Source organism: Chaetodon trifascialis, chromosome 9 (assembly GCF_039877785.1).
Source record: "Chaetodon trifascialis isolate fChaTrf1 chromosome 9, fChaTrf1.hap1, whole genome shotgun sequence".
Lineage (NCBI taxonomy): Eukaryota > Metazoa > Chordata > Actinopteri > Chaetodontiformes > Chaetodontidae > Chaetodon > Chaetodon trifascialis.
Window position 1 is genome coordinate 20,638,484 of NC_092064.1, and position 134,502 is coordinate 20,772,985.

At 42.4% G+C, this 134,502-nt stretch overlaps 4 protein-coding genes and 1 long non-coding RNA gene across 6 annotated transcripts; 2 read left to right on the forward strand and 3 right to left on the reverse strand.

Annotated features, from left to right (window-relative positions):
* Positions 1-6,998: 6,998 nt before the first annotated feature.
* Positions 6,999-33,791, forward strand: LOC139336051 (rho guanine nucleotide exchange factor 26-like). Its single transcript, XM_070969903.1, has 15 exons — positions 6,999-7,192; positions 7,668-9,204; positions 9,987-10,038; positions 10,158-10,300; positions 12,230-12,286; positions 12,816-12,976; positions 16,163-16,315; positions 16,485-16,614; positions 17,162-17,236; positions 17,570-17,659; positions 18,601-18,755; positions 23,621-23,830; positions 31,308-31,378; positions 31,549-31,653; positions 31,993-33,791. Exons 2-15 carry the CDS (start codon positions 7,762-7,764, stop codon positions 32,133-32,135), a joined length of 2,988 nt encoding a protein of 995 aa, XP_070826004.1. The 5' UTR covers positions 6,999-7,192; positions 7,668-7,761; the 3' UTR covers positions 32,136-33,791.
* A 72-nt stretch (positions 33,792-33,863) lies between these two features.
* On the reverse strand, positions 33,864-56,248 carry dhx36 (DEAH (Asp-Glu-Ala-His) box polypeptide 36). Its single transcript, XM_070969902.1, has 26 exons — positions 55,653-56,248; positions 54,707-54,864; positions 54,438-54,548; positions 54,090-54,291; positions 53,900-53,938; positions 53,561-53,731; positions 53,283-53,362; positions 49,398-49,472; positions 48,229-48,395; positions 48,033-48,114; positions 47,784-47,924; positions 46,286-46,391; positions 42,319-42,406; positions 41,931-41,986; positions 41,749-41,813; positions 41,022-41,165; positions 40,501-40,618; positions 39,322-39,420; positions 38,408-38,581; positions 38,180-38,266; positions 38,006-38,089; positions 37,746-37,845; positions 37,510-37,600; positions 36,114-36,234; positions 34,496-34,648; positions 33,864-34,404 (listed from the first exon to the last, which is right to left on the reverse strand). Exons 1-26 carry the CDS (start codon positions 55,902-55,904, stop codon positions 34,171-34,173), a joined length of 3,198 nt encoding a protein of 1,065 aa, XP_070826003.1. The 5' UTR covers positions 55,905-56,248; the 3' UTR covers positions 33,864-34,170.
* Positions 56,249-60,280: 4,032 nt separating this feature from the next.
* LOC139336531 (probable G-protein coupled receptor 149) lies at positions 60,281-70,976 on the reverse strand. The gene is made up of 5 exons (XM_070970664.1): positions 69,663-70,976; positions 68,296-68,476; positions 67,672-68,174; positions 63,580-63,723; positions 60,281-62,324 (listed from the first exon to the last, which is right to left on the reverse strand). Exons 1-5 carry the CDS (start codon positions 70,629-70,631, stop codon positions 61,812-61,814), a joined length of 2,310 nt encoding a protein of 769 aa, XP_070826765.1. The 5' UTR covers positions 70,632-70,976; the 3' UTR covers positions 60,281-61,811.
* A 15,528-nt stretch (positions 70,977-86,504) lies between these two features.
* On the forward strand, positions 86,505-116,448 carry LOC139336857 (neprilysin-like). Of its 2 annotated transcripts, none has more exons than XM_070971140.1 (23): positions 86,505-86,763; positions 89,850-90,026; positions 91,315-91,350; positions 93,667-93,828; positions 103,342-103,422; positions 103,809-103,904; positions 103,996-104,114; positions 104,244-104,312; positions 106,210-106,344; positions 106,893-106,994; positions 107,101-107,237; positions 107,411-107,504; positions 108,090-108,218; positions 110,843-110,941; positions 111,053-111,130; positions 111,352-111,455; positions 111,816-111,874; positions 112,279-112,398; positions 112,794-112,927; positions 113,335-113,400; positions 114,259-114,354; positions 115,037-115,113; positions 115,290-116,448. In XM_070971140.1, exons 1-23 carry the CDS (start codon positions 86,721-86,723, stop codon positions 115,387-115,389), a joined length of 2,313 nt encoding a protein of 770 aa, XP_070827241.1. In that variant the 5' UTR covers positions 86,505-86,720; the 3' UTR covers positions 115,390-116,448. The 2 variants fall into 2 exon arrangements, with proteins under 2 accessions (XP_070827241.1, XP_070827242.1); XM_070971141.1 differs by lacking the exon at positions 86,505-86,763 and adding an exon at positions 89,231-89,253 and having other exon boundaries at positions 115,290-115,529.
* Positions 116,449-123,390: 6,942 nt separating this feature from the next.
* LOC139335999 (uncharacterized) lies at positions 123,391-124,916 on the reverse strand. Its single transcript, XR_011602453.1, has 3 exons — positions 124,770-124,916; positions 124,556-124,662; positions 123,391-123,593 (listed from the first exon to the last, which is right to left on the reverse strand). It is a non-coding gene; the product is annotated as an uncharacterized lncRNA (long non-coding RNA).
* Between the last annotated feature and the right edge of the window lie 9,586 nt (positions 124,917-134,502).

The window sequence follows — 134,502 nt, forward strand, 5'->3', positions numbered from 1 at the left end:
CCATAGTCCCACACTCGTCTGCAGACACCGCTCCATAGTTATCAGGGAGGAAGTGATATTATCACCTCTTCCTGTTGAAGTTTGGCTTTGTTGGTCCTCCTGGTGTGTGTACGTAGAGTGTGTATGTGCTAAAGTGCTTGTATGACATTCAAAATCCTCTTTGTTGTACAGCATATTGAACTGCTCATCAGCAAAGAAGAAGACATTTGGACTGATGCAAGACAGATGGCTGTGTGGTAATTTTCCTCCTCTGTTTACTTTTGTTTCTTCTCTTAACCCATGAATGTCTAAACTGGGTATTTTTGTCTTAATTTTAGCAGGAAAATAGCCTCATCCTGGGCAAAACCACATAGAACACAAACAGAGGTTAAAAAACACAGATTTAAAATCAAAAGACTGCCATGAAATGTGGTACAGACAAGTCTCCCTCAGGTTAAACTTTTATAACTTTGATGATCCCTTAACTTTTCATCCAGCACTATCGTCACATCATAATTTGTGTCCAGTGGTTGCATCTATGGACAATATATCTGTAAAGCTAAAAACATTCCCATCAGCCTCAAGCCTTTAGTGCTCATCAGCACATGTTAGCATGCTAATATGCTAAACCAAGATGGCAAACATGACAAACATTACACCTTATCCTTATTGTGTGTACTGGTCTTTATATATGCCTCTTATTATTGAATTATTGAGGTATTTTCTTTAGATTTCATCAAGTCCCATTATCACATTTACTGTCAGAATCTACTGTAATTGCAAAATCCATGGCCACATAATGAGCTCCACAGGGACTTACAGCAACACCACCTTCGGATTGTCTTTCATAAAATGCAGTGAATGGGCCATACTTCATTTATATTTCTATCTTGCACAGCTTTACAGTGAATGTGTTAAGCCAGGCACGAGACTGGACCCTGACGCAGGCACAGAGACAAAGGGTTGCTCAACAGGTAACAAAGTTTATTAATACAAAAAACACGAAAAGACTACAGAGTAAGCAGGCAGCAAAAAACTGAAAGTAAAACAGAGAGGAAATGAAAACTCTGAACAAGAAGGGTTCCACCTGCGACCGGCACGGAGACTGACTCCCTGACAGCACAATGAGGCAAACCAAGGTGCTGTAAAAAAGGAAACGAGAGAGAAAAAACACTGTTAACAAAGTAACAAAGAAATACCTACGAACGGCGAAAGACAAAGTCACGAGGAATGATCTCACAAAGAATTCAATACAGATAGGTCTACCGAAATGTGTCGGAATTATCTGGCATCGGAGTAGTGGAAATGCCGGGTTTTTATGGAGGAGTAGATGAATGAATGGGAGTCAGGTGTGCCTCATCAACTGCCAGAGAGCCAGGATCAGACACGCCCCCTTGCCACACACATGCACTGCAGAAGGGGGAAAACAGAAAGAGGGAGGGGGGACAACAAAACAACAACCCAGAACCCAAAACACAACAGAATGCTTTGTTCCTTTTGTTGATCACAGGAACAAAGATGATCACTGGTTACAATTCGCTGACTCTAGAAACAGTTAAATGCGTTGTCAGACCAGTGAAGCTGCAGCGTAGATCATGATGTGCACAAAATGCAATGACGCTGCTGTGTTTATGCAAATCCAGCCGTTATGTAAGGACCAGACAAGAAGAAAAATGCACAATGTTCAACGGAAGATGAAAATGGATTTGTGATTTTATCAAAAACAATATGCTGGGATAGGAATATATGGAGTTTAGGGAGACGGATCAATCAAAATGGATAAAAGACATTCATGAAACACCACAAGGTGTAAAGTTCAAGCATCTGAATGTATTTCTCTCTCCTGTCTTGTCTTGTCTCTCTTTCTCACTCTCTAAATATGCCCTCTACTGGTTGTAATTGGCATAATTATCAGTTAGCTGTCTAATAGTGTATTTCTTTAACATCAGACAATCTGGCTCAAACAAAAAGCTGCTGTAACAACTCTGTGAGAATCACGCAACTTCTGAGTCTTGTGCCGTCCGGAGGCTAAAACTCCAGTAAATTAAACACATCGCACACCACCTCCAGCTTTGATCTAATTCTGCTTTCTCCATCCATGCCCAGCAGTGCATGTCTCAATGCCACATCTACTGCAACATGCCACACATGATGACATCATCATCCTGGGGCAAACAGCCAATGAGAACCCACAGGGGGAGAGTCAATCACGGGTCAGTGCGGTAACATCGGCCAATAAGCACAAGCCAAAAGGCCCGTAACCATGGTGATTAGCCTGGGTTCAAATACATGTGTGTGGCAAATGCCCCCTGCGTTGGCTCCATATGCACTTGTGTCCATAGATGGGCCTGCATTAGTTCTATACTGTGGATGAGTATGTGCATGAAGCAGTCATCAGCATGGGACACTGAGGTGAACTCACTCACACCACCACACATGCAACACAGAGCTGTTGTCCCAGTTTTGTAACATACGGATCATGCATTCATAATGCGATCCATACATGTATTTCACATGCTTTTTACGCGGCTTCTACGCATATTTCCTGTTTGGTACACACTTCTCCTCAGCCATTGTAACTTATAGCAATGGTGATTACAGTCGTAAGCTCTCCTCTGTATTGTTCTCCGAGAGGATGGATGAGGAGACGTGTGGGTGGCAGTGAAGGGTGAGGGGAGGGGAGGCAAGGACGAGCGAGCAAACAGCACAGCTGAGTAGGAGAAGTACAATGGGCTGTGAGTCAGAGGAAAAAAGAGGAGAGAAGAGCGAGAGAAAGAGATAGGTATGCTGAGAAAAGGTCAGTGTGTGGAGGACTTTTTTTTAAATGCCAGAAGATTGAGAAAGCTCAGGAACTTTACACTCATACTATCTCTCGGTTTTATAGCTTTAATGTTCATATCTGGTTTGGTAGGACTGGAGCAGGTGACTCACGATGCACCGAGGAGAGAGACTGGAAGCGTTACTCAACAGAGGCTCATCATGAAAATGCTAAACGGCATTAAACAGCATACCATTAGAATACATTTGAATAGCTTCTGTTTGACAGGTAATGGACATTTTAATGCAAAGCGTTTCTCTTCACAGTTTCTGCCTCACCTCTTGCTTCTCCTGATTCCTCTTTCACAGATTTTTTTTTTTGTTTTGCCAAACCAGCATGATGATGAGGAATCATTTGACCCCTGCATTCCTGACTCCCGAGACTACACACACTGTTGTTATCCCCATTGTCTGTGACTGAATTATCTGAATTATATGCTATGCTACTTTGCACACCCACCAGCAAAACAGACACCACAGTCATCTAAGGTATTCAAACACGCAGCTCAGCCTTCCTGCATGTTTTGCTCTCAGTTTTCATCTCACATGTTACCAAACTCTGACACAAGGCCCAGCACCAGAGCCGGCCACAGTCCTGGTCTGAGTCTAGATACTGTCATACATCTGCCTTCATCGGGAGCTTCACTGATGTGTTGTTATGTACTTTGTGGGACGGATAAAGGGTTAACTGTTCACGTAACCAAGCAGATAGTTGTGTTTTTGTTTTTCCAAGTTTTGGAGATATCCCTCCCTGAGATTTCCGCCACCAGTCCAATACAGTGGAGATTAATGGGATTTTATTTGTGGTGCTCACAGCACTGGAAAATAACTTTTAAAAATTCAGCAGCAACTGTTTCTAAAGAAATAGCCCTATGAAAAACTGTTGCCTTTGAGTTCTGTAGATTATCCAGAGGACGGGTTAAATGTTTCTTGTTGCTTCAGTTCCATGAGCACTGCAGATGTAATTTCATTCACCCCCTGGGTGAACTGGGGCAGAGGCCAAAATATCAGACAAATATGCTGTTAACCTCCCTGGATACCAGCAGGTTTTTGTAATTTGTAATTTGGATGAAATGACCCTTCAACAAAACAAGTGAAGAACTTCCTTGTTGGACTGAGACACCTGTTCATGTTCCCTACGTTCAACCCTGCATGATAAGCAGCTTAAATACAAAAGAATGGAGGCTAAGGCAGTAATCCTTTGCACTTGGTATAACAAGATATTCTTTTCTTCCCGTAATGTACACTTCATTTAAGCTACGAGCCATGTCAAAGCACATCGTGTGAGTTTTGCCTTTGATTTTATTTTGGAATATTTTCTTGTTTGTTATTCTCCCCTTCAACAAGTATCTGGACCATCACCTGCCGCTTTCTGGCTTGAGTGTTTGCAGCGTTTAAGAAACATAACCAACAACTTTTCCAAGTGTTCTTGTCAGGATTGACTTAATGAACTTAGTGACTGTCGTCAGTGGAGCAGAGCTGTCTTAAAGAGGAAACCATCCTCCAGAGAGCGCTGGACTGCGTTTTCATTTAGGATCTATTTATAGAGGATCAGAAGGGTAGTTCGTTTATACCTGCAGTAGATAGCTGGGATGACTCATTTGAAGATATGTAACCTAGATACCTTTATATGACTAAAGCGCATTTTTGAGTTAGTAGGAGGGATGCATTGGATCATAGTGGGAGCTATTTCCTCTCTTCTCTTTGTCTTTATCTTCTGAAACATACTTACCAGGAAAAACTGGTTCATCTGCCCCAACCACTGTGGTTTCACTCAGTGCGCTTAATTCTGCTTCCACAGCAGCTCATCCCTCCAGCAAATGTTTGCTTTAAGTAAAAATCTAATCCATGACTGCACAAAATGATGCCATTAAAGCCCATTTGTCAATACATCTCACCGCCATGGTCTGCAAATACCACCTCTGTTACTTGTTACCTGTTTCATTTAGATTCGTCAGCACAATCTGTTACTTGGAGATTTTTCTTCTTTTTGATGGGCTACAATCACAAGCAAAACACAAAATCCACTTCATTTTCTGTGGTATTAATGGGTTTTCTAGGTTCCTCTCAGCTCTGATTCATACTGATCACAGGCTGTCCTGTCACTTACACTACGTGCACCGTGGTTCTATTCAGCTAAACTTTGCTGCCTTACATTGTTTTGAAGCTGACTTTGTTCAGACAGACAAAGGCCCAGACAAAGCTAATGCCTCATCAGGCTTTGATGTGCGGCAGAATAAAGGCAGATATCTGGAGAACTTGGATGTGTAAGCTCATGTCTGCTGTGTAGCTCTGACTTTTTCTTGTTTTAATGCTCCAGTTGAGAAGATACCAATTATTGCTCTTTAGATTTTCTTCCATCCCCCTCTGTCTTCCTTTTTTCATTGTATCTGCTTCACTGATTCACGAAGAGACTGATATTTTTGTTTTTCCACTGCCTCGCTCAAGAACTCTTCATCAGGGCGGACGTCCACTGGCTCAGGCGGCATCATTTTTGGCCTTCCACTCTGAGGTGAGTGCCTCGTTTGATCTAGGAGGAAGTATCTATTTTGTTTTTTTAACCAAACAACACGAGGAAACATATACCTCCTTTAAACAATGCAACAGGCTGCTGCACTTCCTCTATAAAACGGAGGGTTGTCACACAACACCAGAGTCACATGGGGTCTTGCGTGATAAATGCTTGCTTGAAAATACTGCTGTGGTGATAAATGATTATGAGCATGATCTTAATTTTCCTGATAAATGCAGTGGTGGTTATGTTTTGGGTGATGACATTCATTTTGCTCTGGATTTATGTGAGTGTCATCCAGCAATGTTGCACATCAGTTTAAGTTCCCCTCTCCTCTGCTTCTTGTGTTGGGGAGGAGCTGTCAGCTGACCGCTAACTGAAGATTTGTATGATCTCTTCTCTCTAATTAAGCTTGTATGTTTGCACTTTGTGTGACAGTTGTTTCATCCTCAACACTCACTGCCTTTCCCCGTCTGATCACTTCAACACCATGTCTGCCTGTTTGCTTTAAAAACTTAAGAATGATTCACAGATGATTCTGGAAATAGTGAACATATTTCTTGGTCATTTAACTACAATCATAGAGAGCAACACTTGCGGTTAGTATATAAATAAATTCTACTTCACTTAAACATGCTGAAGGATGGTGTTCTTTGAGTCTCCTTTCTGCTTTCATATGAATAGCTTTGATTAGTAAACACTACAATCGCGCCACTTAGCGGTCAAATAGGTGAAATGCTGGCGCACAAGAGCCACGCGGTGGGGCACGAGAATGTCAAGCTGATCAGTTTACTCCCAGTAAAACCCGTAATAAAAGTTGGCATCTTCTTTGGAAATTTCTTCCGAGTGATTGATGTTTGCTGTAGGATTAAAACATGGAGAGGGATATTATATGTGTGGATCTAATGAGAAAATGTTTTTGTCACACAGTGTTTCTCAATGTCCGATTTCCAGTGAAGCTTGTATCAACCACAGCCTCATGTTGCACAACACAGATTTTTATTGGATCGGGAATGAAGAACTATAAATCTTTTCCAGATCCTCTGTTTACTCCATACTTTTCAGAAGCATCTGCAGATGTCACTGCAGAGCGAACAGGCACACACAGACTGTATGTGAGAGGAGTTTAAAGCATCAGGCTGGAGGAGGTTACTGTAGATGAGACGTGACTGGACAAACCATCGAAAGACAGTGCTGTATTCCTCTTGGGGGCATTTTTGAGAAATCAGTGACGTGATTCTTTTCATTTTTAAATCTACTTCTCACTGCTGTGAAAGTCTGTTGCAATTACGCCACTGAACACGCGATGGCGCACAACAGTAACGGGTCAATTTAGCAGCCCGACTTTAATGCTGTGTTTGTTCAGGAGTCTACAAAACGTGTTGAAGTGATTTTAAACTGACTTTTTTTCAGACAATCCTGAACAATAGACACGCTGTGAGAGTTAACATACCATAACATACCATGATAAGCCGACAATTACACACACGAGATTATTGTTGTGCAACTCTATTAAACATTACATGCAAAATGAAATGCGCGCCTCCGCTTTGACAAGCACGGCCTGAAAAGCAGTAAAATCGGAGGTGAGTTTCTGTGATCCCGCTGCTTCTTACTACTGTTCCCCTCCCACCTCTTCCTCCTCCTCCTCCCCCTCATAGAAAGTCTTTGGCGCAGTCGGCGGCGCGTCAGACGCGCTCGATCGCGGCAGCATTTCCACTGGACCGCACACTTCACAGAAAGTTTAGTCTCTCCGCGGCTCCAATTTAGCTTCACTTCACTTGTTTCCGATACCATGCTGGATTAAGCCCATTTGCTTCAGCTTTTCGGCCACAGAGCGCAGGTACAATGACCGCATTCTGCAGCAGATCTGACTGATCAGAGGTAAGTTGGACCAACAGTTTGAACAGTTTGAACAGTCAACCTACTGAAGAACTAGTTTCTTCTGCAGCTGAATGAGAAACTCTTTTTATAGTGATGTTTTTGCGGATACACGCCAGCAGAAGAGGTTTGGGATTTTTAAGTGACAGGAGATAAAAACTTGGTCTCTAAGGTCACTGTTGCCACGGACCATTGTTTCCCCTCTGGAATATTACAGTGATTGCTCACAGTTAACAACCTCCTGTCAGCTTTGTGCTTGTAATAAGGCCATTTCACCTCAGCAAACACACACAAAGGGATTATCAGATGTCTTTGCTGGTCTGGCTTCTTTTTTTGCGCATTTGCGCAACTTTTTCACTCCTGTGTTTCAGAAGTTTAGCTGGCAGAATCCCTGTTAATGAGTAAACTTTAGGAATTTGGACACTGTTCTGAGCTCTTTCACACTGATTGGTGTCCCTCTCTTTTGTTTACCCTTCAGGAGTGAGATCAGTTTTCTACAGGGCTGCAGTGTTTGCACTGTGACCTGTGGGTTTGGACACAGATAGTGAAGAGGACACAGACACTCAAGGACCATGGATATTGGAAATGATGTGGATCTGTCCAACAAAAACATCACCCCGTTGTGGAAACGCCGCACGGACAAAACACCCCAGGATTCAAGCAAACCAAAACCACGACCCTACAGTTACCACATAAATGGGGACATGAGGACGGAACTCTCTGTGGAGGACAACAGGTCATCCTTCACCTTGAGCCAACCTGCTGAGAGACTGGTGGTCACACCGCCGTGCTGGGGCAAGAACACGGTGGTGTTGAAGCATATTCTGCACAAACCCTCCAAGAAATCCCGAGTTGTTCGAAGCATCAGCATCGGACACCTCTCCAACGGACTCTTCTCATTGTCCAAATTTAGGTCTGAGGAAGGCAAATCCACTTCACTGGACAACAGAGTGTATAATGGAGACTGTGACAGGGGGAAAACCAGCAATGGAGGGACAGTCTGGTCTGAAAAGCGTCTCCAGGACCCTCAGAAACGCATGTCTGGTCCGGTCAGTGTGAGCTCACAGAAAGACCAGATGGCGTTTGGGACGAGTTCACTCTCACCAGAATCTGCTCCTCTTAACTGCTCCTCTCCCGTCCTGCCTCCACGCACTCCCAACAACAACGACTATAACTACCACGAACTGTCCTTACTTTCATCCACATCCAGCCCCTCTCCTCCAGCCCGGCGTACCCCCACCCCCACACCCTCCCACAGCTCCACCTCCAGCATCCCCTCCCTCTCTTCCCTCACCTCCTCAGACCCCCCGACCCCACGCTCCCCGTCGCCAGCAGACAGGGGACAGGCCCTCCTCAGACAGTCCTCATCCTCGCCTGCCTCCTCACATGACACCAGACATGCCTCTTCCTCTTCTTCCATCTCCTCCACCTCACCCTCTCCCTCGCTTTCCCCATCTATCTCTCCCTCCATCGTCCTCAGCACCCACAGCGCCGCTGCCCTGAAGATGGGCACCCAGCAGCTCATCCCTAAGGGTTTAGCATCCGATAGCCACCAGAACAAGGCACTTCCTTTTAGGCAGCATGGCCAAGGTTTGGTGGGGCTGCTGGGGTTGGATCATTCCAAAAGGGCGTTGAAAACCCTCAGCATGGTGGAATCAGGAACCTACTTTTCTACCGGAGGGGGCCACAGTGAAGGGACAGATGGGGAAAGTGAGAGCCCGGGGGCACTAAGACGAGGACTGAGGAGTACGTCTTACAGGAGGGCCGTGGTGAGCGGAGTAGACTTAGAGGTCCCATCGGTGGATCCAAAGGCCCTTCAGTTGTCCCAGCCTGTCTTCAAAGGGTTAGATGGGGCTAATCCCACTTCACCAGTCAGCCCAGCCAGTCCTGGCAGTGGAAGCCTCACAAGCCCTGGAACAGCCAAGCCTGCGAGTCCAGGGACACCCAAGCCGGCCAGCCCTGGGATTTCAAAGCCTTCTAGCCCTGGGACAGAAACCAGCAGTGGGATAATCAAGGTGGGTAAACCTGTTAGTTCAAAAAAGATAGTGGTGGGTTCAAAAGGAAGGTGTTAGGATGCACTCAAGAAAAAAAGGGTTGAAATCTCTCCACAGTTTATAAAAAGCTTCTAGTAGTTTGATGTTTTTTGTTCATGAGTTATAAACAGTCCGGTTATGACTTAGTTTTAAGGTCTGACTTTTTCTATTTTGTACATGTAGAGTATGTACTAACATACCCGACTGGCTTTTTTTCAACGAGTTTTAGATAAATGAAGAAATCAGTTTTAGTTTTCATCTGCAAAGCAAATCCCTGGTGTGTAACTGTTGCTGAAATTGGCAATTGGTGCACATGTACATCCCTTTAAATTTCCCTGTGAACTTTGGTATTGCATTTTCTTTCTTTTTCCTTTGCTGCAGCTGATCGAGATTTCTCCCCTCAGTTAATCATAATCCATCCAGTGGCTTTCTACTCGATCCTGAACAAAAATTTGACTTTTCAGTAATGTGGGGGGTGGGGACAGAGTGGGTATTGTGGAACAAACTTAGCAGCAGCAGCAGCAGCAGTTCTGACAAGGCCTTACAAGGAAACAATTAATGTGGTTGTTGGGAGACATGACGTAATGTGACACCGTGCCCACAACACAGTGGTTCTGTAATTAGACAGGGGTCAATGAAGGAGGTCACCCGAGAGGGCACGGGCAGGTCATGGACAGGTGTCCTAGGTACGGGAGCCTGTTTCATTTAAACAATGTGTGTGTGCCTGTTTCCGTAATGTCATTAAACTTGTGTTTTTCTTACAGAGTCCAGATAAGAAGAGAGTTTTGACCACTCAGCGGACGTTTGACAGCGAAGGTGCTTTGTTTTCACCACACTTTTACTTTTGTAGTGTCTGTTTTCATCGCCCTTCTGTCTCTCTCAAACAAACTTCAACATGATGAATATTTCTGTCCAAATAAACAAATGTGTTTCAGAGGAGGAACTGTACCAGAACTACCAGGAGAAGGCCTTACATAATGACTCTGACGAGGACGCCGATTCCAGAGAACCCAAACCCGATAACGGCATCGTGGTGCAGTACAGACCTATACGTACCTCCTGGAGCCAGCTCAGTGTGGTCAGACATACTTCTTACATCTTCCTCACTGTTTCTCTCACGCTGACACACATACGTATACAGTTAGTGCTGTGCCTGTGGAGCCTTGGAATGATTGTGCTCTGAAGAATGCTGTCATATCCAGTTTGGCCACAGTCCATACCCATCCTCCCACTGTTTCTGCCCTCATCTGCCCCTCACTCTGTTTATCAGGGAGTACAGGAGCATTTCGTCTAGGACACGGGTGGGCAGGGCGGCAGACAGTCAGCCAGACCCACAGGAAGTCTTGGAAGCACTGCTGGGCCTAATGCCAGCGTGTTGGCAATCTCTCCATACTCGTCAGACTGCAAATATGCTTAAAATGTTGCCTCTATAGAGAAGTGCGGTGGCACTGCATTACATAATATAGTTAGGGATTGGACTGGAGGGATAGAGGAATACACAGGAAGCAAGGGAATGAGCTAATTTAGTTTTTTACTTAGGCATTCTCATCTGTTTGTTTACTTGTTGAGGAGGGAGTGTGTGCGAGGAAAAACAGGCGAGGGCATAGATGGAGGCAATTAGGATTAGTTCTGAAACTGCTCGGCAGAGCATGATACGCACACGGACTCCAATAAAGTGAAATTGGATTCAAAGTTGAGAACATTCAGAACATTTCTCTGGTCATTTTAATTTTAATCCGACCTAACCGGACTGACCAGGACTCTCCCAAAGTCATTCTCTTCTTCCACCACAGCTGCCTTACAGCTGTGGATCTGTGAGCTTGAATGTGTTTGGCCAGACAGCACATGATGTAACACTGCAGGGTCCTTCCTCAGCTCTCAGATTTTGTTAGTGCTGGCACCGGTGTGATCGGAAATTAACTCGGTTCAAGTTTAAGCCAAGAACCAGATATACAAGTTCTCTTCATGTGGGACTTGTCGTTCCAACAAGTCTCCTCTCACTCTAGAAAGGACTTATAAGTCATTATTATTGAATAATGATACCGAAACTGTGAAATGGGGTAAAGTTCATTTGGCATGACGGAGCTTATGATAGCTGAATTTACTGACATAATGCTAAACATTTGGCACAAGGGGAAATAAAAACCAAGAGAGATAATCAACTGGGTGTACAGGTATGTGTGAAAGGAAACGAAAGAAGGAACCACAAGAGATGTTTGGTCTGCGGCAGGTTTGTTTGTTCTCAGTGTTTGCCGAGAGCTGCCGGGCAGATACTAGAGAGGAGGAAGGCTCCTCCAGGTGCGGTATCGCCTCTGTGAGCCTTTATACCAAAACAGTGTGAGAAGCTAGGAGAGGTAAGGAAAGATGGCCTCTGAGGATTTCTGCCTGCATGTGGGATTTGGTAAGTATAATGAGAATGTGCCCAGGGTCATAGTGGTTCTTTCTGGTGAAACTGGAGATGCAGGCATGTTTTTTTAATCCAGCCTTACCTTCAGTTTGACAAAGCCACAAGCTCATTAATTCAACAGCCCTCCACACCCAGTCCATTCCAGAAGATTCCTTTGTTTCAGTCTAATTCAAATATCTGAGGACCAACTCTCGGCAGCCACATACCAACATGCACATGCGCTTTTCTTTCAAGCGTACAGCACGCCTTCTGTACGACAGAGCTGCCCATTTTACCTTCAGAGTTTTGTGGATGCAACAAATGTCCTCCACTCGTCCTGTGCCTCTTTCTTCAGTGAATCTCATTCTGTTCCTGTTTTCTACAGCAGCTTCATTGGCTCTGTATTCAGTGCGGTATGCAAAGTGCTCTTTTCTTTGTGTGTGAGGACAACAGTCGCTCGCACGCACACACACACATAGACACACTCACCCATGCTATAAATGCAAAGGCCCCAGCATGAAAAAAATCAGTTGTCAAACAAGTGTGACTCTGTATTTGAAATCTTTTCATGACTTTCTTTTCCAATTTATTTTTGCCTCATAAATTGTGTTTTCTGTCTAGGTAAAGAAAAGTGGCCTGTCTGACCGGATGAGTCAGGAGGAACGCAAAAGACAAGAGGTGGGAACCATATTTTTAACTTTGTTTTCTTCAGAGTGCACAAAATCCAGTTTTGGCTTCATGCACGCTAAGTTGAGCGTTACCAAGCACTGGGGGAGTATGACTGTCCATTGTCGGTCCAGACCAATAAAAAAGCCATTAAAGGACCACAGCAGGAAATGTACGTCATGGACCATTGTATATTTAAAGCAGATGCATTGTAAAGGGGAGGAGAAGGACAGATGTTCCAATAAATATTTACCTGAATTTATGTTCATCAGAAGAATGACAAGACAAATGAGTGGTGTGTGCTTAGGCGTGCTTTGCATTGTTTTTTAATAGCATTCCTAATGCGATTATAGAGAACAGGTACATCAAGCAGGTTCATGACAGAGCAGTCTGTGAGTCAGGACCCAATGAGGTGACTGAAGCAAGTCTCAAATGGATGTAATAAACTGAATATTGTGGGGAAAACAAACATGACCCGCCCCCTCTTTTCAGTCTCTCCTCCTCACTTTTTTGGCTTCCACTCTCTCCTCTCCTTCATCAGGCCATTTTTGAGGTGATCTCGTCGGAGCACTCTTACCTGCACAGTCTGGAGATCCTGATCCGCATGTTCAAGAACTCCACAGAGCTCAGCGAGGCCATGACCAAGACTGAACACCACCACCTCTTCTCCAACATCACCGACGTCTGTGAGGCCAGCAAAAAGTGAGTGTGTAACTTTGCTGGTGGAATTATTATCAGATGTATATTGTTATGTGTTTTCATGCTTGCTACTCCCAGTGACGAGGGCTTATCATAAGTGTTGTTTTTTACATGGTGGTTGATATTTTTAGCCCGCTCTTACATATTCCCTACAAGTCTTATCAGTGTTTGTGGTTTCCGGTTTTGGCTAATGAGCGTGATCATTTTCCTATTTAACTGGACAGCACAGCAATTGGGAGCACACACTCGGTGTGAGGTGTGTCTGTAAACACTATTTACTGTGTGGTGATGCCATTCTTTCAGTCTGATATTCTAGCTTCTGTCAGACTTGTTTTCAGCGTGTAAGGGATCGTGGGCAGGCAGGACTGTTCTGAGTGTATGTGAGGTAACATGCTGATAGACAGAAAACAGAGCCTGCTAAGAAGCGAGGTGCAAGTTGAGTGAAACAAAGAACAATTTAGCTTAATTATAGCTGCGCTATCGACACGAACATTCCTCGCTGGATGTGTCAGTTCTTTGCCTGTTTTTATAGGTTAGCGTAAGGAAAGTGCAACGGCCAGAATTTGCTGCTACGAGCCCTCTGAGTTCAGCCGTCCATCATGATTCATGGTGAATGCCTGTAGACTATTTAATCACGTTCATGGCCAGGTAACCGTGAACTTCCAAGGATCCCATAAACTGATGGAAACACTCATGCATGAGAGGCCATGAAAGTTGAGACTGATGAAAACTGCTGCCTCAGCAATTACCGTGTTTCACCGGCCTCCATTATTACTACAAATGATTGACAGGAGAATTTTAGACCCCATATGTTCCTTGTTAGGTTCATATGTGTTGTTTCATTTAATCATGGTATCGTTTCTTATGTTTTTTATGAGATCACTACTCAGTATTATAATGTTATAATGAGTGCAACTATGATACGGGTGTCCAGTGTGTGAATATTCTCAGGTCAGTGTTCATCATGATAACAGCCTTAAACGCTGGTCTGAAAGTGTTCACATGGCAGAAGGTATTGCTGCAGTGATGTCAGTCGACAAGCCTGCTAAAGACTCCACAATTAGTCCAAGGTTTACATTCCTTTCACACTTTACCTCCCTTAGTCCCAAGTTTAGTGAGCCTGCTGTGCCAGCAAGTTGTTGCAGAGTTTTCAGGATTATTCTCAGAAACCTGGTGTTGATATCACACCGTAAACCTCAGCTGGAACCAAAGCAGTGTGACATTTCGATGTCTAACAACAGCATAGCCAGGTCAAATGCATTGAGTGCCCCGAATACCCAGGGTGCTAATTTCTCAGTGTGAGCCCTCAGCTGGTGACTTACTGGAAGCTCAGTGTAAATAAACCTAAGCGTGAAATGAGGTTACACTTGTCTTTCTGTTGCCTAGCTGTGAGTTAACGCAGAGCTGGAAAATGTAAGTGTGAAAAGCCTTTTCAACGCCATCTGCTCAGTTTTGCTTTATCGTGGTTGTTGTAGTGAAGATGTGTGTGTGTGTGTGTGTGTGTGTGTGTGTGTGTGTGTGTGTGTGTGTGTGTGTGTGTGTGTGTGTGTGTGTGTGTGTGTGTGTGTGTGTGTGTGTGTGTGTGTGTGTGTGTCTATACATGCAGAGCATTCACAGCCATCCTTGTGCAACTGTTCATGACATTTGCTCAAGGATTCCATGTCAGGATTGTAGCCCTGCAGAGGAGGGGGCTGACCCATTGCATACAGTATGCCATCTACATGTGCATTGATTTATCTCTGTTACCAGGATGAGAAAACAGCTTCTGCAAATATTTCTGCTCACTTTCTGCAGCCTATTAGGTACATGTGGATTGACATGGACAGTATTTGTACATCTATTTCCACCTCTTTGCTACTGTGCATAAATGGTGGAACGTGTAAATTCCTCAACAGTTCCTTCCCACGTTCAGACGTGCTTTAGCCCATCTCACTCCCATACACCGGCCGCACTCGTTTATGTGATAGTTTACCCTCCCCACCTGAATACCTAGACTTGCATAGCTCCAGGGAGTAAAGTGGAGGGCAGAGAGACGCAGGGACAGTAACTCTTCAGATAAAGATTGGCTTGCAGCACGGGTTAAACAAGATGTTTTACGTGCAACAGATAGTCATGTTCTGAGTTTAGTCTAAAAGAAAATAGCAGAAATATCTCTGAACCTGCAGGCCTCTATGGAGTCTGTGTGTGATAGTGAGTGGGAGGGATGTTGACTATTTTGAATGCAGGTGTGTTGCTGATTGTATTTTACATGCAGCCTTGGGATATGACATACCTCATTACCATCCATCATTACCATAACATATTTCATTATTGCAATAACATACTGTGATAGGGAGGGAGCATGTCTCTGAAGGCTGGTACATTTTGGAAGTACTCTTTCATTTTTATTTATTATTCTTGGTTAGCAGCGTAACTTTGGGCATATCCCTTTTTCTGTCAGCCTGATTGAACTCCACTGCCTTGACCTCTTCCGTCATGACACCACGCTGTTACTGGGGTCAGCAATTTTTGCCCCAGGAGGGAGCACAGTCTGAACTTGAGCAGCCTTGACCTGTTAAAGCCCGAATACACCTTTAGGACATTGGCCTTCGTGTTTTCTGCTATCCTGTGTAGTCAAACCCTCAGTAGAAAGGGTATAGTTCAAAGACTACAGGGTCAGGCCTGGATATAAGGCTACTCAGTCACAAGAGGCATTGCTTCCCATAGATAGTCATAGCACAGTGTGTGTGGAGTAGATAGGGGCTGGGTAAGGGCACCAGAGGTGCTTTTGCAGATGAGCTCAAACCTGGTCCAAGCAGTCAAGGTCAGCGTCCTGTGTCTGTGCTACAGCTTCCTGTTTGTCACCTTGGATCCTGCATGCTAAAACGCTTATTCTCCGGAGGTTGGCCATGTGGCGTGCCGTTGAACCGGCCATCTGGTGGTGCTCAGGAAGAGGAAAAGCCTCTGTGTTATGGTTAATGGTAGGCTATGTCTATTTTAAGAGGCGGGGAGTTCCTCTTTTGTGATCTTGCAGCGGGTTTAGACGAAAGGTGTTGGCAGTGCTTCCTGCCTTCCTGACTTTGTATCTGTATCTGTATCCTATATTTTCCCCCGTGTGGGATGACTCATGATTTGATGCTTCTGACTCAAGCTGTTACCATGTATGGTATGAATGCCTGACATACTAACCTGCATTTCTCCTGTATTTAGGTTCTTTAAGGAATTGGAGGAAAGACACCAACAGAACATTGTGATCGATGACATCAGCGACATCGTTTGCAAGCATGCTCAGTCTAACTTTGACCCCTACGTCACATACTGCTCCAATGAGGTCTACCAGCAGAGAACCCTGCAGAGGCTGGTGTGAGTGACCGAGCAAACATACACAAACCAGATGCTGTTATCATACCTCTCATGGATTTGATCCAACATGACTGTTCTGACCCTCTGAACCAGGGAGTGTCACATTTTTGTCTCATTTTTTCCTCTCTCTCTTTCTGAACACCCAATCTGCCTCCGATCTCTCATGCAGGTCTAAGAATCCAGTTTTTAAGGAGGTGCTGACCAGGATAGAGGGCCACCCAGACTGCAGGAACCTCCCCATGATCTCCTTCCTCATCCTGCCCATGCAGAGGATCACTCGCCTGCCCCTGCTCATGGATGTGAGTGCATTCAAGACATACAGTAGCAGGAGCTTAGGAATTCTAAGACTTTCGCTCTTGCGTAACAGTTTGTTTATTCTTGCTGCCCCGGCTCATTATGTGTAGAATGCATTGTAACCTCAGAGATGTTTGTGTGACCGTAGATGATTCCTTAATAATCTTAACTGATCGAACTCCTCCTTCTTCCTTGTAATGTTTTTGTTCCTCTTCGGTTTTATACTTCCTTTGGCACCACATTATTCTGTCCCCGCTGTTCCTCCCTCTCTTCCTCCCTCTTGCTCCACTTTCATCCTCCTCTCTCCCATCTTCTGTCAGTGTCTCCCAAGGGACTGTGGGGTTTATGCTCGTACATTCAGAGGCTTTTGGATCCTGAGAAAGTTTAGTTTCAATTCACTTCTTCCCACAGCTTTCTTCAGGCATCAATATCTTATGCGATGTGTGCAATGAATTGTTGTGGGTTTTTGTGCATGAATCTATCTTATGTGTGTTTTTTTTTTACATTAGAAATTAGTGTAACTGATTTGTGCTCTCACTGACTGTGTTACAGACAATTTGTCAGAAGACGCCTAAAGACTCGGCACAATATGAAGAGTCTAAGAAGGCTTTACAGGGAGTCAGCAAGGTGCGTGGGTCAACCGGAAATGTTACACACACTCATTCTGGATTTTATGCTTCTATGCTTTCTTAAATTTTCACTTTCATCTATACATAATATATCTGTACATGTTGGTATAGGGATGCTATGCCTTAGGAGACTTGCCTCTGACATATGAGAGTAGGATTAGGCTGCAAAAGCAAATTTCACTTGTTATGCTCGATGAATTTCAGCACATCAATCAATAGCATGCAGGTACTTTAGAATTAATTGATGCAAGATGAAAAGCAAAAGGTCCTTTGTCCATACAGCGTGATTAACAGACTCAGTGTTTGTGTGTGCGTTTGTGTGTGTGAGCAGGTCGTAAGAAAGTGCAACGAAGGAGCTCGCACGATGGAACGAACAGAAATGATGTATACCATCAACTCTCAACTGGAGTTTAAGATCAAGGTATGGACGTTGTGTGAAATATGTCAAATTGTTACACACTTGCATCCTGGATAGTATTTTCTTTTAAAAAGAACATAGCAACTAACTATAAGTAATGGTTCAACATCTTGGGATGTGCGCTTATTCGCTTTCTTGCTGAGAGTTAGATGAGAGGATCGGTAACGCTCATCAGGTTAGAGTTAGGGTAGATTAGCTTAGTATAAAGACGAGAAACAGCCTGGCTCTGTGTAAAGGTCACAAAATTCGGCTATCCACACATCGAAAGCTTGCTAATTAAATGCAACCTGTGGAGTTTTTGACCTCCAGTAGCACAATGGAGTTTTGTGAGTGGATCCCTGTTTTGTGCACATTTTCAGGGGTGATTCAAAACATGTTCCTCCCAGCCGAGTCGTTATTTCATTGACCAAAAGGTGGCAAGATATGCAGAAGTTTGCCAGCAAATGCAGGAAAGAAGAAGACGGTTAGCTTTGAGACAGGAAATACATTCAACACATGTTTTAGACCTTAAGGATGCACGCAATGCAAAACATGCCACAGGGCTTCTTTTGTTTAGTCTTAAATGTAAAACAACCTGGTGTCACACTGTCCAAAAAAATCACCAGAAGAGCTGCTAACATTGGGTGGATATCCTGACTTTGGACAGAGCCATGCTAGCTGTTTCCCCATATTTCCAATCTTTATGCTGAGCTAAGCTAAGCAGCTACTGGCTGTAGCTTCATATTCAGAGTGGTATGGATCCTCTCTGCAGCTGCCACATTTGGGATCCACAGATGTCGAGAGAACATATTCTCAGTCGGCATAGCCAGCTGTTCACACATGCACACACAAATTGTGATTTAGCATTTCCCGACAGCACCAACACTACAGGCAGAAAATACGTGATGTGGTTAGATTTATTGCCCTTTCCTGTTTATGGCATTCTCCTTCTTCTCTTCCTCCAGCCTTTCCCACTGGTCTCATCCTCCAGGTGGATGGTAAAGAGAGGCGAGCTGACCGCGTTTGTGGAGGACAGCGGCATCTTCCTCAAGCGTACTTCACGGCACCAGGTCTATTTCTTCCTCTTCAATGACGTCTTCATCGTCACCAGGAAGAAGAGGTGAGCCTATGATTTAGCAGGTGCGAGTGTGGCCTCGGTGTGCAGGCTTTGCTCATAACTCACCTGTTCTGACATGTTGACGGAGAAAGTGTAACCAAAACCCTTAGCAGTGACAGAGCTGTGTGTGAGTGTATGAACCATATATGACCATGACCCTGAGCACAGGGCGTGTCATTCAGCATTCTCCATTCTCGTGTTTTAACTTGTCCCTGCTGAAATAAAAGCAAAACTGAAATACAGGAAAGACTAGGGGTGCAGCTGATCAGAAAACGTATGGTTCGGATCATATCACGGTTTTGAATCAACGATCAGATTGATTTCGGATCAGCAAAAAACGGATCATGGCTCAGCTATGTGTGGGGTCTTCATCAGCAGGGTTGAGGACAATTTTTAAGAAGTAAAAAGCGGGATTGACAGCCCGAGACCCACTGTACAAGCAGACTGATCTTCCATGCTTTATGGGTGTGTTTATTAAGCTGAACAGGTGCAGTTACCTGAACCTGCTGCGGCTTGGCATTATGAACCTGAGCCTGTTTTTCTGAAAGTTGTCGAGGTTTCAACATGTCTTGCTGCCATGAATCATCTGGAGCGAGCAGCCCTGCTTATTGTCAGACTGGTAGTGAGTCTGCTCTCCCTTCCTCTGCTTCCTCTAGTTTTAGGCAAAACCATGAAGGGAGCCATAAAGAGGACTTCCTGGAAATGATATGGTTTTCATTTGCGCGTGTGTGTAGTGTGGGTGCGTGCACGTAGGTCTGTCTATTTTTGCCAAAAAAAATCCCTTCCCGTTCATCTCCCTCTGCGTCTGGAACTGATTTTACCGCCACTCGCAGACTAAAAATTCCTAAGAATCATTAAAAAAAAAGGAAAGGAAACATACCATATGATATTTTTCAGGGAATCTGATCCAGGACGGCAGACTCCAGCAGTGCGTGGTGTCAGGCCTGTGTTTGGAAGAGGGATTTGGGAAAGGGAGTGCTCCGGAATCAGAGCGCGTATTTGTGCGTGCGTGTGCGCTTGAATGGAAGAAGCTGTTATAATATTGGTTTGTACCGCGCGGAGCGCTGGAGCCCTGCTGTGGCACGCTACTCGACTGCACTCCATCTGCAATAATCAAAACAAAAACACACCAGGGGTACGCGAGGGCTAGCCAGGCACAGCCAGGTCACAAACCCTCCCAGACATAATGCTTTCATATCTCTTTCTCTTACCATCACGACTCAGGGTTTGTGGGGGGATAACTTACAATGAGCTAGCCGCACTTATGTTGCCAAATGCAATAACGGCATGTGCTTGAATCCTCACTTCTGCTCCTCCTTTTTCATAAACGTACATGGAAAGGTCACAGCACTTACATGGTAGAGAGAAAACACACCTATGCCCTGAGAATGTGTTCAGTTTTCTAGGCCCATATTTTTTAACATTCAGAATAAAGAGACTGCAGATGTGCCATCCTGTGTTAGCTGATTGGGAATCCACGAGGTTAGTGCTGTCTTTGTATTTAACTGAAAACTGGTCTAGTATCCATAAAATTTAATTCTTTCAGATCTCTTATCAAGTCTGCATCGGTTCAGCTTTTAAGCACCAAAGCCACCGATTCTCTAGTTCTGCTATCACCACTATTAAACATCAAATGTCTCAAAGACTTTTTTTCTGACTTTTAACAGACCAAAACAATTAAAAAAAAATAATTCTGAGGTTATCACACAATGAAAATAATTGTTGTAGCTTTTTAATGGTTATATACAAACAGGAACTCAAAGTTTGACATGTCAATAAGAGATCTGTTAGACACCCGGCTCAATAAATCTGCTTATTTTATCAGCTTTGAGCTGGATCCTAAATGGAGCTGGTTATTGGAAACCAACCCCATGTCAGACTGGGCTATTGTCACGCAGCGGGGAGAGTGTTGATCTGCTGCACTCTGGTTCACAGGAACACTTACATAACACTGAGTCCACACCAGCTGGCTCCTCTCTCATCTTCACTTCCCCCCTTTTTCCTGTGCGATGCCTGGCATCATCGAAACATTCTGTATTATTGAGGTTGAGATTTACATCTCTCTCTCTTCTCTTGTTTTTTTTCTTCGCTCTGTCATTTTTCCTTTCTTTTCGGGAGTCATGACCTTGTGGGTTTTTTTGGCGTATGTTCGTGCAAGTCTCTAATCCCAACACTTTCTGTTCTAGCTTTCCTCTGTTTGTTTGACTATACTATAGTCTCAACACTCCTACTTTGCACCAGAACATTATGCTCTTACTGTGTGTGTGTCTGTGTGTGTCTGTGTGTGTGTTGTCATGCTTGACTTGGAGTCTTATCTCAGCATCTCTCTGAGGATTTGTGTTAAGTCTGGCCCTCTGTTGAAGAACGGTTTGTACACTGGTTAGGTAGTAGCTGTGATGACATGAGGGAGATGCCTGCGTTATCTCTACCGGCAGACTGATCTTCATTCCAGCGGGTTTGTGTGTTTGTTTCTGTGTGAAGTAGCTCGTGAGATGGCCAAACGGTAGATCGGATTTCTCCTCATTGTTTCAGCTTTTAATGTCTCTCGCTCACATTTTGACATAGCATGTCTCAACTATTACCCACCTTCATTCCTCTGTTTAGCAATAATCCCGCAGTGCTTACCCTCCTCCCTGCACACATGAGAAAACTCACCCCACAAACACGCAGATTCCCCACCCATCCTGTCGCCCACTGTCATGTTAATGGAATTCCAGGCATTTTACCTGTAGGCCAACCAGGAGCCAAAATGCTGATGAAACCCCTAAATTCGGAAGGAATTCATCTGCGATCATCAGGATTTTGTTTTACTGAAATTTATTGGATTTTAAGGGATTCATGTTCCAAACAGTTCAGTTCAGTTCAAATTCATTTAATTTTTAAAGGGACTGTATGTTTGGTTTAAAGTTTTTTTTTTGTTTTGTTTTGTTTTTTTGTGATATAAGGTGATAACAGTACATGTGCCCCTTAATTTGTACCTTTTAAATTCAGGTACTAAATTAGAGGTTCACCCCAATTAATATTTCAAAGTGTTTTTAAGGGATTAAGGTGTTTTTAAAGGGTAAAAACAAAACTACCTGACCAAAAACTGTTTCAATGACAAATTAAGGCCCTTTGAAGGTTGAAATTAGGTGACATTTTTGTTGTTGTGGGGCAATGTTAAGGCTTATTTTACCCCTTAAAGCACCCTTAAACTGTGAATATAATCCATTCAGAATACCTGATTTGTTATAATCCATTATTTTCTACATTTATCATCCCCTTTGATAAAAATGTCAAGCTGTGGTTTTACAGGGAGACACTAGGGCCTGGCTAGCTGCTCCCCTCTTCCCAGTCTTCTAGCTGGGCTAAGGTAACTCCTGCCCGCCAGTGGTATGAATCTTCTCTTTTAACTCTCGGCAAGAAGGCAAATAAGTATATTTTCCTTTTCTGTTAAGCTTCGGGTCAGTGCGGTCAGCCAGCATGCTGAGCCGCGTGTGGTTTCAGATGGATGCAGTTTTGGTGCAAACACTCTCCTGTCTTACATTTCTATGTCCGTGCTCGGTTTCTGCCCACCCCTCTGCTTTCGTCTGATTACTATCTCCCTGTGCCGTCTTTCTCCTCCACCAAGAGGTCTCAAGTGCTTGTGGGCGACATGCTTTAAAGTGATTGATTGGTGAACAATAGTGGTTGATGCGTAACAGTTGAACCTTGTTGAGAGCCTCCCAACCGTGACAGTGGATTCTCCAACCAGTCATGACCCCAGAGAGTCTTGTTTGTGTGTGTGTGTGTGTTCAGCATGAATGTGAGCACTAATGGACATGCTGGCTCACAAGAAGCTGGTTTCCTGTCCAGTAGCTCCTCAGCATTGCTGCTGTCTCAGTCTCAGGTTGATAAAACACATATGGGCTGAACACAGAGCATGATGAACACACACGCACACACACACACACGCACTTTCACTCACAATCAGCTCCAGATGTTTCTAACCAACTGCGCGTGGGGGTCGTGCTCAGGTAAAGGGTGCTCATGGGAAATGTAGGCACACACTAAAGAAACCAGGGGCAGCTGATTTAGTGTGAGGACATGCAGACAGCTGAATGTTTGGACCTTTGACTGGCACAGAATCTCAGACGTAATGTGAAAGCTGATTTATTAATCCAGGTGAGCTTGATTAACTGCACAGCCTCGAGCCTCTCAGGGGTTCAATAGCCGAGCTACAATGAAACCAGATCCCTGCTGAAAACAATGAGCTTAAATCTGATGTGTCAGAGGGAGGGAGGGGTGGTGGAGTGGTGGAAACACGATGTTAAAAAAAGTCGTATTATGTGCTTCAGATGAAATGTTTCTTGTTTCCTATTATTTCAGCAGAATTATTTTGTTTTTGTTTTTTTTTCAGCGTTGCGTGTGTTTATATTATTGTCAAATCTAAATGAGCCAGTAAGATGATTTAATGTAATACTGGAAAAACAAAGCAACAACAGCATAGTATTAAAGCTCCAGTTGGTGGCTGGCGTACCATGTCAGGGCAGAAACTGGAATACAGACTGTAGGATTTGGGGCTGAAGGGCACAATACACCACTTGTGGATTGGGGTTTTCAGCAGACGACCACAGCAACCATTTGGGAACAGAGGAGCACAAAGCATCCAAAAATTCAAAATGAGGAGCAATCGTCTGTTAAATGATCCGGATGTCTGTCTACATGTTTGTGAGGAAAGTTGAAAAAAGCTGTGAAAAGCAGCTGAATTCATGTTCATGTTTGAGTACCAACCTGCTGAAAGTGATATTTATATGTAACTTAAAGTAAACCCTGTTACAGCTTTATCTTGAAGTTTGGTTTTTCATATCTGGTGGGTGGTTCTCATTAAAGCTCCCTCTCTCTTTCAGTGAGGAGAGCTACGCTGTGATAGACTACGCTCTCAGGGACCAGATCTGGGTGGGTTCCTGCCAGCCCGAGGATCTCAACCTGTCACCGGTCAGAAGCACCTCCAGCATGCTGAGCTCACGGCAGGCCGGCGCCAACCACCTTTTCCGTCTGCGTTTCCGTAGCAATCACTCGGGCGAAAAGGTGCCCATGATCCTGGGGACGGAGCTGCTGTGAGTGCAGTTTTTTTGTGACCTTTGTCCCTCTTCACTGTGCTACTTTTTTTGTTTCGCTTGCGTTCCAGTTACAGATTTGCTGTCCTGCTGACACGACGTTCCTCTCATATTAACCCTGCACCACCTTTACGTACATATAAATAGGCCAGTCGTTAGGCTTGATGCTTTGTTAAACAGTGAATCCGTTTCTTATGATTTTCTTCTTATGGCTGAATGCTCGTCGATAAAAAGTAGATCAGGCCAGACTCTTCTCCCTGAAATAGACTCCTACTCCCTTATCTTTCCTTTATGTGCTCTGACATGCTTTTTACCTCGAGGTAAGAAAATCCCATTCCCCCTCTCTCCTTAGCTCTTGTTTCTCAGTCTCTTTCTGGACCGTTACTGGTCACAGGGATATTTAGTTACATCTATTCTCAAGATAAAGCCTGAGCCTTACTGCTGGTTGTTTATAAGACCTCGGAAATGAAATTTATTAGTCTGTTACACAGTCACACTGTCTGCAGTCGTGCTCTCACACAGTCCGACTGCACCAGATAATTGTTTTGTTGACAGAGCGTCTTCCCGCCCGGCCGTCTATTCCGGGGAAAGCAACCCTCTTTGTTTAAAGTCTGCTGGTTGTAGCTGAAACTTGCTGCATGCGCAGCGTGAGTGATGGCTCACACATCTGACCTACACATAAAAGATTTGAAGTTCCTTGCCTGTTCCTGTGTGGGTAAAGTTCAGACCAAACCCCCCTGATTCCATCTCTCTTTGTACAGTAAACAGAGTGAAAAGCGAGGTTGTTGAGATAGATTATATAACCCGCACAAACAAAGGGGATCTGTCATATATTGGGCTTCATGCAGGGTTTATTTGTTCGAGTCAGCGTGGATTTGCAGGCCATGTGCGCACACGTACACACACTCAGTTTTCACTGTAATTATTTGCTGTGGTTCAAGGCTTTGTTAAGGAGTGTTTTCATATGCACGGGGCCCGTTCCTCCTCATTCCTGTGTAGTCAGAGAGCCTCCCTCTGTATTGTCATTACAGAAGGTGTGGTTTTCAGCTCCACTGTACAAAACACTGCCTTCAGATGGCTCTGGGCCCTTTTAACGCCTTTTTCTACCTTTTTTTTTTTTTTGGCATCTGTTCCACAAGCGCCTATTGTGATGATTTTAACATGTTAACCTTACATCAAAGTGCTAGTACAATGAGGCTCAGTAGATGGTGACAGCCAACACAAACATGTCAAAGAAGCATTTGAAGGAAAACAAACATGTGAAAGCTTGAGAGCTTTCCTGCGTCAAACGCGAATCAAGATGCAGCTGCATTTCGTGAACACTCCTCCACATCACTTACTGCAGTGGTTCTCCGCCACCGGTCCCTGTGATCTCTGTCCTCCTGTGATCCCTCATGAAAGGCTGTGTGTCATTGTTTCACTGGGATATTTTTTAGAGGCCTGAGTGTGTGAAACTGTGGAATTTCACAAGGAAAAAAGGATGAAAGAAAGGTCCGAAGTACGGTATATGTAGCAAAAGTTTGTTTGAAATGATTTTTATATCCAGCAAATCGTCTTCTAACTCTGTCAGCCCACTGATCCTTGCAGGGGAACCACTGAACTACTGGACATCACCACTGCACCATTTGTTGTTCCCTGTTGCTGCTGAGAATTAAAGCTAGATTTCTTGCAGAATAGCAGTGTGAACCTCTTATATTCGTCCTCATGCTGTTACTAATGGCGCATTTCCATTACACAGTTCCAGCTCTACTCGACTCGGTTCTACTCTACTCTACTTGGTTTGGTTGAGTTTCCATTACAATTGAGTACTTCATAGTACCTCCTCAACGTAGGCGGGGTCGTCATACCACGGCTGCAGGAAACTGCCATGACATCAATTTGTACGCGACGCAAACGGAGACGACAAACAATGGAGGACATCGAGGCGATGTTGTATTTGCTGCTCGGTTTGTGGCTTTTTGTCACACACAAAGCAAGAGAAGAAACCCAGAAAAGGCTTCGGGCAGCCATTTCCCTCGAGTGAGAATAAAGAATAAAGTCAGCGGTTGCTGTTGCCCGGCGTTACAATGGAGGGAGCAGGATTGTTTTTCCGACGTCGCAGACCAGTGACGACACTCTCCGGCCAATCAGTGGCCGACAGGCTGTTGACGTCACACATATAGTATCGCTTCTACTCGCTTGGAACCTCGCCAGAGCAGATACTAAAAATAGTATCGGGTACCAGGTACTATCCCTAATGGAAACACAAAACAACCGGGTAGAGTAGAGTCGAGTCGAGTCGAGCCGCACTAGTGGAAATGTGGCGTAAGTGGAACGCTGACAGAGTGACTGCAGTAATACTGTAAAGTGACTGTTGGGGTCTTGTGTAGGAGGGAATCAGTGACTTGTCTTAAAAATGCTGCCCACTGAGCTCATGTATGTGTACATGAAGGGGTCTCCTCATCTAACTGCCCCCTCTGTGCAGTGTGTGTTGTTGTGGAAAGCCCCTAGACTCCCTCTGTTAATAGCTTGGATTTGGGGCCCTTGGCTTAGTTGTAATGGTCTGTGTGTGTAAGAAGGGTGCAGCGCTCCACTCGCTGTAGTGCTGAATGAGCGGAGGAGAGGAGACCCCGGCAAAGAGCCATTGTTACAGTGGTTGCTAGGCATTGTTTCAGCTGCTGCCTAGCAGCGGGCCATTGTTAAGTGGGCTGTTTCCCACGACTGTCCCTCCGCCCCCGACTCTTCCTCACAGTCCCGTGTCTCATCTTTTAGACAGCAGCCAGTGTCTGCTCTTTGTTTGTGATGACCGGAGAAAAACTTCCTCTTCCTCAGGCCATTCATCCCGGTTTAGTGATCTAACCCAACATGACACATGGAAGTGGTGTTACATTAGTCAGCCTATTTTGGTCTCCTATCAGAGTTAAATGAAGCAGAGAGGACAATAACGAGTACTGAGGCTTTCTCGGGGAAAGAGTGGAGAGATGGGATGATTATTTTCATTAATGGTTAAACTACTTCTCGGTTTGATTAATTGTTAAATCTAGAAGATGTCAGAAAATAGTAAAATGCCGAACACAAGTACTCTGATGTCTGCAAATTCCTTATTTTGATGGAGCAACAGGCAGGGCTGCAACTAACAATTATTCTCACTGATTAATCAATAATGTTTATTCTTTTTAACGTAAATTAAATGTTTGGTCGATAAAATGCCAGAAAATCATGAAAAATTGTAGAGTGTGTAGCTGTTGAATTTCGAGGTTATACTATGCAGGAATTGTTGGTAACAGTCTTCAGTGCTGTGTTAGCGTTTTTGTAGCTTCACCTTGAATACGTGCTGCTTATGGTCTGGCACCTGGTAGCTGCCTTCCTAGAAAGTCCCAAGCTGTACACCTACTGCCCAAAGGTTGACACCCAGAAATCTCCTGACCACAGCAACATAATGAGGGCAGATAAATACACGCCACACACTTCTAGTAGGTCGTGATTGAGGGCGATTATTTTTGTATAAGTAAATAGCTTGTTGTTGTTTGACTAATGGTCCAAAACTCAAATTATTTCCAATCAGAAAAATCATTTCTGTACTACATTTAGAAAAAAACAAAAAAAAGGCAGCAAGTGCTCACTGTTTAGAAGCTGGAACGAGTGGTTAGGAAAGCCCGGGGAGGGAGCTGCTGAGTGGATAAGGAAGTCAGCTAAGCTGTCACTTGCTGTCACGATTTGAAAGGGAAAGGGTAAAGACCATAAAAATGCAGACCTACTTTGTGCATGATATGTCTGTTAATGAGTGTCAGAGCAGATCAAACACGAAGGCGATCCAGGAAATGGAACAAATGACGCAGGAAATATTAAAAAGCCTTCAGTGTAGTGGATCAGATGATTTAATGTTTCGACTGCTGTTGGTCTTTGTCAGAGCTATAAAAACAGACAGCACAGGTATGGCCTCATCTACATTGTAGCAACAACCAGACGATCACATGACCCAGATAATAGTATTGGAGGTGGAATTTGGTATATAGGTACATCATTTTTCACAAAAGATCAGTATACTTTACTGAAGAACGAGTGGCTGTATTGCACACCCTTGCATGTATTGCTCACTCCATCAGTGAATTTAAAAGCTGCTGAAGTCGGGCTCCAATGTGAAATTCCACACATTCTCACTGCAGGCGGGTCTGTGTTTTTTGTTTTGTGGAAATGAAAGTGGTAGAAACAGATTTTTCTCATGTCGGTCAGTGTGGGCGTTTCTGCTTTCAGTGCCACTTGTCCTCTACCTGCTGACCCCTGAAGCCGATGCCTTACCTGTGTCTGTGCGTCGCTGTGTGGGGTCTTAAGAAGCACACATACAGCAGCTGGATCTCTGACCCCAGCAGTGACATAACGCGACAGGAATTCAGACAGACAGCTGGACTGGGGATGGCACAAGGAAGCCTGTGTGGCTGCTCTCTCCACAGGCCACAGGCTCTCTGGCATTGTTGCTGATTCTCTTCTTATTCTCTGTGTCCTTTTGTTTGGTGTGCGCATGCCAGCGCGCCTTCCCCATGACCCTGATGCCGTGGCCTGTCCAGACTCGGTGAATAGCGCTCCTCTACTAGTGGAACAGAGCAGCTACAGAAGTCTGCAGCAAAATAGGTCTGTTAGTCAGATATGCAGCTATAACACAAAGCAGCGCCGGTTACGCAACAGCCCCAACCGGAGGAGGGAGTCTGGACTTCTGTTGCACTCTTTGGCGTAGTTTTTGCTTCTTTTTTTTACTCTGATTTCGTTTCTGTTATTGTTTTTTACTTTCTCACTACGTCTGCTTTCATTTATATGATAACAGGAAACTTGCTGATGGGAATCGTTCCCTCTGCTGGGAGTTTCCCTGGCCGGACAGCTCCGGCCAGAGGGATGTTGGGTTTTTTTTGACGGTCGAGTAGGACTTGTACCCGACCTGTGGTTAAGTGGAAACAAGGGAGGGACTTGGTTGAGAGTAAACAAATTGATGGGAGGGAGCAGAGAGGGTTAGGAGGAGAGGGGGAGATGAAAAACAGAGGTCTGGTGGTGATTTTAAGTTGGCCCAGGAGAGACGGTTAGAAAGAGGCTGTCATCGCTCTTTATCTGCTTGTGTGAAAGAGGTTTTGCAGTGCAGCAGCGAGGCCTCCTCACTTTTCAGAGGTGAAACAAAAACCTGACAATAGATTTATGATTCTTGGCATTCTCTTGCACGATACGATGAACGGTGAAAGGCAGAGGGAGCTTTACTACCATGAATCGACTGATCCTGCACAGGCCTGTAGCCATCCAGAGGGGAATAGGGCAAGCACCTGCTGTTTGTGCATACGCAGTATTCACACGCCTGCATGTAAGCGCGCTCTCACAGGCTTTTTTTTACCTGAACCACGTTTGGTATGTGCCTCACGTTCCCCTGATAACCATTGAGCGCCTCTCGAAAACATGCCTGTCTGCGCTCGACGTGCACGTTAATAGTTTTGATAAAGTATTTCAGCTGTTTCAGCATGAGAAAGCGACCTGTCAGGATGGTGCGATCATGTATGTGCACATGTATCTGACTGTCGCCATGTGTGTCCAGCTGCCAACTGCGAGGACTAGCAGCTGCCTTTCCCACAGAGCAGCCACGAAGGTATTTTCCTCGTGGGATGTTCCGTCTGTCGGCCTGTAAAGCATGCAGGACAGATTAGAAAAGTCACAGTGGCGGATTGATCCCCAAACTGATCAGTGACTGTCACCACCAGAGAATACCACCTCCTGACTGGCTTTAGAGATAACATGCTAAATGTCTATTAAAGTGTGTGTACAATAGTTAGTATATGTGTTTCAGTAAGTGACGCCTCCTCCTCTTTTACCTCCTCCACCTTTTTTCCTTTTTTTCTTGTTGTGTGCTTTGGACAATTATAAGCTTAAAATGTAAAACCACAAAGATTTACTGCTCTTAATCATCAGTGACTAATGTGGATATGATGTTGCCTTTCAACAATGTTCTTTATTTTCCTTTTTTTTCCTTCTGCGCGGGCAACACGGTTCTATGGATGGCTATGTTGGTCAGTCAGTCCACTACTAGCAGGTTGACATTCAGGGTTGTGACAACAACTATTTGAGTTTGCCATGAAATTCAGTACAAACATTCACATCCCCCTCAGGGTGAATTGCAATAACCTGTATAGTAACTTGTGTTATCACCTGACTTCTCATCTAGCACCATCAGCCTGAGCCTCAGCAGTACTTTGTGTTTAGTGCTGATTAGCAAAAGTTTGCGCACTAATATGCGAAACTAAGACTGTGAACATGATAAACATGTCCGCCATGTCATGCTAACCATGACAGTGCCAATACGCAGCACATGACAGTGCAAAAAGGAAAAGATATAATGATAATAAGAAATGTTGTCAGCAGCAGTGCAGGAAAGTTTGAAACAGACACCAAATATGAACATGGAAATAAGAAAATGATTGGTGTCACTGTACTAGTCAGTGATTATGTCCCATCTGGACTATGAACCCAGGAAATATTTAAATGTCAGCTGCGTTGTTGAACGTACAGAAAGCACCAGAGAGATTTGATTGACCTGATAGGCAGCGATTATAAAATCTTTCATTCACCTCAAAGGTCACGCTTATTGGCTTGCTGTGGCTGCTCTGCGACGGCCTTTAAGTTACTGATTTGATCCACAGTAATGGTTCTAAAAGTTAATGGTGATTTCACACAGTCCAGTTAGTTTTTGAAGGATGACGTGATCCCTCGATTTTTCCAGCTTGTGTATCCTGAAAAGGATCAAACCAGCATGTTGTGTTCAATGGGAACACAATAATGAGGTCTGACTCATGGGACTTGCCCGTTTGAGGTCCATGTGAGGCCCTCATGAAGAGCGTCCACACTGACTGCCTGTGCATGTCGTACCCATCTGCTGAGTCACAGAGGGCCTCAATAGCCCCCTCTGGTTCGGTCCTGAACCCCCTCTCTAAACCCTCGCCTCCTTTCAGTAGGAGAACAGGTGAAATGAGAGATAGAGTTTCTTGGAATCTGACCTGCGACTCCACCTTCTTGTTTTCCCCATGAAATACACGAGAGAGAAAGCAAAAGCAGGTCTGTCCCCTCCTGAGAATCAGCCTTTGTGCTCATTCTCTTCCACTGAAAACACACCTCTGCTCTCTCATTGACGGGGGACAGAAGGGAGGGAGGGAAGGCAAAACTTGCTGGGCAACTAAAGTATCCTATTTGCCTCACTAGCTTGTGAGCTAGTGTGCGTGCAAGCCCGCTATCATGTCGTTTAGCTTAAATCGATTCAGGCCTTTGTAGCTGCTCTCTGAAACAGCTGTGACAAAGTATGCGCCACATCTGTAATGCAAAATCAAAACAATTAAACTCCTTCACCCACAGTTTAGGAGGTGAGCAGCTTCCACAGCACCGTCAAGAAGTTGCTAAAACTCAGCGTTGGTGTTCAGAATTCCTTGTGTCAGAGCAGTTTAATAACTTGTTCATGTGCTGTTATGTGTGCTTTTAGGAATGAGCGTGCTCGATGGATCAGTGCTCTGGGCCAGAATGTCAACAACAAGAAGTGTCAGGACAGAACCAGTAAGTTCCCACAGGCACACACTGACCTCTACTTTTAGCCTGTGGCACCACCTTGTGGTGGTTTGATGTATTTTTTTTCTCACACTGATTTCAAAACAATTGTCTTGTTAATTCAGATGTTTAAATTAGGCCAGTGTAACTGAAGTGTTTCATTCTGCTTGTTGTTTCAGACGCCATGCAGGTAGAGGTGATTAGGACTTACACAGCCAAGCAGCCAGACGAGTTGTCCCTGCAGGTGGCTGATGTGGTGCTGGTCTCGCAGACTGTGGAAGACGGTGCGTTAACACTCAGTGCCTCTCCTGCCTTTTTACTCCCCCTCTTTAGTATTCCTCTCATTTCCCACCTGTTTTAACTGCATCCTTTCATCATGCACTCATACCCTCTCCTTTTCAACACCTATCTCTCTCACACAATAGATTTTATCCCTGTTTGAAGATGTGGTTTTATATCTGCGCAAACATGCAGAGGCCAAAGGTCATTTTCCTTTTGGTGACCATGGCAACTGGCTTAAAGAACAGACAGCGCTGAGCATCAAAAGCAGAGAGTCAGCAGTCGCACAAAGGGACGCAGCACAAGCTTCAGTTTTCACGTATCGATACAATTTCTCCTCTCAGGCTGGTATGAAGGTGAGCGTCTGCGTGACGGGGAGAGGGGGTGGTTCCTCGCCGAGTGTGCCGAACCAATCACGTGCCAGGCCACCATCGAGCGCAACATGCAGAGGATGGACCGCCTGCAGGGGTTGGAGACTAATGTGTGAGTAGGACGAGCCGGCTGCTTAAACCACAGGGGGATTTTTTCAGCTGTTAAAGAGACCCTTTGACACACCGGTGACCCAGACAAACGAGTTCAGTCACAGCATCAGCGACCTGCCTACAGGGACCACGTGGGACCAGTATGGGAGCTGCCTGGCTGCTGGACTCTGCAACGGGATAAAGATGAAGACTTCTGCTCAGCGTCCAATAAATATCAGGCATACTGTCCAAGTTTCAAGGCAAAGACTGTGCAGAACAAACACAGTGGAAGAACAGAGATTTGCTTAATTACCGACGGGCCCCTGTGTGGGCGGGATGGCGCGGCAGTGGGATCTGTCACATTCATTAACTCCCCGGTCGGTTAGAAAACTTCATACCCACTGCCAGAGCCACTGCTTTCAGCACCCTGCTACATAACAACTGTTGGTGTGAAATTTGTAACTTTTTTTCAAACATATTTTTTGAGTGTAAGTGATGTGCAATGTAATAATTAAGACTACAGCACGGCTGTAGCAGGTGAAGTAGACCATGTAGTGTGAAAGTGACCGCAGCCTGATGTGCGCTTTGTTAATGAGACTCAGGCCATGTGATTAGGTGCTTCGCCAGTAACGGCAACTATGAAGATGCTGATTGTGAAGGCAAGAGGGTGGGATTGGCAGCTTCTTTACAGCGTGTGGGTTAGCATGGAAACTCGCACAAGTAGCATCTGATGGCAAGTGAAACTATTACGTTACGTACAAGAAAATACAATACAGCTGAGCTGCAAAAGAGAAAAAGCTCTGTGTCTGAAGCCTGTGGCACTTTGTGTAAATAGAATAAGTCATAATGAATTGGATAATATAAAGAATTACAGTCACCTGGGAGGTAGTCTCATCTGTCATCCATGGGCGAAGCAGAAGGGCCAAGTGTCTATTCTGTATCTTATTTGTCACCAGTTAATGTCAACACGATGAATCAGACCCTGCATTGGTGGCATAAATGCCATTTTTCTCTCTGTCCACTCAATGATTGGGACAGCCAGAAATATCAAACACACTTGATGCCAGCCAGAGGTGTATATATAAATACCCCCCCCCCCCCCCCTTTAGGATTTATATCTGTGATGTTACAGAGGCAAGCTGAAATTAATTTGTGTGTGCTGCTGATGGTGAGACCCAAAGGGAAGCGCGGCCCTGCTTTTAATGTGATTGTCCAGTGTGAGTCATCTTTTTAGTGTTGCCATGCCCAGCCAAAGGAAACAAATGGCTCGCTCAGTGTGGCGATAACGCCATCCATCAAGCCCGCTGCTCCAGCCCAAACGACAACCACAACTGTTGAGCTACACAAAGCGTAGTATGACGGTAGCGGACGGAGCACCCAGCAGGAAGGACGGGACTATCGGGACTCTCGAGCAGACGAAGCTTTGCATCTGCACTCAGGGAAAAATAGCTATGTGATACCACACATCTAAGCATGAACTGATCTTTGTTTCAATCACTTCCTGAACTTGTAACTATTGTAAATCTTCTGTACATGTAAATATGTAAAACAGCCTGAATTGTAACATGTATCTTTTCCAAAATACAGATTTATATTGCAGAAACTTTTGCAGAAAAGTCAAGCTTTATGTAGTTTAATCGATCACCATAAATAAAAGCTTCATTGTTTGGGGCCTGTCATGTATTCCCTGATTCATGTGCTGTCTCTTTTCCCTGAGGACCACTGTTGGATAGACCAAAGAAAAATTACTCGCTTGATGGTACGTCCTTTCTTTATTGCACAGTCCATTAAGGGACATTCCTGAAAAACAAGAGCTCGGTTTAATGTACAAACTCAACAATAAACAGAACAGCTACTGAGTATATTTAAACATGGGCTGGTCCCTGTGAAATAATGAGCAAATTGGCAAAAAAAAAGAAAGCTCATGGGACTCAAGGGATGGGATGCGTAACGTTCCCCAGTACTCCTGCCTCCTGGGTTTGGCTTTAAACACCCAGGGAATGCTGACATTTCAACTAAACTCTGTGTCCAAGGATGCAATCAGTCATTTTCCAGGCCCTTCTAATCATCGTCCTCATCCTCCTCCTCTTTGAAGTGAAGGTGCTGTCCTCCCGGGGCAGACCCCCATGGTTGATCATAGCTCTTGGTGCCGCCTGCAGGCTTCTCCTGGGTGGTGATGAGGTCTATGATGGCTGTGATGACAGCGCAGTCTTTGGACTGACGGTTTTGCCAGTCCACGGGAGCAGGGTGCCGGATTTTGTCCTCCAGCAGAGAATCCAGCTCTTTCTTTAAACTCTGTCAAAAAAAAACAAAAAAACAAGTAAGCCAGGTTAGTAAAATTTATCTCACAGTGACGAGAGCTGTGTTGAGTGTGTCTTGTGCTCACCTTGACAAGGTGAGCGATGCGTGCCGGGGATCTGAAGACGATCCACTGGTCCACCGCAACGGTGTCCTGGTCCTCGTCCTTCTGGATGGTGATGTCCCCTCCGAAGAACAGCAGTGAGAACGGGGACACCTCGGTGCAATCGTACAGGAAGATCTGAGGACACACGGAGAGATGTCAACAGCGCACGCCGTCAGCAACAAACAAGCGAACACACTCAGTGACAAGAGCGGCATCATTATGACACACCGGGCCCGACAGCTATTCTGTGGTGTGGGCTCAAAGTGTCCCATTAGTGAGGAGAGTTTGAAATGTGTTTCAGTGCCTCCAGTGTTAGGAGAAATGTCATCATGCCCTGTGAATCTCGCAAATGTGTTACCCTGTTTTCCATCCATTTTCCTCCCCGTGCTACACTGACAGCTGCTTATGTAGAGTGGTTAGCCAAAACGAAAAATAGCAGCGAGTCCCGAAACAAATCACACAGTCAATATTTTTCACAAATTACTGAAAAGTCCGACTGTTGCAAGACAGAAAATGGGAGTGATCCTCGACAGTGTGTAATGTGCTGATCTGCATGCACGCGCTCACGCAGGCTGCCTACGTCGAAGGTGAGAAGCTGCAGATGCCACATAAGCAGCAGACTGTAGTCAAACAACATCTTTTTCAGCTTTGATGGTTACAGATGGAAGTGTTGGAAGCTTGTGTTCGAGAGAGGAAGAGAAAGGTGAAGGGAGTGGGTAGGAGATAAGGAGAAAAAAAAAGATGCAAGGAGACAGCAGGGACAACTGCATTTGCCCCATGAATGTGTAATGTAATGGACCACCAGGGGCAAGTGCGTCAGAGGAGATAAAGTTTAACATCATCCCTCACTTTCTTTGTTTTGTTTTTTTTTCTACGGCCCTGGTCCTCTGCTTCCGTCTCTCTCCGTAAACAAATGACCTTCACAGTCTCACACTCTCAGAATACCTTGCTTTTATAATAGACACAAACCCACAGCATAGTGCACAAAAACTCTACACGCTTCAAAGACAGGAAAAAAAATTGATGGTGGCAATAATGACGGTGGAATTCAGCGGAAGACTTTTCTTCATAAAGACGAAGGCAGCAAAGTGAGAGACAAAGGCACAGGCAGCAATCAGACGGGACATGAAAGGTGTTTTTCTGCAGAATGGTAACATTCACAAAGAGACACAAGCACAGAAAGAACAAAGACACACGGATGGAGCGGACGGAAAAAACGAGAATGAGAAAAGAGGGCCAAAAAAGCGAAAGGGAAAAATATAGAAGGAGGGAGAAGAGAGAGGGCGCCAGTCAGGGAGACGCATTGACCGTTTTGCCCCCACCCACCACCACCTCTTACATTGTGTCTGGAATGGAAGCTTTGAAGCGCAAGAGCCTTTGAGAGGGAGTTGAAAGGCAGCGTTTTAATCAAATATTCATTCAGTGTAAAGCTGGCATGGCACCACAGTCAACCTTTAACCACGGCTTCCTCTTCCCTCTCATATACAAAACCAAACAGATAAAGCGACCATCATTGCACTCCACGGTAAAAACACACAACATTCACACGGCAGTGTTGAACCGCAGCGTAATGCCGTCCCGTGTCCCCTCGTCCACTCACGCTGCTCGTTCTCATCTTCAGGTGGTAGATGAGCCACGTGTAGTTGAACTCAGTCTCTTCTGCGTTGACAGATTTTGGGTGGATGCACACCTTCCCATCAGCCTGGGTGTACACCTTGGGCCTGGGGAAGTAAGACAAGCAATATTTAGTCAGCAGACATGAAGACATTAAAGGGGAACTCCACTGACTTTACACATTGAGGCACCTTTATACACATGTCTCGTGGAGTTCTACTATACGTATGAAGAAACTGTATAAAGCCTTGTGTTTGAGGCTGAAGTCTGTGGAGTTAGAAAGGAAATAGCAGCTGCTAGCATAACACACCCAAATTTGTACATCGATCGGGTAATGGAGGTGCCCTGTACTGAAGACTGCATAGATTGAAAAATGGCAGAAAGTCTGGTTCTGCTGCATCGATTCTCTTGTAGCTGTCTGTTGTGTGAGCACTCTTTTAATAAGCCTCAAAGCTTTACAGAGATTTCCATCTTATTTCAGTGAGAAATGGCTGTATTGTATTACTGATCATTTTCACATCTACACACACCCACTGCGTGTGTGTTTGTATGCAGCAGTTATTGCCCAAATACTTTGAAAATTCCCCATCACCAGAAAACATTTCGTTAAGATCAATCACACAGTTGTTCTAGAAACAGCCCATCAGGTGCTTCTGGCTTGTTAATCCACACACAAAGAAAGCCTCCTGCCATTTTGGCACGGGGCGTACCAAAGAGAAATTGTGATGCAGTTGGCAAATCATCGCTAACATGAAAGAAACACCGTGTTCCAAACTCCTGCGTGTCAAGCCAGACAAAACCGACTGCTTGACTGCAGGGAACAATCTGCTTGTACCAGACAGCGGTCTGATTTAGCAGCAAAACAAACAGAAAGTGCTTCATCAAGCCATGAATTCATTAAATACTGCAGAGCTGTGGTGTGGACATGTGAAAACTTACAACTGGCTTAGCATCGCAACTGCTCAGAATTATTTATGCAGAGGAAATGACCCTGGCAATTTCACTGTGCAGCTGGGTCTAAAGCTGTCACTGAGACAAACAAAAGTGACAGCTCTACTGAGAGTGTCTGTCTGTCTCCCTGTTGCATACGTCTGTCTTTTGCACACAGGTCACAGCCGCAGCCTGTGACAGCTGCCTCAGGGCAGCTTTATGATGACTGCATTGATCTTCAGCTGCAAAAGAACCTGTTTTTGACAATTCTGGACTCTGCACAGTCTCAGGTAACTGTCACAGGACCCTTACAGAGCCCTTGCCTGAGATGACTGATGAGATATTGGAGCGTGAAGGCCATTTTTCTGTCGTAAGATCAAGAATGATTGTGTGCTTCTCTATCTTATGTTGTGCAGCCCTTTTCCTGCCTGTCTGTGAACTGGCGGACTCACCCTGGCCTCTTTTTGCTATTAGACGGTCTGATCATGGCCACCTTTGGGTACAGACCGGCGACTATCACTGCCTTGATTAACTTCTCATTGTCTGAGGAAGGAAGCGAGAAAGAACAAATGAGCACAGCTACATCAACACTATAATATTCTATTAATGCTCCACAGCCTGGTTTTAAGATTTTTTATGAAGAAACATTTTCTGACAGCTTAATCGCAACCAAAAACCTCTTAGTTACCAGAGTTGACGTTGGATTTGGGGTCTTTGGGGTCCTTGCTGCTGACAAAGCCTGCATGCATTAGATGCTCAGCAAACTGGCCCTTCATGTTGTGCAGCATCTGAATGAGAAAAGGACAAATTGCTTCTAAAAAGGTTGCCTTTCCTTATCTGCCCAGAAAGAAGTCAACTTAAAACTGTAATCATGGACTACCCCTGGTTTTATTTTCAAAGCACTTGAGTGTAGAGTTCAGCACAGCACTTACAATCAGCCCGGCTCACCTGGAGTGTATTGGCAGACAGGAAGTTGTCCCAGCAGTACTCCCTCTCATATCTGCCACCACGCTGCTTCGCTTCCTCCCAGCCCTTGCCAATCAATGGATAGTAAATTAAAACAGGATAAAAACACACAGCAGACTGAGATGAAAGAAAACTGACAGATGTGGGCAGCTGTACCTGGAAGGCATTGACAACAGTGAGGTGGTCGCTCTTGGAGTTTCGGGACAGGACCTTTCTCCTCATGTCTGCCATCTTCTCTTTACCCTGAGAGAGACACATGCATTCGAGAACATTTAAGAGCGACAATGAAAAAAAAATCAGCAGGTAGATTGCAGCGATATGTTCAAGTGTGCATGTGTGCAGCTGCAGACGCGAGCTTTCATGTCTGTGAACTCAGCACCCTACCAGAGGTATGAAGAAAGGGTCTTTGAAGCTGAGTGATGCTGCAATGGTGAGCACGGGGTCGAGGCAGCCCAACAGGGCCCCGAACAGGATGAGCTTGCCAATGTGAGGCTCCACAGGCAGACGGGCCAGGTGGAAACCCAGCGCTGTCAGGTTCTCTGCATGGTCCAGGGCGTTCTAACACACACAGCACACGTCTACATTCATTCTGAGCTCAGGACAGGCTTCTTTTAAAAAACATCCACATGAATGAATACCCTGAAAGTGCGAAAAATTAAAAGGGCTTTATTAACATGGCGACAGGTTAATGAAAAGGGTTTCGGTGAAGACCAGTACAGGCTGGTCTTGCTTTTAATCAAGCCACGTTAATAAAGTTTCATTCAGTTTCAGGTAAGTTTCATTACTGTCAGGTTTCAAATAGGGTTCTCTCTATTGATTTTCATCGTGGTTTAACGTTGTTACCATGACACACTGCGGATGTTCTTCTTAACCCTTTTAATAAGTACTGATTTCTCTGTCTCTCCCTCCACCACTCGAGGAGAAGTTACAAAAGAGCATCCTTGGAACTAGGATATGTGCAGATAATGTTTCCAGACAGGAGGCCTTGAAACCACACGCTCAGGTCGAGCCTCTCTTCCTACTGCTACTATTTCCCAACGGTATAGACACAGTTAATTCACGAGGAATCAACTGTGAATCCATTAATTGGGTGATTAGAAGAAAATATTTTGACAATATGTAAATCACGCCAGCCATCAAAAAGACCAACAAATTTTGGGGGTTTAGATTTTAAAGAACAATGAATCAACATATGGTGTTGATTCATTGTTCTTTAAAATCTAGTCAGATTGCACCGTTAAAGTTCATTAATCTTCCATATCTTTACATTCTTTTCAATGATCTTTACTCTTTCTTACCAGGTCTGTGAGGTTCTTGATGGCGAGGTTCACAGCCCTCTCAGTGGGGGTGTCCAGTGCTTTCTGCAGGAACCGAGCTATAGACCCAAGCTTCAGTATCTAGGCATCACACATCACATTACATTACACATAAGCAAAAGTATGTAATCATTTTTACATTAAATTCCCCTCCCTTTCTCAAAGCGCTTGTCATTTGTGACAAAGGCCAAATCGTGGGCGATACACAGATGTAGTAAAGTCTACTGCAATTAGCTTTATGTGTGTCCTCTCATGGTTTGCTCACACTGCTGTTTACAAGCCGTACGTGACCAAACAACCAATACTGTGCAGAGTTAACCGCATTAACATTCTTCTCTAAGTGCTGGGCTGAGCACAGAATTAATGTGATGATAAAAGATGATCCACTCTAAATGTGTATTCACTTCCACATCAGAAAGAGATTTCTAAATGCACCGAACATCTGCCTGTGACAGAGAGTAAGGAAGCACCGCGTTCGTGTGTCTGACTAATAGGGAGGTGTTGGAGTGTTGGTGCATTAGAGAGAGCCTGCTCAGGGTTAGCATGTGTTGACAGTGTTTCTCTCACTTTAAGGACAGGCTGATGCATTAGTCCGCCTCTCACCCACTAGCTTCAAAAAACCCACATCTCACACAATAACCGAATACATCCAGCTGAATTGGTGGAGGACACACACTCAAACACATATCCAATAAAGCCACTGGTGAGAACAATCATTGCAACCACTAAATCCGAGTGAACTTTGGCTTAATGTTCCATTAGCATGGGTTAAAATATGTCTGAATGGAGTATGAGGATTTAAAAAGAGAACGCAGAAAAGGGGGGGGGGGGGCAAGCGAAGAAGAAAAGGGACTATCCACGTAAGAGAAGAACGAGGCCCAGAAGAGGGGTGATTATGTTGTCGGCAAAAAGAGAGTGAGAGAAAGAGCTGGAGAGCATGGGGCCATGAGTCAGCCCAGAATTTATCCCGAGTTGTCATTAGGAAGGAGAAGCTATAATTCACCGCCAAAGACCGAAAACAGCAGCACTGTCCTCATACCCCCCCTCCCCCCACACACAGAAAACTCATTCACAGCAATCCTGTCCTCATCTCAACTCCAAAGCCAACACCCATTTGTCTCTCTGTCAGCTTGGCTGCCTCGTCCTCTGCACATACACAACCTTGATCTGCAGGCACAGCTCCTCCAGTGGTGTCCTCATGATTTCGGGTAATTGATAGGCATCCAGCAGGCTGGCCCTGAGACCATTGTACAGATGATAGCACTTTCCTGGACAAACTCTGGACATACGCACAGGAGAAGAGAGTGGGGCAGAGGGGAGGGACAAAAAGGTTATGTGTTATATCAGGCCTGTGACAAGAGCTTAATCTAAAATCAATGGGATGAAACTGCACTCAGTAAGCAGCTCCTGCTAATTGGGCCTTGCTCCACTTTGATGTGAGAGCTTGAGTCACAGACTGGAAACAACCTGGGAGTGACTGCGCTTTGCCTTCCTCAGTGTTTACAGATGGGAAAGCAGGAAGGAGTGTGCTGATGGGGAAGACTGACAGAAAGCTGAGACGACAAACAGGAGGAAAAATAATCCTCCCAGATTAGTATCACATACCCAGAGGCGCTAATATGCAGTGTGCCCTCATTATAAAAATATCCATAAATACCCTGTGTGCAGACAAACACACACACCTGCCGGCGCGTCCTCTCCTCTGTTTGGCGTTGGCCAGGCTAACCCACTCCGCTGTCATAGTGCTGATGTTGTTGTTGGTGTCAAAGTTGGTCTCCTTAATCTTGCCTCCATCTATCACATGAACGATGTCATCTATGGTGATGCTGTGAGGAGCGGGGAGAGAAAAAAGGGGGAGGGAGAGAGAGAGAGAGAGAGAGAGAGAGAGAGAGAGAAGAGCAAATCAGGCGAGAAAAAAAAAACACTTCAAAGCAGTCTGTCAAGAATGCTTAGCTAAGACTCTCACACACACAATCATTCAGAAGTAAAAATAAAATGTAGCACTTCTGTAGGTTTAGAGTCTATATTTAGTGGAGTGATGTGAGGGGAGCGCTGGCAGCTTCTTAATTTGCTCGGTTTGTGTGTGTGCGAGGCTGTGAATGCACGAACAAACTGCCTGTCAGAGACTCAGTCTGCTCCATTCAAGCCTATATGACAGTGTTCACAATCAATCCTAGAAATATATGCTAATTAGCCTCAAATCTAAAGGACTGGGACCTAATGCATTACACATATACACGCAAACACACACACACACACACACACACGACTGAAAGTGTCATCACGTCTTCTTTATCCCAAACTCACCAGAAAGTAACAGCCAAGAATACCATTTCAAAGGGAGTGAAAGTGCAAAGGCTGGACAACCCAAACAAATACACACACACACACACACACACACACACATACCTGGTCTCAGCTATATTGGTAGCAATCACAATCTTTCTGACTCCAGGAGGAGGCCTTTTGAACACCTGAGAGGAGTGAGAGTGAAAGATGAGATTGGACTTTTCTGATATTGAAAAGGGAATAAAGACGCGGATAGACACAGCCGGAGAGACGGACAAAGAGAGAAACAGAAGAATGCTGACCTGCGTCTGATTAACGGTTGGCATGAGGGAGTGCAAAGGGATGATAACGAATCGGTCTGAAACACAACAGGACACGAAAGAAAAACTCAAACAAAGCACCTTTTGAAAACATAAGATACTACTGCTGGTGATTCAGGCTGCACATGGAAGTCTGAAAATATGACCTTGAATATCCTCGGAAATATTCAGAATGCAATAAATTATCCGCATTATTTATTCATCTTACTGTATTGTTATGCACAATGTGCAAAACACGGACTTCGCTTTCACAGAGCAGTTCTTCATAAAGGACAGCAGTGACCTCAAACCAAACACTTCAAATTCACTTCTAAAAATTCTAGTAGATTTAAACATCCTGTCCAGTCTCAGTGTGTTGCCGTGTGTGTACCTGATCTGAACATCTGCTGAGCCATGAGCAGGTCATTGAGACTGCTGATGTTGTCCCAGCCAGGCAGGAAAACCAGGATTGCCCCTTCCTGTCGAACAAAGACACGATACAACACTTAGCAGCTGAAAGACACCCAAAAACCAGCAGAGCTTCGGAAGAGAACAACAAGAAACCAGCAGAAATAAACTGCCATTAGCCGGAGGAGCCTCAGCAACAACTGAGCCAAGCGAACGGGGTGGCTGTGTCCTCGGAGGAGCTGAGCCGAGGCAGATGGAGTCCACTCGCCCTGAGCTCCCGACCTCCACACTGAGCCACACAACAGGCCCTGACACTGCCTGCCAACTTCATTATGACAACAACTTACCACCATTGGACAGCCTCTGCTTCACATTACCACGGGAATAAACTCTATTCTCACAGCAGAAAAAAAAAAAAAAAAGAAAAGAAAACACTTAGTCACCTGGAAAATATTGAGACACACGAACGCAAGCTGAGAAAACATCAGATGATGGCGGCTAATGGAGCTGGAGGGATTCCAGCGTGAGCAAATCAGCTGTCTGACAATGGCTGACCACGTAGGTGTCAGCCACTCAACCATGAAAACAATCACACATAATGCTAAAGTAAGATAAAGAAACCACTCATGAATGACGAGGAGACCTCTGTTATTGTAGCAGCAAAGAACAAGAGACAGATTTAAACAGTGAATCAAAATGGATTACAGGTTACAACATTACAGTGAACTACCGGAGCACACATCCACATCTTCAGATATACAGAGCAGATTAACAAATGTGAATTATTTAGGGTTGGGTACTGCTTACAATTTTACAATACAATTTTTATTTGTTAAATTGCCAAACTTCTCAGGGCATCAGTGTTTAATGATAATATAAGCTGCCATTTAATTCATTATCCTACATTTTTATCAAGTGGGTGTTATTCTCCATCTTGGTTTCAACTCATTTTCTATCACTGTATGTCCATTCTATGTCCTTTTTAAGTGAAGCACACAAAATTAGCAAAATTTCCTCATTTGTTGATTTAGAGGAGGAAATATCAAACCAGGATTTTGATGTTAATGTTGGCAATTTTCAGCTACAAACACGTACAAACAGCCAGTACTCAAAAGTGAGATTTGATACTCAGCTCTAGAATGATTAACTGTCATGTGATCAGAGTTGTAAACAAAAGCAAGTGGGTGTCATGAAAGGTGCTAAGAAACGTGACTAATCTTTGACACAAAAACGAAGGGTGCAATTTACGACATCCACATGCAGCTCAGATTGTCCAGAGCAGCTTCGAAAGACAACGCCGTGTCCACGATGCCGAAACAGTCAGAGATAGATAACAAGGCATGGACATCAACTGAGGACTAACAATGACTTAAGAAACTCGAAATTTCAGAAACCTGAGCAAAATCCAACTTTTGTGTATCATGAACAGGGAAAAGTTTCTGGAAATGCTATTTCACCACATCAAAGGCCTCAATTTACACAAAAAAAATATTCTCAGGATAATACAAATCTGGTATAAGATAACCCACAAAAGGACTCTGCCAGCTATTAATTTCCTGAGAGGGAAGGGAGATGAAGAACAGACATAAAAAGTAGCTTGTGGGCCCTGAGCCCCCTGCCTTTTAATTAAAACTAATTATTATTACCAGTGCTCAACCGCTGGCACCCACATGGGGCTGCATGTGTGTGCTAATGTGTGTGCATGTGTGTGGAGGAGGAGAGAGATGCAGGCTACAACCTGAAAGAAACGCATGTTCATGCACATTCAGCACAGAAAGAGGCTCTGGTTAATTCCCACTAAAAATTGAGTAACAGTACAGTGAGCGCTGTCGTGTTGGCCCACACACGTACACACACACACACACACACACCAAACCACTCACATATACACACGCACATAGTTGCACCCAGCAGGCATTCATTAATGTCTGCATGTCAGCCTCCTAGGTATCTAATCAAAGACTCCTGCGACATAATTAACCAATCATCACAGTCGAAAGCCTGGCAGACGGCCCGTATCCTCGGTCCACAACGCCGTCACGGCGAATCAGCCGGTTCCCCCTCGACCGTTTGACAATGCCGTGGCGAATCAGCTGGTCGACTGGCTCAGGGTGGCCGTGACTGATAGAATAATTATCCCTTCCCATATGAAGCCGTATCTCCATCTATCTGCGTTAGTCACTCCTCATTCTGGCCTGTCTCTTTCCTTTGCTGTGCTCTGATGTACATTTTCCACAAACACAGCCACAAGCTAACAGATACGCTAAACTAGTTCCACTTGGCAAAATACAGGTGAAGTGAGAGCAAAGTGAGCCAGTTTTGTCCTGCCATCGATTTTTGCACTGACTGTCCAAAAATTGTCTTCACCCTCATTATTCTCCTTGTAATAGTGGCAATGGGCTGTACTGAATGGTACTGACTGTGATATGCTGGCACTGGCCTATGTGATTCTGAAGAGCACAAGAAACATGCTGCAAACACAAATCTGAACCAAGACGCTACTGAAACAGTGACTATGTTTCAAAATGCTATGCTCTTGTTATGTCTGCACTGACAGCTCCTGATAAGGGTGCAGTTAGGCTCTTGGATGTACTGCGAAAGTAAAACGTTCACAAAAAAACAAGACTTGATATCACTTGGCTGACATTATACTCTCCATCACCAAAGTCTGAATTGAGTGCTGAAATGATGCTGACATAAAACAGAGGAAATGGAAAAAGAACTGGAAGGGGAAAAAAGGGAATAGGCGTGCGTTGGGAGCGCATCTGTCCGATCACTCATTAGCACAGATCTGCTGCCAGGATCTGTGTTATTTCCTCTGATCTAATGTCACTCTGTGTTTGGAAGCTGGCCCTCCTGTTCCTCCCATCTGCTCTACCTACGACTGTACCGTTCTTCCCTCCTTTTGTCGGTTTCCACGTCTGTGTCGGCTATTTATTTGATCTGACAGCATCTTCCACGTGGACCGCTGCTCCATCTGCCTCTCCATGACCAAAATGTTGGGAGATTTTCACGTCCAGGAGGACAAAAGGCTCAGAGATAAAGCAACAAGCCTTCTATGCATGTGGGTAAAACCAAGTCAATCCTGTTTGGAACCAAGAAGCCGTCAAGAGCAAATACGCTGAAAGCCTCTTGTAATGGAGATGAAACTCATCCCAGAGAAGTGTCTGATAATTAATACCTTTGCTCCCAGATAACAATTGTCCATACTCATACCAGGACCAGTGTGCATTCATGTAAAGGGCTTTGAATATCTTTATATTTCAGGATTGCATTATTTAGTTTTTCTGTTGAATGTCTGATGCTTCCTCGTGTTTTCTTTGTCTTTCAGCATTTTGGGACCATGTTGGAAATAAGTGTTTTCATTTCAGCATGTCATCCTTTATATTCATGTTTTTTTCTGGGATAATCCATAAATAGGGCTGCACGGTGGCACAGCAGGTAGTGCGCGTGCCTCACAGCAAGAAGGTTGCCGGTTCGATCCCCGGGTCAGGCGGGGCCTTTCTGTGTGAAGTTTGCATGTTCTTCCCGTGCATGCGTGGGTTCTCTCCGGGTACTCCGGCTTCCTCCCACAGACCAAAAACATGCTCATTAGGTTAATTGATGACTCTAAATTGTCCGTAGGTGTGAGTGTGAGTGTGAATGTTTGTTTGTCCTTTCATGTGGCCCTGCAATCGGCTGGCGACCGGTTCAGGGTGTACCCCGCCTCTCGCCCATTGTAGCTGGGATAGGCTCCAGCCCCCCGCAACCCCGAAAGGGATAGGCGGTATAGATAATGGATGGATGGATAATCCATAAATAAAATCAATCTATCAATCAAATCTTAAAATATACAAGAAACATTTTAGTCACTCATAATCTCTGAGTGTTAACAATCAAATTCAAGACACCCAAGTTTTGCCACTTTCACTTTGGCTGCCCTGAAAGCAGAAACACAAAGTTAAACTCACCTGATCACTGAGCACAATATGTCGAATCAGTGCCAGGATCAGCTCCAGGTCAATCTTGTCATCCTTGTCCAACAACTCCAATGTCTGAATGGTGCTGTCAGAATATCTGGAAATCGTGGGACAAAGACGATAAATAAATTATCCACCATCTTCCACGCTTTAAAAGGGTTTCCAGCTGTTCCATTATTTGCTGCTTTGGTTGCCGCACTCCAGATGCTGTGTGTTGAGGATCTGTCAAAAAGTATGATGCTGAATATGTTCATGCACAATAAACAATCTTAATTCACACTTGATTAATGTTACGACTGTCTTGATTGTATTGGCAATCCTGACATCAGCTCCCACAAATGAACCCAGTAACTGTTAATAAGTTCCTTTGGTATTTTTTTTTTTACATGTTTATCTTTATTTCCTTGTTTTAACTCTACATTATGAACAGGTGCAAATCATTCTGTCACAGACATGAAACTTTTCAAATATGGAAATATGCTCTCTTAACTTCCTTTACTGTGAGACTGACAGGTTATAATAATGAGCTCATTAGTGTTGAGAGAATGGCAACTTGTTAATATCTGAATAGTGTTTAACAACACAAGGACTATTAGGATCTTGCCCCTATGAACAATGTAAAAGCTTTTTCTTGCTGTAGTCATTCCTCCTATTCATACAGGCCATGAAGAGATCCTTTCCTAACGCCATTCAATGTCAATGATCAGGGACAAAATGTGTGCAAAAAGCTAATATGAGGCTTCAACTGTTCAACTTCATCAAATGCAGTGCATACAGCCTTCAAACCAGCCCACCAGCTGTTGTTGTGCTGTCATGACATGATTGTGGTCTTGTGCACTCAGGCACTTGAATACACTTTGTCCAGGTACAGCACACCAAAAGTAATCATGTTTACATTACCTCGCAATCACTTCGTGACACAGAGCAGTAATAATGGCAGCAGAGACAGGGGGCTGCACTGCAAACAGCTGTAGTAAAGGAGGACGAATGCTTGCCGAGTGTCACTGAGAACAGGCTGACATCTTAAATGAAGCTGGTCCCCTAAAAAATCTTGAGGCAGCTGCAGGAGGGAAAACTGCTCTCAGCGCGTGTAAAAAGGCAGTTTGTACGGCCCATGTTGCCAATATGTGCAGATCCATTTTTGAAGAGGAGCAAATAAAATACAAGATTGCCTTTTTCCTACTTAAAGAGACACTGCAGGCATCTATGACATAGGTGCAGCACTTCGATGCAGATATATAAATCAGCATTTACTTGACAAACCTCTCAAAGGGTCAAGTGTTCCTAAGCAGTGAACGGGCTCCGTGCTCAGCGTTTACACACTCAGATGCCAAACTGAAGTTCAAATTCATAAAGAAAAGGGGAGGTATTTATTCTGAAATGTGAATGTCACGATGCCAAATCCTCCCGTTTCCCACGTAAACAACACATCTATCAACCTGGCAGCTGCTCTGCTGATTCGTCTACCCTGCTGCTCTGAGTAACTCACCTGCCCTGCAGTGTACGTGCATAACAAGGCCAGCTCTCCTTGTATTCTGCCTCTTTCTCCTCCTTCTCCTGCCTGGAATTGCGTCCCTGCCAAAAGCCTCTCTTCCATGTGGGGCGACGGTCCTGATTCTGGGGATGATACCTGGCAGACACACCAACCAGGTTGCATAAGACCTTATTAAAACGAAAGGGACATATTGGCACCATTTGTGTCTTCGTATGTGTGTGTTTGGGAGCAGCGTTGTTGTACCTGGTCATCTCCACGATGTCCTCAAGTAGGAACTCTTCCACTGGGAACGTCAAACCAGGGATGTGGATAATTGGGCAGTTGTCTAAAAGGTGGGTTCAAATGGGGAAAGGAGTAAATGAGAAAGAGGAACAATCCTAACCAATTAAACTGCAAGATTTATGCCAAAGCTTGGCATGCCGTTCGGTGTGCTGCGTACCAAAATATCTGGAAAACTTCTCTGCGTTAAGCGTGGCACTCATGAGGATGACCTTGATGTCATCTCGGATGCTGAGTAGGTCCTTCACGATGATGAGCAAAACATCAGATTGCAGGTTCCTCTCGTGGATCTCGTCCAGCACCAGGTGGCTGATACTGGACAACAATCTAACACATGAAAAATGGCAATTCTGAGTCCATTACGGCTGTATTTGCTGCCTCTAGTTCTGTCTGTGGAATGGTCCTTTTTTAACATTTTGCGGCATCAACTTGAACCATGAAGCATAGATGCAAATATCCTTTATTTTTGCATTCTTCTGTGCAAGTCTGAGACATAATTAGAGACCAGCCCATTTCTGCCAAGGTAGATTTGATGTTATCTAATTTTCAATCTAAAGTTTGTATACTAGATTAGCTGGCCAAGTTAAAAAAAAATCCCTTTGCTTACATATGATACATATTTGATATCTAAAGTAGAATATACCTACAAATACAGCCGTGGTCTAGAATGATGAGTCAAAAGTGTCTTGTGGTACTAAAAAGGTTAATGCATCACTTATGTGGTGGATGGAAACAAGTCATCAAAACCGACAAGTGCAAACTTGTGAGCTTGCTGCTGTGTAAATACCGTACACCTCAATGCCAAAAAAGTTGCAGCAATTTGTCAGACAGCTGTAGTCCTAAAATGACTCTAACTAGAGCTGTGCCAATCGTGGAACTGCATGAAGCAAGACAACAAGAAAAGCTGGCACCCTCACTTAGCTTCTTAGGTTTTTCTGAAGACACTCACAATGCAAGGATGAGCACGCAGGGATGAGTCAACAAAAGCTCTGTGTGTGTGTGTGTGTGTGTGTGTGTGTGTGTGTGTGTGTATGTGTGTGTGTGTGTGTGTGTGTGTGTGTGTGTGTGTGTGTGTGTGTGTGTGTGTGTGTGTCTTCATTTCTCTGCCTATGAGAATGGGGACCCATACTAATGCTTCTTCCACAGACAGTAGAGCAAACCAGAAATCAATGATGATAAAACCGAGTGACACAGAGGGAATAAGACAGAGGAAGAAGGACAGCTGGAGCAGAGACAGAGAGAGAAAACAGAGAAGAAATGCTGAGAGAAGATGTGATGAGGGTGAGGGAGCATGGGTGGTGGGGTTGGGGGTGGTGGCGGAGGACTCACGGGTCTGAGCGAAGCCACTGAAGAACAATGCCTGTGGTACAGTACAGGACCGAACCTTGTCTCCGTGGTAACCGGCTGAGGAACGGGAGGACGAAAAAGACAGAAAAAAGGACTTTACATTTCCCAAATGACACAGATTAAGTCCAGTACAGTATAACATGAAGGCGAAGGTTGCCAGGTTTCTCTGTTCATTTTCCTGCATATGTGTGTGTGACTGTCATCCTTTTCCATTTTCAGGATTCCAAACACGCTTCATGTTATTTTCCCATTTTGGTATGAAGATGACTTCATAGCCGCAATATCTTGATTCTCAGCCTGTACACAGACGTGCACATAAATCTGAGATGGATGGTGCTATAAAATGTTGCTGATACAGAAAATGCTGTCTAATGAGTAATGTAATTGGCTGTAATAGCCACTTGTGTTCACACTATTGTTACAGCATACTTTGCATAAGCATTAGACAGTGATGAAAGATTTCTCAGTGACTTCAGTTTAATAAAGTTAACGACTTTATTCCAATGCCAAAGAGCAGAAACTGCCTCTTATGACTCGTATGACATATATCTGACAACTGAACCACATTAAAGGCTGGGCTGTATAAATGACGCGAGTGTGATACGTAATAAATGTCTTGTTTCAAGAGAAATAACAGTAACAATAGCACAATAAAAAAAACTTTATGGAGCATCTTCTGGAAAAGGGTTACAAAGCATTTCACAACAACACAGTGTAAACAATGAAACAACCAAAGCAGTGAGACAAACATAAAACCAGTGGGCCTAATTAAAGCTTAATGATGAAGACATTATAGGTCACCAGCAGCAATGACACAACATAATAAATAACAGCAAAATAACACAAACCTAGTATCAAGCATGTTCATTATGAAATGAAAGGAAAGTACTGAAGAAGCTTGCCACAGGCCTCAAGGCAAATAGGGGGCACTGGGCCTCTAAACCCCCCCCCTTCCCCACTCTCTGTGTAATGTGCACAATTTTTCTACAATACCACACTACCTGGGGACAGGTTTCCCATGTAGTTATTTGATTAATCACAAATTAATTTAGCAAAATGCGACAGTAAGCACAAACCTGTAATTATGTTTGGACCCTCTTCCAGACACAGCTCCCTGTTTAAGCAATAAAGCAGCGCCGACCTTCAGGCTCTCAGCAGGTCAGCTGTTAGTGCACTTTGTGCAATTAGCGAAAAAAACCAGTAAGCATTGAGCTTTCAGGGCCCTGGAAAAGTTGCCTGCTTGGTAATACAACCATGCCCCTTTGGTGATGCTCTCCAAACATCCAAACACAAGCTCTCCACCCTCTCCGGTTTCAAGATCTCATAGCTGAGAAATATTAATATGAATCAGATTAATTGTATTTACAATACTTTCTGTTTATTATAACCACCCATCATTTGCAGCACTAGACCAGCACCTGCGGGAACATTTATTTATTCATGCAGCGACTGTCTGCAGAGACTGAGCGTGTGGACTAACACACTGCTTCCCTGCAAATGCAACTGAAGCTGCCAAAGACTAAGATTAAACGCGTTCTGGCCAATTTGTATTCAGTTTATACAAAAGTTGATTACCCACTGAGAGACTGACACCAGAGAAGTAAAGAGAAGCAGAAGTGTGTACTTTTTTTATATTAGTTTCTAGGTGGGAGAGCTGGCGCATCAATAGACGTTAGACAAAGCTTGAGGAAAAAATTACCAGCCTGAGGAACAAATTGCCAGCTTTTTCAAATACCCACTGAGAGACATCCACGGTCTCCATCAGTGTCAGTGGGCAGTGACAGTGAAACAGAGAGCTTAAAGGCATGCTTTTCCAAACTGTCTAGACTTAAGTTCTTTGATACGAAACACTGCTTTAGTTATTGTTCTTCTCACTTGCAGAGAGCTATGAATCACAAGTGCAGCAACTTCATGAAACTAAAGAAAAAAAAATAGCACCGTACAAAAAGAAGATTTAGAAAATGTGGAAAATGGTCTTAAATTCACAGTCTGGCACCTCATTATTTGTCCCTTCCCTTTGACAGTTAGTAATCATTTTTCTGTCTGTCTTTTCACTTCTGTATCAGCGTCTCTTCGTATCACTCCTGAGTTGCCTCTTTTCCTCTCCTCTTTCTGCATCCATATCATCCTCTCTCATGCTCCATACTCTAGTGTACGAAATAAAATGGAGTTTAGACTGCTGCACCCTCTTGTTTCCCATAGCTCTCCGCTAAAGTGTCTTTCTGCCCAGCTTTATCTGTTTCTTTCCATGTGCATGTTTCCCTTCTACTAACCCTCATATCTCATGACAGGCTGATGTAGTTCATGTCAAATGTGACCTCGCGTGTGAATACGCAATGAAATTGGAATGAATAGACCATTCATGCCTTTTCAATGGAAATCCATAATGCCTATGGAATATCAGGGCCCATTATCCTTTGTATATAGACTATGGTCGACATGCAGCTATTTTATCATGAGCAGTGCCAAAGAACAGTAATCAAACCGCTGATGACTATAACTAAATATATCTTCAAGATCTATCATCTGTCTGACTCTGACAAAGCCATGTAGGCAATATCGCCAGCATCAGCCTAATCCACAAAGGCTCTCGACTTGCGTCCTCCAACCTTGAAAACAGCCACGCACGAAAGCAAAACACCACTCTTTTTTCAATCACTAGTACACACTTGAGATCATGGCAGAAATTCAGACGTCTAGACTAAAACAAAGTGGATCAGGGAAGCAAAGAAATAGTCTGCAAGCTGCAACAAGCGTCCTTCAAAAAGAGCAGAAATCCAAATAATCGTGACTCTACTCTGTAGCTGTTACTTCCTGAATGCTGAAATCAGATTTTTAACACTTTTAAAGCAACACTGTTGTATAGCACCCAATGACAGGGCAGTTCAAAGTGCTTTACGTAACACAGAAAGGCATTAAGAGAAGAAACACAAGGAAATATAAAAAGATGCACATAAATAGGATAATAAAATAGGAAAAGGAGTGAAAGAAAACAAAACAGAAGATAAATATAAACCAAGATTCTATAAAACAAATAAAATTACAATGTAGCTACAGCACAGTGAAAGACATGAATAAATTGAAATTTCAGTCTTGATTTAAAAGAACTGAGAGTTGCAGCAGAGTCTTCTGGGAGTTTGTTTTGATATGCGGTGCATAAAAACTGAATGCTGCTTCTTCATGCTTGGTTTGATTCTGGGAACAGTAAGCAGACCTATCCTCGACCATCTGAGACGTCTGGACAGTTCATAAGAGAGCAGCACATCAGAAATGTATTTTGGCCCTAAACTATTCAGTGCCTTATGAAACCAACAGCAGAGTTTTTAAAATCCATGTTTTGATTCTCTCCTCAGGACTTCGGCAGCATCGTTCTGACTCAGCTGCAGCTGTCTGATTGACTTTTTAGAGAGACCTGTAAGGACAGCACTATGGTAGCAGAGCCAGTTGACAAGTGTTTCTAAATCCCGCTGAGAGTCCTTTAATTTTTGATATACTCTTAAGGTCGTCTGATTTTGTGTCTTAATGTGGATGTTAAAAATCAGGTCCACGACTACACCAAGATTTGTGGCCTGCTTTGTGGTCTTTAACGTTAGCGAATGGAGTGAGGCGCTGACTTTGAATCATTTTTTGTGGCAAAAGAAGTTTTGTTTTATCTTTGTTTAACTGGAGGGCATTTTGGCACATTCAATCACTGATTTGTTGAATGAACTTGCCTTGCTCAGTGCTGTATGGGACCATAGTCAACTCACGACAGTCAGTACAGAGCATTTCTTTTGGTTCCTTAACCACTAAACCAAATGCTGATAGCTATTTACCCATAACGTGCTTACATTTTATGCAACATTATGCTTGAAGAGACTTCCTTACCTCTGCAGGCGGATTTGGTAACCACAAGAATTTCCATTCCCGACACTTTCTGCCCTCTCGTCTGCTACACGCTCTGCTACCTGAGAGGAAGCACACGCACAAAAAAGTCGAATAACACAATCAGCACTGTGAGAAAATAGTCATCAAATCTACGCAGCTCCTGCAGGAAAAGACATGTAATGCATAAACATCACGTTACAAATCTTAGCTACCCCATCTATCCTCAGTATGCACACACATACACAACACATTCAGACCTGAAAAAAAAGAATACACACCGCGATGGCACTGATGCGACGAGGCTGTGTGCAGACCACACGACACATCGAGCCCATGCCTCTATTGATATGGTCATCTAGGATGAACTGTGTGACTTGAGTGGTCTTTCCACAGCCGGTTTCCCCACTCACCACCAGGACACGGTTTGAGTTGATCAGCTCCACAAGCTCCTGAGGACAGGAAGTCGGAAGCAGGTGAGAGGACGTTTAAGGATCAGGAGATGAGGAAGAGGAGGAAAATGAGATTTCAACTTCGAAAAAGAGGAATTCATTTTCACCAGCAATGGTGTGATTCACGATAAGTACCTGCTAGAACAGTGTATGAAATCAAAAACTTACCTCTTTTTTCCCAAAGGATGGTAGTTTTTCCCTGAATTTCTGAAGACAAAAATGAGCAAATGTTTGTTAACACTGAATAAAATGAAGAGTAGATGTTCTGTTGAGGTATAGATCTCAGAGTAGCCAACATAGAGAAACTGTAACTTTTACCTCTGCATATATAAAACTTGATACTAATCATCGAACTCACCAGCATTTCTTTGTACTTTGGATCTAATTTCTTGCTCTGCAGATCTCTCTTTAAGCGGTCGTCCAGTGCACTGTCTCTGATTACTTCATGAAATAAGAACTCCACATCCTTGTCCCTCCATCTCAGTTTCTCTTTCTCCTGCTCCTGCTGTTGCTCTTCTTCATCCCATGTGTCTGGTATCTCATCTGCCGCAGAGAAGTATCTAAACAAAAACGTTAAAGTGTGTAAATATTCACAATACAGTGGACCACTAGACAATACTCGTTCTGTGACTGGGGCATGGAGCGCCATTAAATATTAAATTGTATTTGTGGAGCAAGTCACGTCTTGATTTGCCTGGAAAGTTACCGTTGTGATTTGTGAGTTTCTTTCTTCAGGCACTGGGTAACTTCTTTCTCCTCATCCTCAGTTTTGATATTGATCGCTTTATCTTCTTCGGGCGCATCCCCGTCAAAGTAACTGCATAGACAGGCCATAAACAGGTTAATTAATGTCATACTGTCAGGAGTCGCAGCTGGAAAAATAACTGACACTCCAGGCTTTTTGATTCTATCTAGCTTTCCAAATTTCATGACTGGAAGCTAGAAATTACACGGTGCTATGCAAGCTGTTCTTACCAATGACCACTTCTATTGCCAGCTGTCCCCGTGTTACCAGACGTAGAGGCTTTCGCATCCCTGCCGTCTTTCTCTGGCCCAGACTGATCATTCTGAACAGAGTAGAGCAGCTTGGCAATGTGCTGCTCTCTGGCCTCATCCATCTGGACCACTGCCCGCTGCACACAGACAAGGAGAGGGGAAAGTTCAGTCATAACCCCACAGTTACCTTAACCAAATGAGACACAAGGGCTTGATTTGAAGCAGTGTTTTACCAAATGTAATTTTTTCCTCACTGAAAAATCCAACTGTAATCCCACTGAGGCTGTGAAGTCCAGGCTAACATGTTTTTCTTTTTAGTGACAGCTGAAGGATTACTTGCTCTTTTAGCACTTTGTAGCTTCTGTGCTTTAATAAGTAAGGTTGTTTGAGTTAGGGGTTGAAACCAGTTGTCACCCTTGGACTTCCGCTGCTCATTCAAAACCCAGCAAATGAAAATCAACACATACAGGTTTTCCTGTAGTGTTTTATTGTGGAGATGAACCACTTCACCTGAAATATAGAAAACCAGATTTATGAATCAAAAACTAACATTAAGGGAAGGTGTGTCTATTGTTTAGGAAACTGTCTACTCACAAAATCTATCAAAAGTAATGCTGTGCAAGGATCTGGGTGGCTCATCGCTGATGTGCAGGATTTTGCCCACAGATCAGCATGCACAATCCTGCACATGCAGAACACTTTGTGCATTGAATCATGGTCCATTCCCAACCAGTTAAGTCAGCCTATGCCTCACACTTTGCAGTTCAGAGGGCAAACCTGTTTTCTTGCAGAAGCTAACTACTTAGCTACTTCGGTGTCACTCATATCTGTGCTGAAGGTCCTGATCTCTGTGTGTGATAGACTAACACCCTGCCCTGCTAAACACAACATGTAAGAGCATGCACCCAAACACAATCCATAATACCGATCTCCGGTCTGCCTGTTTCCTCCTCACGGCTCCGTATCTTGCATACCACAGACCAATCTCACGGCCCTTCAGGTGTGGCGGAGGACGGTCCCGTTGTCCACCTCCTTCTCGGTCCTGGTCTAAGTCGGAACTCCATCCTCTGGAGCCTCCTCCACCTCCTCTGTCCCATCTTTCTCTGCTTCCATCTCTGTTCCCTCGCCCCCCTCTTCTGCCTCTTCTCCCACCTCCACCGCCATATCCATAACTCATGCCGTCGTCGAAAAAAAAAGGTAGTAGCACCAAATGCTGAAACGCTATCAGAATAACCGTTAACCGGTGAGAACGGTGTCTTGTAGCTACTTGCTAACGCTACCGTTGCTAGGATGTGTTGGATGGATTCGTGGACCAGAGACTTCAAAAAATATGACGCTACACCCTCGTAGTTACTGATAGTTAACTTCTTGATAGTTATCACAGGTACAACTTAAATGTCGAACAATTAATGAATTCATGAAACAACAACATTCAGACGCTGTTGTCAAAATACAACAATTAGCATGCTTTCTCGTTTCTATCCGGCATGTCGCACAGTATTTACGTCACAATTTTCAGTTGCCCAGTATAGTCGTAGCGCCCTGTGATTGGTTCTGTGCCCTCCCCTCTCCCAGTGTACGTGCATACATCTTTAGCCCTTTACAATCGAGTCATGAATTCATGAAGTGGTGGAAGAAGTATTCAGATACTTTACTTAAAAGTATTCACACCACGCAATATACTGCGTTCAAAGCTTTTCTTGAGCAAAATATGTAAGTATTATCAGGGAAATATGCTTATCAAAGTAAAAGTATTCATTTTGCAGAAAACTTAATCCTATCAGCGTTCCACTATTATCTATATTATGTTTATAGATAAATGTTTCTGCTGCAATAATGTGTGTGTTGCATTTTACTGCTGTACATTTAGAAAGTGTTGGGTAATTTAATCTACAGTAATCCATCATATCATATTCTATTAGATCATGATAGATTTGTACCGGCACTGTTCTGCAAGAACCACGTTCATCCCTAAAATTCAACTTTTCATGAGCTTATAAGAACAGCCCAGCTTTCATCCTTTAGTTGATCAGAAAATTCAAAACCTCCAATTTTGGAGATACTTAGTTTACACTGGACAGGAATGATATGATCAATTGTAATGTGAAATGTAACTAGTTAATAGAGCTGTCAGACAAATGTATTGGACATTCCACCACTGAATTCATGTGGTTCAAAATCCTCTCTGCAGTTATCAGTAGATGTGGTGGTATTTACTTTTACCCACATATGTAACTTACTGTTAAGTTGACATTAGCAAAATTGCAGCCAAAATGTTTATAATGTCCTTTTCTTTCGAAAAGAAAGGATTCCCATTGTAAAGGAGTTACTATAGGCTATCCTGCTGTACTGACTCCATTAGTCAGAGGTTTGTCATTGATCAGTATCGACACCTTGTTTATGGTAATATATATCACATGCTTTATGAAACCAACAGAACTGTTGAATATCTTGTAAACAAGAAGGTGTTGCTCTCAAAATATTCACCTCCTGCAATTGAAGTGATCAAAAATTTATTTCATTGGGAACATATTTTGATTAGTTCTTGGTGTACCCAATTTATTGTATTTTATTTTCAGATTTTGTTTCCTCCTTATTTAACATGGATTTCCTATAAGTCATGTTGTGCTGCCTGTTTGATTTCTGTATTAAAACAAGAAAAACAAAATGTGAGGAACCTCTGGCTATTCATTCTCCAGACGTTAACCCCAGACATTGCCATTTATCCTTGGACTGTACAACTGTAAACCTGCATATGTCGATAGTAAGTTTTGAGTCTCTGAAGGACTGGGCAAAAAAAAAAAAAAACAATGTCCTTAAGCTCTAATATATGCACAGACAGAGAGGGTCTGTGCTGCCAGTGTAACTGCTGTAACTGACTCACCCTGCTCCCAGCTCGACTGAACATCAGGGAATGACCTGTTGTCTGGGCCTTAAAGGTTACAGCCAAATGAAAAAGATCTACCATGACTGCTTTAGACTGTATCACCGTCAGGGTTGTGCTCTGCTGTATTGTGGGCATTATGTTGAATATCGTCTCTCGGCAGAGTTTACCTCACAAAGTCTGCAGCTTTTCAGTCAAATTAGCAATAGCCATCTATCACAAAGCTAACTGTAAATACACTGTATTAATTCATTAATGACATTAACAATTGGTAAAAGACTGCCTGTCTCAAAGCATTTTCACATAACCTTGACATAAAATGTCTTGTTTCACATGAGACTGAGTTCTTTAAAAAATCATGTCTTAGCCAGAAAACAACAGCACCAAAGCCAGTCAGACACAAATAACAGGTGACAGATTCTCTGCAATCAATAACTGGTTCTGCTTTGTTCTTATTTCTGAATGATTTGGCGCTTTGCAATTATGCTGTTTTCTCATTTCTGTTCTTCACCCTCGGCTGAGTCTGTTTCTGAATCTTCACACTTACAGCAAATATCTGATTGGATTGTACTCAACATTCTCTTGTTTTAAATTAGCTGGAATATTGAATGAGCGAAAGATGTTTGTTCTTCTCCTCTCTCTATCCCCTGACCCCCCTCTCTCTATCCCTCTGCCTTTGTTTTTCAGAATAAAAACAATATCCACTCAATTAGTGCCATCAAGCCTATGGCAGAGACAAGAGAGTCAAAAGAGGGATGAAAGGTATGAGGGAGTCATTCATGAGGCTTGTATATGATGCTCAGGAGAGGTCACAGAGGAGATCCCACCCTCAAGCACAATATCACGCATCGCCACTTTTAAATGAACTTCATCTCTGCACCCACTCTCCTGTTCTGTTGTCATCATAGCAATAATACATTTGTGGCCATGCTACAAATTTGTAAACTGTGAAATGAAAATGTGTGCAGCGTGTCCACATCCATGGCATCATCAGCCATTTTGTAATTAAGGAAATCCAGCTGTCCGCACAGAGAGGCACACAGACACTCACATTAGATCCATATCTGCCTGTGTTTTTTGAAAATATTCAATATTCAGCTTAGACAAAAATGAATCTAGTCTTGTCTTTGAGCAGGGCTCGGCTGGAAAAATAAAAAGAAATCAACTGATCAGCTAAACTTTGACTTAGGAGTGCCCTGCAGGCTTTCACCTCAGCTGCCAATACTTTTATCTGTGTCATTATTATGAAATACGTGAGTGCTATCAATATCTCAGCAGGCGGCTCTAAAGGGAACAGGTGATGGATTGAAAATCCAGAGAGTAGGCGATGCAGGAGAACAGTGAGGAACATGGTATAAGAAATATGCTGAGAATCAGGCTGAGATGGGTGAGGAGGGGGAGAAATACAAAAAGAATTCTGAGTCGTGGAGGGGTCGTGAAAACAACAGAGGACAAAGGACTGTTTGGTATGCTCTGAGCCCCCTCCCCCTACTCCTCTCAGCACTGTTGCTGCTGCTGTACTATTCTTTATACACCTTGTTATTATACCCTCAGGCCTACCTGTGATTCATACAAATGATCTCTGATCCTAATGAATCATTTAACCACGATGAGAAACCTTAGATGAAAAGCAGCATGGTTTAACATGATTGGTTTTGTTTCTCCTCTTCTGACTTACAGTCTCAGCAATGCCTCCAATACTCATGGATGGTGCATGTGTTGAAGTAGAGGTCTCAAGTGGTGCCATCGATGCTACATTTCGATGCAGGCTTACCTGCACTTTATTGCTTCAGCATAATCAGAGGTTGTGAGTGGGAGCTGAAAGTCCTTGGATCAGAGAGAAAAGACAAAACGTCAGGAATAGCTGCAGGCCAAGGCCTTTGAAAATTACAGTTTTTATATTATTTTAGTTTTTGTTTCTGCTGCCACATGCCCTTTTCTCTATTTCTCTCCTGCTTTCCTTCTGCTTGCTACCCAGTCTCTCTGCCTCCACTATCCCTCCACAAAGACAACATCTAAATGTCTGCATCTACACAAATAACATAAATAATTTGTGAGACCTTCCTAAAAACACAAGAAAACGCAGTGCTGATTTTGTGTCAGGTCAAACACTCTTAAGCACACAATGAAAATACCACACAGCTGTTGTGGATTGGTGAAATTACCATCATCCTAGGGGCACAGCAACCAGTGGGGGTTGCAAACTATCTAGGCCAGTCTCTTTAAGTAGTTAATTACTGTGCTTTATTTGCTTTTATCCTGTAATAGGGAATCCCATTTGAGTAGTTTGTGTGCTACCCAAGCAGTCCAGATGGCTGACGTGAATGAGTAAACATGCCCACACTTGTACAGCTAATGTGCAATACCCAATTTCTCACAAACAAGGCAAATAACAGTTTATTGATCACAATGGTTTATGAGAGCGCTTGACCAGAAGCTGAACGCTAGTTCTGTTTAAAAGTGAGAACAAGCAGATGATCGAATCACTTCCACTCTGCTGGGATGCAGAGATGAAGCTGTGCTCGGCTGCAAACCTTCGGCGCCATTAACAGCTGAAAATGGTTGACATTGAATACAACGTTACGTTCATTATGATGCACATGCCTGTACACAATTTTCTTTTACATTTTGCCCAGGAGCACTCGAAATAGAAATGCATTGCAATCCTGTTGGAGGCAATTTTCTGCTATGAATCTTTAATGACAACATTCTTCAGGGGGATGGAACATGCCGCAGCTGATGAAGAGGGCTTGCTGAAGGACAATTTAAAAGCCTGCAAATGAAGTCCACAAAGTGCCAATGCTGGGCTCAAGATCAAACAACCGAATAGCTGACATATAAAAGACACCATCATAAAACAAACTCAAATAAATATATATTTTAAAGTTACTCTGAACTACTTTTTTTTTTTAACTACTGCAACTGTATACACACAGGTACATGTAAATGTTAATATAATTGGAATGGATATACTGATATTATCTGTGAAAGAGAATTAAGATACTTCTGATGGATGTTCACAGTCCATGTAACCTTTCAAAAACAGTACTGAAACACAATACTCTCTATGTAAATTTTATTCCAGTCCTGAAATTATGCATGTATTCGGTAGAAAGTGAGAAGCCCCGGTGGCTCACTGATTGGATGGGCAGTGAACTGAGCAGGCGGAGAGATGATCCCCCAAAGTGGCTCTGGATAGTACATTCATATGCTGCCTATACTGTAAAATATGCACACTGTCACTCATTTAAATTGCACTGAATGTGCGCAAGGCAGAAAACTGCTCTGCATAAGTATCCTCTCAACCTCCTCTTCAATGATCACTTGCACTCTCCCTCAAATGCTTGCCTCTCCTTTCCATTTTCTCTCCACCAATTTCAGATTTTTCAGCATGGATGGTGGTCTCTCTCTAGTTTGACAGCAGCAATGTTAATTGCGTAACACATGATGGACACGAAGGAAAACACACCGCAATTGAAAGAAATATATGCAGAATAAACACTTTTGTATGAGGGGAACATATAAATACATTTGGTGGCTGACATCACAAACCATCACTCTCATTCTATGTATACTATCATCCTTATGGGCAAAGCTCCTTCTCACATACAAAACTGCACAAAAACACACACTGGGATGAGTCAGACTCATGGGTCAGGAGACCCCTCCCCTCACAGCTGAGTCACCGGTGACATCATGAAGGAGAGCAGCTCCGTATCAGTCATGTGACCAGACCTTGGCCATTCCTTTTCCACGTCGAAGTGAATTTCTCTCTTGCTCTGTCTATTTTATAATGACAGACTGCCATATGGTCAAAGTCTTGTAAGGAATACAGATGCTCTGCTAGACTACTGCTCTCTCTCCCCTCCCTTTGGCCCTGTCTCTCTCTCTCTCTCTCTCTCTCTCTCTCTCTCTCTCTCTCTCAATGTGCTGCCATCCCTCTTCTGTTACATACTAATCTATCTCTGTGCAATCTACAGGCAGGTGATGCATAATGCTATCTGAAGAGGAAGTAGGCAAACAGACTGTTACAACAGTCTTAAGCTAAGTCTCTATTTGGGTCACCTGTCAGTTCTATTAGAGTGGTGATCAGAAAGAAGTAAAGGTGGAATGATTAAGAAATTTGTCTTTCATCCTTTGCTGTCAGATCCTCTTTCAACCTCCTCCTGAGAGACACCTTCTTGTTATCCTGCAGGCATGTCACTCTTCCCTCTCCCCAGCTTGCTTTCTGTAGGCCTCATTGAGCAGCTGTATCTCCTCATGATACCCTGAGCTCTCCTGCGTCTGCCGTCGGCTGTTCTGCCGGTGAGCCTCCACAGTGTCAGGTATAGTGATATTGATGGTCTCTGCCTCTGGGTTGCCGCTGCTGGGGATGAGCAGAGAGTAGGAGGCCGTCTCGCCCAGGTCGCAGGAGACGAAGCGGTTCTCCCTTCGCGAGTAACGCAGCGATGGCGAGCGGGCATGGGTGGAGGACTGGCTGATGTTGGAGATGATGGAGACGCTGTCCATGGCCTCCTCGTTGTCACAGATCTCCAGAACCTCAAGGTGGATCTTGACGTTGGTGTCCCCCACACCGGCTCCTATGCCCATCCCCATTCCGATCTCCATGCCCATCCCCACGCTGCTGACGTTCACATCTGCAGCCTGGCCTCCTGATGCTGGGTCGTCTGCACTGGGCTCGTGGCCAACTGATTTGGAACGATACACTTCCACCTTTGAAGCAGAGGAATTTAATTAGCTTTGCATAAATAGTATGGGGTTCAAATTTAATCCACATTAGTTACATTTACATTTTTTTCTGAAACTAAAATATTTGCTTGCCAGTTTCACCACAGGGATCATTCAAGTCTTAACATATTTCCTGCTGGAATACAGTTTCTAATAGATATGTCTCACTTTACTTTATGTCCCAGACCAAATCATCCGACACGGCTAATTAATTTCTCTCTACTCCAAAATCATTCCAGCTAAATCTTACATTAATCTTTGCCCCGAGATGCCAAAGTTAACTCTGCAAAAAGTTGCAGTGACTCAATAGCTGTGTTTGATAGCAATTGTTACAATTGCGGGCTGCACGGTGGCGCAGCAGGTAGTGCGCGTGCCTCACAGCAAGAAGGTCGCAGGTTCGATTCCCGGGTCGGGCCTTTCTGTGTGAAGTTTGCATGTTCTTCCCGTGCATACGTGGGTTCTCTCCGGGCACTCTGGCTTCCTCCCACAGACCAAAAACATGCTCATTAGGTTGATTGGTGACTCTAAATTGCCCCTAGGTGTGAGTGTGAATGGTGTGTGTATGTGCCCTGCGATCGGCTGGCGACCGGTCCAGGGTGTACCCTGCCTCTCGCCCATTGACAGCCGAGATAGGCTCCGGCCCCCCCGCGACCCCGAAAGGGATAAGCGGCATAGAAAATGGATGGATGGATGGATGGATGTTACAATTGCAGGCAGTTGTTAAATGAACAGTTATACATTTTGGGAAATATGCTTATTTATTTCTATTTTTGTTGATAGTTAGATGAGAAGGCTTCTTATGTCTGTGTGTTGAAAATGAAGCTTGAGGCTGGAGGAGATTATCTTAGATTCGCATAAAGACTGCAAAGCAGAGGGAAACAGCTGGCCTGAGCTCAAAAATCCACCTACCAGAATCTCTAAAGCTCGCCAATTAACATGTTATATCTTATTTCTTTAATACATATGAAACTGAAAACAACAAGTTGTGGGTTTTTGCGTATATATGTACCAGTCTAGCTGTTTCCTACTGCTTCCAGTCTCTTGAAGAAAAGCTACAGCAGCTGTCTCTTGGTTCTAGCGCGATGCTTAATGGACAGACACAAGATCTCAGGAAGAAAGCTATAAACATATCTTTGTGACAATGCAATAATGCCTCAGTAACATAATGGGAACCCCACGCATTGACGTTTGGACAACGTTCAGAGAGACATGCTGGGGACTTTTTTTGTTTGCTGGGTACCTTCTTCGCATTGTTGGGGGAGATTTTGAGTCCATCACTGCTGACTTCATAGGTGGAGAGAGAGAGGGTCTTCCCTGTGGGTGCCTGCAGAGATACTGTGCCCTGAAAGGCGCACAGGGGGATCGACAGCCCACCTGATGAACGCTGCACAGGAAAACCAAAGAGCAAAAAAAAAAGAAAGTCCAGTCAACATCAAGCACAACATCTTTATTTACCTATAAACTTGGCTCATTACTTCTGAATACTGATATATATGTTGCTAAACTCAATATTGGCTGCTCATCATGATATTGACAATAAGTACAAAGCTCACAAGGTCCATCTGCATCTTGCTCCTTTTGCTCAAACTAATTGAGCTAAATTGCGTCCATGATGTCAAGGGCAGGGAGATGAATGTGTTGACCAACCATTTCTGTCCCAAGTTAATGAGGCTTACATCTTACAGCCCTGTCAACAGCACTATGTTGTTAAAATGAGATGTCAGGGCTTCACAGGACCTTTAAGGTTCACAGGAAAAAGATGGAAGCATAATCTACAAGATATTTAGTCATTATCAAAAATTTTTAACAACTAATTTAATCTGAATAATACGATTTCAGCGTATAAAGCATCAATCTAATTTCTTCTGGGTTTCATATCAGTTTGCCACCTTTTTTCAATTACTGGGCTCATTTATACTGCTCACATTTTTAATCATATTTCATGTTTTCCAGTCATATTTCTATATTGTATTCACAGAGATTAATTTACCACACAGTACATCAAAGTGAGCCTCTGTCAACATGATGTGTTTGAGGAAATGCATATTGCTGCAGGGGAAAGGAGAAGCATCCTGCAGTGCAACAGTGGGGAGACTGGGGCAGGTCTCATTAAGCCCGCTAAATTATTTAGATTAGTTCAATGTAATGATCTGATTGTGACTATGATGCACAATAGAAACAAAGAGGATGTCAATCTCTTGTCCTCCCTGACTCTGTCTGTTTTCCTGTTATTGTCTTTGCCTCATTGTGAACAGAGGGAGACACAGAGAAAGGGACAGAGACAGTGATGTTGAGCTGAAAACACATTGTCAAATAATTCAAGTAACGCTCAGAACCCACCAATGTACTTCCCACACTGATGGACGGGGGTTTGCGTGTGTTCTGGGTATATTCACGTGACTTTTTTTTTATTGCATGCATATTTCAATATACAGTATAAAAACATGCATGACACGAATACAAACATTTCTGTTGTACATTGCTTTCACAGTATAACAACTTTGGTACTGACAGAAATATTGAACGGACTGCAATGAAATTTTGCACAGACATTCGTGTTCCCCAAGGAACAAATCCCACTGATTTGTTTACTTTGATCAGCTTTTCATCAAGTACCATGATCTGGTCATCATTTTGATATGTGGCCAAATATGTGGAAATCTAAAGCCTCAGCCGTAATTTGTTTTAATGACTGATTACTAAATGTTAGCATGCTAACATGGTAAACAAAGATGATGAATATGGTAAACAAGAAAACTTGAGAACATCGGCATGTTGACATTGCTATTGTGAGCATGCTAGCATGCTAAATTTAGCATTTAGTGTAAAGCACTGGTGTGCACAAGCCGACAGAGCTGCTATAGCACAGCTCTACATTTTTTTTGGCACCTATATTCTAACACACGGATTTAAGTGTCAACATATAGCACACATTTTATATAAGCAACAGTGCTGTAAGGCACCTGTGGTTGATGCCTACAGATGCTGGCATGTTTGCAGAATATTGATTCTGGCTGTGTTATTTTCCTGTTTATTCAAAATCAATACCTTTTTCATTCCTCAACTTGCAGCTTTATTGGTAAGAACACCATTTAGTTACAGTTTTGGATGTGCTCTGAGGAGGGTAAACGGGTTTCTGTGCCACATCTGAATGCACACTGGATCTCCATTTCCCCTCTGGGAGTGTGCTTGTGAAGGCTCCCCCGGCTCTGTGCTTGCTAACAGAGAGTATAAAGTCACAGAGAGGGTAAAGATGTCTTTAAGCTTTAATTCCACCTCTCCCTGTGGATGCTGAGGGCCAGAAGGGCTGACAGTAAGGAGGACAGACGCTGGGTAATGACATCTAGCCTGCTAACAAGGAACAAAACACAGCCAGGAAATGCTACAAATCACAAATTATTTGGGCTTTCAGATGCTGTTTGGCTCTGTATGTATATAGATTATGTATATGTGTAAGTACATATATAGCTAACATATCTTTATGTCTACTGTGTTTGGGGGGAAGGTTCCTGATCTGTGGAGCTTAATTTTGTTATTTTTTTTGTCATTGCTGTTTGTTCATATGTGCAGCATGTGACTGCGCATACCTAGTGTTATTCTACTTGTTCCAGTCAATGAATAAACGCTAACAGAACACAACATACAGAGTTTGCTACTAAGAAACTGAGAAGTAGGACACACACACGCACGAACACACACGCGCACACAAACACACAAGCCAGCAGTGAGCATCTCAGACTTATACATGATGCAAAGTGAGTGCCAAAGCCAAGCTGTAGATGCATGCTCCATGGATTTTCCACCCTCTGGTGATTTTCAAACCAAAACATTTCAGACTTATAAGCGGAGCGGAGACGGAGAGGAAGAGAGATGTAGACGACGCGTGCTCATGTGTTTGTATGCGTGTGCACACATATATGCATGCATGCTTCTGCATCTGTTCATGTCTCAGTTCGTTTTCTGTTATCGCTCTAAAAGTCACATTTACTGTGCTGTCAGTTTCAAAGGTAATGCCTGTGGCTGCACTGCTGTTTCTCTGGAACAGAGTGAGGTTATTCTCTCATATGTGTCTGGCCAGGATACATTAATCATTAAGGCTTTACTGTTTTGTCCTTGTTTAACAATTCAATTCGGTCCAAGAAAACACAGAGAGTATTAAGCTTCTGGTATTACAAGAGTACAGGATGTCAAGCACAAAGAAAGAAATGGATTAAAGATGGATTAGTGGATGCTGGTTTGTGTGCCTGTTGGAAATTGTCTTGAGCTGCATTGTTTACACTAATTGTACTTTGAATTTGCAAAGCAAATAATACATTTATGAGCACATTTTTTGTGTTGACAGACAACATGGCCATCTATCTATCTATCTATCTATCTATCTATCTATCTATCTATCTATCTATCTATCTATCTATCTATCTATCTATCTATCTATCTATCTATCTATCTATGGTTGAATTTGAACTACCACTTGACTCAAAATTGATTTTGTTGAATTTTCCATTTTACACCAAATCACAGCTATGTGCAAAAACACACGTAAGGGAGCCTAGCCTTCAGTGGATAAATCTCATTAATACTGATCTTGAAATTCTAAACACCCAAAACCACAAGACTAAATCAATGAATTTCAGAAGGTCTGAGGAGCAGCATTAAATGAATACTTGGTTTTGAAAGACGGGCTGACACTTGCTATTAAAATGCTATATGCTGCTGATAGTATCTTGATAAACTGCTCTATTAATCAGAATCTATTGAGGCTTAGCTCATATGACGAGAGAGAGGAGAGGACAGAGGCTACGGGAGAAGAGATTTTAACCATTTTATCGAAATCACATGCACGGCTCCCAGTCTGTCAGCTTGATTATAAACGGGCATATTCACAGTTGCGGAAAAAACCCACTTGGACACAGACCAACAAAGAGAAAGTCAGACAGCCATTCAGATAGTCCAAAAACACACATATATGCACATGCAAAGAGTGCATCCAAGTCTACCAGCTGTGTGTCTCTGTGTCTCTGTACAGGTGCACTGCACTAAGACAGCAGTTCATTTCCTTCTGAACAAAATGTAAATAGAGAAAGGGAGATTTAATTGCATCCATTTTATGGTTCTGAGACACTAATCACTTCTAAACAATCATCTCTAGAGTGCATCACCATATGTTGCATGCAAATGCAGCTGCTGTTTGACTAGTATAGGAAAGCCATAGTGTGTGAGTGTGGAAAATCAATTAATGACAGCCATAAACCACAGAATGACAGATACAAGTGACTTAATGTGATGATTCAACACAAGGCTAATAAGCCAACGACTCTGGACAGTGATGTACCTGTCTGGGTGTTCTCTCTGATTTACTCCTGCACCACTCCCAGTCTGTCAGCTCGATTTTCCGACACTCCTCATGCGACAGCCTCCTCTCCGTCCCCTCGAACACAGACGACGTGTCAGTGAGATTGTGATCCTGCTCCCGGTGATGAGAAGGCAGTGAAGGGACACAGCGGAAGTCGCCATCATCTCCATGGTTCTCATGAGGGAGTGAAGGGCAGTCAGCCAGCGCCTCTCCTCCACCGGCTACAGCTTCCAACAGGAGGTCTGCATGAGAGGAGCTGTCCACGGGGCAGGTGGTGCTGAAATCAAAATCAGGCCCCAGGTTGGAGAGCCCTCCGCTTTCTAGTGCATCAAGGCGGTTGTTAGGGAAGTCACAGTTAAAGAGGCTGTGATAGGCCGGCTTCTCAAGCGGTGGACTGTTATGGGACATGGTGGCATGTGACAACTTGTACACTCCATAGCCTTGTTGAAAGGAAAGGTTGAACTCAAATCTTCTTTTCATCGCTGTGAAAAAAGTATTCGAGTAGAATTTTATTACACCATCTTGTTGAAAGTGAATCTCATTCAGGGTTCACTGTGTAGAAAATTGCATTGCATTGCAAATTTCTATGACTTCATGGTTTACCTGAGGGTTCCTGCGTTGGATCCCGTTTGCAGTTAATGAAGCAGCCACACGGCATGTGGATCCAGCGCTCAGACAGCACGAATAACGGAGTGACCGCAGGGGCAAGCAGAGTGAGAAAGAAGCTCAGAGTCTCCAGGGACGAGCTGCGTGCATTCAGTGCGTGGCGCACCAGCACCAAAGTCTGTGAATGAAGGGGAAGGGGACATTAATTCACTGAGCAGCCGATGATTCAGGATGGATGAGGACGTGGGGGGAGGGTGTCACATGAATGGAAAGACATCACAAAGACCCTTCACCCATACTGAGCTTTTCTCCTTTTCACTTGCTTTTGCTCTGTTATTCAAATATATTAAAGTTGGAACCAAAAAGCAACACAATGACAGATTTCCATTATTTAATGTGTATGAGTGTACTACATTGAAAACGAATGTATACGTTTCTATTAGAAAATGAAAGTGTTCCTTTATAAATAGTCTTTATATGACTCAGCCATTGTGGCCGAGCAACAGGTTCAACTTGTTCTGACACCGACCTATAACATATCAGTTAATACAAATATTAAGGAGAAACCATCTTAGGCCAGACACGTTTGGTGAAATTAGTTTGTTTCATAGAAAACAAAACAGAAAGAAAAGTCATTGGAAATAAAAAAAAAAAATACAACATGACAATTCAAAATCAGTGACCTTTTGACATTTCCTGTTTAAATTTTCAGTGCTGCCAGTTAGGAATGCCATTTTTTGCTCAGTGTTTGCTCACCATTGTCAGCTGGCTGCACAGCATTTATCACTTAAAATTCTTTTTTGTGTTTGAGCAAGAACAGATGTTGTAACAGTGGCACTCTCAATGTCACAGTCATGTACAGTATTTTACAAGGCAACCCAATGAATGCTTTAGGTGTTGAGTAAAATCTGCCAACTGCTGCTGTCAAAAGCCTTTAGGGAACATTTCTTTAATAGGACACTCTGCCTGTTTTTTATTTTTATATATATATATGAGTGCTTGACGAATTTAATGAGACCGTAAACCATGATGTGATGTCTAAATGGTTTCAAACCTTTTAACATAACAGGTTATTAATGAATTGAATATATCCTGTAAAACACTGTTTCCCAGAGTTGCCTCAAGGGACATGCAGGTTTTACTTAATGGATCTCCAACCAGTTTAATATGTTTTTCTTCATTACAGCAATTAATGGGATAGTAAATCCAAGAATAAAAGATCTGGAAAGAAGTTGGAAATAATCACACATAACTCAACTGGTAGATGTCAAGTGTTTTCCGAAGAAGGCAAGAAGAAGGCATGCTTTTGGCTTCAGCCACTGTAGAATTAGCTTTAAAAAAATTAAATAAATCACCCTGCTTACCATCATGGGCATCCATAAAATAACTCGGACAACCGCCAGGATCATGGAGAAGCGCTTTTGTGCAAACACCACTGGCGTGTCCTCGACAGCAGCTGTCCTCTGCCCGTTGACAGACACTGGAGACAGACAGCTGTCCTCTTTCTCCCTGAGCTCTGTGCCGCATGAACTTGGGCTCAGCTCATTGTAGGCACCGAAACTTTTGTTCAGGCTGTCCCGGGAAAAAGACTGGAGGTCGCAGAGGGGAGCGGAGCCGCTCAGCCCCCTCGCCATCTCCAAGTAGCTGGGGTACAGTAAAGTCCTCTGGGGCTCTCTGGAGCACAGCAGCTGGTAGGTGAGGGGGGCAAAGAAGAATAACAAGCCGCAGAAACACAGGGAATATAAAGAGAAAAGCAGCAGGATGTAAAAACTGTCGCTCTCTGGAAAACACCCTAGAGACGCCGGCGTGAAGCTGCCCCATCCGCACAAAGGTAACACACTGACGCCCAGGCTGACCGCCCACACACCGGCGATGGCCCACATCACTCTTAGGGGCCGGCGGACAGACTGAAGCACTCCAAATCTCTTGGTGACATAAAAAGTGTAGGCTGCTATAAGGCAAGCCTTCATATTGCTAGAAACGCCCTGGAACACGTATAGAAGTCCAGATAAAGTGCACAGGCTGCCCGACCCTCCACCTCCATCTGTCTCCCACTGTAGGAGCATGAACAAGGAGAGAGGGACCACACTGAGCAGGTCGTCCACCGACATGGAAGCCACGATGAGACACAGGGAGGTTTTTCTCCTCATCCGGAGGAGAGAGAGGAGCGAATACACACCTCCGACAAAGGTAGCAGCGGCGATGGTTACGCACAAGCCGAAAATCAGCAGGCGAATTTGCCTCTCCATCCCCACGGGGTCTGTCTTCTCGGAGGTGGCCGTGGAAAGGTAGCTCTGGTTGGGCGCCGGGGAGCTGAGGTGCGTCGTGGACATTTTCAGTGAATTAACTTCTCCGTCTTTTTTGGCACTTTAAATTGGTCAAATCTGACTCCTTCGCCTGTAAAGTTTACCGCGCTGCAAAGATGCGAGGATGGCACAACATGCGCCGCATCTCTGAAAGCAATCAGACAGTGGAGATGATGAGAGAAGCACGGGAACGCATCCCTTTCCCATCCAATTGGGAACGCACGCGTAACCGCAGCTTTCTGGTCCCTTGGTCACGGAGCCTCCGGGGTCGGGCACCGTGCTGCTGAGCGCTCGTATTCACCGTTCAAGCCGCGCAACCAGGGCACCTCTTGGTTCCAGCTGCCGATTTGCGCGCTGTCGTCATCGTCGTTTCCTCTCACGGTAGTCATTTGGGGTTGGGCCAAACGCAGCCTGGTCCGATGCATCAGACCACGAAGTCATTTGTGGCTTGACTGCTCGACCCTTTCTGCAGGTCATGCCTAATACTAACACCCGTGAGGGACATTAAACCACAACTGAATACAAATGAGAAAAAATGGTTGATTTTTTTATGTAAGATTTTGTTCATGCCTGCAGATTTGTGTTTGTGTGTAAGGGGCCCATCACTTGGTGGTTAATTCCATTTTGAAACCAAAAGAACAGACTGGCTTTCACTGATCCATTTTCAAAACCCGATGTAGTCTGGAAACTAAGTGCAAGGGCTGAAATAATAAGGAAAACACAGATTTGAGTGGCCGTGTAGGCTGGATGCTCTCTGAGCCAGACTGAAAACAGAGTAAGGACAGCTTATTGTAAGAGCATGGGTGTCTCTTTGTATTTAGTCATGTCTACCATAACGCTGTCAGAGTGAAGCAGCTCTTATGAGGCAAGAGGGCAAAGGACACATTCAATGAAGTACTTTAAAAGAAAGTTGTCCTTGCTTGACTCATCCGAATAGACACTGTGTAACAGGAAACCATGTTAATCTTGTTTGTCACCAGGGGCCTGGGTTTTGAATGCTAATTTAACAAATGATTAAGTAGTAATTTAAACAGCCTGATAGTTTTATTAGATACAACACCAGAGCAGGTTAGAGGGACAACATTGGTGGATGCAATCCACTAGAGAGAAAGCTTAATTAAACAGTGTGTGACCATGTGGCTGGACAGAGGCAGATTAATTTGTATGTAAGTGGACAGTGTGTGTGTCCATGTCTTTATCTGTGCTTAAAACCTATGCAGTGGTGTGGAGTTGACCTTGTCTTGTCCTTCCCTGTGGTGTTCAAGGATTTTCAGGCTGAAGGACTCCTCAGTTTGTTTAGATGGTTCATGGGTGTTCATTTATCCTCACGGCAGTCCATAGATAGAAATAATACTCCATGTGCAGTGCTCTGTTTATCACTGGTGATAGATTTCTGGACTCATGCCCTTTATGTAAATGAACACATGAATCTGCATGCTGACAGTCCATGCCTATTCATTAACAAGCGATCCCCGATCATGTTCTTACTCATGGTATGATATCATTGTACAATATCTCCTTCAGCCTTGTGCAACATCAATGTGAATGCAAACATGACTGTAAGTGCATCTGACTTAATGTCCTGAAATTGAATTAGAGTTTGGGCTAAGTGACTTACAGCCAGTCTAATGACTACACTCTCTCAGGGGCCATGAGGACACGGAGAGGAACATAAGAGGAAAAAACGCAACACAAAAAGGTGCATAAGCACAAACACACACAGATACACCAGCTGAGCTCAGCGTCACACAACAAGGTGACCTACTTTGTGTGTGTTTGTGCGTACTGCGTGCAATAGTTTGTTCATGTGTGCATGTGGAAAGGCACAAGGTGAGAGTGCAGCTCTGTGAGGGTTTTCATAGCTAAGCACATTGGTGAAGAATAGAATAAGTGTAATGAAACAGGATCTGTTAGACATATGACAATCTAACGTTCTGTCAATCATCTTTTGTGCAGGAAAGACTGAAAATAAATTCATATCAATGTAGTCAGATGGGGATTTGGAAAGGAAAGAGACACAATGTGAAGTGTGTATGAAATATGAAAAATTAGTTACATTTAAGTTATCAAAATCCTCATTTACACAGAAAGTGTCAGTGTAGATATGCACCGTCACAACAAAGCTGTACATATTAAATATTCATATTTGTCCCACTGTATAAAGAGTGGAGCAAGTTCAGCAGTAATTATTACACGAATATGCACTGTTATATTTGCAAAATATTGTTTTGTTATGGAGAATTTGCTATATTTAGCCATTGATGTAAATCTGACGCAAAAATGAAAATCCTCTTGGTCGTGCTTTGACTTTTCTATTTAAATGATCAAATTCCTGGCACTGATCATATGTTTACAGCAGAATCACAAACAGAAGCACTGCATCATTACATCTGATGATCTAGAGGTAATATCCACATTTTACTAAATAAATTGAGTTCATTGAAATACATTTCTCTATCTGCAGACTGACACACATCCAGATGTTCCTGCCTACAGAGTTTAGACTGTGCAAAGCTATTCTGTAAATACTGACATCATTTTCCGTTCTTTTTAGATTGTGGATTCCTTACGGCACATTAAATTTGTGAAATGAGGCCTGTTGTGGTGACAGATATTGTTCTTGCCTTAGCACAGAAAAGGTGTTTGCTTAAACCTGACATTTTCATTACAGTGTCTACTTCCATTGCTGTGTCTACTTCAATAAACATTTAATGGACTCTCATGAAGCCATGCGAAATTCCATTCAAACTAATGAAGCGAGGGTTTGATTTGAGAATAACAGCCGTCATCTAATGAATCATTCATCTGTAATATGGGCTTGGAAATGAAATCATGAGAAAGTAAAAGCTTGTTGTCTCTCTTCATCTGGACCATGAAATGGAAACAGCTGATCAGTGATAGATGACTGTAAATATGTTGTATAAATACCTTAAAAGTGCTGTGTTATACATATGCTCATCTATCTGCTCACATTACTCTGTTGCTAGAGCTAGAGCACCCCCCCACCTGCCTCCATCCCAAACCCCGCCCTGTCCCACCTAACGTGATTCCTCCCACATCTGCACACCCACATCTGCGCACGCACGCACCCACACACCCACACACACACACACACACACACACACACACACACACACACACACACACACACACACAGTCTAAGTGCATCATTATCTTACGTCACATCAAACATTAATGAAGCAGCACTTGACACAGAGATACAGAGACAGAATGGAAGATTAAATTTGCATAAAAGCAAGAAGTAAAACTGAATGAGGAAAGGTGGAGGAATAGTTAGTGCCATGAATTCATAATGACTCCATCCTTAACTCCCTGCTGAGGTGATGTTTGGGGTGCAGCAAAACATAGACGGCATATCTTAGGGTTGTTTAATTACGGCTTTTAGAATAGGATTGACTTTGTGAACATAAAATATACTTGACATGGATGGAAAGGAGCATGGTGCTAAAAAACAACACAAGACCAAATGACCCTTTGTCATGAGAGAGATATTTCTTGTAGTGCCGAATTCATAGAAAATCATCACACGTTTGAGTCTCATCAGTCCTCTGCTCTCATCAGCAGCTCTGATAAATCTGAACACGAGCAGTCCTCTATCATAGTTCAGTATCAGGCCAATGCAGCTGGAGCAAGGCGTGTTTTCTATGATTTAGCAGAGACCAAAAAGGAGCTAAAATGAGAGGGAAGGTTAGACTTAAATTCATTAGGTGAACATAAACATCACAATGAATGCTAATGTGCCTCTGGGTCTGCTGGATGTGAAAGTAAGCAGCTGTTTGCAAATGCATCATCCATAACAAGTTCAGTCTGTCAGGCATGTGTATGGTGCCTGTGTGTCTGGCAGCTTGTTTAGATGTTTCTGCCCCCTAGTGGCCAAAAGTTGATTCACGAAGCTTCAAGTTGCTATGTACTCAGGGACAGGGACAACAATTTTATTGCACTGTATATCTGGTCTGTTGAGTCAGTGTTAGGCTGTACAGTTTATTGCGTGTTACTCTGGGAAGCAGATATGGCAGGCTTACATTTCACATGGGTAAAAAGCTCTTTACAGCATAATTGTGTCAATAACTTCATTTCTTAAAGACTCTTGCAGGACAAACAACGATCTCCCATTAAACTGTCAGTTAAAGACTGACAGTGACAATGTGGCATTGAATGGCACAGCTCATTTTTAGAGTTACACAAACATAGTTTACCTTGACTCAGAAATAATATTTGAATTATTTGGACATTAATTAAACTGGACTGTAAAACATCTTTTTTAAACATGGTCATTTTGGTTCTTTTTTTTAACCTTTAATTGATAGAGACAGCAGAGATGAAGGCAGGCAGGACATGCAAGGAGAGAGAAGGGTCTAACCAGGGGACATTGCAGTCAGGTATGCATCTTAAACAACTGAGCCACCAGGACAACCTCATGTTTGAGCATCTAAATTCCAAGTAAGTCGAAACTCATTTTTTATTTCTAAAATTCAAACATAAATCAAAACATTCAATTTCACAGATGTGCTTACAAATTCCAAATGCATGATTCAAATTCAGGCCATAGATTTGGGCGTGAATACTTAATGTGCACAGGTGTGTGTGCACCTGTAGACCTGGGGAAGTGTGTTTTGTATGTGTGTGTAAGAATTTGTTTCTTTGTCTGTGAGTATGTGCCATTCCAAGCCAAGCCAAGGTGTCTGCTGTCAGAAAGTCATGTCAGACCATTTATAACTCACAGCACCTGTTTCCAGGGAAACACTGACAGAAGTTAATGGTCATACACAAACACCTTTTGCCTTCTGCTCTCTGTCTCTCCACAGGAAGAGACACTAATGTTCAGTGTGAATATTTTGTTTAAATATTTTCTGAAAGAGCTGCAAAAGTGACTAATGGCATAAGAGAAGGTGACATCCTAAACTGCATCACACATCCCTCTTGGTTACAGTGATTTTCAGGTGAAATGAGTGTGGAAATGTCCCACAGTAACCACAGAGACAACAATTCAGTGCCTTCCTCCCACAAACTCTTATTCAAATTCAGCTGAGGTGAGCTTACAGCAGGCTACACTTTAAGTAGGGAACAACATGTCTTCAAGTTTTTCAAAGATTTCCGGTGATTTAGTTTGGTGCAGCGTTCAGATGAAATGCATTTGTAAAAGCATTTGCTTCATCGCTGAGCTGAAATAACTGCTGTTAGAAATCAAGCTGGTGAAAACAGGGAGGAGCCATGGACCCCTGGCTACCCAAAACATGTTTTAATGCAGACAAAAGTGGAAGAGAAACTGATTAAATAGAGAATTATAACAAATGCAGATAAATAAGGACATAGCGCAAGCGGTCACTGTATAGTCTGATGAGCCTGAAAATGATCTCAACCTACGCAGGCAAACAGCTATCTGCAATTTTGGACCAACGTGTCAGAGAACACCCTCCAGCACCATCATGAAAAGGCCAAACAAGGGGATATCTTTTAGAAGAACGGTGGTCATCCATCCATTAGGGTTTTGGAGACTGAGAGTCTATGCGAAGGAGTGCTGGGGCTGTTCTGGAGGCTTGCGATGGCCCATCACCTTATTAACTCATCACTCATCTCAGGATCTATGGGGAGCTGTGAGGTACCCCATTTGTTTCTGTTCAGGGATGTTAGTATGTAGAACTTCTTACCCACATGACTAAAACTCAAGACACTCACAAGTTTGTTTCAGACTCAGTGTGGGTTCATATATCTGATGAAGTGGAAGGGTTTGTGTTCTGTGAGTTGGGCAAGTGATAGATGTCAAAATACTTCTAAAAGCTGCTTTGGATTTGTATGTAGCATTGGTCGTTAGAAACGACTCAGTGGGTGCCAATTTACTTGAGGGGCACAAAAATCTGAGATAGAGTATGTAATGAGTAGACAATGCTTAGCTTTTTATGTAACATATGTACCTGATTCTCAGTCAAGGACATCTATTGAACTAGTCATTAATTTGTTTGCTTCTTCCCCTCTTCCACTGAAAAGGGATTCTTTGTACCTTCAAGCTCTAGTTCCTTGGAGACCCCACAGCTGCCATACCAAACTGCTGGGTCCTGAGGTGGTTTGCAGAATATGAAAGCATCAAAAACACATTTCTAATACTAGACATTGGTTTGTCCAAAGGGCTCAAAAGCTAAAAATGTTGGGAAACACTGCTTTTAAGAGATAAGTTCACTATTTTTCACGTGTGTCTTAGGAAAATAGTCTGTATGTAGGGCATATTATTTTCTTTCTGTAATCATTCCTCCTCTTCCTACTGGCTGTTAAAAAAATCTTTTCCTAACATGCTTCCGGTGTAAGTAATTTGAGTTTAAGGCAGTCTGACTTCATCTGTACCTGACATTTTCAACCTATCCATTAAGTATCACAGGTCACAAATAGTTTCTAATTTGTCCACCAGGTGGACCTATTTCACTGTGGAAAAGCTGCCCTGATGGAGTCCAACACAGCCCTGGACAATGGATCAATCAGGGGGACGCAGGTGTCCAAAATACTGCCTAAAGCCAGCATAAGGCGAACATACCCAGAGCCAGACAACGCCACATTTGTCTTCTAAAGTCATCTTCGCCTCCTGAAGGTTTATAACCTCGCTAATGTTACATGGTGAAGCTGACGTTGCTCTGCGAGTCTTGCCTACAGCAGATCCAGTGCAGCGTCAGGTGGCTGACTGCCACAGTCCAACAGGGACAGACATCGTCAAGGCATCTGACTGTGAAGAAATGTGACAAATTAGCTCCCTGTTGTTGTCACCCCCCGCCCATGATCTCCAAACCCTCCATCCCAACAACCTGCGCCACACTAATCAGCATAATGAATTCCTCCGGCATGCCTGGCTTAATGGAATCAATTGCTTGCAGAGGAAGAAAAGATCTGGCGAGAAAACAACCAGCCCAAAGAAATTTACGGGGACGGTAACAGAGAGAACAGTATGGCAAATCTATGCATAGTATTAATGCAGAAACACTGTTGATGATAAACTATGAATTACTTCTTTGTTATTAGTGAAAGATGCCATAAAGTGACAGAAGAGAGAGGAGATGAAAGGAAAGCATAATAAAGAGGTGATGAGAAAGTGTGTGTGTGTGTGTGTGTGTGTGCGTGTGTGTGTGTGCGTGTGTGTGCGTGTGTGTGCGTGTGTGTGTGTGTGCGCGCGCGAACACAGTTCCTTCACGGCCTGTGTGCATGATGTGTGTATATTTCTACATTAATGAGCAGGCTAGAGATTTTCATTAAGGCCCCATTAGTACCTCTTTTTCCCTCCGGGCCCCATCTCACCACCACGCTTTCATTCATTCCTCTGATGCAATAACCATAGAGAGGCAGACAGCGAGTGGCAGCATACATGGCTCAGTGTCACAGGAATTAAGTAAACTGAAATATGTCTGGCACCACTTTTGGAGTAAACTGACTCTTTTGAACTCGGCCATCAAATGGGGTTTCCAGAAAACCACATCAGCTTGAAATGAGGCAGAAAGGCAAAGTGGTAAGAGGTAAATTATGAAATATGATTGTTCATTAAATAAACATTTGCACATTAGGCATGTTAAGTTAAGAGCTAAATGTCTGAATTATCCAAAACAAACAGATCATATGGGATTGAGTGCTGGTCTAAAGGTTTTCTTGACTGACATCTGTGCACTAGCCTGGCTATTATCCAAACACTGCTGACAAGCATGGCTGGGCAAACTTTTAAAAACCTTTCAAGCAGGCATGCGATCAAACCGGAGCACTCTTCAAAACACTGTGGAAGTGCAGCAGCTCCACAGCAAGTCAACTGGCAGCAGATCTTATCCCGGGGAAGTATGTTTTCAATCTCAGTCTTTCCAATCCAGCGCACATCTTAGACAGAGATGAGTTTGAAAAATTTGGCCGGCGTGAAAAATCTTTCTTTTGAACATCACTAAAAATAACAAGCAGCTTCTTGACAGCTTCTAGTGAATGTTGCTGTGCTTTCATTACAGAACATTAGAGGGCAGTGGCTTTACATAAAGCACCAAAGCCACTTCCAGATCAGCCAGAGCCCCTTAAAATACATTGGAGAGGGGCACAGTTCTCAGTAGTTAGTGTTAACAAGTCTCTCTGTGCAGCCTGCTGTGTGTTTCACCTTCATGCTGCCTTAGCCTTATTTGTTGCATAATTCTCAGTACTCATCATTTGCTCCCTTATTGCTGAAACTTTGAGAGAGGTGGATAGCAGCAGTCTCCTGGTGCAGTGAGAGTGAAAGAAAAAGAAAGAAAAGATGGACAATCTGTGTCTGTGCTGACTGTTCAAAGTCAAATAGAGTAAAATATTTCCTGTCAGAGAATTTGGGACAGAAGGGAGAAGACAAGAGAGGGGGAGGAAACAGAGTGTGTAAACCCAAATGGAGGTGCAGGAATGTCAGCGGTGGTCGACAGATCCTGTCGGCGTGTTAAGACAAATATTGTTTGAAACAGTATGCCCGCTCACAGAAAACAGAGCACCGCATAAGGAGGATCACATGAGTTAATGCTGTTGTTCACAAGGACGTTTGTCGCAAAGTACAGTAGTTAGTAACACAGCCCACAGCATTAATTTGAGGAATCCTGGTGTCTTGGGAATCTGTCTAGACATGCCTTACATTTTGATCAGTGGCTGCTTTCAGTCAAATCCGTCTTCAGTGTCAGGATTAGGATGAATCTCACCATTGCGTCTGCATTGTTATGCGCCCACATTATGCTGTGCCCAGATTCCTGCTGAAACATGCGGCGTGATGACAGAACAAACATAAAAGGTAGAAACGAACAGAATCTGTGTTGAAATCAGTTCATTGTTACCATAGACAGAACATCCTGCGCATGCTGTGAAAGTTAAACCAAGTGTTCTCATTGCTGCATCTGAATAGATTTTTCACATACTTGCACTTTGATACTTGAAAAGAGAAGAATTATTGTGTTATTGTGGTTATGTCTAAATCTGGAGGTTTTCATCATCTTGCTTTTATCCCAGTTCACTGTAAGACAAAGAGGTTTCTTACAAGGAGAATGCAGTAATCACTTTAGACAGCATCACTGAAAGGTGAAAGGTGGAAATTCATAATGAAAAGGTGACATTCAGGATGTCCATTGGCCCATATGTACAGTAACTACAGAGGACATTATATTAAGCTCTATTATTATTAACAGGTTTATAATTTGTTACTAAGTCATGGTAATAAATCATACTAATCCATTACAGTCAATAAGCACACATTTCGGGTTGCCAGGTTGTGAAAGGCTGGTGTTTTTTCCTCTCTGTTTGGTAGTAAACCTAATGAAACTGTTGCTAAGTTTTTAATATGTGGTTGATAAGTTCTTAATGAAACACAGTTCAGGCAGTCTGCAGCTTAAATTTGCCACAATGAATCCATTAGTTCCAACTTATAAATGCTTGAATGCTGTAATTCAGTATTTCTACTTGATTAGCATAGTCTTGTATGCTTTCCACACACACACACGCACACACGCACACACACACACACACGCACGCACACACACACACACACACACACACACACACACACACACACACACACACACACACACACACACACACACACACACACACACCTTTCTTACGTAATTTGAGTACTAAGACAAACTGTACAGTAGTGGGACACAGTGCAGTGGTTTATCAGTCTTTGATTGCTGCAAGGGGGGTAAGAGAACACACTGAGAGGAGGGCATGCTATGTGGCCTTGACTGATGAGAGCTATCAGCTCTCTTCAGGCCAAGGATCAGAGCAGAGTACACGTGCAACGTACAACGTACAACACACAAGAAGATGCACATGCACACTGATGAATAAACAAACAAATAAATGTTCATTTGTCAAATAAAGTATATTTAGTTGTTTATAGTGTCCTGTGGGAAACAGTGAGGAGCAAGAGAGCTATTCAGCAGGTTTCAGGTTCCCCCACAAGCATAACAGGGCCAGATTCAGGACCAATTACACATAAATGCAAATGAAACTGGCAAATTCTTCATAGCAGAGCAGTCTTGTCCCTGGTACGATGTGGAACTCAGAGCACAAAGAACAACACGTTCTGTACCAGAAGACCTCAGTCCAGGACAAAAGATCACTCTGAGTCTGAGATCAAAGAAATCAACTTGACCGACTTCACCTTCAGCTGTGCTTAGCATGTGAGTCCTCGGAGGGACAGGGATGTGTGTTTAAGTGTGTGTGTGCATGTCTGTATGTGTGTGTGTGAAAGTGAGAAATAGACTAAACAAAGACACACACTGTCATTGATGTGAAGCAGCTGCCCATTCAGTCTCATACGACCACAGAGCAGTAATTTCAGTTTTGGACCTGAATCTTCAGTCCCACATAGGCCACCTATCTGCAAGAAAAGTGACAGCAGCAGCAATTTGGAACCGCCGGTCCACATGTGTGGAACTGGTTGGTGCTCCCCCTGTTGAGAGTCTGCAGCCTGATAAACATCAATGTGTGAGGTTGAGAGTGAATTACAATTCAGACCCATGAGATGCGAGAGAGCTATAGCCAATATAGGTACAATTATATGATTATTGTATCTTTAAAGTTATACTGTGCCTGCTTTTCATGAAAACAATGTGTAGATTCAGACAAAAGTAATGCCTCTTAATCATCATTTATGACCCCACAAGGTGAGGTATTTTATGTATACGCAACTTTAACAACTTTAAAGTTGCATTAACTAAGTTTTTGTCACTTGGGGGCAGCAGAACAAAACTGAGGTATCATCACTTTATAAAGCGGTTGTGCTTGATGTGTTAGCAAACAGTTGGCTTTTTACACATCTGGCAGGCACAGAGAAACATAAGCTTTCATTTGGAGTCATATTTATGGTCACCTGAAGTCTAACAGTTACTCTCCTTATAGTTCTGTTTGGTCCTCATCAAATTTTGAGAAAAATATAGCTGCTAAATGCTCCATTATGTTCACCTACTAGCTGCTAATCTTGTGTCTGCTGGCCAGGTGGCACACAGTGGGTTTATCAAACCTTTCCAACTGAAAACAGCTGCCTGCCGAGGCTGGAAATCAGTTTGATGAGCGTACTGAAAGTGAACCAAAAGATTAATGGGTGTTGACCTGCAGACGAGGAAACTGAAAGATGCCAAAATGCTCTTTAGCCATGACAGCTTTCTGTTTGTTCATCACTCCAGGCGACATGTTTCACATTATTCATTGCCTTTTGATCAATTGTTAATGTAAAAATATCCCTTAGTGCAGTTTTAAATAAACTAAAATAGTAGCATTTTAAGAGCAGCTGCAGTGGAACTGCTGCACTTGCTGGGTGGATTCACATGACATGAAAACTTCATGCTGAGTAAATATTTTGAGCTGACTGAAGTCAGCATGTGCTGGCATGCATATGATAAAAGGAGAGGGCAGAGGAGAGGACTGTTAGGAGAAGCAAAGAGACATATCAGGAGAATTGACAAGCTTGTGACACAGCACAATGAGCGTGACGAGGGTGCAGCACTACCACCCAGTTACGTGTTCAGCGTGTCTCAGATATGCCAGAATTTGACGAAGTTGACTTGCAGACATATTAATAAAATGATTTTATCTGATCTGCATGGGAGGGTCTTGAAACGGGCTATCTTAAGTCACCTGTCATTCCTTTCCACATCAGCAGATTCCTAAAGATACTAAGTCACTATGGCAAAGCAAGCGCAGGCAAGTGAAGAGGTTAGTAAGTGATGAAAGGAAGCTGGTAGTCACAAAAGCAATGACGCAGGTGAACACACAGAATGATGCAGGAGAGATGAAAAGAGTCTTGTCCCACTTGTGCATTTCAAATGAAATTGGAAAAACCTTGAGAGCATTATTAGAAGAACAATCTGTGTACAAATAATGCCGTTATCAAAAAACTGCGTGTGTGCGTGCGTGTGTGTAAATGTATTAATTTCAGTGTGGGAACAAAAACAGAGTCGCAATACAGGCACTCGTCTCCCACATGGGGACAAAAAGCTTTTCCCCACATGGGAAATGAATAAATATAATGGTTAAAGCTTGTTTTATAGTTAGTGTAATGCTTCTTATTATACATGTAGTGATTAGACTGAATGTCCAGAAAATTGAAGTCAGCAAACACAGTGTCCTCCCAAGTGACAACAACATTTTGTGAGCGTGTATGTCTGGAAAAAGAGAACATTTGATCACCCAGCTTTGCTCCAATATTGCGGCTGCTTCCCTTGGGTACACTTAGCTAATGCCTTATCACACAATGTATTTCACACTGAGTCACATAAATCACTGAAGTGACTGCAAAAGAGCGCTAATACCGGCAACATGAAGCTGTGAAGAACAGCAAAAGTTCAACGTTTGGACACATTCAAAACCTTATTTTCCCCCCATCCAGTTCATCATAGATAACAAAAGCAAACAGAAAAACTCCCGAGCTGTCTGTGTCAGCCTGGAAATATGGGCTAAGTTGGCACTTTTAACCGTTTTCCTCTTCTTATCTCTCTGTCCATCTTCTCTGTTCCTCTTCTTGCTGCCTCATGACCGCCACAAACCTCAGTCTGAAAGTCCCTCTCTCTGAGTGACAGCACTAAGGTTATTAATGTGTGTGCAGTATTTCTGACTCCTTGCCTGCGTGGGTGTGTTTGTGTGCTTCTGTACTTTAGTGTCACATTGTGTGTGTGTGTGTGTGTGTGTGTGTGTGTGTGTGTGTGTGTGTTCATGTTTGCTGACAGCGGACTATGAGGATAACTGGACAGCCTGTCTGTTGCTGATAGGACAGTCACTCCCCTGACAGTTCGTGAAGGGGGATGCTGATAGGACAGCCCGTCTGAGTGACCTTGATCGAACCAAAGAACCTTCAAACGCCTAACAATCGTACATCAGTTGAATTTAACTGTAACACGGAGCGATTTCGCAAACTAGTGACAAACTTGCTGTTCTGTGTGATTCACAAGCATATGTGAACAAAATGCAGAACTGATCGTTAGTCATGGTGTTTTGCTTCCTTGCAATTCTCTGGAACATATTATTCATGTCCCGGAAAGTGCTAGAAAACAGTTGATGTTAATTGAGCAAAGCCACAAGGCTGTCACTCAATGAATCACATCTAAAGTAAGCGCAGACATGTTCTTTTAAAACATAAATTCCACTCAGGTGCAATTAAAAGCAGATCTTTCAAGTCAGCGGTGCATCTAAATGTCGCCAGAGGTATTATATTTTTGTATTTCGCATTATTATTATTATTATTATTTTTAATTTCCATTTCATTTTTAATTTTTGCTTTCTGTTCAGTTTCCAGAGAAGGTCTGTGTCAGTTAGTTTTTTTTTTAATAATTAATTTTGGTTTCACTTCTGTTATTATGATATGCAGGTATTTTTGGATGGCAAGATTTAAGAAGTTCAGAATAGGTATTATAGTACAAACACAACTCTTTGTTAAAGCAGTTGACTCAAAGTCATGTTGTCATCCCAGTCTCAATAAACATATGACCAATAGTAAGTACACAACATTGCATCAGTTTTGATTTCTTTCTAACGTGTAGTTTTTTATTTCAGTTAACTAAAAAGTTTTGTCACACCTACTTCAAGCATTTAGTTCAGTTTTGGTTAAATGTACAAGCCTTGATTGACAAGCAATGTGCATGTTGCTACTTGATGCTCGTGTGTGTCTGTGTAATCCTGTTTGGCACTGGCTGCTTTCTCTGCAAGATACTACACCTGACGAGTGACGCAGAGTGCATGTGGGTCTGTGCAAGTGTGTCTGTGTTTGCACACATGCGCCTATTTTTGTTTAATACCTGTGTCACCCTGGGCACAGTGCAATTAAAATCCAATACTCTCCAGGAGTCCATAACATGCTGGGTTTACTGACAGTGAACAGAGCTCAAATGGCCAACAGAGAAGGGGCGAGGGGGTATATTTGAAAAGCACAGCAACAAAATGATGGAAAATATGATCACAGAGGTTGTGCTGCCAGCAAATGTGAACATCCTTTAGATGCACTGACAGGCAGCTACTTTGAAAACTGCTGTCAGTTCACCATCACAGATATTCAAAAGATATACACACAGATGGAAATCCCTCAGTGGGGAATCAAGCTGTTCATTATCAGACGCAATGAAACATGGATGGTATGACGAGGTGACACAAAAATAGGCTTGCATAAGCATTTATTTTTTAAGTTTAGAGTAGATAATGACAAAGGAACTGTCATGACAGCATGTGCAGAGATGAAGCCTACAGGCACGATGTGGTTTGGGAGCATTAAAGATAGTGTAGAAGTGTAGTTTCCCAGTCGTACCATATGTGGGCGTCATCTAAAATATCTCTTTCACCTGCTCACATACTACATAACCATATGGTAAAATGTTCTGTACCTAGATATATATATAAAACACACCAGCAATGCAGCTTAACATAGATTGCATCAATACCATCGGCCACTGATAACAATGATGACAAGTCCTCGTCTGGCAGACTCCCTTTGCTTCCACTAAAATTAGGTCATTTACTCTCTGTAGTGACATACTCCGCTTGCTTTCCTCTCACTTTAATGCTAATTTTCACTTTTAGACCCAACACACACATGTGTTTACAGAGTTAATTGCACTTGCAGGGGTGACCCTTGGATGAACTTTGGTGTTACACATTAAAGAGGGCATAAGCACGAGGTCGCATTTAATCCATTTACGCTGCTTGAGTAAATGGATCAAAGTCAAAGGTATTTTTATTGGGCTAGATAGTGAGCCATGTCACCATATTGTAAAAAGTATATAGGCTTATGAAACCCTGGAGGAAGCAGGGTTTTACTGTTAAAGAATCAAACACTGAGGCTAGTGATGTCCTTAATCGCATGTGCAGATGTCTGTGTCCTAAATTGGAAACTTTTTGCAGATGCACTGTTTGAAAGGCAGTCGAGTGACTATGAAGCAGGTCCTGTCAATAAGATGACTGATTAATATTCAAATCATTTATTCAAATTCATATCAAAACAACAATAATTTGTAACCTAAAAGAAAAAAAAAAAAAAACAACAACTCCCAAATGCACCATTACAATAAGGATACTGTGAAATTCCTCTTTCACTTGGGCTTAAAGGTACTAAGTGCAACCTATATTAATGAATTCATATTTTATACAATGATATGTAACCTTACCAATTATGGTTACATTCAAATAGTGATTAAATGTTATGCTGAACCTGTAGATACTTTCATTTTATGCACTCTATGTATTTCAAACACACTGATCTCACTTTTTAGTGTCTGAATGAGACAAAATGTTCCCAAAGAGAGGTCCGGGGACCTTCAGGAGATCCCAACCCCCAAATTAACACTATCTTGTGAACCATAGACACCATGACCTTTTAAGTGCAGCTATACTAATTAGAATTGGTAATATTCAGAAAATGTCTGAGAGAGAACCATTTATTATTCTAAATGTAAATTACTGTCTGCAATAGCTGGAGTAAAAAGGTGTTAGCTCTCTATTAACAGTCCCTAAAACAATAAATCACAACAGATTTTGCTGTAAGCGCTTTCTAACTACAAAGTGCGTTAGATTGGATTAAAAGCTGTTGACAGCCCTATGAGTAAGTACACTGAATAGTACTACACATCACTTCATCACACTGTTCACCTGAACCTGCGCCCTGGAGCCATCTCGGCGACACTGACAGCAAGTGCCGCTGACGGGGTCACTTCTAAACGCCGCCCTGACGGAGGAGGCAACGACTCAGTGGACTGGGAACTTCACAAGGCTGCTTCACTGCCTCACTGTATGCCATAGGCTGTATAAATATGGGATCCCCCCCTGCGGATCACACACTTGACCAATTGCGCTGCGCAAGAGTCTGATGGCTTATTTGAATTCCGCGATCCTCTGTGGGTAGATGTGGTACAGTACAGTAGGTAGTTGTAGTGAAGGGTCTGTGCGTGAGTGTGTGTGTGTGTGTGTGTGTTTGTGTGAATGAGCACTCCTAGAATAGAAAGCCAAAGGAAGAAGAAGGAGAAGGAGGAGAGGAGAGGCGGGATCGGTGTGTGCCTTGTTGAAATCCAGGGTGAAGCAAATAGATAGTCTGTAACGGATCCATCAGCTCTTCGCGCTCCCTTTGTGGATTTGATGGATGTTTGATCAGTGGATGTGATGCCCATATATATCATCGACCGAAAATTTCCGGACACATCTGGTAAGTCATTCACGCAGCCGGAGCGCTTCTTATAACGCGGTGCCATCTGTGTGCGTCTCTCTCTCTCTCTCTCTCTCTCTGTGTCTGTGTGTGTGTGCGTATACGCGCGCTAGTGCAGAATTTTTGCGTGTGCGCGGGCGCGCTTGCCGGCTTGGTGACACGGGTCAGCGTGCACCAGTTGATCATGCCAGCTCCCCTGGAATTCCGTGCAACAGGAGATGAGGAGCTGGCACGCATCTAACTGCGTCTCGCTCAGCTGCGAATCACTGTGCGTGCTGCAGCTGAATATTTTTGTCACTGGAGTTTTAACACCGAGTTGTATTTGGTCATACGAGAAAACACTTTAATCCATTATTCCAATAAGTTTACTCCGTGGTTTTGGTTCATTGTCTGCCAGCTGAACGGCATTTGTGATATTTTAAGTTGTTATATCCCTTTAAAAAGTTATTTTTTTTTTTTATTCCATTCATGCTGTTATCAGGAAAACCATTAGGAAAGCAATTTAAGAGGTGGGTTTCATTTCAGCTAGATCACAGCACCTTTGGGCACCATGTCTCCTCCCTCAAAAATGATTTTTAAGTGATTTTAGTCTTCAGTGACTGTAGGGTAACGGCAACTACAGGCCCAGTGCTGAACTCACCTCCCAGAGAAGGTGTTATTTTAAGTTAAAGTAGGCCACATTCCTGTACTTATTCAAACTCAATTAGGCACATGACATGTTCATGGCTCACATTCGTTAGAAAGTGACTTTGTACAAGTAGTGTCATGTTGACTCTGTGTGTGTGTGTGTGTGTGTGTGTGTGTGTGTGTGTGTGCGTGTGTCTGCAGACACATGGGTGTTTTCAGGTGTCTCAGTGAATGATGGGTTTAATTTTGAAGGGGTTTGTGAGGTCTCACAAGACATGGGAACTTTTTATGTTTTAGATATATCATGATAGACATACGGAACAAGAGAAAGAGAGAGAGAGAGTTTTGAGTTTTGGTACTCTTTATCTTAAAAATGCAGAAACGTCAGCATGGACCTTCAAAAACACACTCAGGAAAACCGTCAGAGCTACAGTATGAGAACAGTCACTGTGTCCTACGACAAGAGCAGGAACATCAGAGCTGGAACAACAGCTCACCTTACAAATAGCACACATGTTAGGCCTTCCTCCCTCAGAGAGCAAACATCCGTAAAGGCATCAATGTCATGTGTGTACTATGCCAGCAGGTTCCATAATTGACGCAGAAGCAATGAAGCAATTCAGACTGTCATGTAAAGTAACACAGCAGTAAGCATTATCTATGAGTGATAATGCATGAGAGCGACATACAGTAAGCGGTACTTAAGATTCATACATCAGCAGGAGTCACTTAAACGTGATTTACCTCTCAGCGTCCCGCTTTGTTTATACGGCTTCCCCCCACCCCCCGCTCTTTTGCACATTCCTTCACTCCGTCTTTATGTCCCTTTTCCTTTTAAATAAATTTCGCAGGCATCTCATTTCTTGGCATGCAACGTGTACAGCCTCTCCAACGCTGACATGCACACATGGTTTTATTAGAGCTGTGGGACTGCTGTCACAGTGATGCTTTTTTTTCTCCAAAAAAGAAAAAAAGTTTGTTTCTGTTGAGTTTAGGTTTCTGCCCCCTCCTGCAGCCAGAGAAAGGTTGACAGGAAATTTTGATTGACTCATGTCATCCTACTGTCAATCTGATCTCTTTGATCACTCATTTCACTTCAGATGCCTTTATCCACATAACTGTTGAACCACGTCCATCAAACACGAACACTGCAAAGGGAAAGGTATCCATTACCACCCTGTAGTAAATCTCATGACCTAAAGTGTTGTCATGCATGCTGTAGTGCTGCTGTGGAGTTGGAAAAGCAGTCTGTCGGGAGCTGTGGTTGGTGTATACAGTAATGGCCAACTGCCAGGCTGGATAATGACTGTAACTGAGCCAGTTTACTGTACATTGCTCCATTGTTTAGTCATGAAGAAGAATGATAGGGGATTTGACATTCAGCAGGACTGTGGTTATATGCGAGCGTGATGCACGCGTGTGTGTGTGTACAGGAGGTGATGTTGTGCGTCAGTGGCTGTCTACTTGTTCAAAGGAAGCGAAGAGACTTTGTCCTTTGGTCGAGCTGCGCTCTCATCTCGGCCAGCGTGCACAGAGACCCACCCATCTGCACAAGCGCTTCATGACACCAGCTTGTAAAAGTGTGTGAGAGAGCATGGCTGTGGACGAGTGTGTGTTTGTGCAGTGATTGCATGTGTGTGTGTTTTTGCGCTGTCGGTAACGGATTAAGGATTAATTGCCTTCAGAGATATACTTAACTGCTTGTTACATGAACTTTGTAAAGTTCCCACTCGGCCCCTGAGCAGAAAACAACACTTTATAGTAAGGAGAGGAGGAAAGGTCTCTCTTGTTTTCCATTCTTCAGAAGTGTGAGTTTCTTTTTTTATTTTTTTATTTTTGTCTGGAGTGTACTGCCACCAGAGGGTAAGACCTTCCATTGTTCTTTTCTCCAGACTGTTTTTTTTTTTTTTTTGTAAACTACTGTTTGTTTTTTCCTCATTTGTTTTCTTATCTCTGTCATATGTCTGTTATCTCCCTTTCACTTTTTGCATTTTCTTTCTTTGCCTTATGACTTAATCGAATGTTTCCTTATTACGTTTACTTATGTCAAGATTAGTATATTTTGAGTGAAACTGGTGTGTTGCCAAAGTGTCAAAATCCTCACATTTGAGAAAGTGTAACTTGGTGTTATATACAGTAGATCCCTTTTTTCCCTTCTGTTTAGGACAGCAATTAATGATTATTTCCATTACCAATTAATCTACCCATTCATTTTTCAGTGAATCCATTAATTGACTAGTATAATGTGAGACAATAGCAAAAGAAATGTCCACCATAACTCCTCGAGGCCAAATTTCAAATCAATTTGCACAATGATATAAACACGAGAAAAGCAGCACATTGTCATATTTAAGAAGTTGTAGGCATGATAGATGACGGTCAATCGATTTTCAGGCTTTTTGCTGATTAATCAGCCAGCAGTCGACTAACCGTTCCTGTGGCTCTCGCTCTCTCCTCAGGTGAGTTGATACAGCCGGCAGCTGAAGGAAGAGACCTGAGAATGACAGAGACCAACCCCCCGAAGTCGGCTAAGAAGCCCCGCTGGACCTCCCTAGAGATCGGGCTCATTACTATCGTTTCCTTGCTCTTCGTCGTCATCGTTGCCCTCATCATCCTCTTTGCCACACAGAAGACTGGTGAGTGCTGAAGAAAGGACAGAGGACTCACGCTGACAAGAAAAAGTGACAATTATCTGAAAACCTGAGCGGCTCCTAGATAAACATCTGTTTCAGATCTTTGTCAGACTCTGACAATCACCAGAGTGATCAAGAAAGTCCACCATGTAATTAACATTTTTTTGGGAGCCACTCAGCATAGAGGACAGTCTTTTGTTTTTCTTGTCATGGTTTTAATTGAACCTTTCACAACTTTTGAAGCTTGCCTTGTTTAAATTTGGCACATGCACTGACCATCACTTCCAGTTGAGTTCATGGTTAATGATAAGCATGGAAGGAGCTTGCTGAGGAAGAGCATTTTGTTCCAGTGAACTGAAGACACTCGAGCTGCGTGCTTTAAAGAGTGCAAAAGTACAGCCGCTGAAGCAGAAAGAAGAATGCGGTCTGCAAAGGTCCCTTTCAGGGCTTCCTTTGTGTTCTCCGGCATTTTTATACAACACTGTGTGTATCTCAAACATTGTGCTATTTCAGACTTGCGTGTAAATTATGAAGCGTTGTGTATCTTATGCCTCGCTGTAAATGTCATCAATTCACATTTTGAGAAATGGATCATTTAAAGTAGACGCAGTGAAATCGAACACCTCCATCCCTCTTTCCTCGCCATAGGAAGCCCACCAAATCTGCTTCAGATCAATGTCATAGTATGGGTATCATATGGGTTATCTAATCAATAATATCAGGACTTATGCTTTGCTTGGATAACTGGCGCATAGAGTTGGCAGATAGCATAGTTGTTAATCACTAGTCAGTCCAAGGACAGCAGATTATTGCTATGTGGTACAACAAATGCTATCGGCCAGTGCTTGGGTTGGCATATGAGTGTGTGATAAGCTATTACTATCTTGTGCAGTCCTGTGATTGATAAATATGTAAACTGCAGTGTCAGGAAAATCAGGTTTAATGACTCTATCTTTGTACCTGTGAGTACACTCACCTGTCTGCACATCACGTGCATTCACACAAAACGCATGATGCAATGTGTGTAAAGCCATGTGACAGTTCGCTGGTGGGTGTGTGCGCGCGCTTGTGTCAGTATATGTTTATGTCACAGTTTGCACCTAAATCATGCCTGACAAAGAGAAAGGCACGCTTCTCAGCACCTTAGGGTTGTATGTGTGTGAAGGATGCGATAGTGATGAAAAGAAATGAAAGAAAAGGGAAAGAGGAAGGAGAGAATGAACATTTGACATAATGAGTGATGACTGCAAAAATCCCTGTGAGTGATGGTTTGTTTTGCATTTTCCTGTAGATGAAATCTGCACCACAGCTGACTGCACGCAGTCAGGTAAGCATTGTGTGTTTGTTTGTGCATGCTCTTTATTGTCTCATTTTAAAGGCTTTGATTTTTCACAGAGGCGGGCAGGATGGGAAAATTGAGACTGCTGCAGAAGCCGAGGGATTTCAGACATAGTTAGAGAAAATGGCCCCTTCAACTGTGATTATATTCCCTCTAAGTCAAAACAGTGATCAAACAAACAGAAACAGCTCTGATCAGCAGAAACATGTTGCACAGGGTTATTGTTCTCGGATCACATCTGAGCAACTGTAAAAGAGAAGTTGAGAAACTAGTGATGGGTATGAGCAAGTATCTAAAGCTTAAGTAAATCCATTGGGATTTATGTGTGCAACATGTGTCCAAAACTAAACTGTTTCAACATATTGAGTTTTGTTTTTGAGCTTTTATAATTTAACTCTAAGTGCTCCATGATCACATGACTGCAGTAACGAACTGAGACTTTATTGTATTGCACACCTTTTGGGATAATGTCAAAGTCTCTTTATAAGTCCCTTAATTGCAGGATTCCTGCCAATGGGCACGTAACCGATATAGACCAGTGTCCTAACCTTTCTTTTAGTTGTGCAGTGCCCGTTTGAAATCTATCCTTCAGGAACAGGCCAATCGCTTGGCCTCCGATATTACTGGTTGCAGCTTTCTCAAGAGTCGCTCATCCAAACAACTGACACTGTGCTTCCTTGTGCTTGCCTGAAGACAGCAATGCAAAAGTATATGTGTCATTTTGGTGCAAAAGCTCACACAAACATTTTATGGCTTCATTGACGTCAAAGCCCCATTCAGTGTCTATGGATAAGCCCCAGATTTTACGCAGGCCCTGCCTCAGTGTGTGACCTGAGCTGATGTTCCTCAGAGCAAACAGGCGAACTGTGTTCAGAGTACATGTATGACAGGATGCAATATCTATTTGGGACCAGGCTATTTTTAATTATTAATTACCATATGTAAAATTACAGGCCTTTGCGACAGTGCAACATCTAATGTTTCTCTTTCTTCATCTTTTCTTAGATTTAGAAATCTAAGTCTAGTTTCCAGCAACAGATGCCAATTCATTTCCAATGCATTTTAGTGGAACCAATGTCCCAATTCAGTCAGATTTGACCGACAGGCTTGTCACAGGGGATCTCTCAGCTGCCTCGTGTAATTTAATTGCAGCTCAAAAAAGTTAACACATTTCCAGCTCTGATGCAGAACTGAACCCAATTACTGCCATTATATTTTTACACTTTTTTACCGCAGGTTTTTGTTTGATATTTCAATGAAGAGTTAATTACATTTCTTAAATTTCTATTCTATAATTGTTTTGGGGGGTACAGTGTGTTATTCCACACTACTAGAGGAGCATGAAACATTCAGCAAGCATTGAAATCTTAAGGTGGTTCATAATATCAGCTGTGCTTGCTATTAGTTTGATAAAAGATCAATTCAACTCTCATATCTATCCATTCAGTTACCTTTATAAGAAGCGACTTTAAAGCAAGTCACACTAATGAATTTTCTCCAATCATACCTCATGAATTTGAAATGAAGAATTACGACATCCGTAGAGTTCTCTACTGTAAATGAGGTGGTCCACTTGTAAAACAGTCTACACATTAAACCATGCATTACAGGTAGAAATTAGTATTATTAGCTTGTTAAAAATGACCTTTGCAAATGTTTTAAGATAAATAACACAAAAACACAAAACCTTCTGAAAACATGTGAATAACTGAAAAAAGTAGTCACAAAAAACAAAAAAGGCTACCAGCAGGGAACCTCAGGGGAACATTGTCCAAATTACCCCTAAAAAAACATTACATTACAATTAGTCATTTGGCAGACGCTTTTATCCAAAGTGACGTACATATGAATTCACACACCGATGGCACAGCATCGGGCGCAGTTTTGGGGTTCAGCGCCTTGCCCAAGGATACTTCTTCATGTGGACTGCTGAGGCCAGGAATTGAACCACTGGCCTCCTGACTGGTAGACAACCGCTCTAACACCTGAGCTACAGCTGGCCTAAAAATGAATAAAAGCATTTGCACAGCATTCTTAGAACACTGTGGGAAAGTTACCTAATAGAAATGTTTAAGGAAAGTTTTGGGAATGTTATTGGAAATTTATGTGTGAGCTAGTCTGTGCGCTCTTTCCAGTGTTTATGCTAACCTAAGCTAACTGGCTGCTGTCTTATACTAAACTGACACATATACGAAGGGTCATTAGTGTTGGCTGACATCAGCCTCCTACATCCTGCCATGTGTCATGGTTTCTTAAGCGTTTCCTCCAGTTCTCAGAGCTTTGGTTACATCTCCGTCCGTGCAGCGTCTCGTCTCCTTGAGAACATGGATGCTGGCGTGGACCCTTGTGACAACTTCTACCAGTACGCCTGTGGAGGCTGGCTGAAAAAGAACATCATCCCCGAGACCAGCTCCAGATACAGCACCTTCGACATCTTACGAGACGAGCTGGAGGTCATTCTCAAAGGTCAGGCACCTACACGCACTCATCCACCCACACAGGCAAACAAAGATCAACATACAGCGAGACCCCAACACACACAGGCCCCTCATTTGTGAGGGATGTGGAGACCTGTGGTGCCTGTTTTCATTAGAGCCATAATATTGTATTTAGTTCATGATTAAGAGCTGTTAAGCAACCTAGAACAGTCAGTCTTTTTCAGTCCACTTGCTCTGTAACAGGACTGAGAACAGCTTGATTCAGTTGCTTGAGAATATGAGATAAGGAGGACTGTACTTCAGGGACTGCAGCTCTATAGATATCACAGATGCCATGGGAGTTTGGCTTCAGTACCACTATGTGAGCTGAGAGTTTGTCAACAGAGCTGGCATTATCAGTGTGTGTGTGTGTGTGTGTGTGTGTGTGTGTGTGTGTGTGTGTGTGTGTGTGTGTGTGTGTGTGTGTGTGTGTGTGGACATTGCTTTCAGGCTGTTTTCTAAAGACACCAACTCACACCTGTGAGAAAACTCTTAATAGCAGCTTTGTATGTGTGTGTGTATCTCAGGTGTTTTGCCAGCTTTTAGTGTCTTGTTACTGTCCTTGTGGTATGGCTGCTACAGAAAGGGTCAAGTTACACTGCGTATGTGTGAGCGGTCGTGTGTGTGTGTGCGTATGTGGGTGTGTGAGGGTCCATACTTCACCTCAAGTTGTCGATGAGAAGGCCAGTGGTGTCCTGGGTGCTAAATCTCCAAGGGGCACAAACTTTCCATGGACAAACGAAACTCTTCATCTGCCATAAATTTACAATTTATATGCCAGTCCCTTCCACTATAATGAAGACAGTGCAGATTGGCTGCAGGAGAAAGAGAGTGATTCAGAGGGTTGAGAAAGATTGATCCTTCGTGGGAAACGAAAACCAGGGTTTAAAGTGCAGCCTGTCTCATGGACTCAAGTAATTTGCACCAGCCTCGAGCACTTTATCTGTCCAATCTCGATGGAAAAACACGCAGTCTCGTGTCTTGGAGACCTGGTATTTTTCCTTTTTTCTCCCCCCTTTTGCTGTCTGTCCTTGTGCTGCCGTTGATGACATGCAGATTATTTGTCATAAAGATGGCAAATGTGGGTGGCAACGGATAGATATCTTTATTCAAGATTATTGTGTCTCATTGCTTAAAAGGATAGGGAACTAGTCATGAGTCTTTAGCCAGTTAAAGGGTAGTTTTTCCCCTATATTTTAGCCCTTTTTTTTTTGTGTTCTGGAAAAAAAAGTCTTTAAACTTGTTCTTCATGCACCGACAGCTCTCACTGTCTCTCACTTTCCTTTTGCTGCTTGATAAACACCTTTTTGCAGATCAATACCACATTCATTAGGATTTAGAGATTGCTTGTAATGTAGTCAGCATTCATTTCTATACCTTGTCGTTCGAGGGTGCTTGTAGTGGTAAAAGTGCATTTTCAGTCACTCTGTTGTGGCCTAATTATAAACTTATGTTCTTGAAATTCTGGCATGAGATTCTGTGTGATTCAGAAGCATTGTAATTCGATTTCTAACAAACAAGATATGTTGCCGTAGAAAAATGTCAGAAAAATTATGCATATTTGCACTTTTTGTTGCATTGTACATTGCTTTATAGCAACTAATAGGCCATCTGTTCTGGTCTCTACTGCTCTCTTCTCCTCTCTTCTCCATGGCAGCTTTAACACCCATAAAAATCACACACAGGGGGGAAAAAGGAGAATAAACATTGCTCAACAAGGGCTCATTTTAGGCATTTTGTTACTGTATGCACATTTACGTACATAGCATGTCTCTGTGTGAGCGCGTGGCGTCATTTCACACTTTGCTGTATTTTTACTGCGATTGAGCAGATTTATCAGTGGTCTTGCTGTGATATTTGCTGCCTGTCTGAAAACAGAGAGAGAAAGAAAAAAAGAGGGAAAAAACACGTCTGCATCTGATGATGAAATGCTGGGCAAAGTGTAAAAGTTGATGTTTTAGAATCACTGACTTATCTAAACGCTGCGTTTACCGCAGAAAGGGATGGTGCGGCCAAAGAAGTGGTCCTAGTCATTCAACAGCTGAAATCCCCACCAACCATCAGTGTTGTGTTCATTCCTTCAGGCCGTCTGGCTTACCAGGCACAGTTGGAATGTGTCCGACTGTACTGTATTCACACATGTTCAGGTTTGCTTTGTGTGAAAGTCTGTGTGTGTTTTAGGGAGAAATAAAATGTGAACGCTGTGTATTTAAGATTGCACTTGGTATACCAAACCGAGGCATGTGTGCAAGCTGCTTTTCTTGAACATTTATATTAGCAGCTCAGACCTTCTGGCTTTCAGAGTGTCATTTTTTCTGAACGACTCATGCATGTCGACATGTAGGTCCTGGCAGTGTGAGGCCTCTGCAGAGTTGTGACCTCTGCTCTGGAGGTGACATCAAACAGGCAACCTCTGATCTCGGGGCTGGCGGCTGTCGCCTGCTTGAATACCACCGCCCGCTGATGGACAGATCCTTTTCCTGTCAACAGCTTTAGGGGCCTGGAAACACCTGGACACTGCAGTGCTCTAGGCCGCATGGCAGCAATAAAAAAAGCCTGCGTGCATGTATATGTGCGCGAATAGCTGTGTAGATTTGTGGTTGCTTGTAAATGCCTGGAATTGTTCTCTGCTGCTGTAAAAGGCTATAAATGATTCATAATGAGGATCTGCACTCTGATTGTAACCACAGCTTTGTGTGTATGTGTGTGCATACTATTGTGTGAATGTTTTTTCCACCTCCCCCTACTCAGGTGTGGCATACTGTGCAATAATTTGCCCAATTGACCATGAGCGTTTTAATTACTAACTAGTTTGTGTCAGGAAGAGGAAGGGGAGAAGTACATCAGGTGGAGGAGGATGAAAGAAAACAACAAGAGAAAAAAAAAAAAGATGAGCGCTGATGTGAAATGAGAGACTAAAGGTGAGTAATGTAGAAGAAAAGATAGGTGAGATACATACAAACCGGGGAGAGGGATTTTAGGTGAAGTGAGAAAGAGCTTTGAGGCTAGGTCAGGAAATGTGAAACAGCATGTGGTAGTCATCTCCAAGCTGAGCCCTGTGTGCGTACGTCCATCTGTGCATGTGTGCGTGCATGTGACTTTCATGAGCGTGAGCAAACTGCTGCTCTTCTGCATGGCACGAGGTGCTTCTCGCATCGTTCCAGGTCTAAATCTCATTGCACAGGCACAATTCTGGCCGAAGGCATCCAACACAAGAACCAGCTTATGTTTCTTGTAGAATTTGTTATCACCTGGAGAGTCGATGAAAATCTGTGACGTGTTCACTGCGTTCAGATGCGAGATGTTTGTCTGGCATGCTGTGTACAGCACCACATACTAAAAGACCAAATGTCTGTGTTTTTCCTGCGATAACAATAATTGAAACTGAGCTTTCGTGAAACAAACTGACTACAATGAGGCTTTTGAGATAAATGTTTTGTTCACATGACCTCCCTGATATCAAAATTCCAGTCAAAATCATTGCACAACACCATAAATACTGTATTTCTCATAAACATATCAAATAAAGATAGCAAACCAGAGGCTTGTGGCCAAGGGAAATAATGTGAATATTAATGCAGTAATTCTTAGCCAACGAAAATATATTTAACGAAAACCCTGAATTGAATATGTTTTTCCCAGCGAGGATGCTTATGAATAACAGGAAAGAGTTCAGACCTCCACCAAGGTAATAATCCCCCCGTTAGCTGTCTCACAGCCAACACTGTGCTGAGTACATGACAGACTGTTTATGTACAGTGAGATTTTCCAAGGGGTGTTACTTTGACTGACAACATGGCACTGAGTAAATGACAGAATATGGCCAAAGTTTGGCTTGATGGCAGGGCGAGTGGAAAAGTGAGCTCGCCACAATCAATGGATTTATACTTAAATACATGCTAACTGTGCATTTAAGGGTGCTGATGAGCTGGATAAGTGTTTTCAGCAAACACAGTAATGATTTTAGCTCAAAACACAGTTGCAAAGTGGGATGAGCGTCTGGGTCCAGAGGTACTGTTCCCCACTGTAAATTTTCCTTTGAATATTATCCTCAAGTTCCCCCAACAGAGAGACACAGGAGCCTCGTAGATCATTTAATGATATTTTAAGTTTATGTTATGACGATGTTATGGAAATCTGAGAAATTATGCTTTTTTTCTGGCTGTCTGGTATTTCAGACAGCTCCAGGATACCCATGGGGTTTAGCCACCATTGCTTTGGAGAAGAAGGCAGTCAGATGAGATGAGAGCTGTAGCAAACTCAGACTGCTTTGTCATTGCCACTGAGGAACAAGACTCCACGCCATTGTTGCCACATTCATCAAAAATTGACCCAGAATCTTTGCGTGAACTCATTTATACTGCAAAATGAATCACTGTAGCTTCTGGTCGCCTTAAGCAGCACCAGCAGTGGAATTTTAAATGCAATGACTGGATGTTTGGTATCTAAATTAACCTTGGAAGTTGTAGTTGACTTCCATCCTTTCATTTTTATGCAGACAAACATTTTGCTTTTTATCAAAGAACTGGATTTTCCCACAACACTTGCTGTTCTTTTGAACTAATGATTCAACCAGGTGAGCATCGTGCACATGCAAGCTTTGAAACTGCTCCAGCTGTCAGTCACCTAACACTGTTTATGCAGAAAATAAACAGGACCTTTTCTTCCGGAGGATGCTCCAAATAGTTCCTCTCATTTTGCAACTCCACAATATGTAAATCTATCGCCAGTACAACACCAACACACACACAATGACCTCAAAATCAAATAGAGATAAATCAACGCTGTATCGCAAACAGTCTGACAAAGCTCAAAAACAACTACAAAACAAAATATTGTAAACCTTAAGTACCTCAATGAAGCTATTTGCTGCATCATTAAGGCAGTTGATGGAGTTTTTAATGGGCTGTTGTACTGTTTGCATAAAATTTTAAAGGTGTTTTTTTGTCAAACTTCTTGCAGTGGGTTTATTACCGCTGTAAAAATGTAAAGCAATGACTGTAGAAAAATTAGCCTTTCATGTTTTTAGAACAACAGTAAACAATTCATTTGTTACTGATTGAGACTCATCACTCTCATAACGTGTCAGCTCATTTCAGTTTCTACGTAATTTACAGCTTCTGTGTGCAATATACAGTACCATAAAGAAATGCTTCATAATGACAAATGGCAAGCAAAGCTCTTACTGGAAACACTGCGAGTGAAATGCCTAGTGGAACGAGAGGCAGTCAAGGATAAAATGGCAACGCAGAGGGGAGAAACTCAAAATTCAGATTCTGCATCATGCTGAGTGCTTTGGTTCAAATTGCTGTGATGTCTCAAACAAACATCAGGCGGCACAAAATCCATTCGCAAATAAATCCATACACGCACACACGGGGCAAGAGACAGAATTTGTGTGTGAGAGTGAGAGGGCAAGCCTTTGCTGTGGTTAAACATTAACACCAGGCAGTCAGTAATCCAATCACACACACATGATCTGTGCCCTTTTGCAGGAAGCGCCCTGTGAAGGGTCCCTATCTCAGGACTTCATTAAGATTAAATGAGCACATAAATACTGCACACATGGTAATGAGAAAATGGGAGGATTAGAAAAATGAAAGGATAGAAAGAGGCTGAAGTGAAATGCAGTCATGCAAGGAGAGAAACAGAAAAAAAGGGAAAGTGATAAAACAAACCAAAATGGTATTCAATTAAATTTGGGATATTTTGATGGCACTGAAAAGTGTTTTTAAGACACAATGATCTGATGTGACATTAAATTAATTTAGAGATTACAGAAATGGATCAACCTTGTCTTATGTTAACAGCTTTATCTAACTTTTTAGAGATCGGTCTGTCAGTAAATTTTCATTTTCTTCGTCTTTATCTTTTGATCCCAACTCATGGTGACATGAGTGATGTCTTGTTGGACTCAGGGGAGAGTTCCCTGTCAGTTTGCTGGGTAATTCAAGATCCATCCTCTTTCCTGTATTGATCCTGGAGTTGCACTGAGATGTGCAGGAAGGTGGTGTATCTGTGGATCCGATGGAACATAAGAGATAACTTTATATGTGACAGGCAATACTGAAATCAGGTTTCAAAAATGTTCTCTCTTGCAAAGAGTTAGTGGATGAAAAGATGGATGCTATAAAAAAATCTACCTAGAAACACTTCTAAAACTCTCCAAGTAACCCATTTTATCTATTTTTGCGTTCAAAATATCAATTGGCCACTTTATGAACTATTTCTTGGCTGGAACCAGTAACTTCCTGGTGTCTCCATTGGTTGTCTGCAATAAATAGTCCAACAAATGAGATACAATATGTTGACAAGTGAGCTTTAGAGGTTCTGGTAGGCCGATTTTGTGATCTTCGGACAGGACCAGGCTACTTCCAGACTTTGTGCTATGCTAAACTAACCGGCTGCTGGATTGAGATGACACATATGAGAGTGGTATTGATTTGCTCATTTAACGCTTGGCAAGAAAGCCAATAATTGTATTTCCTAAAATGTTGAACTAAGCCTAATTCTCATTCTTAGTTGGGTTACTTTAATTTAGAACTTTTCAATGTTTCGATGACATGAACTTCTTCTCACATCAGGATAAAAATCTCTTGAGTTTTACAGGGCTTTTTTTTTTTAAGTGGCACAATTTATTTCAGCACTTTGTATTTCAAAAGACGCAGGATTAGTTTCAGACAGGTCGGACTACACATGCTTGTGTTTGCCTCAGGATTTGTCTGGCAAGGTAAAGGCTATATGCAAACTTACCTTAATCCAAGTTTTTGTATTCTTTAAAGAACAAGGGAGAGATACAGTCATCATGAATGATACATGCATTGCACTGAAGCACAGTGTTTGCACAGCTGGACTTGGCGAGCTAACGTGGTGGATGTGGCAGGTTTTTGAATGCACAGCAGAGACGCATTCTGAAATGCTGAGCTGGTACTATCAATTGATGGCTTTTTCAAACTGAAAAACCCAAAGAATACAGATGAACAGTCACGTGAGAGGTCTCAATCCATTTCCCTCCTCTAACTTCATGAGCATTTTGTGCAGCGTGGGCAGATCCATGTCATGTAAATATATTAACAATCCAAATGCATAACTCTGAAACAGTCAAAGTAAACATATAATAAATTCACGACACATCTTGTTCATACATGCAAATGCAATAATGTGTGACATAAATGTAAATGTCAATTTTTACTTGTGAAATTCAGGCTGTTCAGGCTTCTGACTGCTTTCATAAAACTTCAACAGCCCGTTTATGCCTTTCTTCTAAATTACCATAAACAATAGCAAAGGCAACCTCATGGTCAACCATTTACACCCATTTTGCATGGACAGGAAGTTTATCACATCCGCTTAGACTTTAAAGAGATTTACATCATCCATTATTCATGATGCGGTCTTTATAAAATAAATGGAAGCATCATGAATCCTTCACATTCTCCACAGCAACCCACAGGCTTTTGGAAATGAACTGTCACATATATTTTTAGATGGGAAAAATGTTGAACTCAAAACCTCTAATTTTCAAGCACCAAAAAACGAACTGTGAGCCCCAAAGAAAAAAAGAAATCTTACGTAAAATATCTGATTATGCTCTTTTGTTACACATAATGGTTTATTTTTCAGTTTAGTTCAACCAAGCAGTGCTGCCCCACTGAACCATGACCAGGTGGATTTCAAGGGATCAGATCAAAACCCTCCAAAATCTCTCTAGGCTTAAACAACCTTGTGCTGTAAATCACGATAGCCGGAGCTAACTTGCTGAAGTGACTCAGTCAGGATTTGAGCTTCCAGCCTCCGACAGGACAGGCCCCTTCTAAAACATTCTTTGAATAGAGCCCTGGGAGTCTCAACATATAGTAAACTTTGTGATGTGAGAGTCAGGCTCATGGTGTTGTAGTGCGGGCACAGTTCAGGTTTTTTATGTTTGGCACTCAATGACAAATCATCAGGTAATTTAAGCTGTTGAGTTGAAGATGCCTGTTGAGTAGGTGTGAGGTTTTCTTGTTTCGAAGGACAGAGGATTTCTATCAATCTTACAACAAGACACAATCACCATGGTGGTTTTCAGAAAAACACCGAACTTACCAAGTGGATGATGGGCTGAAACTTGGATGATCTGAACATTAAACTAAGCTCATTCTCATGTTCGATGCTGCCGAAAAGTGACGGCGGATCCTGAGGGAATGGTTGCACTTTAAAGCTACAATATGCAACTCGGTGCCTTAAGGTAGCACAAGAAACATGTACTGCTGGTCCCATTCTCCTCCCCTCAGTTGAGCAAGTTTACACCCCAACACTTATCACTCATTTTGATTAGCTGTCTACCTAGAAACGCTATCTAGCCCGAGGCTGAGCTAACTGGCGTCCATATGCCCACAACAGGTGTTGAAGAGGCAATGAACGCAGGCAATAAAACAAGCAATGGTGTTCACTCCTGTTTTCAAATGGCCCTTTACTGCCACACCTTCAGCTTTACTGCTCCTTGATTTCTTTCCATCTTTTTTTGCTGTGACTTCCCTGCTCTGAGGTCACTCGCATCACCATGATTACCCCTGCCATGCTGCGAGTCCAATTTATAGCAACCACAGATTAAAATATGCACGGCAAAGTGCCACTATAATTTGTGGTTTATATGACTGCGTTGACCTCTACAACAAATGACCCAAATAATCTTAATCACATAAATGAAATGATTAATTGCGCTGAAACTAATAAATAGTTCGTGTTTAATCACTTATTCAAAGCAAAGATTGGCCATGCACAGCACAAAGGAACATTTTGTGATCGTGTGTTGGTGTATCGCTATTGTTCTGCCTTTGATGCGTTTGATGATATAACGTTTGATCTCTTCAAAGTTGGCAAGTGGACTTTATATGATATTGAAGAAATACCAAAATAGTGAAAACTGACTAAAGTCTGCTCAGTCAGGGAAAGACCATATTAAAGCTTTATTTGTTCTCTGAACTCAATGTTCCCTTCAAATATTGCCCAGTCATGTCATCATATACAAACTACGTAACAGCTGTCATCTGAAAAGGTTACAGTTCTCCATTAGTTCTTCATGTACTGTACATATTATTGAACAAAAGAATTAATTTGACATCTGTTTAGCATTTCTTTATGCATGACAGAGTTTTTTCCCCTTTTAATGCATCCATGACTTTTTTTTTTCTTTTTTTCCCCTTTGAATAATGTCATATTGTCTATCACTAGTTGCTCTGTTCTGCGGTGGATTGAAGTCATAACTTTATTTTTGTTGGCGCTTTATGACACAGGGGCAAACAACATGCCTTAATCAAAGTGATTAAATCCATCTGGACGACAGCTGGATTCTCTTTTGAATCCAAAAAATGAAAACAGTGCACCTGAAGTTACTTAACGCGTCTCTTTCCCCGTCCGTCTGTCCCTCTGTCTACATGCCCTCTCAGTCCTTTAGCTTCTTTGTCTTTCTGTCTGTGTTTCTTCCATTCATGCTTGTTCTTTTTCTCTGCTCTATTTGTAGGTGTCCTTGAAAAAACAGTGGAGGGGGAGGCTGCTGCTCTCACCAAGGCTAAGACCCTTTACAAGTCCTGCACCAATGAGAGTGCGTCCACAAGAATCACATGTCAACACATACTATTCCTTTTTATATCCTCCATTGTCCTAAATTGAAAGATTTTTTGTTTGCTGTCATCAGAGGTTTTGTGCCGACTTATTGCATTGCCAGACTATAATTAAAAAAAAAACTCATAGTTTTAAAAGCAAGGATTACTGTTTTTATGCTTTAATAATGCAAATAAGTTTCTTCAAAAGCATTTTGGCTTAAAGTTCACAACAATAAACTCATCAAATGTACCCAAATTTGATGGGATTAATTCTGCTTGATAAGAAGTACAATGGATGAACAACAACTTTGTGTTTTACAGTTTTGATGTGGAATAATGTATCCACTATTAACAGATTTTTGCTTGTTTCTACTCTCCATTTAAGGTTTAATTGAGCAAAGAGGAGGGGATCCTTTGCTCAACATGCTGCCTGATGTGTTTGAGTGGCCCATAGCTGTGGACAACTGGGAGGCCAATTATGGTAAAGTATTCTTTTCCACTGTCGCGCACAGCGGATGTCATGTACAGGCGGTTCTTTCCTCCTCACTCTCCCTGCTGTCTCCGTTCTTCAGGCAAAAACTGGATGTTGGAGGACGTCATCGCCAAACTGAATGAGAAATATGGAACTCAGCTCTTGGTTAACTTTTTTGTCGGCACTGACGACAGGGACTCCAATTCACACATCATTCATGTAGGTGTGCAACTGTAGCAAGAAAGCCCTTCCACATCATAAGCATCCAGCCTGAAAATAAACATCCACCAATTTCTTCAAATCTGTCTTTGGCTTATGAAAATAAATTCTTGTCTTCCTCTTTGGCAGTTTGACCAGCAGACAAGCCTCGGCCTCTTGTCAAGAGATTACTACTCTTGCACCGGACCCTACACAGAGGTAGGCGTTCATACAGATGCACGCACACTTGTAATATAATTAAGGCTTTCTACTGATGCATGAGGAAAACAGCTCCATGTGTTCGTTTGGGCCTGTGCCACTGAGTCTGGGTTCCATGTCCCCAGGAGTTTGTTCCAGGAAACAAGATGCCCGACAAATGATTAGGGCATCGGTTCAAACATCAGTACTTTAATCAACTTTGTGTTTGTTTGTACGCTTACATGCATTTACAAGCATGTGTGTACCAGGGGTGGGAAACCTTTGTCCTATAAAGGGCCATTTCAATCTTTATAACCTCCTTCGAGGGCCATACTGAATTATTGAACACATACATCACACCACCCTCTACTGTAAAGGCTGGAACTGCTTCTCTTTGGCGAGGCGTCTGATGTCAGATGCTAGTGATGATGAGGATGATGATGCTCACAGCTGGTTTTCCAGGTTGGGTTCAGTCAGTCTTTAGAGGAGCCAAGTCTTTCCAACAGTCAGTTCTGAAACGAGCTGCTCACAGTAGTAGGTTGTCCCAAATAGAGAAGTAAACTTCAGCCTCCCCAGAATCAGAAGGGAAGATCCTCAGGACGTACATGCAGTTTACACAAGTCGAGCAGAAGGAGGCTGTTGTCGCTTTGAGCTCTTTGTTGTGTCGCAGCTCAGTGATTTGGTATTGTAGGTTGTCAGCGTCGCAAAAATGTTCAGTTCCTTTTGTTTAGTTTTCAAGTTTTGAAATCTCTTGCCTCTAATGTCTGAAGGAGTTTACACACTCAGCAGCATGTTCAGATGTCACAGCAGCCTTTTGTTTGAGCAGAGTAGAAACATGCACAGTGTTACCTCCTTCCAGTTGGACTTGACACAACTTTAACTTCACTTCAAATGATTTCACATTTGAAAACAGAGAGCTGAGAGGCTGGCCGGAGCTTGAGTTTCAGGTCTGGGAGGTTCTTGGTAATGTCCACCATGAAGGCCAAATCACAGAGACACTTGCTATCACTGAGTTTCCACGACAGGTTTTCTATGAATTATTCCAAACAAGCTGACACTTTGGAACTATTTTACTTTATCCGATGCTAGCACTTCTGCAGCAGCAACAACTTTCCTTCACAAATCTTCCTTCTGAGTTTTCAGCTTCTTAGCTATTAGCTCACTCACCACAAAACCTGCGTGCATAACACTCTATCAGAATGTGGGCTTGTGAAAGCTGCTTGTTGGGCACACAAACCCTCTGAAATAGTATCAACTTTAGCGCGCAATGATGGACTGACGTGGTATCAACCTGCACAAGTGTGTTGCATTCAGGACCACTTGGAGGAACATGCAGTTCACTATTTTATATTATTTTCTTTATTTTCCCCAAACTTGACATAACTGCTATGTGCCTGATGCATTCAGGGGCCACCTGGAAGGAAATGTTAGCGGACTATTTTATGTTATTTTCTTTTATTGCAGAAAAGAAGTCATTTTTGTCTTGGGAGGTTTTTGTATTTATGAGTTGCTTTTGGGTATTTATGAATTGGCTCACGGGCCGGATGAAATCATCTCATGGGCCGCAAAAGGTCTGGAGGCCACACGTTCCCCACCCTTGGTCTACATGATAAATAAAAATGCGCAGGCAGAACAGATTTGGTCGTGCCTCAATCCAGAGCAGATGTGTGTGATTTGAGCAGATATCACCTGCTGTCGTTTTACTTTACAGTTTACCATAGAGTCTTGATTGATATGCAGAAAGCAGCACTCTACCGCACTTAACTTGGGGTGGGCTGAGTGTGTGTTTGTGTGTATCTGTGCATAAGTGCACACTGTCACCTCCAGCTTTTGGTCAATTTCAAGCCAGTGACTTCCTTTCTGTCCTATCAATGTAAAGCAGAGATGCAGATATCATGAATGAGTGTGTGTTTGACAGGCATGTCGGGCCTACAAGCAGTTCATGATTGACCTGGCTAAGCTGATCCGTACTGACCGGAAACTTGCCATCAATGAAACCCGCATCAAAGAGGAGGTGGCACGAGTTATGGACCTGGAGAGGGACATCGCCAATGTAAGTGTGCATTCACACTCTGAGAATTTAGTGTCTGAAAGAGCACTCTATTGTTATTTTAGGCCATGTTTTCCAGCAGCGCACACCTTATCTTCTATCTCAGCTTCACACAACAGGAGGATTTTTTTGAGCAAATGATTTCTGACAGAATGACCTTCCGCTCCTCCATTTGTAGCCCAAACCTCTCTTCTCACTCTGAGTTTGTGGCTCCAGTCGGGAGCAGCTGCCGTGTAAAACAAGCTGTTAACCAGTCTGATCCCTTCGCCGCAACTTTTCTCAGACATCAACAGGTTTGCACAGTCCATGTTTGTCATTCTGTGCTGGTCTGCTCTGCTCACTGCCATGCTCCACTTCCCTTCCACTAGGCTGTTGGCTTTTACAAGGCCGTCACAGTTCGAGCTCTGACATTTACAGACCCAGTGCCTCCTGGGACTTCAAATATGTTTGTTGCTGCTGGACCTGCACAGCAAATTGTATGCATGTGTCAGGAAGCAGGATGTTGTGACAGCATTCTTAATTCTCAATGTATATTTCTTGCGCTCTTCAAGGCTACTGATACTCCAGAGGACCGTAACAACCCAGTGCTGCTTTACAACAAGATGGAACTGGGTGATCTGAACGCCAACTTCACCCTTGAGGTTGAATCACAGGTGAAAATACACCTTCTATCTGTCAGAATGTGTCATGTCTTTTTTGCCGTCCTTCCTCTTTCTTACATTCTTTTTCTTTTTCTCCTCTTTCGCACTCGTCCTGAAGGAATTTAACTGGACTTACTTCACCGCTAAGATAATGAATACAGTCAACATCAACGTTCCTGACACAGAGAAGGTCATAAACTACTCTCCCAACTATTACAGAAGACTCAACCTTATCTTGGCCAGATACACCAAGAGGTCAGTTTGTATGAGCTTGTGGCTATGTTTGTGTACAATGGCTTGTTTGTGAGTGTGTCTTTGTGGGGGCGGGAGTGCACTGCAGCAGTAAAAACAGCTGCTTGCCCATTACTGATACTGTATCACAGCTTTGTGTAAGCAAGAGAGTCTCTCCATCCTTCCTCTCCTCACAGGGACCTGCAGAACTACATGGTGTGGCGTTTTGCTATGAACATGGTGGTGGGCCTCAGCAGAGCTTACAGGGACACCAGGAAAGCCTTCCGCAAGGTACGCAGCCAGGACCCTGACACTGAACCTGCCTGTAGATAACCACACGATGAATGTCTGTACCAGATGTTAATAACTGTCAAGATATTTCACTTACAAACTAAAACGTCAGTCTCATATGGCACAAGATGAAAAGTCAAGGCACCACCGAAGTCAGTGGGATTCATGTTCACAAAATGTTTTAATCTGGACCAAAGTGTTGGACCGGCCATCCCTAGAGCCATTCTGCTAAAATAGCTAAAAATACATGTGGTACCTTGGTGAAAATAAATGACTATTTTCTGCAGTTTCTTGCTACTTATTTTTGGCATAATATTGCTAATAAAAGGTTCGGTCGGTTCATAAACATTACATGTCCATACTCAGCTCCATTCATACTGTTCTCCACATTTACAACTCTTTCTAATCCTAACCCTCTTCTTAATTTAATCATTTCCCCTCAGCCTTATTTCTTATAGTCCAAAGTGTAATGGTAGTGCTTAATTGAGGCGCAAATAAAGAATTGTCCTGAGCCTCTTTATCCAGTATGCTGAGTGGTTTATCCTGCATCTCTAATTGATCAGCGTCTCATTACTTTCCCTGCAGGCTCTTTCTGGTACGACGTCAGAGGCAGCAGTGTGGCGACAGTGTGCACTTTATGTCAACAACAACATGGACAATGCTGTAGGACGACTGTATGTGCAGGAGGCCTTCTCTGAAAAGAGCAAAGAACTGGTCAGTAGGGGGTTTATTATTCTTACATTAGAGTAGATTTAGTGCGGGATAAAAATCTATTACAAATATCAAGTGGAATTCCTCATTAAAAAGACTACAAACTGTGTAATCCATAACTAAATGCTATGTTTTGCTGTTTATTGACGCTTGGAACTGGTACTGCAGCATATATTTTCACAAAAACAGTGTTTATGTATTCAGTGATTCATACATGCAGCATGAGGACATGTGTTTCAGGCACATTGCAGTGTATTTTTGTCTCTCACCTGTTTTCTTGTCACCTTTGTGTCTTACATTTTCACCACAGTGCTGCACTTCTTGCATGCACCCATTGAAAACACCTGAACAAGGTGTCCTTGTTATCATGCACACACCACCCACACTGGAGATTTGTGTGTGTGTGTGTGTGTGTGTGTGTGTGTGTGTGTGTGTGTGTGTGTGTGTGTGTGTGTGTGTGTTTTGGCACATGACTCAGATTGTGTGTGTGACTGTGCACATCTGTCGTAATGCTGAGTGTCTCTCACACCGTAAATCTCTGTCATCTTCTGGATTTTTGCCCACTTTAGTTTGTGGATGTGCATGTGTCTGTTTGTGTGATATATGGACATATCAACATCCCTTTCACCAAATGCATGGCCATACATGTATGTTTGTAAGTGTGCTGAGTTGACCTGCAGCTGGCACACACACACTGCGCTCCTAACATACCAACCTTCTCTCAGCCACAGAAATGTATTTACGGTATGATAACCAGCAGAATGAATTTGAATTTGACAGTTATAGTTAATAGATACAGATAAAGATTTCACATCCAAATACAATCAGCTTCTACAAAATGATGTTTTCTTATAGATTAAATTATTCTACAGTCAATAAAGAAGTTAAAATTAGACGAACGATAACAGTGAAATACTGCTTACACATGAATAAAAATATGATATATAAGAATATATATATATATATATATATATGGAGCATTTCTTCACTATAATATTTTGATCTTTGATTCTTAGAGTATATGGAGATGCTGTGTCTCTATGTGTTCTCAGAGTGAATTGAGAGTGAATTAAATCAAATTTAATTGCAGTGGATAAGTGCCCATAATAGGAAACCATTACATTTCTAAAGCAAACTCTCGCGATACATGCAAATTTCGTAGGCTTTCCATTTTATATAAACCCTGCATTGACCCCAGTAAATTACATTATAGCATTTCACATGTAAGCAGACACTCATTTATGCATCCACAGACATACAGTATATGCATGTGTGCAACACAAACTCACTTGCACACACACATGCTGTATAGTAAAAGGTTTTCAGAACTGCCTCATCAATTGTAGTCCCTGCTGGTTTGTGGTGAACCACTGCATGCTGTCCAAGGGTTCATGCAGTGTGTTAGCGAGGGGTCTGCTGATATGATGAGACACTGGAATCCCTCTGTCAGCCCACTGTGGTCTCAGAGCACAACTGTGGTCAGAGGGATCTGGAAGGGTGACCTTCGCTGTCACTGCAGTTTTGATTCCCCCCTCCCTACTTTGCTTTCATTCTTTTCAGGTACTTTTTGTGAATTATTCTAATTCGGTTTTTGGTTTGTTTGTGGACAAAATTTTACATTTTGCTGTCCAGTAACAAGGTAGAGCATATGGCATTCACAGCATTATGCCATCATGGTGTATTCTTGTGAATACTGTAACTCAAGAGCTTTTAGGACTGTTAAACTTACACCACAGGTTTCCAATGAAAACTAAGCTTCTGATGTGGCTTTTAGAGCACCTTGGCTTGTGAATTTGCATATAAAGATAGAAGAAATGCGAGGACAAATATTCTGACATAATATGAAATGAAATATTGATTTGCTTAATAAGTATGGCATTACTTGTTTGTTTAATTCAGCATATCATAGTGGCGGTGATACAAGTACAAGATTCAAGTACCTCTTCTATAATTTGGCTGTAGATTATCTCAGTAACACAAAATTCAACCTAAAACTGCTTGTTTCACCGATAAGTAAATTTGAATATTAAAGATCTTAAGATGGCAGACATCTACTGTAGAGATTGTTGAAACAACAAAATGAGACTTTTTTTTCAAGAACCAGAAATGCTCTCATAACATTTCTGCATGCCATCATTTTAATTGTCTTTTAGTCACCGACCATGATGTAATTGCACCTGTCATTGCCTCACTTCCTCTTACTCATACATAAAAATAATTGATGATCTTTTTGTTACTATTTCATCTGTCATTTTAATCACGCAAACATTATTACACCAGTAATATTACCCAAGGTCATCAGACTCCCACACAGAGGGAGTGTAACCCTGAGTGCTTCTACATTGATATATGACTCTTTAATGATGAGGCCTGATTCAGGGAAGTGTGTTTTTATGACTGCGTTGCACAATATGTTGCAAGATTTATTATTTTTTTTTTTAATGTGTGTGCTTTCCACTGAATCCTCTCTGCAGACCTTACGAGAAACCCTCCGACACTGTGGACAATTTGCACTGACTGACAGTTAATGTTGAGGTTTTCTCATGATATAGATGTGATTGGTTTATATAAGTGACAAACTTGTGACAGTTGTCTCTTGTGCTGTTGTGTGTGTGTGCGGGCATCAGATGGAGGAGATGATTAAAGACATTCGGGAAGTGTTTGTTAGTAACCTCGATGACCTGACCTGGATGGATGCAGAGACCAAAAAGGCAGCTGAGGAGAAGGTACTGGTCATAATTATAATCGGTATAATGTGTTATATTATATCCTATTCTTTACGATGCGTGATGACTAAGACGTTTGTTTGTCAAATGTTATCCTTTACTTTTCTGTAGGCCCGAGCTATTCGAGAACGGATTGGATATTCTGACAACATAATGGATGATGAATACCTTAACAATGAATACAAAGATGTGAGTGTCTGAAAAAGATGTGATTATGAATGTTTTTCTTCTTTGGCTGAATTAGTGGAACAGAATACAGAGTGGGTTCATTGAAGCCGCATATCAGTTCTATGAAAACATCTCGGCGAATTCTTGGCTTTTATGAGTTTTGCTGGAGAATATATGACCAAGTGTTGATAGCTCTCATCACGGCTAATCCTCCTGTTTCTCTGGCTGTGTGTCGGTGTCAGCTGAGCTACAGTGCAGAGGAGTACTTTGAAAACATCTTACAGAACCTGGAGTATGTGCAGAAGAAACGCCTGCGGAAACTCAGAGTCAAAGTCAACAAAGAGGAGTAAGATTCCCCGTGGGGGCACAATTAAATTAATGCTCAGCAAAAAAGCCTATTCCAGATGTGTAGTCATTTAAAATTACAATTTCAAGTGTTGAGATCACCAATGATAAATGACTTAGTGCTTATGGTGCTTTGGTGTAACACACTATCTTGCATGTAGCACAGTGAATTCACATTCTCCCACACAAACTCCTACTCACAGATACAGTTCAGCTTTCCACTAAGCACAGCAGGAAAGCTAATAATAGCTTGTTGTTATTAGCCACAGGTTAATTTTAATATCTTTCATTGTGAATTGTGTGGCACTATAGTGCTCTTTACTGTAACATCCTATAATTCCAACCTTCTTGTTTTCTCTAGGTGGGTAACTGGAGCTGCTGTTGTCAACGCCTTCTACTCATCCAGCAAAAACCAGATAGGTACTGTCCAGCCCATCCTCACCAGAGAAAAGTCGCCTGTGTGAATAGATTATTGCAACCCATATTTACTTTTATGGTTATGCCTCAATGTCTAGTGGCCGTAGTACCTATGATGATAGCAATGGACTGTGATGTAGTGTAAAAAGCAAATAAGCAAATTGCAACCATTTCACAATGAGTGTCCGTAACGCCTGTCACTGGTGCTGTCCAGTAGCCATATGTGTCTTTTTGGGAATCATTGGCAATCAAGCTATTCAGCCCTTTATGTATGAGGACATGTTGGTATTTTCATATATTCAACGAGTTACAACATTTCATGACAGCATACGTGTGTGCAGTTATTCAGTGTTCTACATTTTGTAAAGACAAACGTATTTAGTCTTTGTGTTTTTCCCTGGTGTCAGTGTTCCCTGCAGGAATCCTGCAGCCACCTTTCTTCAGCAAAGGCCAGACTAAATCTCTCAACTATGGTGGCATCGGCATGGTAATCGGTCACGAGATCACACATGGCTTTGATGACAATGGTATGATTTTCCACACTGTTGCTCTCTGTTCCTCTTAGAGGCAGCTTTGGCAGATTATATTGGTATTTGGATCAAAATATTTTCCTTTCTGTAGCTGGTACCACAGAAACAAGTGTTTTGAAATGGCATTTCTGCGGAAACTCATTTTCGCGGTTATAAATAGTTATTATGTTCAATTTCAAAAATGTCAGCATTATTTTAGACTGATATCCATAAATGCAAGACACCCGGAAACACAATGCAAATAAATGAAATGGCATGGAAACATGTAATTGACACCACTTGCAGCATTTTACCACAGATCTCAGATAACAATGGATGTGTCACCATCTCTTTTTCTGTTGTTCACCACATCAAACCAACCATCTTTTCAAGCATTTGGCCTCTTGTTTTAGGTCGTAACTATGATAAAGACGGTGACCTGAAGGACTGGTGGACACCAGACTCCACTCAGAGGTTCCTGGATCTGTCAAAGTGCATCGTCAATCAGTATGGCAACTTCTCCTGGGACCTGGCCAATGGACTTCATGTATGTAGATCTAATCTCTCTCCCTCTTCTTTCCTCATTTTCTAAAATTTTTGCAGACTTTCCAGCAGCCAAACCTTGCTTTTTGTCTAATTTGTCTGCCTTCCTATTATCTTTGCCAACCTATCTATTTTCAGCTTTTCCCCGCTTTTGCAGGCTCATCTCTTCTCTGCTTCAGGTGTCTTTAATAGTTTGTGTTGACATATCAATCCCTCTCCCTCTCTTTGTCTCCCCTCATCTGTCCTATTGCTTTGAACAATCCTCCTTTTATCCCCTGGAAAGACGATTTCCTGTGTCCCAAACAGTGATATCTGTGATTTGCTCAAATACAGAGGAAAAATTACCATCTTCCCCCTCTGTCCTTTTCCCCTGCCAATCTTTGTGTTCTCTCTCTTATGTTCCCTCTCTAGTTAAATGGTAACAACACCCTCGGGGAGAACATTGCTGACAATGGAGGGATACGGCAGGCATATCAGGTAATGAGCCTGAAAACAAAGGAGGAAACTTGTTTTAAGAGACCTGGTTTAAAGATGACAGAGGATTGCATTCAGTCTGTGGTTTGTTATGGTCATCTGCATGCTATCATTAATAGATATGTCATTTTGCCAGGTCACTGATTGGCTCATTAGCTATTGTAAACACAACAATGAACGACATGGTGTTGCTGCAGATTTTTGGCAGTTTTGACCAGAGGTGAACAAAGACAGGATTTGAATGCAATACAAGAGAACAAATATTGTTATTTTAGATCAATCATAATGACATACAAGTATTTATTCCCATTAACATTGTCAATTTTGTTGGTCTTAGAGGGAAAGTGCTCTTTTGTTATTCCAGGACAAGATTTCAGGCCACATACCTGTATATTGTACCAGCAGTTTGATGCTGGAAAGAAAATGTGCCACAAAAGTTAAATGTGAATTTAATTGCTGAAATTGTAGGTTAGATAAGTGGCTGCAGCAACAAATTTGTTGCAATAAACACATGAAATCTTCTACTGCTTGAGAGTTTCTATCCATTCAGACAAGCAGTGTCCTCAGAAATTAGACATTTTGATGAAAACAACAGAATAACATTGGAGCAATTTATTTAAGATGTAACATGGTTTGTTTATTGCTTATTTTCCATGTTTACCCTTGAATAATAATGAGTCAGAAATATTATTATGAAGCACATATCACACAAGTGCTAAAAGCAATATCCACATTAAATTAGCAGAGGTGAAAAGCTTTTTGGCTAGATTTTTATCATCTGTAGCGATTCTGTCATTTTGAGCCATTTTTGATATTTTTGTGGGACATGATGAGAACATTTGTCTTCTATTAATACTGCAGGCCTATAAGAACTATGTGAAGGAGCATGGAGAGGAGCCACCCCTTCCTGGCATTGACCTTTCCCATGATCAACTCTTCTTTCTAAACTTTGCTCAGGTAGTTGATGGATGCATTGAAGGATTGATTGATAACTGATTCATTGTTGGACTGATGGATGGATGGATGAAAAATTGATAGATTGATGCAGTACAGTAACGGATGGATGATGGATGGATGATTTGGTGGATAGATGGATGACTGATAGATGGAATGAAAGAGTGGGTGGATGAATGGTTAGATAAATGAATAACTGGAAACTGATTACAGGATTTGATGATATCACAAGCAACATTTCATTTTTGTTCTGATGCAGTTCATCCTAATGTCTGTCTTTTCAACTCTCCTTCCTAGTCTTTGCTCAGATAGTGTGTGGATGGATGGATAGATGGCTCAATGGAAGATTGGGTGGATGGATGAATGAAAAGATGGATAGTGGTATGACTGGATGGATGGATGGATGGATGGATGGATGGATGGATGGATGGATGGATAATTGGATGGACCAGAGGGTGGGTGGATGGATGGATGGATGGATGGATGGATGGATGGATGGATGGATGGATGGATGGATGGATGGATGGATGGATGATTAGATAATTGGATGGACCAGAGGGTGGGTGGATGGATGGATGGATGGATGGATGGATGGATGGATGGATGGATGGATGGATGGATGGATGGATGGATAAGTGGTCGTTATTGGTCTGATGCAGTATGTGGTAATCTCTGTATTTTTCAGGTGTGGTGTGGAACACACCGACCAGAGCAAGCTGTTAATTCCATCAAAGTAGACGTACACAGTCCAGGGAAATTCAGGTATATTCACATCAATCAGCCATGCACTTGGGGCAAAGCACAGAAAACAAATGACAGTTATAGCTAACATTTTAAAACCATGACATGATGACATGCCATGTAAATTTCAGTTTCAAGTATCTGTCTAATACAGTTGCTTTAATCCCAGCCAATAATCTCCTCCCTACGTGTCACAGGGTACTGGGCTCCCTTCAGAATTTCCCAGAATTTGCCAAAGCATTCAACTGCAACAAGAGCAGCTACATGGTCCCTGACAACATCTGCCGTGTGTGGTGACCTCCAGACTTCTGGGATGGGGACTGTTCTGACGTGGGTCCCCTTACAGTACCTCTCCCCTCTGACTGTTGGAGCACTCGTGGGGGGCTACAGGGAAGTGGAAGCTCCCCTTGGCTCTTTACAGGACGGACCAGGGCTGGTGGACTGACATTGCAGTACGCACTTCCTCCGAGGAAAGCAGTGGACTGTACCCTCACGGACAGACGGAGGACAGTCTCTCCGACTCTGATACTGTAGTTCTTTCAATCAGCCTGATTATTCTGCTACTCACTGGATACAATCACTCCTTGTATTTCTATTTTTCTTCTCTCCATTTTTGTCTTGTTGTATTCATCATTTGTGCGTCCGGCAATCTGTATTTGAGTGTCAAAATAATGTACAAGTAGTTGGCAAGAGAGGGCAGACAGACAAATGTGCTCAAACCCACTGGCATATGAATACACCACACACCCACTCATGCTTATATACATGTAACAGGGCTGAACCACTGTACTGTATGTGGGATTGAGCTGTACACCTCACATAAAACCTCAGCTGGTTTCAGCCTTCATCTACATGCTGGCACACTCTACAATGTATTCGTAATGTACTCTTTGTTAATATGTAGGGCTAGATTAGGTAAATTATTAAAGAAAATATGAATTTATTTTGTTGAATAGACCAGTAAATATTTAACCATAATGAAACATTACAAAATACTGTTCTATATTTAATGTTAATGACTTAAATGCAGTTGACAGGTAGCTGCTGTTCATTAGCGATATGTCAAATAAACCAAAATGAAGTTTTCGCCTTTAAGATGACAGTGGGTCATGAATCATTGAGCTGACAATCGACAGACACCAGACCCTTTTTATACATTCACTGAGCCTCCTGTGTGTTTCTGTATGGATCCTTGTCTCTATGTGTTTTCCAGTCTTTGTACGTCATTATTATAGCTGCAAGCAAACTGGTATGCCTTATATGATCTGTTGTGCTACTGAGTGCGAGGGAGTGTACGTGAATTCACAGGAGAACAAAGGATAAGAAAATGTGACATTAAAGGAATAATTTGACTTTTTCACAAACATGTTTATGTTCTTTCTTTGCAAGATTCAGATCAGAAGATCGATGCTCACTCATGTCTGTACACTACAGTTAGCAGCCAGGTAGCTTATCTTAGCATACGGGCTGGAAAGCACCTCTAAAGCTCACTAATGTCCACATTGCTTATTGTTAATTTTGAAATTAGTCTAGTCTCCGCCAAGCTGCCTGCCAACCTACTGTAACTGTGTTAACAAAACCTCAGAATTTGGAGCCATCACCCTTCCATTTTTCTCTGGATCAAGCAAACAAAATATGTGATCATTGGCGAGCTTTAAATGTGCTGTCAAATGTCCAGTCTTAATGCTGAAATAACCTTCTCCAGGCTGGAGCTTTATATTTAAGACTGATATGAAAGTGGTATCAGTATTCTTAACCAACCTGAAAGAGAAAAAGTGTATTTCTCAAAATACTGAGCTATTCCTTTAAGAAAGGTTAGTGATCTCTCAGTTTGACACTAGTTTAATGATGCAAAGTGTGCCATTTTATGATTCTTTCACGCACTGAAGCAAATTCAATTGACAAACGATATAATTAAGCTTTTGGAAAGGAATGTTTATCTTATCTATTTTAATCTGCAGGGTGAGTCTTTGCTGGAGCCTGATGAACTTTTGAAAAGTGCATGCGTTTTTATGAATGCAGAAGGTTTTTTGAAGTCAGTGTGGTCAGTTTAGGATTCATCGTTTTGTATTACTTTGTTTTCTACATTAAAATGTGACGTGAGGCTGTGATACTAGGTCGTTAATTGTGGACATTTTTGCCTTTGCTTTTTATATAGAAATTAGTGTAATGAATGATGTGCTATGATCAAGTAGACCCCTTCTTCAGACTGTATACGACACCCTCCATGTCCAGCTTTTATACATTGTTGTTTCCACACGGTTTGTTCTTACCATTGTTTGTGCAAGCTTTCTGTCTCTGTCACTTACTCCCTCAGGCTTTCTTTTTTCTGCCTCTCTCTCTCTCTCTCTCTCTCTCTCTCTCTCTCTCTCTCTCCACCTGTAGAAAGACAGATATACCTCAGTTGCCTGTATTTAGATACTTTATAATAATGACTGATAATCATCTTGAGGAGCATTTTTTTTTCTTTTCAAATAAATCTTTAAATAACATGCTGAGCCTGCAGGCGAGCAGTCCTACAAGCTTTGCGTGTGTGTGTATATGTTGTTTTAGCATCTGAAACAGGCTTCTTGATAATATACAAGCCCTTGAATTTAATACAAACAATATCACATTACATCTTAAGCATTGGTAGTTATTTTTGGCAGAGCCTCAAAATGAGAAATGTTTTTTAATATTGGACTTCAGAGACTTTACATAGAGAAATCTTGCAAAAATGATTTGCAAAAAAAAGCTGAAATTCTGCAGCTGTTTCCTTATACCACTTACAAAGAGTGCAGCCTGCAGTGTTCTTAAGGGTTAAACTATAGACAGATATTCCCACATGCTATTTTTGTTTCACTCGTACAGTATTACTGACTTGAGGTGAGTATTAGGAATATGGGAGTTTAGTTTCGTTTTGTAATTTCCATAGAGACAGGAAAAATAACAAACAAATTAATTTAAATGCAGCATTAGCCCTGACTCTTTTCCCACTAATTGGATCTATAGGCATTGGGGGCCAATGTGTGAAGTAAGTCAAAGGCATGATACAAACAAACAAATGTCCAATATCTTTATGGCTGCTCTCAAGCTGCCTACTGGTAAATATACCCCATGCTGCAATGAACCAGTAAGCACATTTTCTGGCATGGGAACAGCTTGTACCCAGGCTGAAACTGGACAGAAACAAATATACAGGGAATAAGAAAAAAAACTCTTCAAGAAGTTCAGAGGTAAAAAAACCAGGCAAGGAGAATTATAATGCACAAGATGTATATGGCAGGGGTGCCAAGTAAGAGCACCAGGCCGAACTTTGAAGCCAAGTGTCAAAAATATCTTGAGGAATGGGGGAGTGCAAGAGGGGCCAGAACCAACACACACTTGTGCAAATACACAAAAGTAAAGTGTGGAAGTTCACAACCTTTACTGCATTTATTTCTTTAAAAAAAAAAAAAAAAAAAAAAAAAGACTTTTACCACAATATACATTTCAGCCTGTTAGTGGTTTACACCACATTGCTTCAAGTAAACGACTTTAATGTGAATATACTACCCTCGGTAAGTGGAGCAGCAATAGCATATTTTGGGTTTTACTCTGCTTTCCAGAAAATATCACCAAGGTGGAGTCAAACAGGTTTGCTGTAAAAAAATCTTTCACCCTTCTATTCTTTATACCTTATTCCATGAATGCATTTCCACCTCTAACACTCATTCAAGTATTGTTTTCAGCTGAATATCAGTCGCAATTCCTTATTTACTGCCTGGCTTCCCCTTTTACTCTCGTTGGCTGGTAGCACTGGCAGATAACTGGTTCACACCACCCACTTTCCTCGTGCTCTCACCCTCCCTGTCATTAGCAGCTATGCTTGCTAACATCACAGCTAACATTACAGCACCTCAGCATGTTCCTGGGAGCTGTTTTTGTTATAGAAGGCTGAGGTTTTACACTCAAGTAACATGGTGGTTGTTTGGAGCTTTTAAACTTTAATAAGAACGAGAAGCTTGACTTGATTGAAAACATATCTGTCAGTGAAAAAAACAAAAAACAAAAACGCATCTGGACTTTAAACCTCTGATCTTTAAGGCAGTTTTTAGAAAGTCACCAATGCTAGACCTTCTTTTGGTTTTGCTCTCAGCACAAAGTTCTGCTCCTCTCCGTTTCCCTCAAGTAATAAATTGACTCGGTTTTCCTTCGTGTGCCCTTTGGGCGACCCTAGTGGGTCCAGTGGTATGTGTGTGTGTGGGGGACGGTCATGCGGCCTCTGGAATGCCTGTCAATGTGTGTGTGTGTGTGTGTGTGTGTGTGTGTGTGTGTGTGTGTGTGTGTGTGTGTGTGTGTGTGTGTGTGCAGCAGTGTTTGGGGCAGTGTGTGGTGACTGAGGTGTATGAAAGGGGAGCGCAAGACAAATGCTCACATTCACACCTGCAAAGAACACATGCACAAAAGCACGCATAAGTAAATGTGCAAATTATGCATCAGGATCACAAGAAAATGTTTCAGATAGGCAATTAGAGTGGGCACCGTGCTATTGCATACTTGATTTGAAAGGAGCTCTTATTGTGAAGTGCACTCTCACTGTGCTCTCATTGTTTAAGGCCACTGATAACCAACCGTTCTGATTTTAAATGGGCAGAATTTTCTGTAAAAAGTTTTCATTTCCACGGCTTTTATACCAACATTCTTTCAGGTGCTGGCATAAAAGAAAAACCATTCTCTCGCAAAGTCTGACTGTTATTGGTGCTCCTGATTTAAAACTTAAATTGGATGACTTCTTCCATTTAAAAACATGTGGCCTTTAGTCAGTGAGTGCACAGGCAGTAAGGGAAAGCAGTATCCCTATTACCTGTCTAATTTGACACATTGAGGATTTATGTATTTAAAATAAGTGTCACACTGTACACTGAGTGCTAAAACTGTCAGATGTGACAGACCTATACCTCAAATGCTGTTATAACCACAAGCGACAGGGTGAGCCTCAAAGAATCAACATTTAATCACTGAAGTTTGCTGGTGACCATTCAAAGAAATCACGCCTATTGAAAATCTAAATGTTACAGGCCATTTACAGACAACTTCTGGAATTTCCCCTTGCGGGACTAATAAAGGAATGTTGTACTTGTCATAATTATTTAATACCGAAAACCCAGAAACTGCAAGTTTCACTTCTTCGTTCTCAGAATAAACACTTTTTAATAGTCTGTACAAATGTACATAGACGTTGTTTTTTCTATTGTGTATCTTGTAAACTTTTATATTTTCATTTTTTGACCTCTCATGCCACTGTGCCTGCTTTTTGTAACCTGCTTGCCGTAATGACTAAATTTCCTTATCTTATCTTATCTTATCTTATCTTATCTTATCTTATCTTATCTTATCTTATCTTATCTTATCTTTATTGCCTGCTTGAGCCTTCACAAAGGTTCATAATTAATGTAAAACAGTGACATCCTGTGGTTGTTTAACATATCTGTACTGTTCAGACAAGCTTGTGGTGATTGACACAATACAAAAGATAAATTACATTAAAGACAATATGCGATCTGCTTTCTTAAAAGGATTACAGATTAATTTGTTCATTCAAATGGCACATACAAACGGGTCAAGCTACGTGCTCTAACAAACTTAAAAACACTGATCCTGGTACTGCCAGCCCACCATGTGTGAAATTTAGCAAGTGGAGAAAGTCATTCATGCTTTTTACCTTGTCCTCACGTTGCTGCACTGCATTTAACTTTTTCCTTTCTTATTTAATCATGCAGTACTTCAACCACACCCCCCACAAATAGGATCATTAATCACTCAAATCCCAATTACATTTTTTTTAAAGAATTTTAGATGTTGTTTCAAACCAGCAAATAGCTTTAATCAATCAAAACAACATTTATCTAGAAATCCGCTTGATTGAATGTGTTTTGCATCGGCCATTCAAGTAACCATTGATCCTCTTTTAGTGGCAGACAGGTGAAAGATCAGTTTCATTACTTTTACATCTTAGTGTGGTCAGTGACAATGTAGACTATGCAATTCTAATTAACTGCTTCAAGTTTGGGACTGGCATGAAGGTCACAGCACTTAATTGGTTCGGCTGATGTAACACACTTTCTGTCACAATGGGAAATGCCACTTCCCTGACATGCAGGACTCTGCGGGGCCTCTGGTTACAGGATTCGTTTTGCTCTCCATTTCGATGCTCTCGTTAGGCCAAATAATCCATAAGCACAGCAGTTACCGCCTCTTGCATTATTACACACTGTTCATGCACAGATACAGTTGACTAAAATGATGATGATGTCACTCTTAAAGAACATCATTGAGGTATAAACAAGCAGCTGTTTGAAAGAGATGCAGTTTTTTTTTATAGAGAGAGATGCAATCTCTCTTCTGCAGTTTTTAATCAATTGAGGAAAGTCTTGTGGACTCTCGTGGTTGTACCACTACATCACAATATAGCAGCTCCGTAGTTACACAACAAAATCACATTACTTCAATTGTGGCTTTTGGTATCTGAATTTTTTTTTAGGTCTTATTGATTTTTTTTAAAGCACAGTTGGATCTGGCCTAAAGCTACTGTTATAACAAACTTGAGTCAGGAAAGAGCACCAGATTCACATGCAGGGCCCTTTTTGTGATCCCGAAAACAAGTTTAATACCAACTGAGGTGGAGCTTTGCCCTCAGACTTTGAAATGACCTGCCTTAGGCCAGGTTGTTCAAAGGCCAGGTCTGCAACCACCACTACTGGTACTAGCAATTCTAGTGCTGCAGCAGCAGTAGAATTACCAGTCTGTTACAGGTATGTTTTCGTAGCATCTATTTTATTGCATTTTTATTTTTCAAACTATTCAACAATGTATGATGTGCACACACGTTACATGCACAGTTATTACTGGTATTAATTTTGTTGTTGTTTGTCACTGAACAAATGCATTCCGCCGTGCAAGCAGCACATAAATAAACATGAAATCTAGATAGTAAAGTTAATCTAGCACACCTGGAAGACATCTTATTACACAGCACCATGTGGTGTACTTGCATAATGATCTATTTGAGGACAGAAATGCCAAACTGAGCCTGGCTGCGAGGGTTGGGAGGGGTGTGTGTCAAAATGAGGGCCACTGTTTTGCTGTTTTTGAAGTAAACACATAATTATTCTACCAGTTACGAAGAACAACCTGATGAAGCAGCGTGTGTGTATAACACAAGCTTGTATGTACATGAGTGAGCGTGACTGTATGCACTCACGTGTTTTTTCTGCATGAACATATGTGTGCAAGTGTTTGTTGGATCATGTGTTTCTACAAACCCTTTCTGTGGTACGGAAAGTTTCCATCTCAACCTCATTGCCCTGTTGAAATAATGTCTGCATCTGGCGCACATGTTCAACATGACACCAAGTGTACAGGCTTATTTGGCCTGCGAAGGCTTATAAGGCTTATACCTCCTGCTTATGGGAAAGTGGATATGACACAACCTGCAGTAACAACCAGACAATCTAATTCCTGGTTATTAAATGCAGACTTCAAAATGCTCTTTAAAGCTGACAGTACTACTATTACAGATTTTCGGGCTCAACTGTAATGGCAAGTTATGAGCTGACATGTCTGGCAAACATTAGTTGTTTGATTGCTTCTAGCAGAAATCCAAATAATGGCTGAAATCTTCGAGGTTGTGCTTAGTTCAGCTTTAATCTTGAGTTCAGCAATGTGCCAAAAGTGAAGTAGTGCTTTAAACCCCCCACCCCCGAGGGGCCATCTCTGCACATAACAATTAAAAGTGTTTAAGAAAGTACAGCTCCCAACTCAATTTTCTTTCCTTTGTTTTGGTCTTCACATCCTCTGAGGGTGAGGGACAACTCAAAATGACGTGTGGTAGCCATGGTAACGACATTGCCAGTCCTAACACCCAATATTTTTGATGTGTGACATGAATAAACAGACGACACGCATATGTAAACACACACATATGCTAATGTATGCATTCCTCATTTTGCTACCTCTTAGTTACAAATCACTGTTTGTTTTTCCTACTTTAGCACTGAAGAGCTCTGCTGACTGAAGTGCACAAACCTGAATACACAAAACTGAAATGTATCTGACATTGTTCACAGAAAAAGCGTGGTGTTCTCATTAGGACATCTACTGGATGGTAATGGATTTAAATCCATGATGCCTAAAAGACTTGTAATTCCCAGCACAGAGAAGATCGTGTGATGTATTACATAAATCGAGGGAAGAAAAATGCAGAAATATGTTTATTTGATTAATTTATACAGGACAGATAATTATTCATGCCAAAGGAAACTTTCTGCAGAGCTAAACATTCATTATGACTAGACCATGGCAAACATCCTTTGCAATCCATTGTTCACTTTTGTACCAGTATTTCCACATCCGAAAACAGCTGACAGTATGGAGCCAATACAGAAAATTAATATCAAAACATGGTGTTGATCTTTTCTTCCCTGTGTCCCCTGAACTTAATTTCTGTGTTGAATTCAATTTCATCCTTGCACACCTCTTTTCTGCCAAAGAAAGAAAGAAAGAAATCAAAATCCATTAGAAGAACAAACACACTGGCTGAGGCTGCAGTCTGAATGGTACAATTTGAAAATTGAACAATATTTACTTTTCACTGTCTACTGACCACCTGAATGGAGGTGCACGTGCAGCCTTATGAAGTAATACTGGCCTGATATCAGAGGTACTGTATGCAACCTGTTCTAGAAACTCATCGCATACAGATCGTGTTGAAGACCCCTTAGAATCACTTTTTACAGCACTGGGAACCCCTTTAGTAAGGGTTAACGGTTAGGGTTAGGGTTAGTGCTGACCAAGTGTAATGTGATTAGTTGGGAGTGAGAATGTGTTGATTTTCAAGCTCTCAAGGCCTGTGCAATGACCCAAATAATCAACAAAAAAGTTTTAACAAGACTAAGAGTCTGCAGCCATAATAGCAGCTCTGTGAGGCTGTACTTAAGAGCAGTGATGTTTTGCGTTAAATGCTAACATCACCATGCTAACATGCACACAATGAGAATGCTATCATGCTGACATCTAGCAAGTTTAAGACATGAGTGTCTGTTCAAAAATTTCTTGGCAATCAATACAGTTGTCAAAAAATTCCCTCAAAACCTCAAATATCTACCTTGTTGGGCCCTTGAGGAAAAGTCAGAGAATCACCTAAATCAATAAAATTTGTACTCTGGGGTCCTCATCAATGTCCATAAAGTTTCATGGCAAGGCATCCTACAGCTATTGAAATATTCAGTCTGCATCAAAGAGGTGGACTGACTGACGATCTGACAGACCAACATGCCCCGAGCCATGCCAGCAGTATGGCAAAAAATACATTAAAAATACAGCCATTAAGGCACATTTAAACTTTATATGTGAGGGGCATTCACATAATACAATACCCTATTGTTCATACACTGATACATGTATATACATGCACAAATAATACTTTAAATATAGAATAATATACCCAAGCAAAAATGTAGACAAAGTAGACAACTGCAGTGCAGGCAGTAATCCATCCTACGATCAGCAGAACAGGGAAGAGTTTGTGGTATGAAGCTGTTGGACCCACATCTAGAGAGACACATATAGAAACAATAACAAAGTGTTGGGAGGATGTGGAAAGATTTATTGAATTGAACTTTTGCCTCAGTCTTCTGTGTGGAATGTGGGTTTCTTACCTCTCTTGGACATGGCACCTCTCCCTGCTCTAATCTTCTTGTTGTGATGGGTGCAATGCCAGGTTCCATGCTGTGAGGAGCTGACACTGGAATCCGGCAGGGCAGGGTGGAACAAATCTGGTGGACTTGGAATTAAATCCATCCTTAGCCCTTCATCGGTCCCATCTACCCTCAGACTGTCCCCCTCTACTTAGTGTCATAAAAAGCATAATATTACTGACAGAAACCTACATTTTCTCTCATCCCTTTGAGGTGAGGCCATTCCTGTCACACCCTTTTCTCTGTGGACCTAGTCCCAGCTGTGCCGGGCCCTGGGCTCCTCTTTATGTATGCCCCTGGAGGAGCTGCTGCACCTGGGGCTGGCAACTTTGTCTCTCGAGAGTGTACTGGATTATCTTCAGTTGCGCCAATATGGGTCAATATCAGAGCTACAGGAAAACGTATTTTAGTAAACAGCATATGATCAAAATTCAGTTTTATGATGGCATGACTGAAGCACTTGAGCAGGGCCTTCACTACGCAAAGGAAGCACAGTGCACAGACTTTAAGGGAATCGAATGCTTTCCTGTCATGAGTTAGATAACATTGCTAGCTCTCTCATGTTTGTAGGATAAATGTGAAGTTACAGCCACTTGTCATTTTTGACAAATCTCAATGAGATATAACATAATTAGTGAGCTTTACAGGTGCTGGGGGGCAGATTTTGTCAACCTTAAACAGAGAGAGGCTAGCTGTCCCCCCCTGTTTTCAGTCTTTGTGCTAAGACAAGCTAAATAAGCTGCCGCTTCACATTGAATGAAAAAAGGGGAATGGCATACAAGTGAATATGAGTAAAAGAGTGAATAAGCATATCTCCCAAAATGTCAAACTATTCCTTTAAAGGCAAGGAAAAGGGCAGACAGGAGGAGAGGAGAGAAGAGGAAAGGAGCAGTAATCACTGGAGACTATTTAAGGACCCACAAGGGCTGAAGAAGAAGAGAGGAGGAAGAGAGAGCTGAGGTGGTCCAGAAAAGGAAGAGCACAGGAAGGATGAGAGGAAGGGAAGAAAGAGAGCAGAGAAAGGAGAGGGCACTCATGGTGTAATTGGATGAACACTTGTCACTGACAGGGTCTGCTCCTGAAAATGACAGCTCTCTCTTTCTCCCTCTAACCCCTTTCATCATTAATAGGCCTCTCTAATCTATTTGTACATCTACACAAGCACACTCACATGCCACATATAGCCCATCATCAGTATGATGAGATTTGAGAGATATGGGGTTGATTTGATTGCATAATTACATGGAATTACCCAACCCCTGTTGTCACCGAAGAGTGTGGCTGTTGATGACCATCAAAGATTCATGTTCAAAGGTTTTTTCAGATCTGTCAAGTGCATGCAATGAGAGATAGGCTGTTGCTACAAACTACTATACTATGTCTCATATTAAGATAATAAAAACTACAATTTATCATCTGTTTTGAAACCGCTAACCCTGGCGGTGTGAATGAACATACCTCCTGTTAAGTCCAAATTACTGCATGCTCTATTCTCTCCCTTCAATAGCAAACTCATTTTCTCCTCCTGGTAAGCCACAGTCGGATTTCCCTCCCATGTGGAATTAATTTCTGTTTATCAAATGCATCATCTTCCTCTTCCTTCCTTTGCTGTGGAGAGAGATGACCTGCAACCGCTGTTGCTCAAGGTGCGCATTCACCCCTATTACAGAGCTGAGGTGTGGGTTCGTGTTTTGAGCAGGAAATGGAATAATAACCCATTGTTTGCACAATATGCTGCATGACTGTTGGATTGGCCTCTGTTCCAACCAAAAAAACAGTATTTTCTATAAAGGTTATAAATTCTCCTCACAGGAGGTTGTGATTTTCCAGCCGTTGGCGCTTTCATTACTTCAATCTGGTTGTATTTACACACTATGTCTCATGTGTTAACTCATCAATGCTGTTTAGACTTTGTCCTTCATTTGGATTTCCCTCGCTGCGCATCTGTCTTCCAAGTGATGAATATCTGTGCTCTGCTCCTCCGCTGCCTTGCTGGGGTGATCCAGGGGGGTTTATGGATAGGATCCCTGCCAGCTGATGGTAAAGTGTAATCCAGATAATGTTTATCAGGTGAAGGCACCACAGCCTCAGTTGTGAGAAGGTTAATGCTTTCCGTGAAATGTAAGAATTTGAAGACAAATATTTTCTCCTCTTTTAGCTGAGCTGTGTTAAATACACTGTGTAATCATAGGTTTTGATTTCTGATGTTCATCTCTCCTGTTATGATTTTCTTGTCCCAGCTGCTGCAGTTTTAACCAGGGAGCTTATCTCTGGTTTTAGGCTATGATCATTTCAGTGGAGGAAATTAACAGTAACCGAGACCTTCTGCCTAACTTCACCCTCGGCTATCTGGCAGTTGATACTTGCCAAGCAGAGAGCATCACTCTCTTAGCAGCCATGGCTTTTGTAACTTGACAGGAAGTTCATTTGGTACACCCAGAATGTGGATTAGTGCCTTCATTTCCACTTAGTGCTGGTGATGCACACTTCAGCCTCCATTGTTGTGGCAAACACCCTTGGGGTGTTTGATATACCCATGGTGAGTATAATTGATGTGTTGCAAACATAATAATGACTCATGAGCTTTCATTTTGTTGCAGAGTGTTTGTATTAGAGTGCCATATGTCTCTCATCTCTTCTTGCACATTTTTGTTCGGGCTGTAGTGTGTTACATTGCTGTCTCTCAAGAGGAAGCTCATGGGTCCCAGTCCCAATAGCTCTAACTTCAGCTGCCTGTGCTCAGTTAGCTCTGTGTTCATGTGGGTTTCCTCTGGCTGCTCCTGTTTTCTTCCAAATCAAATACATGAATGTTAGGTATTAGAGAAGCTCCCTCAATTAGATTTGATAAAAGCACCAGCCTCAAGACTTTGAGCTTATTCTTAGTCGATACACAGACACTGCTCACTGCTCCTAAATAGTTTATATGGGTCAAATGCAGAGGATCAAGTGTCTCCATGGGACAACCTCAGTATATTCAGCTATATTTCTGCATTCAACACTCACTGTCACTCACTTTTTTTCTCCTCCTGTTTCCTTGTCTATCTCCAATTATCTAACAACCATTCTTCACAGGTGAGCTACTCAGCCTCCTGTACGTGTTTGAGTGATAACAGCAGCTACATGCTCCTCTTCCGCACAATGCCCAGCGATGCTGCACAAGTGTGGGCCACGGCTGAGCTGGTGCAGCTGGTGGGGTGGGTTTGGCTGGGGGGCTGGTGTCTGTGTCTGTGGCAGATTTGGGATTCAGATGTTAATGGATACACTCAGGGGAACTGAAGTGTGTGTTCCCTACCATGAAGTGATTCCAAAGGTGCCATAGTTCCTCATTTCGAACGTGTCACGACATATCTCCTCTCTTTCCTTTTCATTCTCTACCATTTCATCTCTTTCTTATCATTTGCAGTTCTCTCTTAGATTCTTAACATCTTTTTTTTTTTTCATTCCTAGAACTAAGCAAAGACGACAGCGCAAAGGATTGTTGAAACCATCCAGAGCTGCAGTAACATTTCTTATAGATCAGGATGCAAAGGTTATTTTATTATCAAATCCTTAAGCTTTATCATAACCAGAATGCATCAGATAATTGCTAATGAGGCTTGGATTACATCATATATTACATCATTACATCATCATCAATCATTTGAAGCTAATTCACAAAATGTTTTAATTTCTCATTTCATTTGCAATAGCCATGTCTTCTAAATCAAAATGCATTCATTCATTTGTTTAATTCCCCTCTGTGATGAGTCACTTCTTGGCATTGTTTATACACAGATGTGCCCCAGCTAAGAATCACTTATCGCTTACGCAATAAAAGAGATGCCGAACTGTGAACCTGAAAAAGACTTACTAGCCTTCCTGCAAGGCCAGAACCCTGATGTCTAGATGCTGTAGCCCGAGCAAGTAAAATCTAAATTCTACAATTTGTCATAATGTGTGTAGCTTGTTGTACCCAAGAGCAGAATGTAGACAGAGATCAGTGTGCAAATGGTTTATTGTTAACAGTTGAAAACGCTCAGAATATGCAATCCAAGGAGGCTGAGCCAGGCACAATGGGTGGAGAATGGATCAGAATTTCAAGGACAAGGAGACAAAACACAGGTAAGAGTTCAGGAGAGCCGAGCATAGAGGAAACCACTTGAGCAAAAAGGAGCTGAGATGACACACCAGGTAGAACAACTGGCAATCTGGTGTGAAGAACCACGGTTTATATACCGTGTAGGCTGATTACTGATGAGCCACAGGTGTGCAGGTGGGATGGCAGCAGGAAGGAGCAGGTGAGCCACGCCCAGCTCGGCTCAGCTCAGCTCAGATACAGACAAAGACACACAGCAAGGCAGGGAGAGAACACACAGACGGGGAGATACTGCCAAACCTAACACAATCTTTAGGTGTCACAAACATCATTTTCAGAAGAGATGAAACACGCTTTCTCTCTTAGACCTACATCAAGAGAACTCTACAACACTGTTAACTGACTCTGTCATGAGCACAGACCCACCTGCCTCATGTGATCATGAACTGGCATGGATCAGCTCAGGGAACAATAGAGTTTGCCACTATGGGCCATTTTGTATCCTCTCAAGGTTCACATGGCCAGTTTCACATAAAAATGAACATAGTGGTGCGGGGAGGAGGCAGCAGTCATAAAGTATGAATTTTTTCTTTTTTTTTTGAATCATAAGTCTCTTTTACACACTCAGAAATTCAATATGTGAGTGTCTCTGCTTCTGAATTCTCAGTATATGATGAAATATTACTATAATATTACTACATCAACCGATACTAAGTGCCTGTGTCTGTGTGCAGTAGTCCTTGCTCTCCTGGTACGAGGAAAGTTGTGCAGAAAGGGAGGCCTGCGTGCTGTTTTGACTGTCTTGTGCAGGGGGAGAAATTAGAAACAAAACAGGTACTTTGGAGGGTTCACTGTATCTGATAATAAAACATATTCATTATTGAACAATAGATTTTCCCCTATGTAAGCCATCAGTGGAAGCACCCATCATTTAACTTATTTAGAAAATTTGAGGTTGTTTTTTTCTTAACATTTAGTGGAGAACAGAGCATTGATTTTGTACCTTGAAACCCCTGAATCAAGATCAAACTTGGGATGAATTTAAGCCCAAGAATGGCCCTCGTGTTTACATGAGTAATTAAGTGCCTTTAAAAAACTTGGCTTATTCAGATCACTCATTATTTGTTTACCTAAAAGCACTTTTATCACCTTTGCACAATCTATTTTTCTAGCACCAATTCAGCTCTCTTTATTGTAATTAACAAATAAATTTAGATGTATAGATGTATATCTTGTTGCTAAAAGTCTTTCTGACTGTGTTATGTGTTATGTTATGTATGATATTATGTTTTGGTTTGGTTTTCTCATTAACTTGAAAACTTTTGTGAGGTCAAATCTGCACTTGAGGCAGGTTTTGTCAACTTTTTTCTTTTTTGTGAGAGTGAAAATTGTGTTAAACATCATGAGAATAAGCTGTAAATAAAAGCTGTGGCTGAATTTGGCATTAATAAAAGGCAACGACCTTCAGATTGCACCTTCAGATGTATCTATGGAATACATTAATGACACGTCTGCTTTCTCTGTCTCTCTGCCTTAGGATCACTGGAGTGTATTCAATGTCTTGACCATTTTTTTTTCTTCCCAACTCAAACCACACAGTGTGCATTTCCCCAGCAGGTGGATTTTCTTTTTCACAATGACACCACAGGAATCACCCTCTCCATCATCTTGGTTGTCGGAGCGACAGTGACAGCTGCCAAATTTGCCACCTTCCTTTACTACCAACACACACCTTTGAATAAAGTATAGCACTATCCTAGATGGTGCCAAATTACATTTTGGAGAGTATTACGTTGTAGTTTCATCATGCTAACAGAATAATGGTGTAATGACATCGCAGTTTCCTGACCTATTAACATCACATTGGCCTTCTGGGCTGTCTCAGGAAGGAAACTCCTCGACATCTTTAATGAAGGCAAACCGACTGCCTTCAGCATGCTGATCTTCTGTACTGTCTGGGTCACCTTTGTGCCCCTCTACAATAGCTCTCCTGGTAAGAACACTGTTGCAGTGGAGATTTTTTGCCATCTTGCCCTCAAATTATGGCCTTCTGTTCTGCATCTTAACCTCCAAGGTGTTTTATTATTCTTCTGAGGCCTGAAAAAACACTAAAATACACCTGATGCGCAAATAGTGGGAAATACCAACACCTCATGGTCAAAAGGTGAAAGCATAAAAAATTCAAGTGGAACATGCAACAACAACAAAAACGTGGGACACAATCAACAAATAAATGTTCTTGAAAGTGATAATATTCACTGCTGTTTGTATGCAAATGTTGTCACTTTTCTTCTGTGCTCATATAAATAACCTGATCTAAGCTAATAAATGTTTCAGTTGAATGCACCGTCGCAAAATATCTGCATAATATTATGTTTGCATAAATAGAAATAAACATCTCATCATATTATCAGCTCATGACTGAGTGTGGAGCCACTCTGTCAGCCCATCGCAGGCGTTCACTCCTCATACAGTGGATATGTTTTTGTGTTGCACATTGTGAAAATTGTTCGCTCTCACACATATTGTTTATCGTGAGAAACTGTGTATTGCTGTCTCTGGATTGCTGTCAACACATTTTTTATCTGTCCTCCCATTTTAGAACATCCTAGCATGAATCTGGTGCCTAATATGATTAGCATAGTGATTCATACAAATAAAAAAAAAGTCATCATTGCCACTGCTACATCAATTTAGGGGGAATTTTGAGACCTTCAGATCATTCACTGCCCTATATAATGTAGGCAACCACATGGGCCCCAGTGAATGGTGCTATTATGGCAGAGACCATTAGTTTCAGCAGCAGTTTCTATGGTGCCCATCTCCTCTATGACACTGCCTCTCACTAACATAATAGGTGAAAGAAAGTTAGAGAAAAGCTACCTGAAAAGAGCTGGTTTCAAGAAGGAAAAATTACGGACAGCCGGGATTACGGTGAAAGGACATGAATGAATGAATCTATGCAGGACATGCATCAGTCACTCAGCTTGCATAATGATTATAGAAAGTCATTTGATACATACACTTCTTTACTCCATTAAATCTCTTTTCTGTCATGCTACATTATGTCCTCAAATGTTGTTGTCGGTAAAACACTCGTGCATGTACAAAAGATGGAGAAAAGAGCAGAAATACTGAACTTCACAGTGAAATGGAATAGCCCCACAGTTGCCCTAAATGTTTCTTAATGAGCTATTGATTCAACTTTATGGTCATTTTTTAGATAGTTCATAGGGTGTTAACACAAATATCGATTTGTTTGTACTTTGTCTAATATTGGTAAAGGTCTACATGTGCACACTTTTCACTTTTGGAGATCTGTTCACCTACATTTAGCATGTATAATCAGAATTTTTTCAGACCTTTTCTCTTGTCATGTTACATATTTTTCAGTGTTTATCACCAATGCACCAGCGACACAAGCAAGATATATTTGACCCCTGCCAGTTATGCTGCCTTGAAAACTCACAGAAATGGTGCATGTCAGCGTGCAACTGACACATTATGCCAATTGCAGCTTCTGTAATTATAATTTGCCTCCTGAATTGCTTGTTTTAGTTGCAAACACTTCACAACTGTGTGGGAGGAAGGCTCAAGTAGTTGTCAAGTAGAAGTCACTAGTGGATTGTTGAAGACACTTAACAGAATATTTGTTTAACAACTCTACAAATTACTTCCTAAAAACAGACTATTAAGTTCAAGCAACACTTTTGACATTGTCAAAATACAACATGCGATACAGGCGGCACCAAATTCACATTTAATGCACAGCCGCTGAATTTAACTGTTATTTCATCCAGGTATCTCTAGTCCAATCACAGCTAACACTTCCTTTCACCTCAAGAGGACATATCACAACTTCATATTCATGACACAAAATTTTGGGCTGCACGGTGGCGCAGCAGGTAGTGCGCGTGCCTCACAGCAAGAAGGTTACTGGTTCGATCCCCGGTAGAGGCGGGGCCTTTCTGTGTGAAGTTTGCATGTTCTTCCTGTGCATGCGTGGGTTCCCTCCGGGTACTCTGGCTTCCTCCCACGGACCAAAAGCATGCTCATTAGGTTAATTGATGACTCTAAATTGTCCATAAGTGTGAGTGTGAATGTTTGTTTGTCCTTGAATGTGGCCCTGCAATCAGCTGGCGACTGGCTCAGGGTGTAACCTGCCTCTCGCCCATTGTAGCTGGGATAGGCTCCAGCCCCCCGCAACCCCGAAAGGGATAGGCGGTATAGATAATGGATGGACACAAAATTTTGTATTACTTGTCTAACCTCTTACTTTGGTGAGGTAAACCCTCATGTGTCCCTGGGCATGTCTTTTGTCATTAAAGGTAAACATCTGGTCAGCATTTACCCCATGAAAAAGTCCCTGATGACAAGATTGATGATAAAATAAATACCTGTAAGTAGAAGCCATACCCTTATACACATTTTAGTTTCCCTCATGGGTTCACCTTTATACTGTCAGCAAACCTATGTCATCACATCACAACTTCTTTCTCAGCGGTTGCAGGAATGGATTTCTGTGAATTCTGGACATATTCTCTACACTCATTTGCTCTTTTAATATATTTTTCACAGTCACGACACACTTCGTGTAATGTCTGCGTGCCTGCAATTTGATGGCCTATTCATTTTATTGAAGAAATTACAGCACAGTGTTTTCTCATTCAAATTATTTAACCCTCGAACAGAGACGATCGATTCTGTTCTTCTTAATTAGATCAAGCAAATAGTGCTACCATCTGAAGGACTGCTCTTTGAAATGAAACAAAGATGGGCTGTGCACTATGAAGAGAAATGTATCTGCTCTCAGGAGAGAGGACAGAAGAGATGAAAATGCAAGGGATAAGAAGAGTGAAGGTTAGGAAATAACTGTAAATCGAGTAATACAGTGTCAATAAAACACTGCTGTCCATCTGCTCCCTCCCGACACCTTTTCTTCTTGTCTGTCCCTGATGGACGTCAGAGACCAATTTATTCCTCTGCCTCGGGAGACACAACAGATCAATCAGTGGTGGATAATCAATGTTAGCCTGAAAGCAGCTGTGGACAGCAGGAAATATGTCTGACGTTTCAGTTTGTTATTGTAGGGAACAGCCAGGCGTGATGTTTATATGTAAAGGCCTCTGGAGTATGAGGATTTAATTAACCAATGACAGCTGGGATTTCCACAGAGCATACCTCAGAGACGGTGGGCCTCATCATTCTATCTCAGGTCAAATCAGTATGGACACTGCTGCCAAATCCCATTCAGATCCAGCAATGAGCTCTCCTTTACATTCCCACTGAAAACATCCAGTTGTAGCTGATAAAATGTAACCATTTGATTTAATCAGTTATTATTATTGTTGTATACTGTTGACTGTATGACCATGATTTTTATTTCTTGTAAATGGGAGTGAAGCTACAAGGGGATTACATAAATTCATAGGATTACATCTTTTTGATGTTGCACTAACTTTGTATTGTTTCTGTGATTATACTGCCTCTCTTTATTTTTACACCACTGACCAAATGCATTTTTAAATAGTAAATATTTAAATACATCAAAGGTAAGAACTTACTGTAGCATAGAAGTGAAAATGGTGTACAGAAAAATGTACAAAGACATTTGGGAAA

What these genes read in the sequence shown, in the direction of transcription:
- LOC139336857 (XM_070971140.1), top strand. Translation starts at nt 86,721, where the DNA reads ATGCCCATATATATCATCGACCGAAAATTTCCGGACACATCTG. An exon ending in CCCTTGAGGTTGAATCACAG is followed by an intron (nt 106,995 to 107,100) that starts GTGAAAATACAC and finishes CTCGTCCTGAAG; the next exon opens with GAATTTAACTGGACTTACTT. An exon ending in TTAACAATGAATACAAAGAT is followed by an intron (nt 111,131 to 111,351) that starts GTGAGTGTCTGA and finishes TGTCGGTGTCAG; the next exon opens with CTGAGCTACAGTGCAGAGGA.
- LOC139336531 (XM_070970664.1), bottom strand. Translation starts at nt 70,631, where the DNA reads ATGTCCACGACGCACCTCAGCTCCCCGGCGCCCAACCAGAGCTACCTT. An exon ending in TTTTATGGATGCCCATGATG is followed by an intron (nt 68,477 to 69,662) that starts GTAAGCAGGGTG and finishes CTTCATTCACAG; the next exon opens with ACTTTGGTGCTGGTGCGCCA. An exon ending in CAGAGAGAACACCCAGACAG is followed by an intron (nt 63,724 to 67,671) that starts GTACATCACTGT and finishes TTTCCTGTGCAG; the next exon opens with CGTTCATCAGGTGGGCTGTC.
- LOC139336051 (XM_070969903.1), top strand. Translation starts at nt 7,762, where the DNA reads ATGGATATTGGAAATGATGTGGATCTGTCCAACAAAAACATCACCCCG. An exon ending in CCTGGAGCCAGCTCAGTGTG is followed by an intron (nt 10,301 to 12,229) that starts GTCAGACATACT and finishes TTTTCTGTCTAG; the next exon opens with GTAAAGAAAAGTGGCCTGTC. An exon ending in AACTGGAGTTTAAGATCAAG is followed by an intron (nt 17,660 to 18,600) that starts GTATGGACGTTG and finishes CTCTTCCTCCAG; the next exon opens with CCTTTCCCACTGGTCTCATC.
- dhx36 (XM_070969902.1), bottom strand. Translation starts at nt 55,904, where the DNA reads ATGAGTTATGGATATGGCGGTGGAGGTGGGAGAAGAGGCAGAAGAGGG. An exon ending in TACCAAATCCGCCTGCAGAG is followed by an intron (nt 49,473 to 53,282) that starts GTAAGGAAGTCT and finishes CCCGTTCCTCAG; the next exon opens with CCGGTTACCACGGAGACAAG. An exon ending in AATAGCAAAAAGAGGCCAGG is followed by an intron (nt 36,235 to 37,509) that starts GTGAGTCCGCCA and finishes TTACTTCCCCAG; the next exon opens with GCCCAAGGTGTACACCCAGG.